This window comes from Anopheles cruzii, chromosome 2 (assembly GCF_943734635.1).
Source record: "Anopheles cruzii chromosome 2, idAnoCruzAS_RS32_06, whole genome shotgun sequence".
Classification (NCBI taxonomy): domain Eukaryota; kingdom Metazoa; phylum Arthropoda; class Insecta; order Diptera; family Culicidae; genus Anopheles; species Anopheles cruzii.
The window spans coordinates 20,391,692-20,513,587 of NC_069144.1; the positions used below are offsets into that span (position 1 = coordinate 20,391,692).

General features: G+C 47.8%; 2 protein-coding genes and 1 long non-coding RNA gene across 3 annotated transcripts; all 3 read left to right on the forward strand.

The window, feature by feature from the left end:
- Positions 1-48,991: 48,991 nt before the first annotated feature.
- On the forward strand, positions 48,992-49,456 carry LOC128268583 (uncharacterized). Its single transcript, XR_008269157.1, has 3 exons — positions 48,992-49,147; positions 49,217-49,271; positions 49,339-49,456. It is a non-coding gene; the product is annotated as an uncharacterized LOC128268583 (long non-coding RNA).
- A 2,198-nt stretch (positions 49,457-51,654) lies between these two features.
- On the forward strand, positions 51,655-78,384 carry LOC128278630 (uncharacterized). The gene is made up of 6 exons (XM_053017361.1): positions 51,655-51,724; positions 65,021-65,239; positions 65,934-67,758; positions 69,284-70,007; positions 70,087-71,447; positions 77,161-78,384. Exons 1-5 carry the CDS (start codon positions 51,655-51,657, stop codon positions 71,329-71,331), a joined length of 4,083 nt encoding a protein of 1,360 aa, XP_052873321.1. The 3' UTR covers positions 71,332-71,447; positions 77,161-78,384.
- Positions 78,385-79,773: 1,389 nt separating this feature from the next.
- LOC128278631 (tetraspanin-2A) lies at positions 79,774-121,135 on the forward strand. Its single transcript, XM_053017363.1, has 4 exons — positions 79,774-79,872; positions 119,167-119,343; positions 120,496-120,681; positions 120,782-121,135. Exons 1-4 carry the CDS (start codon positions 79,774-79,776, stop codon positions 120,854-120,856), a joined length of 537 nt encoding a protein of 178 aa, XP_052873323.1. The 3' UTR covers positions 120,857-121,135.
- Positions 121,136-121,896: the final 761 nt, after the last annotated feature.

The window sequence follows — 121,896 nt, forward strand, 5'->3', positions numbered from 1 at the left end:
CCGGCAGCATAAAAGGGTAATTTGAAGCACTACCCCAGTATGGATGGATGGCAGCCACGACGCTCCAAGATGGTCCATAAATGGCCCATAAAGCCCACACTCGGCGAAGAGTGAAGCAAATACAAACATTGGCACGTGCAACCTGCCACGGCAACCGCTAAGAAGGCAACCACTGCTCAGTTATCTCATTACCCGGCCTTATCCGTGTCCAGTCCAGTCCGTTCAGCGTCCGGTGCCGCTGTCGATGCTGGCCGGTGTGTGCTACATCCGCCGCGTTTAATGGGCTTGCTAATAAAACATAATGTTCTATTAAGTCATTACACCGCAACAGCGTATGCAATGGCGCATCCTGGCGGCTGGAATTGTGTTAATGCTTTCTCCCGATGCTGGTCGTTCTGGGACATTTCCTAGCCATTAGCCGTCACACACACAGTGGGCGACGGTAAACATATTGCGAAGGCTGAGCGACTTGAAGACATTTTCAAGCAGCACTGAAGTACATTTAAACTGTGGCGGTGTTGCTCGTAATTCATACTCTGTTTGTATTCGTTCGATATTTTCGACATTTGACGTTTTTGTTTTATTATAAATGCCTATATATTGTGAATGGTATTATCTTTGATTGGTATTTTTAGTTTTTAATATTTACGAATCGATTTAGTTGCTTTAGTTTCAGTTAGTTGTGTATCTCTCAGTTTCCAAGCGATAAAAAGTTGTGTGTTATTTTCTATTACCCTTCAACTGATGAAGGATAATTGGGATGAATAGAATGGCTTTGCTAATGTATTTTCACTATTACAGCATGAGTTATACCAAAAAGATTACAACCTGATCCATTTTTACCTGTAAAATTTCAACATTGGTTTCGTGAAGCTGACCACCCAAAGACGAAACAATAGACCATTCGATTCCTCAATAATGGCAGCCACCAATCGTGCTGTGTTGCTTCTAATTGAAACAATCAACCGACAATTGTTCGTGTGCAGTTGGCGTGCAGTTCTGCTCATTAAGGTTGTCAAAGTAAGCGGCGTGATAAGCAGTGAACGTAGCATCGCCAACACCCAAAGGAAGGGCTGCGTGGTGCGTTTGTTTGGACATCGTCTAAGGCAGCTTAGACGCGGTCCGGCCCATCGCAATTCCACAAAAGCGCAGCCCGCGTCTCAGGTTCGCCGCGATTAGCGTAAATCGGTGCCGCGCTGTTGGTCAATTGACCCATTGACTCATGGCGTGCCTCATCCTAATGGCCATTAGCACGTGATTTATGCGGGGTTAATTATTGCAACGCTCCCGGGGAAGCCTTTGGGGACGTTCGGTCCGGCGCGGCATTATGTGGTTAATTCGTGGACTGCGCTAATGAAATTGTGTCCTGCGACGAGCACTTCGGTGTAAAGCAAACTATTATCATTCACCGCCCGACTGGTGGCGATGATTGGTAGGGCTTTGGGGTCAGTGGCGCCAGCCGCGAATTGAGATGAGTCCTACAGAGCACGGCGCAAGTAACCCGCATTACACTCCAGCTCACCAGACGATCTTGGTGATCGGTTCGGTTGGATGGGATGGGACTGTAAATTAGGACCGCGTTGGTGGTTGATATCGGCAGGCCATAAATTATGCAACAAGCCTGAAATTGAGAGCCTAAAGTCTCGATGAACTGTGGTCGTAAACGAGAGCTAATGCTGACAGCTACTTCAGTAGATTCTTAGGCACACTAGACACTTGTTAACTTATTTTGATGAATACTTTTGTTATCTGATTGGTCTACTTGCTTTTTTTATATTTCAGTTATTATATGTTGAATTGTTTAATCTTCATCATTCTTACTGTTACACTTTGTTAATTGACATCACTTTATTTTCTGTAGGAAAGGTAATCGAGAGAAAACGTTTTCTACGTTTTTGTTATCGTTGTACGTTTGTTTTGAATACTTTTGATTAATTGCTTACTGTTACTGTTTTTTTTTATATCCTCGTATGAAAAGAGAAACATCATTTATAGTAAACCAGTGTTCATTTTGCCCATTTTCGGAAAAGGAAGCTTCGATAAGGAGGAATTTTCATTGTTTGGGAAAGCCGCATGCATCTTTCGCGCCAAAGATTGAAGTATTTAATAATGGGTTTCCTACTGCACGACGATGCTTCAGTCAACTTCCTTTCACGACGGTGCTCGTTTTGGTAATTATAGAAAATCAATAACCTCTCGGTGGGCAGAAACGAGGCCCGTTGTCGGTGCTCGAACCACGGAGGAAGTAGTTTTGGCGAAAATCAGCTTGCGCTACAGTCCCGACCATCGCGGAACGGCAGTCGATGTGCTTCAAAGCGGAACCAGCGGCACCAGCGCGCGAGAAGTATGCACATCCTTCCGAAAATGGAAGCCCTGGTAATTGAATGAAAGCTTGTAACACGAAAACCGTTCCCGGGCGGGCGGACCACTCATTATGGTGTTTTCTAATAATTGACAAGCACACAGCGAGGTATGCGAAAAGCAAATGTGCGAAGCGAGCAACCGAGCGAATGTAGTTTGAATGTAAAAAGCTAACAACGCGAACGACGGGTGAAGTTGGTTTTTCTTGTTTTGTGCATCCCGGCATGTGCATCAATCAAAGTGCTAAATTTTTTAGCTACAAATGGGCTACGGCATTCCGGCGTGGGTGCTAATTATCGTAATGAAGTGAACTGTAGTGCCGAGTCGAGCTTAGGATACAAAAGTCGACCCACGGAGCGACGCTAATGAAACATAAGAAACTTAACGTAGCCAAAATATCGGTTCGGCTATTCGAACTGAGCTGAGCCAAGTAACGCCGCTCGGTTTTAAACTTTGCTGATGTACTTTTTGCCTGTGTTTCGAATAGAGGATAGTCTTGCTCTATTTTATATTTTTTTTTTATCAGCTTCTTCACCGAGCCTTTTTAATATTAAACTTCGCTCCGTTCGTCACAGCTGGGACGCAGGAGATTTTTCTGGCCGCCGGCGACGTGTTAAATTATTTTAAAATTGCCGTCAAATTTGACATCACGCGCTTTAGCATCGCGAACAATACCGGGAAGGATTGCGAAGAAAGGCAATGGTTATTAATTTCGGACTCTAAGACCCTTTTCTTGCTGCGGTCGAAGTAATAAACCCGCTGCCCGGCCTGGTTGCGCCGGAATCGAGATGCCCCAGTTCCTCCGGGGTTCGGTTTGCTGGAAAGGAAAACTAAGGCCCATAAAAAAAAGCGCAAACGTTAGGCTGGCAAGCTGTCTGGCTGGTGGAAAGCTCGCCAAGGTTTCCGGACCGAAACGCAAATTGGAACCCCTTCCTGACAGGTTAACTGGAAATGTGCGGCTCGCTCAAGATTAACGAGCCAAAGCCAAATTGCACCGAACGCTAAAATTTCATTATGGTTTAAGCTTCCGTATGGTGCCGTAACCCCGGTGCCGATGGCTGCTCGGCGCTTTGGAATTGAGCTTCGTAAATATGTTACAAAATAAATTAGACAGCCGGGTTTTATTGCGCTTTTATGTATTCATTAGCCCGGACTATGTTTTTTCCCCGTTTTATGAGTATTTGTTGCGCCGAAAGATGGTATGCTGTTGGCCTGAGTTGAAGGAGTTCGATTAGCCCTTCGACAGGAGTACTCTCGCGGTTGCAAATTGAGATGTACTACGTGGTTGAATGATTTTTGCGTCTTAGGTATCAACACGATAAAACACTACCTAGTACACTTTTCAATTTTCACTGTATGATTGGGATTTTGGGATTGGGATTTATATTCGTTTTATTATTTTTCAATGACTTCCAATTTATTGTTTAATTTACATTTTACTAAGCTGAAAATGTATTACTTAACTAAGATCGAATAATAAATTATGGGGATAGTTTTTATTTTAATGAGTTGATTTAAAAAAAACATTGAATAAGAAACATTTGTTAAAATCTGACACTTCAGTTGTCGAGTCATTAAAAAAACTATAAACGGTTTTCAACAAAAAACTAATTTGGTTTCCTTCCTTTTCGGGTTTTCGGGGAAACAAATGCAAATTTGGGCCAACTTAAAATTATTCTTAGTGTACCGATTACTCACAAGTGACCTCCCGCATACTGCTCAATTTGTACTCCCAAACAGAGCGGTAAGATTCTCGGACAAATGCCGCCAGCGCTTTTAAGTAAGTGTGTCACATCCGTTTGTGAGGGTCGCACTTAGCGCTTCTGAGTGCCAAAAGAGGAAACGGCGGCACGCAACGCCGGCACGGTGAAAAACACGTTCTCGATCGAAGGTTAGCACTCGATTACAGCTGGTGGTGGCCGGTGAAGGCATGAACTTGATATCGATCGCTCATAAATCTCCCGTTACTCCTAATGGGCCACATCGGTGCGGCCGGAGATTGCACGGCGAATGCAAACCGTTCAAGTTCAATGCACTTGCCGTGTGGACCACGAGATGCGGACGAAGACGGTGGCCAGACTGGCGACGCTGGTGCCCGGTGGCGACATTCCAGGCCAAGTTGGAGAACGGCCAGCAAACAGGTTTTGGTGGCACCGCTAGTAACGAAAGTGGTCCAACCAGCCTTCCAATGGGGTTCTTGTTGCAACTGTTCACAAAATGGGCAACCGAAATGCTTGCCATATAGTAAAATGTCCAAAGTGAAATTCGACGGGTACAAGACTGTGAAAAAGAATAAGTAATAGTTGGAACTGAATTGATATGGCCACAGAAATTGAAATTAAAAAACCAGAAAAACTATGTAAAAATACAGTGAGAGAGCAATGAAGACGAAAATGACACAAGAGACCAATAGTCAAATAGAATAAAAATAGGAAATAGAGTTATTTTCTACGTAAAAATACTATTTGTGAATGCTAAAGACAAAAATAAAATCTCAGTAAGTAGCTACCAATCAAAACAGCTCGAATTGTGAGTTAAAAGAGAGTGTAAAAATATATAAAGGTGATGAAGAACGAAGAAAAACTAACATAAACATATGGACCTTAACACGCATATCAATAGCTCTCGATGGAGTCACAGCGTTACCTTTTTCTTAGGACCAACGACAGCTAGTCTCGACGCTGCATTGAGTAACCGCCGCCAAGTCAAGTTTCGCGCCAGCAGGTTGCCCAACGATTTGGTGCTTCTTTACGAGACTTGAGCAGTTGGTTGAAAATATTTAACGTATTATCTTATGAAGCTAAAGACTTACGTACGATGATTGTTAAAGCCATGAAAAGAAAAATTGTTTCTTCAATTAAGAAATGTACGTGAAGTGAAAAGATAGTTCTACCGCGTTCAAGCCCACTGGGACTGGCGCTGTACAAACTGGTTCTGCGCACCCATCAAGGACCTACGGTCGCGGTCAACGGGCCCGGTCGCCGCAATGCCCGAAGTATTACGTCAAGTTTAAGGTCGTCTCCATGCTCCCTCTCCACTCCGGCACGGTCGATCTCTCCTACGGCACCCGTTAGCGCTCATTCCGACGGCAATGATGGCATATTTTGTGGGGTGTCATCGTTAATGGAAAACTGGCGCTAACTGCGCGGATACTTTGCTGGCTCGCTAAGCGTTGGAAAACCATTCTCGAGGACAAACGATGCCCCGACGTTTGCAGATTATCAACCGGTGCCCCCCAGCTGGCAGGCAAGTGTATCACATTCATTGCGGTTCGACGAGCGATCCGGAGTGCAGTTTGGTTTGGAGAGTTCGATTAACTTCAAGCCTGCGACACGCCGGGCAGCAGCCCAACTCACAGTGAAGCCAGCGGAAACCAGATCAACCGCAATGCAGATTGCAATTTTCACTTGCAGGTGGCTGCAGCAGCTATTCAATCGCCTGAGAGTTTCTATCGCTTTTTTCCTTTCGAACTTTTCGTCCTCGGCAGCACTTGTTAGTGCAACGGCGGAAGGTTGAGAGAAATCGTTGAAAATGTAGAATTCCGAAAAAAGGGAAACAAAATGGTGGTAAACAATAAAAGCATTGTGCAAAAGTGATCGATCCGATGTGTCCGGTTTCCGGGTCCGGCTCCTGGCCTCCCAGTGACTCCTCTGACCGAAACGCGACGACGCGGCGCTGCACTGATTTAAATTGCGGAGCGGTCTCGTTGTGGTTTTTGGGGAAGGGTTTCGCCGCTTTCGCCTCGCGGGAAAACCTTTTCCACCCGAAACGGCAGAGGGCGGCCCACGAAACTGCTGACGTGCGCAGCATGTGGTGCGAATGATGATGATCCGTTTTTAAACAGAACGGCACCGGTCAGCGTTTGCGAAATGCGGTACGAAAAAAGTGTGTCATTTTGATGCACATTTCCTGTTTGTCTGTGCACTTCCGGTTGGGCAATGTCGGACCTCCGATGTGCAGTTGCTGACTATCACATGACGACTTGCTGAATTCGGTGTGTCGACGATAACAGTTATTAAATTTAGTTTGTCGATCTAGTTTATTTGAAAAATAAAGTCTAGCATCAACATATCAATATCAAAAATTAAAATGTTTTGAAACCATAGTAGATGGGTATAAAATGGAGTAGATCAAATTTTAAATCTAGATAAAAGAGATCATTGATTGGTTGATGTATAATATGTGATAGGAATAAAGAAAAGCAAACGACGGAAATGACGAAAACACACAAAACCATTGAGAAATGTTGAATTTATGCATTCATATGCAACACAGCAACTGTATGAAAGGAAGCATAAAAGTACTAACGTTGATTAGTAAATATGGCAATAAAAAGCGCCGCGTTCTTGAAATAGGAACGGTCACGACTTTTTGGAAAACGTAAACGAAACCGACAAGACACGTCCAATCCGACTGCCTGCCGATGAAGTGCGAGCAAAGAGGGTGACCATGCTCTTGTTCGAAGGCCAATGCCAATGGCACTTCATCAGCTTACAAGAAATGTTTTATAGGTTTTTTTCACCGTTGCCATCACCATTCAAGGTATCAGAATTAAGTGCAGTACTTTTCTTGCAGACCGCAGTAGTTCAAGTAGCGGGTGGCCGGTTGAAGTGAACAGCGGATTTTCGAGTCGTGTTCGCGCACTATCTCGCATCGTGAGAATAGCGCTACCTCTTTGCTACGCCGCCGGAGCCTTGGGGCCGCTGAATGTTCGGCTCGCGAGACGTAAATAACAATTAAACGCAAATTGACTGAGCATAAACTGCATCAGAGACGAGCAGAGAAGCGAAACCATCGGTTCGGGCACGTACGGAGCAGCATACGGAGTCGTTAATCGAAGCGAAGTGACCGTCATATTTTGGGTTAAACTTTTTTTGAGGTTGGAATTTGGGAAACAGTATTTACTGTGCGATTTTCAATCATTTTGGTTTGAAAATTTACACCGCGGTGCTACACTGTTTCCGTGCATCGATCCGAAGAGTGTCAAGCAGGTTTACGTCCCTGTTTATTGTCGGATAAAGTGGGTTCTGTTTTGTTTCGGCCAAGCTACGAATTACGAATTATGAGGACGGACACGGGTTTTTAACCTTTGAGATTATTTGGTTTATTTGGTGAACGTTTTACTGCGCCGAACGATGTACCCTGTATATAGGGCAACATGATGCGAATGAGGGGCCTCGTTGGTAATTTATGTGACGAGCAATTGCTTGAGGCTTGTCACTTGAAAACATTCGCTGGATAGGCTGTTGATGTTGAAGAAGGTGTCATTTGCATTTAATCTGGATGGATAAAACAATCTTTTTAAAGTAGGCCACCTCGCGTGATTAAGAACAGGTCAAAATTCATAGCATTGCTTTCAATCACATTCTGAGTAGGTTGTACACTGCAAATGTTTCACCTTTGCACTTCATTTTTACTGTCCTCTACAGGCACTTAAAAACTACAAAAAATAATTTTAAAAACAGTACAAGATGTTGAGGTTCTGTTTCAGAATTCTAAGATGTTTCGTAGTTCGGTACTTGTTCTGTATTTATCGTATTAGGTGTTATCAATCAATCCAACAATTTCAACAACAGCTTCGAAGTTTAGCTATTTTTGCATATTATTGTTAAAGGTAGCTTTCTTTATTTTCACAGACCCTATTGCTGTAATATTGAAATGCTATGCTCGTCTAAAACTGCACAATCATCTGTTAATATTTTTAAATTAGTTTTTTATTCATTTATTTTTATTAATTTATGTTTTATGATAGTTTTCAACGAAACCCCATTAACGAGGCAGCGTTAGTGAAGGCACGATAGATGAAAGTCTCGAAAATGCTCCAATTACACCTGAAGTGAAGGTTAAGCTCGAACGGTGGTGAAAGTGGTTCGAAACAGTTTAATCTTCTATTGAAGTGCCCCCACAATTCCCAGGACTTGTGGAATTCCCTGCAGAAATCAGACCCCAATCGAAATCATCGACCGAATTGCTCCGGCTCTCGTTATCGAAGCCCGATAATGATTACGTCAACAGCGCCGTTCCCCAGCGTCTGGCGGCTGTGAGGCCGGTGACTGTACCTGGGGAAAGGGTGGGTAAATGTTACCACAAATCGGCCAACCACCGAGCGAGTGATGAGATAACGAAATGAGCCGGAAAATCCTCATCATTTGCCAGTAACATCATCATCCTGACCGACCGACCATCGAAGGGATCACCGTGAGGACCCACAGGGCTTTTCGGTCGGCGTTGGGGTCGTTCGGTTTGTTCGGGGATTTTCAGCTCCCAAATGATGTAGAGTACCGACGGCAGGCTTAGGCGCAGCTGCACTGCTTCACTTGCCAGAATCGCCCGCCTGCAGAAGCCACATGAAGGGATGCTGCGGCCCTAGGGGTTTCAAATAAATGCACACATAATTATGTAAACCGGTCGGTGGGTCAGCGCATATTAGCGCCACGTAAGGTTTCCCCGTTTGGGCAGTTGGGCCGGTGCTTTGAAGTAATGGCCGGCTGGCCGCTGACGGTGCTGGTAGAGGCAGGTCTCCGTTGAGGTCAATGTTGAACTTAACTCCGCCACCCGCTCGCCGGCGGGGCGTTAATAGTTCGGCACGGCAAGGTCAAGTGACGTGCTTTGGTGTGTCATTTTCACGCCTCCACAGCCCGTCGGAGGGTGCAAGGTGCAAGGGTGTGTCGGTGCAGGATCTGGCCAGACCGGGTTGCGACCAGAATCGCCGCCGCCGTTACGGCGATCATTGGCGATCATTTTGGTGCCATTTCGGTAATTATCTGGCACCGCGCGTCTCGCGGTAATATCTTCATCGTTCACCGCGGCCATTATCCGGCCCCCGGCATTAAGCCGGGCCCGCGGCCATTAGTGGCCGTTTTTCGGTGACGTTAACCGCGGCTCGCGCGAAAAGAAATTACACCCCGATCAGGGCACGCATAATTGTACGCACGGTGTGTTTAAAGTAAATGATAAATACACTCCCGGCGGGCGAAATGATCGTCGTTTAAGGGCGATTAAGTTATTCGCAGGGCGGCTACCGAGCCGAAGGTAACGTTGGCTGTAAAGCGTGTTTAATGCGAGCCTTCAGAACAAGTCACTAAAAAAGGCGGCCTTAAAACTTGAGATTGATTTTTGATGGACGTCATTAAAATCAGATTGCAATAACAATGGATTCGGGCGGTGAACGCGAGTGAGTCAATTGTGGCCGGTTTTGATGAACGATACATTGTAATTATGAAGTACTTTAATTTTTCACTGTAAACGTACAAAGTTGCTTGCACGATTGCAGCGTCCCATGCTACGTCGATGAATGCACGGAAGATAATAATATATTAGGAAAGCTGCTGGCATGTTCTTGGAAACTTGCTAAGATAAACCACGATAACCGATAACTGCGAGAATTTTAATAGCTCTATAAAGAAAATTGAAAACTGCAAACAGTATTCCACAAAACTGAAACAGAAATTGAGAAAAGTAATGAACGGAAACTTTAAAAAAAAACTAACTTACACGTTTCTAATTAATCTTAATCTTTAAATCTTGAAAACAGAATTCTAAGTTTGGAGACAAACCCGAATAGAAACAAAACACAAACAAGCGCTTTAGATACTAATCTTTGATACAAAATTAGATTGAATGAACTAAGAACTCTGAGTGTAAATAAATGAACAATTACCTGAATCTTATTGGATGTGTTTTCAATAGCCTAAAGTCTTGAAAGAAATCATGATTCCTTATTCTCCCAAGTATGTTTTGCGTTCGGTGCCTTGGAGTTTGAGCATTCGATTCAGAGTCATTGGCTATTGTTTTACGTCTCTCGATCGGATTATTGTTGTTCCTAATCTGTCTAGACGGTGTGGCCGAGACGCGGCCAACGAAACTGACTGGGCCCACATCAGATCCTAGCAATAAGATTATCCTTTCACTGTCACATAAGTTGACACTTAAAATGGAGCCCCCCCCAAATCGAGCCAGTCGAAGAGCCAGCTTCCGTACAAACCTACCCCATACAATCGGTTATGCTTATCGGTTGGCATTGCGAAATTCAATTACCATCAAATTTCGCCCCGCTTTATCTGACAGGTTTCGAACCGAAAACGCTGTCCAGCCCGACAGAAGCAGATATTTCGATATTTTGTTTACGGAACGTAACGAGAGAAAAAGGGAGCGAGCGAAAGATGGGATAAGACCAGGCCGGCCTTAGATTGAAGATTATGAAAAGTAAATCTCGTCCAGGGAGGCAAACTTTATCCGCCGTCGGTCGACGTTCGAAACATTTCACTTTCGTCCGCCTCTAAGTGGCGCCCATCGGTCGGTGATCGGGTGAAAACGATATGCAAAATTATTCCCCCAACACTTGATTATTAATTGAAAGTTCGAGGCGACAGTTGGTGGCATCGGATCTGGCGACGGTCGGCCATTCTCGATTCCCGGACACATGGTGGTTGACATGTTTGCCCTACTGTTTCGGCGATCGTATTTCCTCTTCTTTCTGGCCCGAGCAAAGATAATCGATGGTTTTTAAGAATTTTAAACGGGGCTGTCGGACAAGTTGGACCCTACCGTGATGTCCGCTTTGAGGTATTGAAAAAGTTTTGACCGACGCGCGGTAAGCCGTCGTCAGCTATCGACAGTTTTAATCGAGCTTAAATTGGGATTCTTTTTAATATCGGCGCTGTGGAGCAGGTGTGGAGCAGGATTTATGAAGAAAAATGGTCTTCACTGGGTCTGATTAAGTTAGAATTTGGGGTTCCCAGTGAAAGAAACATGTTTTACTATCGAAGCTCAGCATTGAAACATTGAAACTTCATTTTCCAAAGGCAACAGTATTTTAGATGCCAAAGTTGATACGTTTGATTTAAAAAAAATAAGTTTAAAAATATTTTTAACTATTTTCTCGCTATAGCAGAACTCTCGTTTTTGTTACATTTGATAAATATATTTGTTGGATTCTTCTTCTTACAAAACTCTTAAGCTATTTCATAGCCATCACAGATCAAAAGTTGTTTATCACTTTTATGCTTCGAACATACCTCCAATCAAGCGTTACTCCTGGCTTAGAACAGTTGTTTTGATTTAAAGTTTCCGTTTTGTGCCGTTGTAAATACGTCAACTTTAATCAAGAGCTTTAAAATGATGGCCGCATGGTGCATGTAGCAATGGCATCCAGCAACACAGTTCATAATCCACAACGTACTCGCAGTTAGCACAGAATTAATCCCAGCTTTCTGTAGCTATCCTCCTGGGGTAAGGTTTATTTTTACTCAAACTCGTCCCGCCCGCTTCAAGGACTCGTTTTGCAAGTTAGCCGTTGTTGCTTCGCTGTCACGTGTCGCCTGTTGTTGCGTAAATGGTTCAGCGAACGGTCTGTCGATGAACCCGATAGATGAGCATCGGCGTAACTGATTTGCAACATCCCTGGGAAGGTGCCGCAGGAGGTGTAGGTCGGAAGTAGATTTAACACCCGCACGTGGAGCGGCTCAGAGAGCGGCACGAAACAGGGCACGAAAGGAAGACAGGAACGTGGCTTTTCGCCGCAAGTTCGGCTGTCCGGCTGCCGGTGACAGCTAAATTATTCGCTCGAACGCATCCATAACCGCATTAGTCTCGCTACGGCGGTGAAAAAGCTGCGGGAGCAGCAGAATTCAATTTCGCCCACCAGAGGACCACCACCGCACCGCTGGGCTGGCTGGACGGACGGACATTCTGCCCCGGGGCGGCCTGGGCTGGGTAACGTTGGTTGGTTTGGCCGGTTGGGTGCCGTAAAACAAATAAATTGTCGTGAAAATATGATTGCTGCAGACAAGCGGCCGGCCGGGCCGATCGAGGATACGCTTCGGTATGTCTATTGTGGGCGTTTTTCTGTTAGTATGTGATTGTTTTTGCTACTATAATGGTCCTTAAATCTGCGATGATTGACACCAAATGATATTGACACATGCTTCTGGAAGCCTTTTTAGCCAGTGCCGAACGGTTACACGCTTTAAAGGTGCTTAAAGACTCAAGAAACCTTCCACGAGCTAGGAGGTGTAAATGGAAATTGAGTAATAAATTGATAAACAAATTACTATTAACAAAAAAAATCAGTCATCTAACTGAAAAAGATAGAGAAAAAACTATTAAAGAGAAAAAAAAAATATAAATATAAATGTCAAAATCGAAAAAATATAAACAATAGTGTAAAAACGAGTTTGTCGATTTATAAGACAATTGAACTAAATGAAAGTGTCAGGTATAAAGGTTAAGGCTGAAGAGAGAAAACAATGTGGCTGGCTAAAGAGGAGAAGTCAATTTGTAGATTAAAACCACTTAACAGTGGGTAAAACAGTTCCCGAGACAAAAATACACCTAAACTTCTTTGCAACGATACCTGAAACGAATCAAACCCAAACTACCAACTAAAAACGAATACGAATAGTCGTTAGAAAGAGACTGAGCTTGAGCCGGATAAAGTTTCCTCTTGTAAAAGACACAACTTTTCTTGCAACCTGCAAACCCCAAGAGTTAATCAACATACCTCTTAAACTTTCTGCAGCTTTTCTGATGCAAAACTGCCAAGATTGCTTGCTTTGCAATAGCATTGCGTCTTTGGTCGCCCATTTTCTTCGCCATTTCGAGCAATTTGTGGTAAAAACTATCCACACAACAAGCTTTCTTCACGAGCTTCCGTTCGTCCTCCGTCGGCGTGCCTTGGCAAGCTTCTGGTGACTGAAAGGATTAAAAACTTTCCCCGTCTTCGCCTGGTGGCGCTTGATGTTAATCACTTTGGAAAACATCCTGACAGGTGCCGAGAGATGTAAAAATGTCTGCCCACCCGACGCCGGGAAGAGCGATGGTACCACGGTGGCGGTGGTCATTAGTGAGCAGAATCTCAACCGCAGCTGCTTACGGCCTCGATGAACGATGCATGCTAATTAGTTTTTGATACCGGACGCCGACAAAGGCGAAGAATCCTTGATCCGAATCCGGTGCAGCCGGGAGGATGCACCACAGCTGCTCGGAGGATGCAGCGCAGCTGTTGATGTTGCTGCAAAAGTTCGAGCTAAATAATGGGATGGCCATTGCGCACACGACGCCCTTGGCCGGCCCGGGTTGGAGTATGTTGTGATCATTTTGTACGTTAACAGCAGTCGCGGTCTTTTTCACGAAGGTTCTCAGAGGTACCAAGGGGCACATTTGAGACTCGTTGGCATTCAGGTGTCACGTTCGATTACTGCAACGATTTGTACTGGGCCGCGAATCCGTGACAGATACTGGCGAAGGTTGTTTGTTCCGCTTGCTGGACAAGCTCCAGCAACATCGGAGAAGCATTTTTCGTCCATTTACCAGCCATTCAGGCATACTATTAAATCTAATACGAGTGTCGTTTCTTCTCCATCTCCCCTATACTTGCAGGTACAGAGGGGTACAGTCATAAAACCTTCAGGCTCATCCCACCAGCGAGCGCCGACCGCGAGGAATGCTGAGGTCGGACTTGTTACCGTTCGAGACATGCGGTATGCAAATGACACATTGTTAGGGGCTCAATTACACGCCGAGCGTCACCGTGACCGTATGTTGTCCTGAAGGTGATGTGCGGAGTGCAGAAAAACAACTCCTCCACACGGTACGCGAATTTAGATTGCATCAATTTGCAAGCTGAAGATTCTTAACACACTTCATTAGTCGCGACGGGAAACGCTTCTCGATTGCCTGGGCCAATGTTAAGCGCCTTCTTCAACGGCCCATTAGCGGCCTCGTTTCTCGGCCATTACTCGGGCGACGCTCACTGCACTGGCCTTTGGAATCGAAATTGCGTCACATCAACGGCAATCGATGCAGTTCAATACGTGTGACGAGCTATGACCGTCAAATGTTAGTGGTTTGCTTTGATTACTTCACTTGTGTACAAAGCAGGAATTTGCAGCCTCAATTTACATTCCAATCATCCTTAAAAGAAATACGTTTGCTACTATTTATTCAACTGAAGCTACTGTATTAAATTTCTACTTATTATATGAGCGTACGTATGAAAACTGCTTTAAACTGTCACGTTAAATCTATTTTGTATCGTTTGACATCTTTTAAATCTATTTTGTATCGTTTCTTCTATTGATTGTATTTATTACCTATTTTCGAGGTTTATAACGACTATTTCGTGTGTAGTTGTCAACTTGTTATTATTTGCATGTTTTTCTTCATTAGTTTATTCATGTTTTTTATTTTTACATTTGCCCTCTTAATTTTTTGCATGTGTTTTCAACTGTTTTCATTGGATTCATGGGCTTTCAACAACATTTTAAAAAGTTATTCAAAGTATTTTTGACTTCTGGCTCGTCCGTGTATCATCCGTCTACGTTGTACCGACCAATCGGTCTCAGGGCGAAAGAAGTCTGTTCGAACCCTAACAGTCTGCATCAACCGTTCTAATAATAATAAATAAATATGTTTCATTATATTGTAAGCCACAGTGGCGTCCGTGGAGTTCGTGCATTATCAATAAACGCAAGCCACCGGCCCGGACTGCGAAGCTGTTGCATTTTTCTGTCAAACTTGTCAAACACTGTGGGCTCCCCCTCCTCCTCTGTGGGGTCCTTATCCGCTCATTATTCAAAGCCTGCGAGGCCTGAATGGCCGCGGCGGGTTGAACGGTGAACAAACTTCCGCATTGATTTGTGCGGAGTGTGCACCGTGCGAAACTCGCGGTAACACCTCGTCCGCGAAAGCAAACATGCCTCGACCGAACGCGTCGAGTGTCCTGGCGTCTAGCGCCCTCCGACCACCACCGACTGGTCACGACACGACAAGGTCAGTAATGTTCCGGCGGCGTCTAACCATAAATCAAATCGTTTGTATGCGAACTCTCGGGTATCTCTCGCAGTTCCAGTATTTCGCGGCAAGGGTTCTCGGCGCTCGCCAGTCCCGGGACAAGATACGCTAGCGTGTTGGCGCGTTTACCGGATCACACCCAACCCCAGCCAGTCGGGCGTTAGAACCATAGATGGCGGCCGCCGCCGCCGCCGCCGCCGAGTGGAGAGTTAATCACTGTAATCCATCATCCATCCCGGCGCGGCGTGGCGCGTTAGAGGACCACGCGCGCACTTCCTGCTTTCTCCCCGGGGGCCAAGCAGCACAACAAGTTGCAGGCGGCCCCTCCCAGGCTAGGACATCATTCTTTGACTTTCGCTGCGTTGTGTTCTAAGGGAAGACTTGGCGTGAGTTGCTTGGCAAAGTGGTCGGGACTCGAGGGTGACTCCGAGTCTCGCTGGCGCCGTCCATGTCTGGTCGATGAAGTCCACCACCGAGGACGGGTACGTAAAAGGGGGGACTTTTTATGTCTCGCTTCTTTGTTCCCCCTCGGCACCAGCACACCATCGACCGGGGGAAATGTACCGAAGCCGGTCAGAACTCCGAATGCGCAGCAAATGATTTAATTCTGAAAGTTAATTAACTCCACTGCAGTTAAGCTTCATTTGCATAATCAAGACGTGTCATTTATGGCGGCGGAGGCGACGCGCGCGCTGGGGCGGTATCGCGACAGCGTACCCTCGCAGGACGCTTATTGAACTATGGGCGGACCCAGGGCTATGTGTCAGCAGTAATCGCTGGTTCAAGAACAGGAACATCAGGGCATCCACTTGCAGAGAGGTGGAGCTCGAAAAATTGACCTTCAGTGATCAGATGCCTCGCCTCACCTTTTTTTCTTCAAAATCCCATGCTCCCTGGAGCAGCGCCATCTAGTGGCTACGACTTTGAAGGCTGAAGTGTCCAAGTGTCGCGAGTCACTTGAGACACCGCGACACAGGCACCCCCCATTAATGTGATAATTTGCATTTCCTACCTTCAAACCGTGCCGCCCCCTGGCTGTGCCAACGTTGGGGACCTGGCTGTCTGGAGCGTGACGTCGACCTGTGTTTAGGTTGTTGATCGGTAACACGCCTGGCCTATCAGACCACACCTATCCACGGTATCCTAACGGTATCACTGGGCGTAGGTACCTGTCCGCTTGAGGGTCCCGCAAGTGCGGGCAATAAAGGGCGACCATGGCTGGGGGTGCCCAGGTCCCGTTTGCCGATGGTTGCTGCCGCTGCATAATTGGATTGCTGTTGCTGCGTGCTATTTGGATAATTGAATTATGGTAATTTTTGTCAATCATACGCACCCGGTCTGACAGTAATTATAGCGGGGTGCGCGTGTGGCGAACACAATATGACGCCGACCGCCGGGGGAACGAGAGTAACCGAGTGGTGTGTGCAGGAGCGCGATCGGACACAGTTTAAATAATGATTTGTGGGTTTTGCCTGCTTGGACCAGTGTCTACGGGCATCGATCTCTCATAGGTGTTGGTCGATTAGGGCCAGGTAGCTCAGCGTGATCTCTACAATGTCCGCAGGTTTAGCCACATTTTGCATGTTACGGTTATATAAATGAATTGATCGTTTCTGAATCGACAGCTGGCGGGAGCGTTGTGGGAAGCGTTTGGAACATCACTCCAGTCGTGCACTGTCACGGAATCTGACACTTGCTGTCACAACAGTTTTGACAGTTTTTAGAAGCTTTTATCGTAGCAGCGTGTCAGCGGTTGATGATTTTATTCAGCAGTTTCTGTCGCCGTGAGGAGGTACCTTTCCAAGTGGCAGAAAATCTAATTAGGGGCTTTGAAGTCGAATGGCGATTATCTGGTGGATCGGGCACGACCGATCACACGAAGTCCCAAATGATCCCAATCCCAAGGTATCTCCCAAGAATCTTCGCGTGGAAATTCACGTGACAGTTCACGCGATGCCTGAGAAGTTCCGGACCGTAACAATCTCACGAATCTGTGCCAGGGGATGGCAGACAACTGGCAGGTAGAGCACTGACAAACAGTGCGCACCGCTCCGATCGATCGCGACTGATTGATGATAAAAGCTTCACCAAAGTGGCCCCTTTCGTGACGGGCATTAGGTTCGAGGACGAGGTCTCCTGAGAAATAGATCCTTCCCGGGAGATGAGCGGCCAAGCAGCACGAGAGCACGAGTGGGTCAGTGGCCATCGAATCAGCGGGCGAGACCCACTGGAAACTGACGGATCAATCTTGCCAAGTCACAGAGTTGCGTCAAGCCACGGGAGGCTTCCGGAACATCACAGTGTTCGAGCTCCAAATGCTTGATATGATTTTTTGTTTCGAACCAAACGAACCGGTCTCGAGTGCTGGAATGATTATTGTAGATAGGAGTCTCGGTCGCTTCGCTTCAATCTTGGTCCAGTACACCACGCCACCGTAGCTCGGGACGACTGATTTGATTGATAGATTTATGGCAGCGATGATTGGATTTATGGTTTGCGTGAGTAACCAAGTGTCAGAGAGTCAGTGAGTATAGAAGTCGTCGAAATCCCTTCTGCGACGCGCCCTGGCCGTTGCAACCGGGACACGAATGGATCACTATGTTGCCAACACTGAACCGTTTCGCGAATCAACGGGATTAAAATGGGATTTTATTGTTAGAGAAATGTACGATCAATTTCGCTTTGGACGTTTGCAATTGATTTCGAGTGTTTTATCGATATTTAGAAGTAATGTTTTCAATTATGTACAGAACATAAAAGTTATTCAAAGCCAGCTGATGTATGTTGAAGTAATAATTTTAGTCAACCAAATTCGAAGAGAAGAAAATCTAGCTTTTGTTAAGTTTTCTTTTAAACAATGTTTGTATTGTGGTCCAACTTCATAAAGATAATAAGTAATATTCATAATCCCTTAATATTCATGTTCATAATCAATCCCTTATTTGTATTATATCGTGAACTTAATTGTTGCCAAATGCAGAAGTCCCTAAATATTCACTTTCCCTAAATTGGATTCCTTGATGAGTACACCTTCAAAATAGTCCTTTACATCACCTTCAGCCAGACCCTTGTAGCTTTGCCTTACCATAAGCAGCTCCCGATTTTACATTTTAAGTGCAAAACGATATTCGGCATTCGATTCGGTGTGTCCCGACGTATTGCCGACACGTGATTTGCATGTCTGATCGAGAATGCCTCTCGTTCACAAACCATTAGGCGTTCGATTTCGTCTTCCAACGCAAGTCGAGCGTTGCGTCGGATTAAAACGTCAAATTATCCTTGGCTGGATGGCTGCATTCTGCGTGGGTGAACCAAATCACTGAACCGAAACTCTGGTGCCGGCGACTAGTCACCAGACCGTGCAGCAATTTGTCGCACAGGCCCAGAACCCACCACTGAACGCCATCATTGATACGAGTCTCGTGTTTTAGTTTTTTTTAGTACATGCGCTGAGACGTAGAGCAAATAAAAAGAAAATCTAGTTTAACTTCTATCAAGGATTTCGTTGGAATTAAGCTTCGAATTGTCAATAGTAAAATGTTTTGCCAGGAGTTTGACATGCGTTTTGCCTTAGAGATTACGTTTGCAAAGTGTCGAGGTGGCTCTAATTCCGCGAGATGTTCTCAGCGTAAAGCTTACAATATAATATTTACCAAAATTTAAAAAATTGTTAAAAATACGATATAATTACCGAATTATTTTGTATAATGATGAAAACTTCAAGATCTAACATGTTTAAGTTAGAGTTGTAATTATGGTCTTTACACAGCATCTGACTAAAAATACCGATACGCACGATTGTATAACTGAAGTTAGTTTTCCACGGAATCCAGAAAAATTCAAAGCTGTGCTATTTTAAGTGAGGTTTATCTTAAATGTAAAGAGTAAATGAAATCGCCAAGATAGCTATGCGCTGCGATATTCGTGTCGATCGATCGCCCATCGCATATTAGTAACGACTCGCATAAATCGAGTAACATCATCCAGAACCAGTCGCCGACGGGGGCTATAAACAAAATTTACGAACGCTGTTCCCTGTGTTGGTGCCGTTCGATCGGTTGTTAACCAAATTTCCTACGAATTGCTGGCCCATCGAGCGAGAAAATGAACATTTTTCGGAAATTTGGTCCCCCCAAAAACCTCCAGCCTCAGTTCCAGTTTGGGCCGACGGTCGGTTGGATCGGGGAGGAAAAAGTTTTCCTAGTGACCGTAAATTCTTGCGGCTTAATGCTAGTGGAGTATGTAGAGCTGCCCTCCCTCTGGCGGCTGTTGGTGCGAAAGTGGGCTCAACGCGGTGGGCCTTCAGTGGCTCGAACGTGAGTAATGAAATTATGTAACGTTATTTTGATAAAAAATGATTGGGTTTGGCGAAACCGGCACGAAACGCGAACGCGTTTACTCGGGGTGCTCGGTTTCGATTTGATCAACAGCAAAGAGCAAAAAAAAAGTTTAGATTAAATCAATTTTGATACAACATATCAAATTAACGGCCACGGCACAGCTACTGGAACGGGGAGCTAAAAATTTCGCACTCACAGCCATCCCTGGCGTGTTGCTGTTTTTGCATCATTGGATAAACTGTAACGTACCATTCTAGCATTGGTCAAATAATTTAATTTTCCTTTAGGTAAAGTTTTATGTAACTTGAACACTTGAAAGTCCTTCCATAGGCAAATCAACAATTGAACGATTGAAAGAAAATAATGAAGCAATACACACGACGGAAACCCATAAATACGTATATTGAAGAATTTGAATATAATTAGAACAATGATAGAAAAAGACAACAGCAGAAAATGATAATAACTCAACATTGCAACAAACTGCCGAAAAACATGAATACAAAATAATTACACAAAACATGTTCAAAAATACACACATACCGCAACAGTTGGTAAACCCTGTTGAGATACATTAATTGTTTTAGACATACTGTCAAATACGATCTATATAAAGCTAAATCAAACATAATGAACTCATGTTTATAAAAATGAGGGATTCAATTATTATGAAATTCAAATTGTTTAAAATACTAGTAAGGACATGGAGATTTGAAAATGTTCAAAACAAACAAGAAAAATCAAGTGATTAAAATTGGCAGATTGGCAGAAGCTTTCTTCAACAACTGTTACCGACAAACCGACGTACTGGAAGCGCTTGGTAAAGCATCTTGAAACGTGGCATTTGATGACGCGAGCATACGTAAGAAGCACGATCGGTTGGGTGGGCCACCTTATCTGTGTATGAGTAACAGCTGTCAAGGAGACAGTCGACAGACGCGAGCAATGAGCAAACCGTCTCAACGTCTGTGCAGCGATGTGCCACGTGAGCAATCAAAAATGCATTTCACACAACCAATTAACTATTTGTGAAGATCATAATTAAACCGGATAAAACCGACGCAGCCACGAGCCTCCGCGACCACGTGCATCCGGCGGGCCGCATGGCGCCCGGAGGTACGGCACGTACTGTCTGTCGCCCACGAGCTTGACATAATGAAGTTACTATTTTCCAGCACACCGATTACAACGAACGCACGGAAACGTGCCCGTCTTCTGGGGTGGCGTCTTCGAAGCTCGTCGTGGCCCGCCCGTGAAAGTGACACTAGTTTTGCAGTTTAATTAGTTGGGTACTCTGCTTCCCGGGCGCTGGTTCGCCGAATCTTGGTGCTGGCTGACGCTCCTGGTGCCGCTCCGGTAATTGATATGAGCGGCAGTGAGCCCGGTTCTCTGTGGAAGCGAATGGAGAGTGTGCAGAAATAAATGTGACCCATTTATGCTTGTGTGCACCGTGCGAAGCATAACAATGATGGAACCGCCTGGTTGAATAAGTACCGATCGGTTGCGTGAGCGGTTAACTGCCTAATGACTGCCGGCGTTTTTCAGTAAACTGAACCATTCATTCAAAAGCCACTGTTGAAGTGTTAAGTTAAAGTAGATTAAACTGAGAAAAGTTCAACAAAAGAAGATATAAGCTAACAAAATACAAACTGAAATATTTAATTGTAATTTTTGAAACTGGTAAACTACAAAACTACAAGTAATAAAGTTGTTTATGATTAATTTAAAAATAAACATCGGAAGGTTACAGCAATTATTGAGAAAAAAACAAAATAAAATTTAAAATGTAATACCAAATTTAAAGCTAGCCAATTAAAAGGACAAAATTGTAGAAAATATGAAATAAATCAAAACCAAAACAAACGAACGATAAAAAACACGTTTATCGATAAGACTATTGCAATTGTCAGGAAAAATTACGGTTTTCTTCTGTTTTTTTCTTCAATTCTAATGCGTTTGCCATTTGCATTTGCATAATGCATGTGGATAGCCTAGATTTGCCCGGTCCTGTCAAACGACGAATTTTGCACCGAGTCCTCATTCACTCCGATTCCGCGGCATTGATAGTTTTATGGGGCCCACGCAAAACAAACGGCTCACGCTTGACTGCCGTTGCCTGTGCGGCAAAAGAAAACCCCCAACACAGAAAATGGGGAAAAAACGAAACAACCATTCGGTGTGCCTATCACGTCGTGCACGTTCACACACACACGCGCTGGTGTAATAAAACAATTATCCTTCAACAAATGCGGACCGGATCGTTGGCGGGAAAAAATACTAGGTGGCAACCAGAAGAAAAAAGGGTAGTTGCATACGAGCACTGACACTGTGGTCGATTTAGAAAGGATAGGGGAATGGCGAAATCTCAACATCTTCTCCCGCCAAAAAGAAACAAACTCATCCATAACTGCGAATGGGTATGCGAATAAATTTCCCCACTCCGACGATCGCAAGGAGCGGCAGGGCTCAGGACCTGGCCGAGGGCCCATTTAGCGGTGACACCACTCGGCTTCAAATGTGGCGTAATTGCCGGTAATTGCTCACGTTTTGACGACGACGAGTTCGCTGTGGGTTGCCGTTTCTTGACAGAACCGATTCGAAAGGAGGTTTGCTCACTCAGAATGGCAATGGCACGATTGGCCGTGGGGGCCTACACGGGGGATAGGAATAAAAACGGGCCTCAGCTATTGTTACATCTGCCGTGTGGTGATTGTAGACGATCCTCTTTTGCCAATTGTGGCGATCAATTACGGGCGCGCTCTTGGGCTGTAGAAATGCGATGATGCGATGATGCTCGATCTCGATGGCCTATGATTTGGCCGCTGCAGCTAACCGATGAATAATGGCACTGAAGAGAAGCCATCTGGTCTCTGGACTCTTCACTGTCTCGTTCCCGTAGTTAATCTTCAATATGTGGGACTTCACGCTTCACGGGTCGCGGTGAAAAATTGAAAATCCTCTTGTCTCGCCGGTCTCTGAACCACCCTCTACGGGATGGTGCGCGAAAGCTACCTCGGGATCTCTGGATCCATTGGCCCTCTGATCGATGGTGTCAAATGAGGCTGATGAGTTGCGGTGTGGGTTGTAAGCCTTTTTTTTTGTTTCTCTGGGTGCGCCACCCAGAGGTGCATGCAGTCTTACGGTTACAAATTGTGCCACACAGGTGCGCTGTCGTTATGCTTGCCGTTGAAAGGAAGAAGCCCACCGTATTGGACACCGCCGGTTCCTAGCCGGTCCGGTGCCATCGGGAATGATGAGCCAGCGTCGTCCCGTTTATGTTTTTTGTGGTCTGCAGAGCCCCTCGGTGGCGGTGGTGATAGTTACACGGCGATGGCTAATGATTGTGTCTAATGATGGGCTAATGATGGGCCCGGATAATAACTGTGCCATTGGTGGATGGCTTTCTGGTGGCGGCGGGGGAATCTGCGACTGCGGAGACCGGTTGCACTAATGAGGTTTGCCGCTACATTGGAAACATAAAAGAAGGGTACTGAACATTCCGGCGACATTGACATGGGCACAATGTTGCAGCTTCATTCACCCGGAGGCGGGTTTTGACGGGCTCGAATTCGGTGCACTCGGTGCAGTGTCTGGATTTGTCTCATTGCCTTTATTAAGTTGAAAAAGAAGGTCGGTCCATTCTAAATTCGAGCGCTGGATTTTGGGATTGCTCGAGTGATGAGTAACAAAAAATATGCAAAAAAATGAAAGGAGAATCCCTAAGGGTTGGTAGTCGCATTTAGGCGGGATTGCCTTCTGTGCTCTTGTTCTGTGTTCAATCCACTATTGAATACTTGGTTTCTGGAACTCTTTAAGTTTTTTTTCATAGCTTATTAGGCACAAGATTATGTTTGCTATATAATTTCGATTGAAAAAAATGCTCCCAAAGTCCCAAGGAGGAATTTATGAGACACCAGAACACGGACTTCAGTACAGTTTTATCACGTGTAGTGATACCATAAATGAGCATATTTTTCCAAACCTTCAGCATGATTTATGGGGCCATGTTTTGAGCTTTTTTGGGCACAGACACATTCCCACATCGATATGGTCTCGGGCACGCTCGGGCCTGGGAGTGGTTCAAATTTGTCAAACGGTTAACATGACACTTTCACCGTTCGACCCCGTCTCCGATCCGTCCAGACCGTCGTATAATGTTGTCATTTGTTGTATCCCGACCGCCTCCTGCATCACGTCCGCGCGCCTTCGCCTTATCTAAGCGAAGCCGGTTGTTACTCAACGAGGTCAAACATGCAGCAACCATACTCGCCCGTTGCTACATCATGGTGCATTATGCTGCCCTCGGTCCCGTACCCGGGACCGATGCATCGATACCCTTCCCGGGGGTTCCCATCGGTTCCGACGCCGGCGACAACTTTATTTTGCCACCGAAGACGATGTCTGGAACACGGTCGCACATGAATCGGGGGAAAGTACCGAACGGCATCGTCGCATCCCGGCGCATCACAACCCTCGATGACCTAACCTTTTGCGTCCCGGGATGGTGACCCGGGCTTGCGGGCCCGAGAGTCAACCCACCTGTCAAGTGGCAACTTGTGGTACAGCTTCTTCTTCCACCCACCCAACACCTGGGCACGTGCATGTTTGCCATGTTCCGAAAACGAGCCAAAACGAGAAAAAAAGGTTCGAAAGCGCTTGGGACAAGCTGCATGCGAAGGGGCACTGTGCGAGGTTGACGGTGCTGCAACGATAAACTAATTCGGGTGATAGGCAATTGGTCGAAGTTGAGGCTAATGGACAGCTAAACTGAGATGATGTCGAAATCTAGGACACATTCTACATATTTCCTTGTTATGTTTTTCAACTTGGTCCCTTTATGTTCCATTTTATCTTCCATCGTTTACATATTTAGTTTTATGATTTGTCTTATTAGCATTATTTTCTTTTATTCATTGTCTATTCATTTTATTCATTGTCTTTTATATACAAATATATTGTCTAATTTTGTGTTTTGAAGTTCATTTAGTGGATCTTTTGTTTACTTGATTCGTTATGTTTTTATTCTCAATTCGTTGCTTTGATTTTTCCTGTTCGCAATTCCTTTATGGAGTTCAAATCTAATTTTTATAATTTGTTTTCTGTGTTTTTTTTATTGTATTTTATGTATTGATTGTATCCAGATTTTATGTACCATTTTGTTTTTCGATCAATTTTACTAGAAACGCAAGTGATTCCTATGACAAGTATCACCTTTGGCTACGGAAATCTTTGGGGAATGATTTATTTCCATCGTTACCCTCGACACGACCCACTCATGTTGCCCCCAAAAAAGGAACCATAACTCGTGCGTGCGTTAAATGCGTCCGTTCGAGCGCCCCCGTGAGGGCTATGTGTTTTCTAGAGAAGTGCTCGGGAAGCATTATCCGAGCAGTGACAATTACTAGGTCTATACGTTGAGATGTGAACTGTTCAAAAGATGGCTGTACCTGCCGATTGAGACTTCCCAGTTTTGCTGTTCATTCATCATTACCTTGTTTTGACATCAGGTAAATGATTTCAGGTCGAAACAAAAATTATTTCGGTGTGCAACCCATCAATAAAAGGGTTAAACTATGTCCACTTTTGTGCCTGAAAATGACGTTTTGCGGGGATTATAATTTTTCTGCTCCTCTTGAAGAAAGCTGCTTCGGAATCGCACCAAATGCTTGTCGCGACTTGTGTTTGGAAGATCGCAGTGCTTTAAGTGGTTTAAAAAATTTCAAAATGGCGATTTTGACTTTACAAAAAAGAAGCGTCCAAGGACTTCAAAAAACGGTTTTTCTGATGGGACAGAAAGGTGTGGTGTTTCACAAGCTCCCAAAACCTTATGCAAACGTTAATTCCGATCGCTACTGATAACAAATGATCAATTTGAACCATGCATTGATCGAAAAACGACCAAAATGCAATTCTAGTGGGTTCCAATGGGGGCGCCTGGTGGCCCGTGGAATCAAGCACCAGGCGCCTAAAAAAGCAAAAATGTTTCAGGATACTTTCAAATCACTTGGATGGAAGCTGCTATTCCTCCCCGCGTTATTCACCAGACTTGGCTCTTTCCGAATATCATTCATTTTCATCGATGGGACACGTATTGGCTGAGCAGCCCTTCGTTTTTCTACGAGGAAGTCGAAATGGGATGACTAATTAGTTTACTTAATAAGTCGAAGAATTCTTTCCTCTGGAAATCCATGATTTAGCAGAGAGATAGGAGAAATGTATAGCTAGCAATGGCACATACTTTGAATAAAATAGAAAATCGCATACAAATTTTATAAACATTTTTTGTGTGTTAAAAACAGTTCACTTCTCAACGTATAGACCTAGTACATAGCATCGCACCCGCAAACGATAACGCCACGGCGCCCGTGCCACATTAATCATAGTCCGCGCAATAGACGCACATGTTGCTCACGAGACGGTCCGCCAGCGTCGTTAAGTAAAACGACATCGCACGCTCCGTCGGTTCCGTGTTTTTATTTTCTATTTGTCGCAAATAATCAAAGCAACTAGAGAGAGACGGAGAAAGAGAGCGAAATATTGTGGCTGGGCCACGGCCACGCGAAAAGTGCGAAGAAAAGAAGCGAGCATTACACACGCGGACACAATGCAACGCGTACGTGGGGCTTTCTTCGAAGATGGATGACGCTGCGAAGATGTGGCCTCGGCGAATGTCAATGAATCCGGAATGAGGGACTGTGGGCCGCCAGTGACGTGTCACTGGGCCAACTGTCCGAACCAGATCAGTGTGTGTCGTCGGGAAAAACATATTTGGTCGCCGCGATGATACTGACAAGCTGGATAAGACCTGTGGGTAGAAGAAGGCGCTTCTTTTTCGTATTGGCGAGCAGAGTGGAGCTTTCAATTAGTCACATGAACGATGATTTCACAAAACAGCTTGCGATGATTGGGATAAATATAATAAAATATTATCGATAATTATTGATGATAATGTTGTTCCCCTCGACTTCATTGGTGATGATAATAAATTGTTACGCTCCGTTTTCTATTTACAGATTGAGCATATTTTGTGAGGTCATGTCAACGCTACTACCGAGGTATGTACAATCAATACGTGAGCGACATTGACCGATTTGACTGATTATACATTTTTCTATGACTTTTTTCTAATAACAAAATTCCGTCTCTTTTTTCTTCAATATTTAATTATTTTAATTTTGATTAACAGATCTAATCACAGTGAAAAAAAACTAGTACTACAAATGTTTAAGTTCGAGCTCATCCTATCGCACGATCAGTACATGAACTAAAGTAAACTAAATTTGAATTTCGGCTATGAGTAACAAGTCCAATCTTTATTGAACTATACTTAACTGACAAAATGTATGACCTCTCGTCGATCTCCAACTACTACTCCCGTTTCGCAATTTCTTCTTAAACCGATTGATTCCAAGAATGTCTCTTTGGAGCAAAGTATTCCACCACAATTCTTCAATCATCATGCTCATCGTCATCAGTACGGCCTCTTCTGACTTCTCGGCTTCGGTCTGAGTCATTTACTCAATCTTTGCGGACTCGCGCTTGTGGCACTGGAACTGATTCAGTGACCATTCATTCCGAGCCGCGTCCTTCAAGTTGCGGAAGTTTCGGAAGAATTCCCCACTGGGATTTTGTAGCCCTCTGATGACTGGCGGCCATGCGCTGGTTTTACAGTATTTTTAAGTCTTCTGTGGCCGACCGGATTCGAGCAGTTCGTTACGAGCCTTCCGCAGTGCAGTGGTTGTGAAGAAATAAGCGTCCTTATCTGTGGCATCTGTGGCGCCAGCTAACGCCCCACATTGAGGGGGGGGGGGGGCACTGTGTAATACCGCCCGCCGGATCGAAGTGTCAAAACAACAACCTGTGCGTGTAAGTCTTCGAAAGCTGTGTGCCGGCGCGGTCGGTCGGCCGTGCGGTGTAATTCCTCATAAGACGCGGCTTCCCAAATGGACCGAAAACACGTGAAGGCTGCTCGCTGTGGCGCCCTTTGGCCCAATTTACATAAACCCCGATTGAATAATTCCCGAGAGCGAGCGAAAGTGATGGTGCTAAAGCCTCCAACGGGCTGTGACCAGTTCCGTCGATAAGGAAGTCCGATAAGGGCGCCGCGCACCGGACCGGGCATCTTGGGCAACAGGCCTGTGGAAAGGACCTGTGAGCGTGCGCTCGTCCACCGCCGAATCCTTGCCGTTTGCGGAGGATTTAACGTTTAATTATTCAGCACAATCCTGATGGCGTTTGGTGGTGGCCTGGCGTGGTGGCTCATATTTCTTCCGCGGACGGGACCGAGATCGATCAGCGGCAGTGGCGCGAGATTGTGAGCCCCGCTCGGTGCGGGGGAACCGAAATTTACAATTGTAATTTGGGCTCGTCCTCACCACCTTGACTGACAGGTGGTTTCTCTCTGAGGCGTGGTGGTGTCGCCGGCTCCGGTGCTGCTGGTGGATCGGGAACATCGATAACGTCCAAATTAATGCTGATGGATGCTGTTTCATTAGCCATAATTGATGGTAAACATTTTATATTCCACGTCTCTAACCGTTGGGTGCGTTATGATTGATATGTTGACGGTGAAAGCTGTGCGTGTGTCAGATTCCGAGAATCGTGTGAAGAATAAATCTCAATCTTCTAAGCCGGGCGCGCATTCTCCGTAAATTGAACGTAATGCGTGTGTTGAGGAGGGTCGACGCCCGGCTCCTATCACTGAAAATCCTTTTGATCCGCGCGCTGTTGGCACACATCATGCTCTGTGACTAAAATTGAACTTGAACACCGTACTTATAAGGGCCTGAAAAGGTGTAAAAGTTGTAGAGATCCGGTTGTCGAACCAGTGACGGTTGCCGTGAAGGCAACGAACGATTCCACCGAAGCCATCACTGCCTTGTCCGGGACACACATCAATTGCGGGTTGTTTAACTTTCTCCAACTCAACTAAAGTCACCCAACATTTTGATGGTATCTTATTGCGAGTGGTTAATTTTGTCGCATGATAGTAATTGCTTTCGTAACCATCGAACAACTTTCTGAAGGGCACCTTTATCTGCGCTGCGACTTTCGATGGCTATCATTAGCTGGAATGGCTCCACTACCCATCCGGCTAACCGGACCACGAGTCGACTTACTTGGGCAACCCCAGATAAGCGATTTGCAGCGAACTTCTTCCGGCAGAAGCTTCACGCTTCCGGTCAGATACGACCGGAAATTGTGTTCTCGTAGCTCGGGCCACCACTTCTATCCCCATTCTTCATCCGTTCAGTCCAACGGAGCCAATTGTGCGGTTGCGGTTCGACCCGAAATCCCGATCCCGTTCCCGGTCCCGGTCCCAGGAAGCGGGGGACCCGAGTCACAGGAAGATAAGGAACGCCCAGTCATCCGCCCCACGTAGGCAAATGTTGCTAATCGAATTACTGTGCCACCACCACCCCCACCAGGTGACACGTTTTACCCGATCGGGTGTAATTGTACTTTAATCCCGTGTCACCCTCAATCCGGGTCGCCACCGGGGGTCGAGAAAGCGTAGCAACCCGGCCCGCAAGGAGCAGGCACCGTTTTTTGGGAGGAAACTCCCAGCATAAAGCCCCGCTGGTCGGTGGGAATACGACAGAGGTGCTGGCTGGGAGCGAGCGAGAACAGAAAAGAACTGTTTAATCGGAATTCTTCCAATGCTTCCGGCATTCGGGGCCATTCCGGCGAAAGGAGTCCGCTACCGGACTGGGCCGCGTTGCGTCGGCTTGCACATTTTGCAGCTTGGCCGGGCACAGTTACCGACCCCGCTAGTGGCCAGGATATTTATTACTGGTTTAAACGAAGAAATACGTATGCACGTACACATGCTAAGGTGCTAATGAAGGTTCAGGTTACGGCTTCCCTCGGGCTTGCGAATTATCAACGCCAACACGGCGACCAGGGCGACCGGTGTTCACGGGGCCCCCGGGGTGGAAAGCATCTTTTAATCCTGTCACGGCTTATGGGGCACACTTTATGAGTTTTAATTTAATTTTGGCCCCTACTATGGCCCTGGCTGGTGCTGAAAAGGTGGCAAGTGGCGCCGGTAATCTGCCAACCGGATCACGGGAAGGCCAGGGCGTTGCCCATTAAAGGGTCTTACAGTAAATTTGGACGAGGTTTTGTTTTCAAAGAAAATAACCCCTTCCTTAACACGAGCCGTTGGTTTTTGGGGCTCCCCAATAAACCCTTGACGAATGCCTTGCCTTGCCTGACCTAAAATCGGGAGATCCTAAAATTCGGACTATATTAGTTTTGTTTCGTTCCTTGCATCTTTTCGGGGCGGCTTACTTAGGCTCAAGGGCCGTGCTGACTCGTAACTTGCGTTTAAGAAAGGGTAATTTAATAAAATTAAAAACAATATAAAGGCACGTAATTAGCTCTGCCACTGAGAACGGGGGAAGCAAAGCCGACCAAGTGGCACCAATGGCTTCCGACGGGCTGCCCGGGGATCCGAACAAAAAAAATGGTTCGCAATTGGAGTGGAGCACGGCGTACTTTATGCGAACAATTCATTACGCTTGATTAGGCCGAACCTCGTGCCCTTTTATGAGGTCCTTTTTCTATAAGGATAAAGATGGTAAAAGTATCAGCGAGCATTAGAGGCATTTTAAGTTGCATTACCGACGACGAGAAAGACTTAAACAGATACCGACCAATTGTTTATAGACAAGTACATAAAAAAAAACAAGGAAAATCGATGTCAAAAACAGTCCAAGGCAGGGAATGTGTCAAAAAATACCAAATCTCTCCACAGATTGGGTGGCTAGGGGTTCCTGGAAATGTTTGATTGGACCAATCCACTCCTTCAATCAGTCTGGTCTGGTCATCCAATTGCAATCATCGTCGCGACCCATAAACAAATTTCCATGTTTATGCGTAAACAACTTCATGCACGCCCCATTGTGCCGTACATTTTGATTGCGAAAATAAGATGTTGTATGCAAATTTAAATAAAATTATGGATTGGATTGGAGTGGAATTTGGTTGTGAAGATGTTACAAATTGTTCGATGTGATGCATTCCGAACCATTGGTCGCCGGAGGGCGGCGGCTTCGCGAATTGGTTTGAGAAGCAATTTTTTAATTTGTGACGACGCAAAGGTTGGTAATCGATCATTGTGTCGTCGTTAAATTTGTTAAACTTAGCTGCTCGCCGTGTAGTTTTGGGCCGCTAACTTTGCCACCGAAAATTTTGCCTCGGATCGGTTAAACTAAAAGACCCAGCTCTAGGCCAACACTTTCCGACAGCTTAGTGTTATCATATGGAATACGTATAACGAATTTGTGAATTACGAATTTGCATATGATCCAGCGAACGCAAATTGAAATGGCAACCGTGCGGCGATGTTGAGTATTGTTCGATTATCAAATCTATAATCGAGCCGCAACTCTAATCCGCTTCTTTTGTTAGCCTTTTGTGACGTCAAATTCATTTCGCGAAACCTTGAACAAACACACTCTTGTGAATAGAGCCAGTTGCCACGGCGGCTCGCGACGCCAAAAAAGGGCCATTGTTTTCTAATATGATTTGCATAAAGCAAGCATAAAATGGAACGGGCCCTCGATGGGCACTCTACACCCGGACTGGTCTTGAAAGCGATAGTCCCGTGGATGATGGATATAAATTGGATCGAATTAGAGCAACGGATGCAGCGGTAGCCGGCTCTCCATCATCGTTGCAGGTCGCTTTTTTATGAACTTCTGACAGCGCTCGGTGATCCCCGCTGACAGTGGCACGCTCGCTGGCGCGAGTCAGTGATATTGACAGGAAAATTTATCGAAGCCATATGCCCACCTGGACCGAAGTAGTGTCTCTCTGTAAGTGGTCCGCTAGTCACCGGGGCTCCAGGAATCCTCTAGGAAATGATCCTTTGATGAGTATCGACTGTGCAGCAGCCGTGACAACGGACACTCCGGTGGCGGGTATTCAGGCGACGTTGATGGAACAAAGTGATCCCATTTCCTATCCGCTCGTCTCTCATCACGTTTTGCCTTTCGGGGGGAGGCCGATCGGTGAAAAAGTAAGAACATCAGCGCTACAAAGTGACCCGATTGCAATATTTTACTTTTCAATGGAAAATTGCTATCGAGACGATAAGTCCTTGCCATTATGATGCTTGCGCTGGGGTTACGTAGAGGGCGCCGTAAAGATATGCATCATAATGGAGAGCTCGGGCTGGCATTTTTATCAACTAGAGAGCCACATTTTTACAAACACGAACAGCAAGTACGTTGTTGGGGGAATTCTATTCGAACAGGCCAGTGATTGCTGGGTAAGCCCTAGCAATCTTCACTCCTAAATCTGCAGTCTACGCTGCCGGCTGTCCTTTATCGATGGAGCCTGGGTGGAAAGTAAATTTTTCAAGACCAGAACTCGAGAAACCCGATAAGAACGGCAGCGCGTGTAACCCACCCGCGAGCAGGTCTCATCTCTCAGCATCTTGGAGAAAGAGTCGCCCAATCGCGACCAGGCCTCTAGGCTGGGACTTCCCGTGGGAGGACGCAGACACACACACACGGGAGCCTGCGTGGATAAGAATCTGAAACCGGTTGCGCTCCGTGCACAGGTCGTTGACTATAATGAAAGGGATGAGCATTAGTGCCACCTGACTGAGTCCGCCCCTGAGAGTCCGCCGGAGGACTTAATCGAGCAGCAAAAGCAGATAACAATAACAATCACCGAGAAATGGCTTCGTGGCCCTCTGCTCCGGAAGCCAGGAATGTCGTTGTTGTTGAGCAGTGTTATCGGGGGGGACATTCTTGCAGCGTAGGGTGTATCGCTATGTACCGAAGTCCCCGGGCGACGTTACTTTGGCTCGCCAGACCCTTCACCACCAACAGTCGGCCACACGTCGGTGCACTCCAGCCGATCCGATCTGCCGATGGTTCGGCACGGCGCAAAACCTCTAATAACAGACTTCCCCAGGGTCGGCTTCTCCAAAGGTTTCGCCGGCGGGGGTTGTACAGAACAATGGAACACTCGCCCTGGGATCGGAACACCCTGTAGAGGGTTCATACTTTGACCCAGTTTTCATCGCCGATCGATCCGCGGTGACCCCAAATCGAGCTCAATCATCGAGCGGTGCCCACTCACGCGTTCCACTCGAGGTTGTCGATGGCCGACATTAGCCGGGTTTCCTCTCGGCGGCCACCTAAACCGTGCGTGGCGCGGATGTACCAATTATTATCACGCACGCACGGTGCTGGTGGCGGCGGCGGCGGCGCAAACATCATAAGGCACCCGCTCGAGCAGGCGCCGGCCAAAATGGGTACCGCAACGGGATCAATTTACTTTCGCTCTCCGCGATGGTGGCCACAAAGCCAGCGCCAGTGTCGATCAGAAAACCACAAAATGCTGCCCGGCCAAGGTGAGCATTCCCCGCCGGTGAGTGAGACAACGGTGGTGGACGGTGTTGGCGGTTCGGAATTGGGAGGAAATAGTATGATGCATGCCCGGCCCGCTGGCGCTGGCTCTCCGTTGCCTTGGCATTGGATGCTGCGTTGCCACTCGCGGTTTGGATTTCTGTGCCGAGGTCTCTCGAGCCGGCGTGTTCGGTCACCCGCCAGCCAGCGCCGGGTGCCCTCTAATGAAGTGCTGCGGTACACGTGCTGATGGTCGGGAAATCGGGTTTTCCAAAATGGACACTGCATTTGTTGTTCGCATTTGTCACGAGGTCATGTCGTGTCAGTGAAAGAGTTTGTAGAAAGTTACGTTACGACACAAAAAGCGAAAATGTAAAGAAAAATATACTAGAATCTGAAGGTATAATTTTCTTTTCTAAGGCATAATTTCAGACGACTGAAGATTTTATGACTTCATTCTACGCCTTAAAGTATGCAAACATAAAAGGGCCCATGTTGTTGCTTTGAGGGCCCATGTTGTGTGCTTAAATTATGAGATAGCCACAAAACGCCCGAAGTTATGCAATAAGTAATGCATACAGCTGACCCGGTATTTTCACTTGTTGAAAACTATTAGCAAAATATAATAAAAACTACATTACAATTCGTAGCAAATATAAGTTCTTTTGTAAGTAAATTGGTGACACAAAAAAAATCCAAACAACTCTGGACTGGAAAGGCCCTAGATGTGTTCCGTCAAGATCCACCGAGTGATCGACTGAGCAACGCACAAATAGCGAACTGTATTACGCAACAAGCAATGGAAATCTCACATGTGTGTGTGTGTGTGCAAAAAGCAATAAAAAAGAGAACATATGTCAGTGCACAAAGCAACTCGCTTATTGCAATACTCGACAATGATTGCCAATTCGACGAAGATTCACTTAAGAGAGCGCACGGGTTGCCACGGGTTCGCTTCTTACACCGGGACACCGGGTCTTCCGCATTCCGGGGCCGCGTTATCGATGCGAGCGGCCCGACCCTCTTTACCCTCCACTTAACGTCGCCGGTTCCTAGCGGTTCTGAAACGTCAAACGAGATGATGACGTACGTGATTCGAATCATATCACCGCCACCGGCTTCAGGTTGCTCTGCGGTTCGGGCCGTCGCCGCCAGGTGCTGCGTCGGTAAACACGGCCCCCTGTGGCGGGTGGGACACGGTGTGCAGCGGGCCGGTACAGCATAAGCAGCGCAGTTGTGCAGGGTAAACATATTCGCCCTGACGGATGACAGTGTGTGGTGCCAAATGCAACCATAAGCCAGGCCTCTGTCCGCACCTCACACATTCCACCACAGAACGCTGGAACGCTGTAAGTGCAGTGCGCTCTCGTTCTCTTGCTCTCTCCCCCCCACTCCCACTCGCAACGCATCATAACGAGGCATGCGGTTCGGGGTCCTTTGCCTTGTGGGTAGTAATATCATTTGCATATTGATTGAAATCGAAATTCGAAATTCAATCAATTTCCGCACGATATGAATTTTTAGTCAATTTCATTACACATTATACAATTTGTCTCGTTGAGTTATTTTATTCGCAGGAAATACGGGCACATTCGGGAGTTCCCCCTAATTTTATTTCACTTTCGGTGAATCGGCGCCGGAGCGAGGGATGCACGTGATTTGCCACGTGGTGCGCTTACTGCTTATTGTGACATGTTGTTCGATGGGCGCGTTTATTCAATTTGGAATTCATTGGACCGACATTTCTCATCGCCGTGACGTTTTGTCTGAAACTTATTGTTGTTTAGGGTTCGGGTGAATTGATCAGCAAAAAAACAATGAAAACACAAGGCACCAGGCGGCTCCATCGGCATGAGCTACCAACAGGGGGAACTTTTCGGAAACTTTTTCCCTTCGACACCCTTCGATTTTGTGCCTAAAATGTATGCATATTTATGGGCCGTTTTGGCATTACTCTTTTCTGTGTCCCCAGCACATGGTAATAGGAAAGAAAACGAATGTTTACGGACATGTTGAGAAGGTGATCAGAAACTGCTCATTAGCAATCAGTGCAGACCAGGGAAAGCACCGTATGCAATGGTCGCTAATTGGAGATTCATTAAAATCAAACGAAACCTTGTAATGAACGGTGCAGAAATAAAAGTTCTTTAAAGAGAAAAAAAGCAGGAAAATAGAAATTTCCATTTGGATTTGTTGTAAGGACCCCTTCCTTTTCTTAAATAATCAACATGAGCGCGAACCCCAAGGAGGGCAACAATGTCGATATCGACTAACGAGCCGGGAATCTTAAATAAATGTATGAGATGTTGTATAAGAACCGCTTTAAGAACACATTACAATTATAAAACACAATACAAATGTCTTAGGGACATAGCAGCGGGTCATTGCTTCCGGAGAGATACCACACCGCACAGTAATTTCGAGTTCCTGGTCAGCTTGGCACCTCAAGCAAGAACGAAAAAGCCGAGCTGAGCCAGGAATACAGAGGAAGTTAATACGCGAAGTCTAATTTATCAATTATTTTTGTACTAAAAACGTAATACAGATTACATTGCTTCCCACAAGAAGTGTTGTAAGCTGGGCATCAAACAGGCCCATTGTAAATAACAAAAGACTTAAAAACCATACCAAAAAAAAAAACCCAACTGTCGACAACATCCAATCAGGGGTGCGTTAGGGCGACGGACGTCCCGTATGTCAATCAGAATCGTTTAGGGGAAATTGCTTGGAGCAGATTCAATTTTTTGCATGTAACTCATTTATTCAATATTATCATTTTGACGTCGGCAATAATATCTGCCACATCGGAACTCGATCGTTTCGGTACGGCCCACCACGCACCGCACGGTTCTCGCTCCTCGCGTCTGCCGAGACATGTCGCATGTCGCGATGAATTACTGCTTGTCGGCCGCCCATCCTAAACCAATTGAATTCGTCCTTCGTTTCTTCGAGCGAGGTAGAGAGGGAGAGAGAAAGAACTGGCAAAGAATCGACGAAGAGTCGCAAATAAAAAAGGAAGACACCGGAATTCAACAGCACCGCAGAAAATGTTGCTTTCTTCGCTTGTCACTGCAGGAAACAATGGTCGCCAACGTGACGCACGTGTGCGATTGCGATGTGTGTGTGCTCGTGTGGGTGAAGAGGGAGGAATGCTGCGGCCAGACACAAGAAAATTGTCAACGATCCGCAATGTCTGAGGACACGTTTCTGGAGTGGTGGCACTGTCTCTCTCTCCCTCTCATCTTTCTATTGGCCTTTTTTCCACTCATCATTACACATGGCGACGGGAACGGTGTCTTGTCCTCTGTCCTGGCCTCCCCAAGCTGGGCCGCTCATCGTTCACGGGGAAGGATTTTTCTGACAGAAAGAACATTCTTTTCCCCGCGCGCGGTCCGGTTTCCCGGGGGATTCCTGTGTGATACCCTGGTGCTGGCGCGGGAAAACTGGTGAGCAAGATTGAATTCCGTTTCCCATCGCTTCAGCGTGGTGTGCGGAGAAAAACCCGCCCGTAGCCCGTAACTCAAGAGCAAACGTCTGCGCTAAAATATATGACAGAGACAGGGCACAGTTGCAGAATGAACGGCGGCGAATAAAAGTGCAGGCGAAAGCAGGGGCGACGCGAGAGCAAGCGGTAGAAAACAACTAAATACTTGAAACCGAACCGGCACACCGTGTGAAGGGCACAGCAACAACAAAATAATGTCATTTCCAGTGGAGAGAAATGTGGAAAATGTGCGGTCGTCCACCGGCCCAGACGGAGCACAAACCGGAAGACATCATCATCATCATCGTCGTCGTCGTCGCGGCAAGAAAACCGCGTCGCGTCGTAGACACTTGTAAAAGGGAAAACCCACTCACCAGCCCGCCGTTTTCCACGGACCGGATCGCCGCGTGTAGGTTGTTGAGTATGTCGCCTTCCGTTTCGCGTATGTGGCCGGCTGAGAAAAATATTTCCGACCCGGTTCGGCGTTGTCCGACCAGGAATGTACGCTCTGATGAGTGAGAAGCAAAGTGTAAAGCAAATTTGTGACTAATAATGGTCACCAGTGAGCTATTCGTCTGTGGTGCTCAGCACAGGACGATTCACACACGTTGAAAGTGTTTTTGCTCTTTGTTTTCAAAGTCTTCTTGAATTTAATCGAAAGGTACTTTAAAGCAGAGCGTATTGTGATTAACATGATTAAGTTCAGTTAACAATTATTCCTACCTAAGCCGTGACGGGGCAGGGATGGAAATAAATGCTTAATCATAATGCAAAACATGAAAACATTGTTGGATGTTCGTAAAGTAAACGTAATCGAAGTGATTGAAAAACCCAATCAAATTGAAACTACAAGTAAACAAACACTAACTACAAGAACATCAACAACAATCTTAAAAGATCTACCAAAGAAGCAAAAAGAAGAAAAGGATGAATGCAAAAGAAATGAAATCAATGCAAAAACTAAAATATCTCACTAACACCCCGGTTCGATGTGAACAGTTAAAGAGTTAAATTAGTCCAATCAAATGGGCTTAAAAATATGATTATTTTATAAAACTTTGACACTGTTGATTCAGGGCAGAAATGTTGCCCGCACCGAAATCGGAATGACTTTAAAACGCTCCCTCACCAGCAATGCGTTACCGTCGAGCGTCGCGAGTAGCTTTTCGGTCGGACAACGGACAGCGCGACAACGGCCGAAACGGCTGTTTCCCGCAAAAAGGTGACGATAGAAAATAGTTGGAAAAACAATTGTCAGCTTCCCATCTTGGGTTGGCCAGAGGCGCTCAGAGAGAGAGCGACCCCATTAGTGGCTGCGGGCAAGTGGTCGCTAATGACCGGCAGGACATTTTTTGTCACTCGTCTGCCTGCCAAAGTTTGTTTGCTGCCACTGCATCCTGGGCCTCCAGGATAAGGAACCGAGCGGGACTGACACGAAGCAGATACGGTCGGCGAGACACTGTTGTGGCCGAATGTTTCGCCAACTTTCCGGAAAATTGCTGCGCTTTCGGTAGCGTTGGAGGCGTTTTCTTGAAATATTTATGTGCCGCGTTTGGTGTGTTTACAAAATAGCAATCGGCAAAAGCGTCAGAGGCTGTCGGAGGCACGCCAGTAAAGAAGTGACGTTGGCTGACGGTGTTTCAGCCAGGCCGAGCCACGGGCAAGAATTACGCCTCCGTCGGCATTGTCCTGTCCGTCAGAACCGGTGACGCTTCCGGGCTACATAAGACCCGCTTAATGAGCTTCATTTGCAGCCCCCGAGACACTGTCCTGGTCTGGCTCCGCCGCACCCTTACCGGGGATCTTAGTAGGGTGGTTGGAAGCCAGGAAGCATAAAATTTCCAAAAATATTGCCCAAAGCTTGACAATAAACTGTCCGTTATCGTTGGCCGTTTCCGTTGCTCGGGGCTGACGCTGACCACGGCCCGGTGGCATCTAGGCAAGGCGAGAGGCGCTGGGGAGAACTGCGTGATACAATCCCGCCCCAAAAGAAAAAAAATAACAGGGCGTACAAAATAATCATCACACGCCCTGGCCCGAGCCATCGACCGGAAGCAGTAAACATTTTATCGAAGACGTCGTCCTTTCGCTTTCGGAACCGGAAGCAGCGGCACGGTGCGGTCGGCCAATGTCCGAGCGGTTCATGAGTTTGTCGCTGTTTTCATTCCCCCCTATCCCTCCTCTCTCTCTCTCTCTCTCTCTCTCTCTCAAAGAGATTGTTGGGCGGGCTAATTAAAGGCTAGCATACCGAACGGGCCTAATGTACAGTTACCGTCACGCCGTGGGCGCCCCTCGGTGGAAAAGAAGTAAACCGAAAGCAGAAAGGATACACAGACACCGTAAACCGACACAGAAAAAAGGACACAGCCCCCCGAAAGTCACTGTTGCTTCCGCAAACAGGAGGGAGTTGTTTGCTCCGTTGGGTATCCGTTCGGGTCCTGTCCGGCCGGCCGCCCTTAAAGATGATGAATATTTGCGTTTGTGGGTGTTGGGGCTCGGCTCGGACAGGGCTCGCGGGCTTCTCCGGTTTTCGTTCTTTCGCTCCCAAACGTTCGCGCAGGGACCCCAAGATCCGTCCCGCTGATAATAAGAGACCGTCTTCGTACACCATTCGCCTAATAAAGTGTTCGCTTTTTTTACTGCTATCGTTTCAGGTTGAGCTAATTACTGGAGAGCATACATCGTTTCTGGTACGTTCGGCACGAGGTTTTGTGGGTGTTTTCCGGGTTTTCCGGGTTTTAGGAGTGTTCGTAAAGATTAGGACGATTTGTAAACAGGGCTGGTCGTCTTGCTGTTGAATTTGGGTGAAATTATTTGTGTGGAGCTTCTCTTTGGCTGATTGTGGGATTTTTAATGTCCCTCGAATGTTTCAATTGCACTGTGCCATCCCTTTGATGGCTTTGGTTTTCTGTTTATATGGATTATTACAAGATTGTCGACAAGACTTTGTGAATGTTGCAAGTGTTTAGTTCTTTCATTTAATATTGCTCCATATTTAACTTTTATTTGAGACATGTTCCCGATATCTTCAATTGGTTTATAGTGTTTCATCTTTGTTCCACCATTATCAGCTACTTTTAGTTGTTTAACTCGCTGTTATTGTTTGTGTCTGTTCTTATGTTGGTTCGTTTATGTTTATTATTTGGTAACATTAGTTCTTGTGTACTTTTATCACACTATTCATCTTTGTGGGGGATATTAGTTTGTTGGTTAAAACGATCTTTTGTTTGACGGTTGATTCAACTTCTTTTTCATCTGAAAATAGACATGATTGGATTTTTGTGAATTGACCAACACTATCGCATCACGCTGCGACCGGCGAACCTCGGCCGTTATGTGTACGATTTTATTTCAACCACTGCGTCGAAGGCGCACACGACACACGTAACAAATGCAAATGAAGATTCATGGACCTCCTTCATTGCAAGACGTTTCGCAAGGGTCGACAACCTATCCGTTGTAATCGCTACTACACGCCACCGTGTGGCGCACATCTTCAACGCAACGTGGTGACTAATAAATTCAGCAGTTCACTACTTCACCAAGCACCGCGACCATTCGTTGAGCTTGTCGTCACCCGTTTAAAGTTATGCTCGAAGGTGATGGATCGGTGCCGCGCTACCTGCTAAAGAAACTTAATCGATATCGATGCTCGTATGTTTCTTTGAGCCGGGAGGTCTGTGTGCTGAAACCGTGCTTTCGTTGGTGTGAATTATTTAGCTCAGTGGATTGCGCAAGAAGCAAATGTTGGGTTGAGTTGTTTCAACGATCTCAAAGATGATGGTTATTGAATTACGAAGATTAATAGTCTTTCGTCTGGTTGGTGTAATGGCATTCAGCGGGCAGGCCGCGTACGTTGCTGGTGGCCACTTTCATTCAATGGGTCATGAATAAACCACACTTTGGCCACCGTACTCTAGTGGTCAAGTGTTTAAAAAGGGCCCCTTTTAAGGAATTCAACGTTTTTGTTTGCCATTGAACCACACTCTCGATGCTGCCGTCGAGTGGTAGAACTTGTGTGTGGCCTTTTTTTAGTCCATTTTCTATCAACATTAATCTTGGCACACATTAATCTTAGCCACTTCAACCCTGCATATCCTCTATCGATCACCGGACGAAGGAAGCCAGCTCATTTGGCACCAGCACCGAAGGAAGGCTCTCGTCCGAGATTTCTTGAACCGATCGCCGGTGTGTGGGTTTTATCTTCCGGAACGGCCCGAACATGATTTGCAGTCTTCTACGATACTCAATTCAATCATAACTCATTCGGCGTGGCTCGTTCGCCCCATTCTCGTTCGAAGGACCTCGGTGTAAAATTTATGACTTTTTCGCATTCATCGCCGCCGCCGTGTACACACTACGGGTTCACTGTACCTTCACCTCCGAAGTTCACCTCCGGGTCCGCGGGTGTGTTGTGCGTTTGTTTTTCCGTGCGTCTAAGCGCAAGCAGTCCTTGACAGGAACAGGAACCATCACCGGGCTTAATTAACGGCGGACCACGACCACTGATTTCCAACACTAGAATCGGCATCAGTTTGCTAATGAGTGGCGAGTTGCGAGTGCTGGGGTTGCAAAATGTCAAATTGTAGCACTCGCTCTCGTTAGTGAATTTATTTATGCGCCAGATGCTTGCTGATTATGCAGCGCCTTTCGGTGATGGTGATTGACAGGTCATAGAACAGCTTGGGTGAAGGATTTTTCCTACCGCTGGATTTCGGTCGGTGTCGGTTTGTTGCTGATGATGAGAACAGTCATGCTGGGAATTTGTTGACCGATCGAAACAGTTGATCTGTGGAACCACTTTTCGCTGGACAAGAGTAAATTCTGTTGATTGGCTTGATTGAAGATTGGTTCTGTGGCTTACGATTGGTTTGCTCGCTGACTGATGGGGGATTTCCATTCCGTCAGTTTTAGTCGCCTAAGGACCAGTATTTTGTCGTTTCTTGACTCATTCATTTTATTAATATCATTTATTTTCTGATATACTTCATTATCGATTTGCTCAGCTATCAACATAATTTAAATTATATGTCTGTTGCTTTAAAAAGTGAAAGTATTTCAACAAATCAATTATAATAAAAAAATCCGTAGGATTACCATTTTACCATTAATACCTATGCAGCGTATCCAATCAGTAAGTCGTCAGAAGTGAACGCAACTTGTCTCGAAGATTACAGAATCTAAGACCGTGGGCAAACCTGTATCATGACTCCGAACATGCCATTCCGTTGTGACCGCAACGCTGCTATCTGTCTTTCCCTTTAATTCCCCCACGGCCTGATGATGGCTTTCACTCAGGACTTTTGTCAGCCTTCCTTCAGCGAAACCTATCCTTCAGCTATTTTTGTGCGCAGCGTAAGAACTGGGTGAACTGAAGTCGAAATAAATCGCAATCACTGAAACCATGGGACCCGGCCCACGGGCGCCTACGGTTTCGCGGAAAACGGATCAAACGCCCTCTGGCCGGGGCTTCAGGTCAGGACAATCTGGTGTGAGTTTTGGAGCCTCTCACGCCCGTGGGCGGTTCCCTTTCAAATACATCCCGCAAAATGGCTGGTGCCTAGGTTAGGTACCCGGTTTGCTGTTACTTTGTTTATCCCGGTTGTTGTCACTGATTTCGGTATGCCGAGTCGGTTAAGGCGGGCCTTCTGTTCTATCAGCTGCGACCTGCGAATCCAGTTTGTTCACTTTCGAAATTAAATTTGTAATCAGATAATTGACGATTCGCTGATCACAGTGGATCGCGACCCACCAGTGGCGCCGGTGCCAGCTGTCACCGGGGTTCGGCAGTTGACAATTTATTGAAATGCCATCTGCTTCCAGCACACACACACCACACTGCGCTATTGGAGTTGAATTGGTACATAAATTTCAGATTAGCGCACCCAATGTACGTGCCGTGCTGTGTGCCAATATGATTAAAGTGCCGGCGAGTGGCGTTAACGTTTTTGGTGGCTCCATTTTAGAAATTGTCGCCCATTCGAACAGCAGCAGTAATTTTGTCAGCGTTTGGTTTTCCTATAGGATGTGAACTAAAGTATTTCTCCGTTATAAGAAAGCATTTAATAGCAACGGAACGTATTGCTCGACGGGTTGCCTACTTGTAGGTGCAGTAGTATATGCGCCAAAATGTATGCCCAAAGAATTTGCTCCTTGAAAAGTCCTCCTGCTACTTTAACTAGTTTGTTGCATCCACATTGTGGTTGGTGATTTGATTTGTTCAGTAAATTCTTCAAGCAGATAGAATTACATTATCAGTCAGAATATAATTATTTTCATTTATTTCTGCTTGAAGAATATGAATTTTCATGTCAGCCTGTCAGAAGCCCAAACCCAAAAAGGCACCAAATTTTGCGAAAGAACCACCGGTCCGAAGACGCTTGTCCCTGCAGATTGCTTCCACTGGGGATGACAAAGTTGTCACACGGAAAATTAGGTCCGCTGTGGCGGGTTGGAGGATCGCGTGCACACCACCACTGCGCCGCTGTGGTCGTCCCGGGGAAACGATCGTGATAAGCTTTTACGCCACGAGACATCAGCAGCACCAGCTCGAGGCGCTTGGAAATGCAATCACTGACGCTCTGTCACACCAAACTCGTCTCGCGCCGGCAACCAGAAGAGCACTCGAGATGTGCCGTGCCGGGCTTGCGGTCTGCGATAGCATCGGTCGTTCGGTCGTTGCACGGTTCGGTTTAGAAATGCATTTTTATCCCTCCACAGGAGACCTCCGGCGGGGTCTTCGCTTCATTTTGGCGAAGGCGAAACAAATGGCTGCAGCCAACTGGATGGCCAAGACCGCAGACGTAAACGTCGTGCGTAACATTTGTCTTTCGGCGTCTTGAGCGTGTCTTCTTGCGACGACAGCTCCCACCGACGATGTTCTGTGTTTCTGTCGCTCCATCTCTCTCCCTCCGTCTCTCTCTCTCTCTCTCTTTCGTGCGCTTATTTTTCGCATTTGCATTTCCTTGGTCCGTCGCCGCCGGTGGGTCACCCCAAATTCCATGCTCCTCGGGTCCGGCATGATTTATGATGACATAATGTCCACTTATTGCAACAAACTGCAGATGAGCCAAGCGTTGTCAGGCCGCCGATGGCGTTGCTCGGTGTCTTCGGTGTCTGCTTCTACCGCCGGGGTTTCCAGTTTCTGGCTTCTGGTTTTGCCGGCTTGCGTCTGGTCTGTGGCGACGGTTCGACGAGCGATTAGCGTGATGGACTCTCAGCAACCTGCCACCCGGGACCAGCCGGGAACCACCCAGGGGGCCATGTGCCAACGGTGTAAGTAGTGGCCGATGATGTGGCCTTACGCCCGGGGGTCGAAGACGATCAGGAAATGAGGTTTTGCCTGTTTTGCATATGTATGGAGTGGAGTTGGGCGTATCGCATTAGTCACACCAGCACGCACGCCAGTGCGCAGTTGGTCTTTAGTATGTTACGGCGTTTTTGATTGAAACACTAAATGGGTTTTCTATCAAATTTGCACCACCGATGGGTGTTGGTGGTAGAGTATGGCTAATTGTCTGTTTAATGTCTGTGTGATCAGATAGATAGGAAGATCAGATAGATGTTTGATCTAGAAACTTTGATGGATGATGATAATGATGGATATTATGAGGCATGGTAAACATATAAAATTGTGTTTTTCCTAAAATGAGAATTTCCATTTTATCATTAAGAGTTACCATCCGACATCTAATGGCTTGGCATCTATTGTAAGACCACATAAATTAGTTCAAAGCCCTAATATTAGGGCTGTGCCATTAGATGATCATTAGATTGATGATGCTTTCAACTGTTACCCGCATTGCTAGCTCTAAAGTTGATTACTTTACAAGACGTGAATATTGGTATCAAAATAAAATGTTGAAAGTGCTTCCGACTGCAAAATTCTATTATAATCGACGCAAGCACTACTCAAACTCTACCGAAAACCGACTCCCATCGGTGGCAATAAACGACGAAGGCTCCTGTTAGACTCCCGGCAGGCCACTCCATTTCAACCCGCCGCCTCGCATTACATATACGGCCGGCCACTCTGTGTAGTATGGCAATAGTATGGGGCCAAATGGGTGAAGGCATCCTTCATAAAGTTGGCTGAAGTATTAGCATACGGCCAGCATACGGACAGCGCCGGACAGGGTTTGCAATTCGTTCCGAGCCGCCATCCGTTTGACGTTGGAAAATTACAGGAAAAATACACATTATCAAATGAAAATTCTTAATTTCGTTAAAAGCTTTTCCCGCGTGCGGTCCAGTGCACGTGTGTGTGTGTGTGTGTGGCCCACGGTCCACGCAGAAAAGAGGAAACGTTTATGATCGTTTTTTTTCTCCCCAGTGAAACGCGTTCCCGGGAGATGCAGTTTTGTGCAATGCTTATGCGGCGCCCGTGGCGAGCGCCGGTGAAGTGCCACTGAAACATGCGCGTAATGCGGTTGATGCGGTGCGGTGGTCGCCGGGTGGATAAGCACGTTATGAAATCATAAATGGGAAGGCAAATAGCTGGTGTGCAGAGTCAGCGTCAGCGCCAGCGGTGAGCGATGCGTTGGAATTTTCGGGACGTTCCTAGCAATTTCTAGATGAACGTGGATTTGAGCAAAAAAAATCTCTCTTCACATTCCATATGAAAGTCGGTTCTTATGACCATCGTGCGATTTAAAATGCTGCAACTGAGCATCCGGAGTGAATGGGAGTAGTTTTAGTTTATTTGAGTATTATAATGTACATTAGTCTGAAATCGTAGCATCGGAGCATGAAACAACGGCAGACATTTATAATCACATACTCATAATTACCGAGCTTACCAAGGCAACTATTACGAAAGGACCATTTGGACCATTTCAGGTCCAGATTGATCAAGCAAAACTCATCGCTCAATTCATCGGCTCTCGCGGCCGGCAACCCGTTGCTAATTCGACAATCATTGCTCTAATTTAGTTTCGTAATTAATAAAACCTTCACTCGACGTGCGAGACTCCCGTGAGAGCTGCTGCTCAGGGCACTTCCAGGGCTTCCAGGGCTTCCGTCTGCTGCTTATGGTTCGCGCGAAAGCACATCAACCCCATGGGCGGCGCAACCTTCAACCAGCGTCCTGGAACACAATTCCATTTTCCCCCCAATAAACCTTAATTAACCTCTTTCGCGTGAACTCCACTCCTTGGTTGTTCATCATCATCGATCGCTGGTTGGAGTGCCAGTGCTGCCGCTGCCATGATTTGCTCGATCATGCTGCCTAGGCCAGGACCAGAAAGTTTCGATCCCCTCATGAGCTGAACTCCCGCGTGGCTCAGACTGGCGCAAAGTAATTTCCGAAATTAACTTTTGCACTGCCTCGGAGCTGTGCTTCAAGTTTTTTGCTCAGATTGCGTACGTCGAACGGTGTTCCCCAGCGTTGGTTGCTGGAAAACAAGACCCTAGACGCAAGAATGGCTCTAGCAACGGTCTAGACACACACAAAAAAACACAAAATGTGACATTATGTTGCAGTCTATTTAGAACGCAGACTCAAAATGAGGTTCAAAATGGAAAAGCCGCTAATGTTTACCTTTAATTAATAAACGAGTAACGAGAAGGTAACTCCAAATAAATAGAGTGACAAGAGTTTCTTATAATTTTTGGGCGCCTTTCAGGAACGTGCATCCCCCTTTCTTACTCTTTCATTCTTTGCCACCTGCAAAGGCACCAGCGAAAGCCTTGCATAAGTCGCGGACCACCATCAAACGGCGTGGCGAAAGTTGGACTTGGAGATTGATGCACGAAAACTGTTGGGACCCATCGCGAGGTGGGAAAACCAGCGGCGGACGTGGTGCTGACTGCACTGACCAGAATCAAATTAAAAGTAATCCGGAGGAGGAAAACTTTTTAATTTCTTTTTAATTATATCAATACTCCCCGAAAGCCAAACGAGTTGTGGTGCGGTGAAAATTTCCAGAAACTTTTCCGATTGGTGTTTAAGGGCCGGAGGGGAGCGGTGGGAAGGCTTAGGTTGGGTTGGCCAGCGCCGGGAAAGGGAACGCAAATCGCGAGAGAAATTCTTTCGCTTTTCGAAGAAAACCTGGCAAGGGCGCGTTCGTCTCCGTCCGTGGAAAGCTCCTGGGTGTTCCTTTTCTTTGCTGATGGCGCCGAAGGTTTCTCGGTCCAAACGAAGAATCGGATGGTTTGGCCATCTAGCGGGGCTATCTAGTTGCAATTTTTTTTTCGTTTATAATCTTTCCAATGGAAAAGCAGGCCGTTGGACGAGCTGATTGCTGACATTTAATTTCCGTTCCGAAAACACCCGTCGACTGCCGCGTGATGATGATGGCGAAGTTTTGAAAGTAAGACAATTATTGCAGCTCTGCACCGGTGGCGGGCGTTCGGGGACAGCTGCATACTTTAGGGATCGCGAGTATGCGCACGATACCGTGCTGCAAACAAGAACATAATGCTAGGTTTATTGTATCACCTTTTCTGGTCATTAAACCTGATATTAAATCTCACTTCAGAGTTACAGTAAAGCATATAACAGGGAATGTCACGAACTAACTTTTGTTGTACTAGCTTCTCTTTAAGATGTCTCGCTTTATTTATCTTATACATTTAGGTGATGTTTTTATATCTTCTGTTTTGCTCAGTACATAAATCTGTATCAACTCACTTGTTTCGAGAAATTTTTTTCGAGAAATTGAAAGTATTAAGAAGACATAAGTATTTGTAAATGTTACATCCTGAAATGTAAAACTAGAACCCGCTGTTGAAACAAAACATAACATTATATAAATTCAAACACTGGGAAAGTCCAAAAATTGTAATTTATTACCGAGAAATCCTTTAAGAACCTAGTCAGCACAAAATGTTTGCCCTTCGACCGGTGCGCCTATTCCCGTAGGGAAAACTCACCGTCAAACCGGAATTAATTCCATTTTTGGCCGCAAATCTCGCACGACTCGCAGTACGCGAAAGCAAACCAAATTTACTGGCTCCCAAAAAGGAAAAGAAAAAACGGTATTGGGAGGACCGTTTCCGAAGGTCTTTATAGAGTGCAAGAGAAAAGAGAGTTCGCGCAATTAGGAGTTGGCAAAGTTTCAAATCCCTCGCGCGGATTATGAACATTATCCAAAGCCCAGGAGAGCCCAAATCTTTGGGGTTTTTTCAAGGGGGTGGGGGTCATTTACCATCCCGGGTGGAGCCCTGATTCGAGTGTCGGATTCCTGGACCGTGGCGGGAAGTGAGACTATTTACGCGTTCTTTCACAAAAACTCACGAAAGAGGGGCAAATTGTTTTCTACGCAGCGCACAAAAGTTTTGCCCAGGTTGCTGATCGGGTTCCGGTCCTTCGGGATCGCTAGCAGGCGCCAGATTTGGGAAGGCTGGCGATCAGAGAGCTCGAAGTAAGAATTTCATTGCTTGTTGCCGTAAATGATCAAAATTCGTTTTCCAATAAGAGTTTTCATTGAGGGGTTCGAAGAACGACTAATCCTTGCACTTCATCAATTATACTGTGGAGGTCTGTCCATGAGGAAACGTATTCTCATCTACGACATGTTGGCAATGATCGATAAAAACAGTTCAACATGGAACACATTAAACCTAGAGACAATTTTAAACAAAATTGCAATGCAATGATAATTGAAATGGAAAAAAATGCTATTTTTTTTTTAATTCTAATAATATCTTTGAAAGTGTTTAATCAAAAGTTTGCCCGTAACGTCAACAGTTACCAATTATTTTGTTACTTCGGCGATTTTGTGTTACTCCTGATTTTCCTTGAAGCTCACTTAAAAGTGACGCCTATAATTCTCTTACAAGCGTCATATAACTCGCACATCGTACTGAAAGTCTAATGAACGATTGACGGCGAACAAAGAGATACTTCGTTACCAAGTCGGAAGCCTGCCCTTAACCGGGCCACTATTACTTTGCAAATTATGAACTTTAAATTAATTTCGCGAAATTATCCCGCATTAACCCGCTCGCCGAGACGCAAAATTATGGGCCACACCTGCGCCGGGCCGGGGCCGGGGCGTGACAATGGCTTAATCGATACCCTATTCTGCACCAATTACACCAATCGGGCGGCCCAGCCGATCCCTGGACTGGGCGCCCGAGTTCGACGACGATAGACAGCGCCGGCCGTCCACATTCCCCGAGGGCAATTAGAGGGCTCAAACACAAGCTTTCGTGTTGCCGTTTGATTTTTTGCCGTTTCGCGGCGAATAGAAGCAAAAAGTGACAGCACCACCGTACCGCACTTGACAGTTCAGCGTGTGTGAGCGTGAGCGCCCAGTGAACAATTTTGAGTGACCGAGGTACCCCTCCGCCTGAGGAGGGGACGAGGAAGGCTGAAACGAGTGAGCTCGAACGCCCCTCTGCCTGCGGCGAAGACGAGAGGGGGCGTGCGGGACGCTCGGTGCAGTGAGCAGGCCGGCTCATGAGGGTCCGCTCGTAGGCAGCGGCGGAAAAGAGCGGAGGAAGCCACGAGAGGAGGGAGTTCCACGCGCGAGCTTGTGGGTTTAAATTACCTGGAGAGGGAAGGGCGGAAGGGCCGAGACGCGAAGCGACCGCGAGCATGTGGAAGACGAACGGACGGGGGAAAGGGAAAGGAATAGAGAAAAAGAGACAGCGAGGTCGAGCAAGCCGGCCGAAACTGCTGCTTGCAGTCTAAAACTGTCTGAGTCCAGGAAAGCATGCTGCCGGGACTTAGACCAATTTTGCTCTGCAAATTTACCTTGCTCTAAGTGCCATTTTCTCAATTTGTTACTCCTAAGTGCAATGTTCCAAGTGCAAGTGCATCTCGTACCATCATGTTTGATCCTGATAAAATAATACAGGTAAGTTTATTGGACAGTGTTCAGTGACAGCGAAATAATGTTCAAAAGTTTTCACTTTGCTCGTTTCAGTGTCAACTGTGTCACAACTGTGTCTCGTCAGTTGTCTCGTCAGTTTGTGGAAAAGGTAAGAAAAAATGACAGGATTGCAATGCAAACAATCTAACAACAATTTAATTTCTTCTCTTCCTTAGAGAAATGCATCGAAGACCACGCGTGAAATAATCTACGCACAAACATAAACCCGGCTGGACCCACCGACAATGTGTGTACGCGGAACAATGTGTTCGACGGATGCCACTACCGCCACCAACGCATACCTCACACACAGCCAACGCTGCATAGCGCCAGGAATGCACGAATAGGTAGGGAAGTGAAACCGTGAAATAGACGAGTGAGCGAAAGAGACACAAAAAAAAACCGAAAATAAACCGAAAACCGAAACCAAAAACCGAACCCCTGCATTTTTACTTCGGGAACCGACAGGGGATACGAGAGAAAGAAAGAGGGAGAGGGCACATATGAGAGAGGGAGACGACAAGGGGCACGCTCGAGAAAAAAATCGAAAGATTAATTTCTGCCATCGAAAGATTGGGCCATCTCACAAGGGATTTAGATAGGCGATTTACATTAGTCTTTCGATAATCTTTCGATTTTCTTTCGATCATCTTTCGATAATCTTTCGATGCTCCATAGTGAGAAGAGCGCCGGGCACTCAAAATTGTTCACTGGGCGGGGCGAGAGCTGCCATTAAAAAGCGTCACCGAAAGTGGCGCTCGTTGATCATCTCGAAAAAGCCGCCGCACCCTTCGAGAGGTGTGATTGATACTTGTCGCAACGCAACGCTCCAGCTCTCGTCCAGTCCGTCCGCGACAGCTCGCTAACAGTCTCCGAATTCCGTTCACGTTCACGATCGTGGATCGAATTCTCCCCCACCAGCCGAGGTAGTAGCCCAATAAAAAGCACCTTCAGTGGCGGCCTTCGGTGGCCAGTTGGGAGTTGCCCGGATTTTTTGTACGCACCGATGATGAATTGATACATTTCACGCCAATGAAGACGTTTATGTAATCGGCACGGGCCGTGAAGGCGTAATCGCAAACCTGGCCAGCGATATAGTTCACGTACGCGCCGTCGGTCGGTCGCTGTAATTGGCCAGGTGGCTCTCTAGTGGCCCTCGGCGTTGCCAACTGGCCCAACCCGTGAAATTATCGTGCCGGCCGCTGCAGGATTAGCTGCAGAGTTCGTAGAGGCGCATGCATAGGGGGCCCTTGGGGTTGCATAGTTCTGAACAGAGAGAAAGAACCACCCCGTCCAGGAGAGTCCATAGTTGGGGCAAACCAAAGAGAGCAAAGACTCCACCGAAAGTAGGGGAGAATCGAATCGACCTCACACATCATCATCGCCCTCGTGCGGGTGTGGGTTGAACTAATTGAACTCGAGTTCTGGGGTTGGAAAAAAGCAGAAATCGGAAGCGCAGTGGAATCGCACGACTTCCGGTCTTGGGCTGGCCCTGTGAGACGTAAGTTATGCGCCACAGCAGACCACTCGGTGGCCAACAGTTTATTATCCAATTACTGCTGCTGTAGTGACCGGTGCACCGGGAGACCATCGGACCACCGCGTGCGATCCACTATACTATCTGTACTTCCGCTGGACGTTCGGCCAACACGTGTGCAAGTGTGTCCGTTCCATTCGTTTCGCCTTTTTCTGGTTTCAATTCTGTCCGGTCGCAGCGTCCAACAGCGACCAGTTTGCTGGTGGTGAATTATTGTTGTCCGGGAGGTCCGGACCGGGCTGCTATTAGTTTAGCCATCCGCACCCCACTTCATTTGTTCGGGCCAGCCCGGTCGGACGGGCGGGCCCGGAATCCGAGCGATCCTGAAGCGGTTTTACAATTTAGAAACGACGGGGAGTTCCCCACTGTCGGGTGCTCCCGCAGGAGCCGTTGGAGCACCCGCGTCGAAAAGTCGGTCGAAAATCATAAAACTAAAGTAATTAAAACTATTTACCACGACCCGGAGCTGGCAGACGAGCTTAGCCGAGGTGCGATGTAGCCGGTCGAGATATTGAGCGCCCGCGTTTGGCCATTTTAATGCACTTTTAGCGTTCATTGTTTGGTTCGATTGTTCGGCGATTTATGGGCAAAGTGAAACTACTTCAACAAGTCATAAATAGTGTGGCAGCGTAATCAACGATATCGGTGGGGGTTTCTGGTCCTGGTGCACTACTTCTGAGGCCACTCGATTACTGGTGTTATCAGAAGCTCCAATTTGAAACAACAAAAGTAACAAAACCGTGACAAACGATGGTATAACATTGCTCTTCTTATTCTCTTTCTTTACAGAATCTCTCTCTCCGCATATTTCTACCAGTCCTGGGTGCTGGGAAATAATGTCAACAAGTTTCAACGGTGCCAACTGTCAGCCAGATAATTGAAGCACCTTTCGTAACACCGTTCAAAGGAAGACTCGCACGTAGCTAGATTGGAACTTGGAGAGAACTTTATCAAAATGGCCAGCGAATCGCACAGAGTAGGTGTCTTCGCGAGGTTGGCCCTACTGTGCTTTTGCCTAGCGAAAGGTAAGTCTACCACATATCGATTGGCTAAATTACCATTAGAATGCGTTAAAATAATCTCCGCCGGTGACGTGTAAGCAAGACCTTAACCACTGGGCTACCCAAGCCGGTGGCTTTCGTCACGCAAATTAAGTGGCACACATTAGCGTCCTAATCAGTGATTAGTTTTGATTAGCCCCAATCCTTGCGAAAGTAATTCTTTGCGTGTGTCCTACACAGCTCCGAAGGATTTGAAACAACCACCCGGAAGGCTACGGAAAGCTCCGGAGGGTTTTGGTCAACAGTGCGCTCCTTCGGGATTGGCGACAATTTGTCGTAGCGCGTCGCTCAGTTGGGGTCGGGAGGCCCAGTTTCTGCGACCTTGTTTGGCTGGAGCTGGAGAATCGTAGTTCGCCGCGCTTCTCCGGCGGCCGCGTTGGGTACCACCTGGGCAGTGCACTTTTGGGTGGGTCTAGTTTTGTACAGTTGCCTGCTGAACAATTATCGGCACGCCATTAGGGAGTGGGGCAGAAAAAGTCCACCGCCAACTCGGTGGCGTGACTCGCAACTCAAGATGGTCGTGATCGTCCAGACACCACCACTGCTGGGTGTAGCGACTTGACTTTTTACCTCTCCGATACGCTACGGTCCTACGCTAGACCGAGACCGCAAGGGGCGCTATGGAAGCGGTATAGGTCAGCAGTGGCAGCAGCTGGTCTTGCTGGACACCAAAAGTGGAACATTGCTCCGTCCTAAGAAATGGTTATGTTTATGCAAATGTCATTACACCACACTGTAAGACGCCATGGACTGGACCCCTCGTACTCTCGCTACGTCCCTTGAGAGTGTGTTGTGGTTGGTTAACAAAATTGTGTCCCCGAAAAGAAACATAGTTTGTGGAGCGGCTGCCCGTGCCCGTACTGGGATCGGGTTTTGGGAGTTGCGCGGAGGGAGAGAAAACTTTAATGAAAAGTGCCATCTAACCTCCGGAATAATTTCGCTTCGCTCCACTTTGCGGTTCGCCCGTTCGGCCATATTTCTTTGTCTTGCGAATGGGGCCCTGTCCGGTCCCTGGGGACACGCAGACTTAAGTCCTGGGCAGAGGAAAAGATCCCGGGAACGCCAAGGTTTGGAACTATTCACCAGCAACCAGGCGGTGACGGTGACCGTAGCACGACCCAAGACGACAGCTTGGGCCTGACAAAGTTTATGACCTCGCAAGGACGGCACCCAGGCACCGCTGCAACTGGCATCATCGGCGAAGGGGAATTCCACTATCAGAGGCGAAACAGACAAACGGCTTTCAAACGGCGGGAAGGCCAGCTCCCCGGAAGACACAATCCCGCCAGCATCACCAGACCGCTACACACAATAAACGCAAGGGCCGACAATGGAACTACGACGACAGTGCGCACGAGTTTGGGTATGCGTCAGTTTTTGGGAGTTATGAAGCTCACTGTAGAAGTAAATAATCGAATCGGAAGACGGTCTGCGGTTGGGACCCAGCCCTTCCGGCCCCATATGGAGCGCGTGCAGCAAATTGAAGAATGTCTAGCACGTGTGTTCCCCTAAGATAACAGACAGCGCTCTCTCTCACTCAGTCTGGTTCATTGTAAACTTTTGGGAGCAAATTGCCATTTGTTTGTGAGTTCCAGTGTTTTGTGTGTCTTCCGTTTTGCATGCGTCACTAAGCTTCCGTGTTGTGCTACAGTGTTACGTTCGATTTCAGATGAAAGTTAATGCCCGAATAAATCAAGAGCACTCATCATCTTGGTAACTTCGGTCAAAAGTCGTTATACGCGAGCTGTGTTGTCCCATCGAAAACGTCGAAAGGTTTTCAAAAACTAACAAGAGATCGTGTTGTTACAGTTGCATACTTTAAGGGGTTTTTGTACGATGCAATTCTACTGATATTATTTTTTTTTTCTGTTGACTAAATTCAAATGGAAAGTGAACGGAACAAATCTACATCTGAATTCGTTTATTGTGCTAATAAATAATGCTACTTTTAACTAACAGCGTGCTGTTCAGGCACGTGAGCAATGTTTGGAAATAACAGCTTTTACTCTAAACATATGCAATTTCAACGCTGCCTGTCGTCCATTAGGTTCTCCCATTACATTTGTAACAAGGTGAACTTTCCACACTGCGAGCTGAACGATGAAGATGGTTCGCACTAATCAAAACATACTCTTCGGAGTCCGAGCATAGGACATTCTTCGTAGGCTGTGTTGTAATTATTGACATGTTGATTACACAATTGAAGTTGCAAAAAGAGAAGAAATTCGCATCTCCAAGGAGCGAGAAAATGGATCCCGGTGATAGTTCTGGGTTTCGCATCAACCGAAAATTACCTTCTGAGGTTACCGTTAACAAAGCTCGCTTCTGCGTTGATTACTTCCTTCGGGCCCACGCGACAATGCTAGGGGGAAAATACTGATTTGGAGCAAACAATCCACTTACCCGACTTCCGATAATGGCCGGTTCGGGTAATGGTTCCGGGTCCGGCAGCAGCAGCAGGTGTATGTTTTGTAGCCAATTTCCGGTAATAGCATTAGGACGTTGCGATTGCGAACCAATCCCTACCGAAGGCCGCCGGTCGATCGATCGATCGAAGGGCAGCTCGGCTGCTCGGCCTATTACGTGCCGTTGCCCGTTGAAAGGACGTTTCTTTCGTGACGGGTTTCTTTTTCCTTACGTCCTACCAGCGGTTTCGCTGTGTATTGTGGGCATCCCCTTTAACTACTACTGGCGTACGCCGCCTCGCAATAAAATACCTGTGTATGTTAGAATGATAGAAATTTACATAAATTTCTATTTCCCATCGTACCGCCCACCATATGGTTGTATCCGGTCGGTGGGAGTTTCTTTAACCCCCAACTTCCCCCCCAAAGAGGACTTGCGGCACGATTGTTGATTATACGAATACCTCGAAACAGGGTGCAGGGACAAGTGCGAGGCGGTCGGGGTTATTCCCGGGACGAAACAGTGCACTCAGGCTCAGACCACGACGGGCCGACCGTACCCAGCACACCGCCAATTATCGACTTTTGGCACAACTTTTGTGCTGCACTTTTCAAAAGGTAACAGGGAAGCTGGTGCGATGCGGTACCGTTACAAGTACCTACCGAGGCCACGGACCACGGAAAGTAGCAAAGTGTAGGGAAAAGTTTTGTTTACCGTTTCCCAATCCCTCGCTCTTCCGCTGCCCACCCGGACGGCGTGTGGCGTGTGTGTGTTTACCATTGTTTCGATTGTAAGCTGTCTCGTTGGCCGCCTCTCGAAATAAAAAACACCGAAAACCCATTCTCGTGCAGGGAGATTTGAACATTCTTATCTTGGCCGGCCCACTTGTGTACACCATCGTTGTCGTAACGCCTCAAGCTGGGCGTCGTGGGGTCGTCCCGGTGCCGTGCAAATAGTTTGCGCCCGAAACGCGGCTGTCCGCATTGCAACGTGCTTTTTGGCGTGGCCTTCGTGGCCTTTGTGCCACCGGTTGCCTGCAATTAGGCGCTACGGTATGCTTGCTGGGTATTGATTTCTGGAAAAGCGGTCGCTTTAACGAGCATAAAGCGAGCATAAAAAATGGCAATGCTAGCATCTTAAGGTCGTACCGTTGTGTTATTTTGTTACAGAAATACTAGCAATACAAAGAGAGATAATCTTCATTCGCAAGGTGTCTTTGGGAAAACTTTTACTCACTTAACAAGGATAAAACCATTTCGCGACACAGAATTTTCTTTTTAATATTTTTTACATAATTTTACTCCTATAAATCAATGACTATTATAATAAATACTATATTTTTTATTGTCATAGAAGTATGGATGAATGTAATCTAAGTTTTACGTGATATTCATGTAAAGTTTAATTTATACAATATGCAGCATTCAGAGCATCGGGCGTAAAATTAAACCATCGTAAGGTGCTGTCTTCTCAAGCCACTATTTATCAAGGGGCTTGTAAATAAAATTGTGACAGAGCAACACTATTGGATCCATTTTTCTTGCCATACAAGGGTACCGTGCTAAATACCCTGCAGGCCGGCCACATTACACGAAGACCTAACCCAGAGAACAAGAGAAAGAGAGAGAGATTGTGTGCTAATGGAAGAGATGATTAGCAGGCTCCGAATGTGAGAACTTTCGGTTAATTTGCAGGTAGACAAACTTACCTCTTTGCGATGCCGTTCTTCCGGCGCTATCTGCCGAAAGCCAGCATCTCCACCGACCCTGTGTCCTAGAGCCTGTGGGGAATTCGCCACCGGAGAAGTTATTGCCACTAATAGGCGGCAAGTTGTGCGTAAAATGGACCCAACAGTGTCCTGATCTAGCAAGACCATCACCCACCGACGTTGTCGTTGCCGGAAAACTAAGCAAGAACTAAGCAACGCCACGACTTCATTCGCCTTTGGTAAAAAGTGGCACAGGTAACTCCCGTACTCCATAACAGGAACTCAGGCTGCAACCAGAGCGAGGCAGATCGGGGGCGGGGACGGCTGCAGTCCAATTAAATGCAAATTAAGTTGGAGAAAAGACTAATTAAAGTTAAATTTCAAACCATTTGCTATTTGCCCGGCTTCGAATCCAGCTACCGTCCGAAGTAGCGAAGCGGAGCCATGGTGGTGCCAATACTGGTGATGATGTTGTTTCCGGTGTTCCGGCCAGCAGCTTCTGCTCGTCGACGAGTCATGTTTCTTGTGTGGTAGGCACTACCACCGCCGGAATAAGTCCCAGAGGAATGGCCATGGCAACGGTCCGGCCAGTGCTGCTACCCATGTGAAGCCAGCCAGCAGATTCAGCATCTAGCAGCGGGTTCATTTTTCTTCCCCCGTAGCAGATTGACTGAGGAACTGAGACACCGGGAACTCTGGCACAGGCCTGACCGTGCTTTTGATATCACCGAAAAGATGAGCCGACGAATGCACAGCCGGACCTGGAGCTGGCCAGCCGAATCGGATTGGAACACTCTGTCCCACACACTCTCCCTTTCGCCGGTGGCTGTGGTATTTAAGTTTTTCCATTAGTTCTCAATTTCGGCGCCGTAATTAAAGTTCAATTTTGTTGTCCGTCGTACTGGCAGCAGCACGGTGTCCAGCGAGTGTCGGTTCTGTCGGTTCCAGTTGAGCACAAATTATCCCACAAACAGTGCCCCGAAGTGCTACCGGACACGGTGCCAAATTTATGCATCCTGCACCTGGGCCGAGGTGGCCAGGAGCATAATTTTCAACGACCGCTCGGCGAGATTGTGTGCCAGGCGCTGAGCGCAATGCAAGTGATTTTTGAAACTCTAATTCTAGTGCGAGCAGTGTTTAAAATTACTTTTTGAATTAGTTTCCCTATTGTTGGCGTGCCCAGAAGCGGGTTTTGTCGACAGATTAGCCACCCCGCTGGTTCCACTCGATGGGTGACGTGTTGTCCTGATCCGGGGTGTACCTTGGCTGGCGTAATTAAAGTTAGTTAAAAGTCTCCATGCATATAAACAACAACCATCGGTTTCAATCATTAAGTTGCAATCGTGTTTAATAACTTTTGTTAATAATGTTTTGGACTTAGTTACGTCCATTTCAAAAGTGTCATTTATTGTTAATAAGCGACAACCCTTCATGCTTTTGGTGGTCGTCTCATTGAAATAGTTTGGATTTTTCTGAAAACTTTTTGGACCTCGTTTTGATTTAGGCTATCATGCCAACACGCGAATGCCATTATTTTCACACCTGATTCACGCAATTTAATTTAATGACATTGTTTGCGCCTCAAAGCCATATCTCAATTCATTCTCAATCGCTGAGATTCCCGTGATAAGCGCCATGTTTCAAACACTTAGGTTGTACCTGCAGGACTTGCGGAAATTTCATTAGCTGCCCTTAATTGGGTTAGTAACATGTAGCGATCCAAAGCAATCCGGAGCTGAGTGTGGCTGAGCCGAAAACATAACCCATCATAAAACATGCTCCCGCAGGCAGTTCACCATCAGGCCCTGAAAGCAGTACACCTGAACCCAGCTTAAAACTCCTTCCGACATGCTCTCTATTTCTTCGCGGGACACGCAGTCGCCGCGTTTAATGACACATTCTTCGAGAACCGCGTTCCTTTGCTGGAGTTACGGCCAACGGTGAAAAAAGTGACACGTGTTCGCAACCTACGGAACGTACCGGGTTTTTTGCCACGACTTTCGTGCCGCGACTTTTGTTTCCTCTCCTTCCGCCTTTGAGCGCGGTGAAAATTTCGGTGCAAACGCGGACAAAGTTGCTGATTTGCTGAAGCGTGATTTCCGTGTTCCAGGAATGTGAACACCTTTTTTTTCTTTCTTGGCGCCCAAAGTTCCAGATTTCCCACCACCGGGAACGGGAACCCTACTTTCGGTTCCGTTTTATTGCTCATCGGCCCGGTGTCCTGGAAATATGAAAGTCAAAGATATGAATCCCACCGGGGTGGCTCGAGGCCCACCGAATTACATCGAAATCGGCCGGCTGACGACGGCAGACTCTCGAAGTGCGCGCGCGATAAGATTCATTCGCCAACACGTCTGTCATTTTTCTTATTTCTTTACAACCATTTCGGGAACAGAAATTATTCCACAACCACCAACACAGCGCAACAGCTTCCGTTGCGGGCCCGGTCCCGTATCCCGCGTGGCTGGGGCTTTCGGCACCTTGTTCGTCCCCACCGGGCCGAACCGTGGACGAACCGGCAATCACATTTTGTTCCACAACATAAATGTGAAGTGTTGTGGACGAAAAATGTTTTACGCCAATAAAACAGCAACTTCTGGCACGCCACGGCGGACGAAAGATGACGAAATGAATGGCACGGAAATGTGCGGCATTGTTTTGTGTGGTGTTGTTTTTTTTTTGTGGTCCCCCGGGTCCTGCCGAAACGAAGCGGAAATTTTTGGTAACCAAAAGAAACCAACAATAAAATGCTCACGGAATGCTCGGGTGGGCTTCATTTTTGTGGAGTTGATGTAATAGTACAATTTTCATTCGGCATCTCAGGATCAGTTTGAAGTGTTTTGCTGGAAACCCCCTTAGCCCGTTTGGCAATATGGTTTTATGTTAACAAAACAAACTTAAGTGGAGCATCCGTAGACATTGGATTGAATGTTTCGTTAGTGAATGTAATTTTCTCTTCTTTTAGTTGTTGTTTTATTCTTCGTAAAGATGATACTCCATACTAAAAGGAAAGGCAAAAGAATATTAGTACTTTGGGAGTTGAAAAACATATCAAAAGATCAACTTGCTGAATGCTCAAACTTGTTTGTCTTCTTTACGTTGCTATTTTGATGTACTGTCTAAGTGGCATGGTGGCCAAATCTTTTATTAAAAATTTGAATCCTGCAGTAAACTTAGGAACCATCTAATAAAAATGCGTCCTCAAAGATTTAATACGAAATTTGAAACAATTTAAATGTACGGAGCCATCCATCATCCCGGGCAAAGTGTTTGAGCGAATGGTACTGGTTTTATGTCTCCGGCGCCAAGCATTCGTCCGGCCCGGTCCGGCCATCCGGGAGTCCTGTTTCGGGAGGGCGCCAGATAAAAGTGTCACTCGCCTCGCCGGAGGATAAACTTTTCACGGCATGCCGCTAATAAAAAAACCACTCCAAACCGTGAGATGGCTCCAATGGAGCTGTTTACATACGCTCGGTGTCCCCGAGCGGATCTGGTCCGCTTGAAGCGGCAGCCCCACGGTCCAGACCAAAATGGAATGGTTTTTCTTTCCGTGTGCGATACGGTGCGAATGTTCGGCTCAGTTTTGCGTATAAAAGAAACCTTGTCGCTTCTTTGATCCACAGACTTTGATGAAGTATTCTGGTCCAAACGGGCGCCCGTAAGTGACGCATTATTCCGAAGACTAAACACATTCGATCGTCAGGTTCGGTGTTTTTCAAGTACACAATCAAGTTGGCGCTGATAATCTGCCAGTGTTTACTTGAAGCGTACTTCAAATTCCGGGGCGAGCCGCCACCAGAATCGCCGAAGCTGGCGATGGGTGGGTTGTTCATCAAATTTTTTGCGTCCTTGTTAGAATAAACCGTCCGCCCGTGCGAGGCTGTCACGCATGCCGGGCGCTTTCATATGGTTTATTTCGCTTCTTATCCGGGACCCGATCGTCCCGGCGACGCTGGCTAAACGAATAATGTGACAGACGTCTTATCGCCGGGCTCGGCAGTTTATTACTTTATCTTGGCTCGCGGATTCGCGAAGATTTTCGAGAACGACACCGCGCCGCGGGAATTGGTGCGTTTAAACGAAGATTAAGTAGATTGCCAGACGCTAATGGCATACAAATTGGTGACTGTAATTTGTTTGTCAGCAGATTTTAATATGGATCAGCATAATCAGACCGGGGTGGCGCGCCATGGATAAGCGAAATCCACCCGAATGCGTTTGCCGTCAATACATATTCATTCGGTGGCCAAAACATATTCATTTATTCATAGAATATTCACCAAATATACGATTATTCCTGTTGTATTCGACATTTCGTGCAACGCGCGCAGCACATTAGCGTTAGAAGAGATTAAAATGCCATTACTTACAAACGCAATCAACAAGAAAATCATCAAAACATAATAGTGAGATTGGTTTTTCATTTACCGACTTACCGAGCGAATCGTCCTTCGAGACGCAATGAATTATTGAACCTTTTATTACACTTCGGACTTCTTGTCTGCATCTCATTAGTTCGACAACCAGGCCAGGCCAGGCCAGATTTTGTAGATGTGCGCACTGAGCTTTAACAGCTCCGCTTTAATATCGTTCCGCAAAATTGCTTTGGGAAGCGATCGGACAGCAAACGCCTGAAGGTATGCAATCGCAATACGTTAAACTATCTCAAAACATGATACGTTTTCCCAGTTACTTTTCGATGGTCTTTTGCTTAGCCTTAGGATCATGGTGCAATTGTTCTCGGCCGATTCGACTTCCGGCAGCGTGCTTCGTTAGGAAGCGTTTATGCATTTTCTATCCCTGCCAGTTATTGAATTGCTTCCACCGGCCGACCGATAAATGCTGACGCCCCCGGTCCACCGACCGATGTGCACGTAGGATCAAGGTAAATCTTCACGTGCGACCACTTCAGTTGCCACGGCCGTTGTGAAATACGAACTTCAGTCCGGGAGCCGCTGCCAGATTCCTGGACCCGCTGCCGCTTCCGGGTACCTCACACCGTCTCCAAGGACATTAGCTTCGGAGCTAATCATTATGTATGCAAATCGTTGCCGGTTACTTATCGTTTGATCTAACCGTCCTCGTTCGGGCGGGGACATGGCGCGCCACCGTTTGATATATTGTTACTGCATCCGCCCGGTGTGCGTCCTGCCCGTTGTCCTGGCGAGAGTTGGCGACTGCCAACGCTAGGACGCTCGGTTGCGAAATTGATTCGCAGAAACGCCGGCTCCAACCGACCGCCGGCCAGCTGCCTGCCGGCTTTGGGTGCCTCTTTTCTTACGAACTATGCGGATGCGGTCCCGCCATCTTCCCGGAGGAGCATCCTGCGTTCCCAAGAGGATGCTCCCAAGGGCCCCCAACTGCAGTCCAACCGAGCGAGTGTGGAGATTTAGTTCCCTTTTTTTATTCCTTCAATCCCAGTGAGAATGTTTTGCATCCCTTTCGGACATCCCTTCGGAGGAGTGGGCTTCTTTCTGTCGTGCATGTTTAGAATGGTGAAAGAATTTAATACGCGCCCGCGTGCATGTGTATGTGTGCGGCCCTGGAAACGACGGTTTGTTGGGCAAAAGTTGGTAAAAGCTCGTTAACAATCCCATTTTTCCCGGAAGACTGAGGAGCGAAGGGCCTGGGTTGGTTGGGAGGTAAGCGTTGGTGTGTTGGATAGAAGACACACACTCGAACCAAGCAGCGTATGGCACATTTCGGGCGTAAGAGAAACTTCAAGATACGTTAGTTACTCTCGCAAGGACACCGGGACCCCCGGCCACCCTAGACGGCGGACCGGAAAGGTAAAAGGGAATGAAAAACCACCCCACCAGCCCGGCCACCGGCCCGCGTAACCCACTCGAGAAGAAGTCAAAGTCTGGTTACATTTCATTCGGACGATTACTTTTCCGTTTCCGTTTCGTTTCTTGATGTTTTTTTTGTGTGCGCCCCTTCGAGGGCGCGCTTCACATGTCCTTTTTCGCAGCGGCCAACGACTGCAACCAAATGGACTGCGGCCGAAAGGGATGCGATACGCGACAGGTACAACTTTGTCGTTGTCTCGACACGAAATTTGCGCCAACAAATGGGCGGAATGGGCGGGAGCACCGAGGGGCCCGGCCCTATTCCGGCCGGGGGTTTCACTGGTGTTCCTGTGCCAGTCGAACACTTCAATCAGTTTCGGGCTGCACCGGAATTCCCGCCGGTACCGGTTTCGGTCCACATCCGATCCTCGGGCCGGCCTTCACGGAGGTCACCCTGTGGGCCGCCGTTTTTCTTCGGCCGGAACGACCGTAGAAAAGTTGCGTCCCAAACGTCGGTCGTTAGGATGGTCGCCCCCCCCCCACCCAAAACCCGGTCGAGGGAGTAAAAGCGTATTCCGACACTCGATCTAACAACCAGCGCAGCAACTTTTCGTTGCTTGAACAGTTGGCCAGTTCGCCGCACCCCACCAGCCCCCTTCGATGCGGGGCCATTCCGTTCCGGCCAAACTTACAAACTAACGGGCAACAAAAAAAAAAAAACAACGATTGAAAAGTAGCTGCAATTGAACGAGATATTTGCCTGCCAACTTTCGAAGCAGCGTCGAAGTAGCAGGAGTTGAAGGGCGGCCAGGTTCGTCCGTTTCACCGGCCCATCCACGGACTCGTTTGAAACACTTTTCAGCGTGTATGCAAAATGTTCCACCATTTTGTTTCTGGTTCTGTTTGGTTTCGCTCAAAAATAATTCTAATTCGAAATGGGCTCGTCACGCAAAATGCTAATTTCGGAGCATCCCTTCGAAGCAGGATTCGTGTATACGAACCCCGGGGAACGGATTACACATCGCCCATTGTGAGCCGCCCACTTCGGTAGCCCACTTCAATCCACGGGCGCTCTCGAGTCCTGCGACTACTCGGGGTTTATGGGGTTGCAAAGTTTTATTTTTGTTTCAAACAGTTTCGTCCAGAGTCTAGAGTTTATTTTTGGTTCCTCCAAACATTGCTTTCGATCGAAATGTTTATGAACGTTAGTGTTTCCAGGTAAAAAGGAACACCCAAACACCATTCAGGTACTCGGTGATGGAACTATTACGTGCATATGAGTAGGGTGCCGTCGCAAATTACTACAGGGCGTAATAGTTGCAGAAGGTGTTTCAAATGTTTCTACCAGCAATCATAATTTTGTCCATAACCAACGAGCCTCCGCTGATTATTCTGTTGTTAGGTAAATCCAACATGCACAGGAAATTGTCGAAAATTTACCTAAAATACGAAGCGCGGACCTCAAAGTCCCGTTCCCGAGTTGTGTAATTATTTTTACGCTTGTCCCGCACAGAAATGTTGAGCGCGTTATCATTCTTTCTACTTCAACTTGACACAGGATGAATGTGTGGCACGAATAGTTGAGCTGATATTTGATCAATCAGTACAATCGCCAAAAGAACGTTTGAAATTATTAAAGTGAAAAGAATTAACGTTGGAGCAATGGACAATTTGTTTCCAGTATCTGACTTGGCTATTTTTGAGCCTGATAGTAGACCACAAAAAATGTGCCAACAATGTTCAAACTTTCACCCAAGGGGCCCCGGTCTCAGCCCGGGCACCCGTGGTTACTTCGATGGTAACGCTTTGCACTGTTCGCAGAAAAACGCTCCATCGGCTCCGTCTAGACAGATATTTGATGGGCTTCGTGCCGATGGACGGAATAGATTTGAATATTCGGGCATTCCGCCGGAGAAAGAAATGTCTTGAAGGCAGACAGAAATAAGTTTCATCCGTCAGGACGGGACGAGCATTGAGAAATTATTCATTTCATCGCTTCTGCTGCTGCCGGCTGCCGTTTTCGATTGCAAATAATTCAGAGATATTGCAGTGCTTCTTGGCGCGCGCGCTGCACGCTGGTGGAATCCATTACGGTAATGAGAAGAAGTTGAAGACCGAAATTCCCTTTCCTTTGCGTACTTCACTGAATAATGATTCACTTTGCGGTGAAATCGAACCTATTGAAATGCAAATTGGTTCGATCATTGCGCTGGCAGAGAGTAATGTTAATCGAAAGTATCATCGCTCTTTGAAGCCAGAAGTTCGGTAATGTTTTGCCCAGGGGCTGGTGAATATTGTGCGAAGATCTTTCAATGAGCGGCATAAATGAAGTGGTTCAGAACTTTCCTGTTTTAATGAAGGATTATCAAGTCCGCGTTATTGAGCATGTGATACTTATGCCTGGAACATAGGAAAATAGAACAGTTCGTATTAAGAGTAGAAGCTCAGCCGAATGCCGAAACAGCTTGATAATTTCTAATTCTGACTCAGTTGGATCTGAGTGGCATAGAACATTAACGAAAAGTAAGATACAATTGGATATTCTGACACTGCCGGTAATTTGATGAGCATTTTTACAGAAATGAAATTCTCCACTTTTGACTTGGACAACGATCCGTGGGACGATAACTGTGTTTGTTCCATCCCAACAGCGACACGTAATACTTTGCGCCACGAAGTTCCTCGTCGGTGCGCCGAAGTGCAGCGAGGTGTGTATAATTATCGTTTGCTAGTAACTTTGGGTGGTAAATTGCGTTCCACATCTTCCGCGACGCTCCATTTGATCCAGCAGACATCGGACCGCTGGACGGCCGAACCGATGTGCCGTATCTGCGGGTCTGTGTTCCTGCTCCGGGAAGACTCCCGACAAAAGTGTCGTTTGCGATCATTAGTCCTACTATGCAATCCGAGCGACGAAGAAGACTGGCGGACTTTCTTCCAGGCGAGTTACCGGTCGCGAAATGGAAAGTTTCCGCCCCGCGGTACAGATCGTCTGCCCCGTCTGCCCGAGGTTGATGAATGGTGGCCTCGGGAGTTGTTTGCTTATTGTTAGCGACTCGCGGCATGAAAACTTTCGAGCAGTTGCCATCGAACCGGCTGCCGACGTTTGCCGATCGGCTCCGTTCGTCTCCGTTGGTCCCACTTTCTGGGGAGGTTCGGAGCCCGGGAAACTTGGCCGTCAATATTTGTGAAAATTATTATCCGGAATCGGTCGAACGGGGGCAGGGCGCGTCAATTAAAAACCCGGGAACCGGAAACCTGGGACCACTGTTTGAGTTTCCCATTTGATCGACTCCTGAGCACCCGGGATGATTGACTGTATCCGTTCTGTCCTTTTTTCTTCGGGTTTCATTTCAGCTCACGGCGCAGTCTACTCGCCCGGCGGTGGAGGCGTTTACGGGGACTCGTCGCCTCGCGATGCGGGCGGCGATCCGGTGTTTGCGGTGGTCCCGAGCCAGGACGTCAACCCGGACTACTACATCACGCAGACGGTCTACGGGTTCCTCGACTTCACCACCACCATCGGCAACACGGTGATGATCTTCTCGCCGCAGAGCGCCGCCCCGGCAGTAACAGGTAACCATCAGCCGCCCGGCGTATCAGATGTTCACGCTTCCCAGGCGCTTAATTGTAATCCAGTTTGACACGTCCGGTTCGATGACGCTGCGAGGTGTTAAACGAATTGAAACTAATCTCCAGTTAAGCGACGCAATCGGGCCGAGTCGAGTCACTGGCCGACGGGCTGCCAATCAGCAGCAACTAATTGGTGTGTCAGTTCAGATGCAGCTGCTAAGTTTGGTGCCAATCAGTTGACGTTTGTCAGTTTTGCCGATTGGGCTTTTTATTGAATTAATGAGTAGAGATCTCTTAATTGAAACTGGACAAATTGAAGTATCAAACGCAGTCCTATTATATCATTTGAGTTGCAATTTGATGATTCAATTTAGTTGCATCGTATGCTCGCAGATGGCACTTTGTTCAATTTAATCAAAAGCTTCATCAGGAGCTTGGAAAGCTGTACGAAAAGCTTTTGATGTCTTGTTCAAATAGCCATCTATGGGCAAACTAAACAGCTACATGTATGCTACCCTGTTGTTCTTTCAACCTGCGCTGTAGAAACTAATCCGTTTAGTTTCACATAAGTAGTTAGTTGTATCTTAGCCACCTTCCCAGTGTTGGATTCCGAATATCCATAGGGAGAGAGAGAGGTATCTGCGACACGGATTCGTGATCGGTTCTAATCTCTATTTGTTCCGCACACTGCGCCTAGAACCACCGAAAACGACGGCCCCGCCGCCACCGGTGATTGAAACGACGCCCAGCACCACGTCGACCACCAGCGAGGAGGCGCTGCGGGAGATCAAGCCGAGCAAAACGGTCGTGCTGCCGATGCAGCCGAAGGAGAAGGTCAGCATCGTGCAGGTCCTGCCGGAGACACCGAGGCCGCTGCCCACCAAGCCGACCGGGCCGCTCAAGTTTATCCCGAAGGCGGTCCCGAAGGTGGCTATCAAGCCGATCCTCAAGCCGAAGCCCAAAGTAGTCGAGGTGACGCCACAGAAACCATCGACCACAGCCGGCTTGCAGGAGCCTGCGGAGCCACAGGAGCCACGCTACATCGTGAAACCGGTACCGAAGGCAGTGATCATCAAGCCGGTGGCGCCGATCGTCAAGGTGGTGGCCACGAAGGTGGAACCATCGACAACGACAACGGAGGCAGCACCGCTAGAGGAGGAAGAATTGGAGGAAGAATTGGAGGAAGAGTTGGAGGAACAGGAACCGGTGGCGCAGGAAGAAGTGCAGGCTGAAGAGCAGCACGAGTCGGCAGAACCAGAAGAAGAAGAAGTGGAGGAAGTGGAACAGGAAGAACCGATTGAGGAGCCCAAACCCCAGGAACCGACTGTCAAAGTGACAGACAAGCAAAAGCCACACGTCATCGAAGCTGTCAAACCTGTCACAACGACGACCACCACCACCACGACGACAGAAGAGCCAGCGCAGGAGTCGTTGGATGAGGACGATGAGGAACAGGAGGAAGAGGAGGAGGAACACTCGCCGATCGTGTTTTCAACCGTTTCCGAAACCCAAGCGACCCCAGCGGTGACAGCGGTCCTGCCCTTGGAAACGGCCGAAGGCGAAAAGAAGACTTCTGTGGTGGTGACCCGGCTACCAGAGATCCCTGCGAATACGGAAGACGAAGAGGCAGTGGATGCCGAAGGGGAGGAGGAAGACGAGCAGGAGGAGCCGGTCCCGGTGCTCCAGATTGGGAACAACATCGGCGAACCGGAGTACGACTTCCTGTCGCGCCAGCCTTCCGAGTTCGTCGAGGAGACGTTCCGCGTTGTCAACCTGCGGCCGACGGCAACGGCGCCCGCTGACGGTGGCGCCCGGACTCAGGGCGCGAAGGCGGCCAAGCCGAAGCGAGGTAATAAGCGAGGGGGCGGCGCGCACCCGACCGGCCTGGTGACGAAGCTGGGCGGCACCGTGGTCAAGGAGGGCGTCACCACCGTCCACGAGACCAGCGTGATCGGGACCTACATTTCAGGAAAGTATGCCCAGGTCCTACAGAGCACCTCTCATGTCATTCAAGGTAACAGTGGCAGTCACAGCCCGGCGGTGGCGGCGGCTGGAGCCGTCGTTGCGCCAGCCGCCGCCGAGGGGCGCCGCGTCAAGCTGAACCCCAGCTCGACGCTGCGCATCCTCAAGACGGCGGCGCCGAGTCTGAACAAGACGCCCCGCTACAACCCGGAGGTAGCCGCCTCGATCATAACACCGTCGCCGGCCTCGCAGGCCCTCGACGACACCGGGCTGCCGCTGGAGAACCTGTTCGCCAGCGCGCCCAGCTCGAGCCCCCTGGTGCGACCGTCGCGCCGCCTACCGGGCGGCGGCAATTCGGGCGGTGGTAACTTCAAGAACCGCCTGAAGAACCGCCTCGGCAAGGACGACAACGAGCTGCAAGACGGAGCGGCAGTGGCTGGCGAGGAGCCGTCACCGGCGGCCGCCACCATCACGCCCCAGCCGCCGGCCGGCGGGGCGTACGGCAAGAAGCCGGCCAGCCGCTACCGCAACACCCAGGTCGTTAAGCCCGTCGCCAAGAAGTGAGTATACCGGACGTACCGCTACGTCGGTCCCGCCATTTTTGTGTTGCAGTTGCAAACCGGTGCCATTCCGTCGGCCATTTTGTAGTGACCCGAAGGCAAAGAAAGAAAAAAAACACAAGCTCATGTCACCATTCCTTTCATTGCGCCGTGTAAGTGTGCCTGTGCCCGCTGTCAGCGAGGAGTCAGCAACCTCTTCTAGTGTTCTAGAGCAGCTTCGCCGCATGATGGTGACGGCGACCCGCAGATGGTGACGTAGCCCAAGACCTGTCATTTGATCTGTCACTCGCTGCAGATACTGAATTGCGTTTGCGTTTGACACTTCGACTTTCTCTTGGACAGCGTCGCTTTGTGCGGTTTCCATTCATCCATTTGTACAATTCTGTAAATTAGTGTGTGCGTGTGTGTGTCTGTATGTGTGTGCCTGAGTGCTTCCGTTCCGCGGTCTGTTCCGATTGTAAAATACGCTTTTCTCTGTGCATATGTTAAATGTAATGGGCTGAAAAGTCCCGAATCTAAATAGGAAAAAGTACCACTTTTGCTCAAATTGCGCATTTTTTTTTTTTGCGCATTTTTCATCAAGAGCATTTAGCACCCTTGGTGTCTCTACGACCACACTTGGCGTCGGCAAACCAACGTCTCATTCTTGTTTCTGATGGAGCGAAGTACTTATAACACTTTTTAAGTCATTGCTTCGCTTGAAGAATTTTTTCCCCATTACGACCAGAATATCATGAAATTTAAAATGCTTTCTTTTAAAGGTATGTACTAACTGAAAAAGCGATGCATGGAATAAGGCTCGGGACTTGTCAGCCCATGTGTTACCTTGTGTTCTTTCATTTATCTTTATAACTGTTCTTCACATCACTTCACCACTTCAATCTTTCGAGCTTTCTACCGAGCTTCCGAGTGTGGTGTGTACTATTGTGATTTGATTGTGTATGTGTTTGTGTTCTTTCTTCTTTACCTTTCTCTGATTGTGCATTTATTCTTTCGCTTTGTTACTTTGTTTTACTGATCTTTCTTCGTTTTACCTAAACTTGTTTTCTTATTTGACTTTTTCACTTTCGCTAGCACGTTTGATGTTACGTGTTTCCCTCTTTCCGTGAATGTGTTGAGTTTATTGTTTTTTGTTTTACCTTTTATTTGGTTTGTGTGCATGACCCCCATCTCACCCCATCTACCTATCCTTCGTCACCTGCATGTACCTCGTTCTTTGCACTTCTTCATCGCGATCAAGATTATTCCACTCACATTTTGTTCATCACATCAACCCACATGTCAGTCCAATTTTTGTGTGTTTCGGGTTCATTGTTCACTGGCCAAGTTTTGCATGCAAACAAACAACCAACAACGACACTCCAACACTTCTACACGTCACCCACGTGTGTATGTGTGAGTGTGTGTACATATTGTATGAAAACACGACTCCCGGTGACAGTAAACACATGGTTTTCTTCTTTTCTCCCTCTCTCTCTCTCTTTCTTACCGTTCGTTCGACCACCGCTAACCGTGTTTTTTACAGTACAAGATTTAACCGCTATTCTGCGTCTAGTGTGGAGGTGGCCACTGTGGTGGTGGCGACCGCGCAGAGTGCGGCCGCCGGCGTCCCGGCCTACCAGAACCGCCGCAATAAGTCCTCTCGTAACGGTTTTAAACCAACATCATCCCACAGTGTCGTGTCGGCGACCGCTCAGTACCAGCAGCAGCAGCAGCAGCAGTACCAGCAACAGCAACAGCAGCAGGAGGCGGCGGCCGCTAACCGGCGGTCGTTCAAGCCGAAACCACAGCCATCGGCACTGGAGCAGGACGGGCCCGGTCACTCGACCAGCCTGTACAAGTTCAAGCTGAACCGGTCACCGGGCCGCTGGCAGTACAAGTCACCGGCCAAGCCGACGGTGGCGATCCGCAAGCAGAGCGTAGCGAAGGTGCCGGGCCTCGGCGGGTTGCCGCCGGGCAAGGATCAGGTACTGACGACCGAGAGCCTCACGACGGCCCCGATTTCCGATCCGTCCGTACAGTTTAACGATATCGCGCAGTCGGGCGAGCAGTCGGAGAAGGTGGACCCGGACGGGGACCTGGACCAGTCCGGCTCGGTGCACGGCAACGTGCTGAACGACGCGGAAACCGACAACCAGATCGAGCGCCGCTACCCGATCGAGACGCTGAAGGTGGAGATATCGACGCCGGCCGACTTCCGGGACACGTACTACGAGATTGCGACCATCAAGTCGCCCTACACCTTCCAGGTAAGTAGCCCAGGTGGGGAATGCCACTGCGGCTTAGAGTCCGGGATGTGACATATCGACTCCCCGACTTCCTTGACAGGTGGGAACGGTGAAGAACACCCGCTACATCACGGTCACGTCGACGATCGAGAAGGTGTTGGAGCAGGAGACGGCCACCATCACTCCATCACTGACGGAGCCACTCACGGAGAACATTCTGGCCACGACGACGCACATCGACAAGGAGAGCAACCTGTTGGATTCGAGCATCGCGACGCTTCCGCCGATCCTGCTTGGTACGGACACGGAAACGCCACCGCTCGAGACGCTCACGGAGACCTTCAGCACCACGCAGGTGATGCTAAAGACGCACATCCTGCCGGTGATCCGCGACGGGGCCGACACCTCCAGCTACACCCTGATCCAGACGTACCACGTGACGCGCCTGGTGACGGCCACCAAGACGCTGCCACCGATGGAGCTGTATCACTTTGTGCCTTCGCGAACGCTCAACGAGTTCAACAGCCGGCTGGACGAGGCCGGCTCCGAGCTGCACCTGGAGCTGGAGTTTGGCGACGACAACGAGAACGACGACGGCGACGAGAAACCGAAGCGCGAGCGGTTGCCGTCCGATCTGGACCTCTCCAGTATCGGCTCCGACTTTGACCTGTCCGAAGTAGACAAGGCCAACTTGCCGGAGAACATTCGACCGAAGAAGAAGGTGTCGTCCGGAGGTAACAACCGGGAGAACCGCATTACGACCGAGGCCCCGGTCACGACACCGGCCCTCACACCGGAACAGCTGCAGCAACTGGCGCTCCTGCGGCTCCTGAACCCGGCCGCAGCCGCGCAGATCCCGTCCGTCATCACGTCCTCCAAACCGGTGGTCAAACTGGAGACGGTCTATGAGTCGCACGTCCTGCCGATCGTCAACGGACAGAACACGATCCTGAGCACCATTTCGCGGCCGATCGGAACGATCACCAAGACGAACTACGAGATCGTGACGACGACGCTGCCCTCGCTACCGCTGCCACCGATTCCCCAGCTGAACCCGTTCCTGCAGCCCCAGCAACCGCCGCAACTGCAGCAGCACCAACTGCAACAGCAGCAGGTCCAGCTCCAGTCGACGCCCGTCGTCACGCAGACGATCGTCACCGAGACCAACAGCAAGGTGCTGAAGCTGACGTTTGGCGCCAAGACGGCCTACACCACGCTCTACTCGACGACGGTCGTGCCAACGGTGCTGACCACCTACCTAACGCAGTCGGTCTCCGTCCAGCCGACGGCCGCCTTCCCCGGCTACTTCCCCAATCCCTACGCACCCTTCCCGTACGTCGGATAGACGGCCACGGCGTAGAGGGTTGCGCGATGCTTGCCGAGGATGGGGTGTGGATTAGGATTAGGATAGAACCGAATTGCGGCCGCCCTCCGGCACAACGACGACGGAATGGAATCGAGGTGAGTGACGAGGACCCGCGAGGTACAGATTCGTCTGGTTCATGTCTTGGCTGATCGTACACTTGTGCCCCTGGTGGTATGCAATCTGCATAGCACAGAGCAGCGCTTGAACCGGTTCGGCTTAAACAACAAAAATGGGGATAAACTCGTTGACTTTGATTTGAGGTTTTAAGTAAGGGCGTTTTACGTGCCTTGTGGGTTGTGATTTTTGCATTTGAGGTTGCATTTTGTGACTCAACAAGCTTTTCCATGTTTGCCAAAACCATGTTTGACAAAATTAGGAATTACGAGAATAATCAACGAAGGTTTTAACTACTAATACTTTCTGAAACCGTTGATATGTCGAAAAGCAAGCAAGGATTTTTACAGCCATTTAGCCACGGTCATTCATGAATGGCATTCGTTGATCAGTCATTACAGTAATCTATTGCCATTTGAATGCTTAAAGGACACAATAAACTCTGTTAGTGTGTGTCGAAATTTTGTTGCTAAACCTTAAATCAAATTAAACACCTTAAAATCGGGTCGCCATCACTATCAAGACACACGCCACAAGATACTCACGGAGGCTCACGGGGATAGGGGCCAATGTTGACTTTCGGCAAACTACTCCGGCGCTCCCGGACCCCGTTGCCGGGCACGAGACCGATAATTGAACGTTAAATAAACTGGCCGCGAGTTTCCACGCCGGTTTGTTAATTTTGCTCCCCAAGTTTCCACTGGGCAGTATCGGGCACGGTAGAAAAAAACGGGAACTTTTTCCGCCCAAGGGAAACTTTTTCTTCGCCCACCCGTTTCCAATTATTGTCGCAAGAGTATCTCTTTCGCACAAGCGAGAAAGAGGAAGAGATCCTCGCACGACGAAGAAGGTATTGAGAATTTTATTGTTTCGAAACTGTCGAGGCCGTCCTGGTTTCCGGTTTGCCGGGCGAATCAGAAACCGGGCACAGAGTTCGGCCAGACTCTTCCATTTCTTGTTTTTTTTTTGTTAGAACTTTTCGAGTACCTTTCGAGCAGCGTCGCCCGGGGGTGATCAGCAACAAGTTCCAGTATCGCATCGCTTCGCGGGGTCGAATGCAACAAGGACGCCTTTCCGGTGGCTTCAATTGCACCTCTCGAGGAGGGCGATTCTTTGGGCTGCGCTACCCGAAATGGAGTGCTACGGAGAGATGAAAAGGATCTGCCGATCTTTGAGTTTCGAAATTCGAAACTTCGAGAGTTCGAACTGGCTGCGTACGAGAGCAGGGGAATGGGGACCCCGGCTGGACAATGCGAGACATTTCCCTATCGGTCTGCAAAAGGGAAAAGAAACCCGGAAATGGAAGCAAAAGGGAAGGACATAAAGGACAAAGAGCCTAGGGCTCGGGTTGATTGGAACCGTTCGTCCGGTGGGCCGAAGGATGCGCAATGTACGTCGGCGGCAGATGTCCGGCTCATGGCGAAAGTTGCTAATAACAATGAATCCTCGCCGTCGCCCGGCCATGGAGGATTTGTGCGCCCGCGTGTGTGTGTGTGTGCAGTGGGGCGCAAAAAAGGGCTCACTCTTAATGCTCTTGTTGTTGCCGCTGCCGAAGATGGAAGTTTATTGCGCTTCGCAAACTTTGGCCCGGGCCCCGACAATGGAATGATCATCGTGAAACTTTTGCTCGCTGCTCCGCTCCTGCAATAGGGGTGGGCCTCTCTGTGACCGCTCAGGATCCTGTCCTGTCGGTCACCATCCACCACCATCATCATCACCATCATTAAACCCGCCCAAGTCAATTGGCGTCGAAGTCGAAGTGGCAAAAGAAATAACAAGTCCCCGGACACCGGATTTCGCATCCGGAAATGGTATGCCGACACATGCCGTCTGGCGGCGGTGGCTGTGTAATGGTAAGGATCGCCGAAAGGATAGAGGAGACAAAGTTTGATGATTTTTTTGTTGCTTCTCTGCTTTACGCTGTTGAGATGAAGAGTTTGGCCCAGCGTCGTTGGCTGGTCGAAAGGAAGATCAACTTCCGGTTTGATTGAAAAGAGTGAGAGAGAAAGAGCGACAGACCAGGCAGCGTTCCCGTGGCCCGGTGCGTCCCTGTTTTACGACTTGCGTGTGGGGTTGGGTGGATTCTCTGGAGAGAACTGATTTTTTTGTTCTATTGTTTTCGCCAACCCACCCAATACTCGTTGTACTTATTTTATTACTTTGCTCCGCTCCGCAGAGTTCAAGTCGGTGGGGAGGTGACTGTACTTACGTAGCTTCGGGTTTGCGTCCCATTATCTTCTCTCCCTATCTTTCATTCACCAACTTCCAACCAACCGTCGACTTCGTTTCGATCAGTTCAATCGCGCCTAATCCTGGTTCCTGGACCTTAATCCCGAGACCTTCCAACAGATAATCGATTTTTCCTTCGTTTTCCTCATTTGAATTTCCCTCCCTATCTGAGGATGGCCGAAGGAGAGGGAAGCGACGGGGAGGCTTACACGCATCACCCTCCGGAGCGCGATGGGGATATGACAAAACAGCCACCCGGATGCGACATCCTGCGAAACGGGATAGGAACTCCTTAAACGGATTAGTCTCTCGTTCCTTCTCCGCCCCGCCGGGAGGCACGTAACGTCTTCCCCCAGCGCGGTAGTAAAAAGAAATGCACGACGAAAATCAAAATACATCCTCCGGCGGAGAACGTCGTGACGTCGATTGATTTCGGTTAATGGTCCCGACCGCGTACATCGCTCCCGGTCACTGCCGGTCACTGAAAAGAGCATAAAATGGGTGTTCGTTTAGAGAGAGAGGGGTCGTTTTGTTGAACTGGCAGAAGCCACTGGCCGCCACTTCATTCCCCTCGTGGCGTTACGTACCAAATGGCCCCAAGCCCTGAAACTCCGAAGCGTAACGTTTAAGGGGTTTTGGTCGAAGAGTTTTGTGTACTACAATCTAACAAACCCCATAACTATCGGTATTATAGTTCAAACAAAATACCTGATACGGAGCAAGGCTGTTGAAAGAAAGTTTGGAATAGAATTAAAAGGGTTCACTTCATTGCAATTGACATCAAAACATATTATACATTGACTAGATTCGAAAGGTTCGATTTTTCGATAGAAAGTTTTAATTGAGGCAGTAGAAGAGTTGTAGAATAGTTATTTCAACATCTATAATGGAATGTTTTGAAGAATCTGGAAAGAGCTTCAATTTACCAACCAAAAAGTGGTTGATGTGTCCATGTCCATTAAACCCTAGAAGGGCTAGACTTGACAAATGGCAGATATGGCCGAATCATTGAACCCCCTCTGGACAGCTTCAACAACTCTGTAGTCTAAGACTTTCTTTATCGGTGGCTCTGTTAAGGTCGCGTGTTACTCTGTTAGGGTTGTGAAGAATAATTGTCAGTATAAAATATACCAAAACTGTAAACGGCCCATCTCCTATCATCGTACAATATTTATAGCACTACGAGTGAGTGGCGGTTATTCACAGCTTCCCCAAAACTCCGCAATTTAGTTTACGCCCGGGTTTTGTGGGTCTCTTCCAAAAGATCAAGTCTCCAACCACCACAAACCACACCCCCTGGCCCAGTCCGGCTGACCGCGCCGTTAATTGAAATTCGCACTCGCACCAAGAGCTGATGAAGAATTCCGATTTCGCCGGAAAAGAGTTCCGGAGTCACCGGAGTGCAAGAAATGCTTCGAAACCACATCAAACGGGCCGAACGGTCGGTCGGTTCGACCCGAAACCTCGCACTTGTCTAATGCCCCCACCGCCTCCCTTTGCTGGTAGCGCATTGTTTTCTCGCTGACAACACCAAACAAAGAGTGCCCGCCCGATGCTTGCCGAGCTGTCAACGAGCTGTCAACAGGGTAGTATAGCAGCGCCTCCTCTCGGAGGCGGCGGCGGCGAGTCAAGTGACACTAATTAGTGTGACTTTATGTATATTCTCAACCGCGTCGCCTCGACGGTGGCGTACACCGCATTATGTCCCTAACCTGACAACGTCTGCCATGGGCAACCGGGACGCCCCTTAGAAGCTGAGTTTTTGGGCTCCAAAGGGGCGCAATGTTTTTCGATTATTTTATTCACACTCCCGTCCCGGCGCTCTTCACCCACGGGGCTTAGGGTCGAGGGTCTCAAGTGCTGGACATAGTGCACTTGCCCAGCGACACGGAGACCACAACAGAATGTGGTGGGAATTGTTGCGTGAATTGGTCTGCTCGAGTGCCGGGAAGTCGGTTCGGGGTGGGCCTCCTATTTTTTCACAGCGCAACGTTTAGCTTTCCACTAGATGCGCCCCCTTTCATGGGACCCTGCCCCTAGGAGGTCACGCTCCCAGCACCTGCACCTGCAGTGGTTCCCCCGGGGGTTTCGCACTCTTACCTTGTACCCTTGTGGTTAAATGTCACTTCGCCGTTCGGAAGGCAGCAATTTGCTTCCACCTCAACAACACTTACGGGTAGGTCGCCGGGCCGGGCGCTGAAGAAAGGGAACGCGATTTTCTGCGAACGAAGTGGAGTTTGCAAATTTTCATCCCCCTGGCCAACCCTTTGGAAGCCGTGAAGCAACGAAAAGCGGAGCACTTTTGAAGTCCAGAGTCCCCGGGCCCCGCGGGTTAGCGGATGATGGTCCTTTGATTTACGGTAGATCCATCCACACAGCCGCGGGTTTCTGGGGCGGTTCCCCCAAGATTTATGTGTGCTTTGTGTGAAAACCCTTGGAGCGGACGGAAAACTTTATCCCTCCCTCTGGTTTTATGCAAAATTCTTTTTCTTCGGCTCGAAAAGTTAGCCGAGCGGGTTCGCATTGATTGTGATCTGCGACAATAGAAGCTCCGCGGCTCCGTGGCACGGGCTGGGCTGAGGCCCCGGCCCCTGGTTGGACATGGTTTTCGAAAACGCTTTGAAGTACAGAAGGGGGCTCGAAAAACGGATGGTGCAGCAATTGCCGAGTTCCTTCTTGAAATAAATTTTATGCACGCTCGGAACGCACGGGGCGCCATAATGGTCCGGTAGGTCGGCCGAAGGACATAGCAACTCAGGGGTGCATGCACACAGTAAATTGCAGGTGCAATATATTTTCTGTCTACCCTCTCTGGGTCCGGTACGGGACCGTCTTAAACGGGACACGGAAGTGCCCGTTCAGGACCTTTGACGAAGGTTTGAAATCTTTATGGTAGACGGGAATGCCGTGGTGTGCCATGCCCCTTGGCTGGTTATATACTACATGGGCTCGATAATTGACGAGCTGTGCGGTGGATAGATCACGTTTTTGCGACAAAAATTCGAGTCCTTCGATGTGGGGTCTATTATTGGGTAACATAAGTAAGTCACCAGTCTGATGGTCCAATGAAAACATGAAAAGAATTTGTTAGCGTTCTGAGCGGCTCCATCGATCAGTACGGTGGTCGTGTTCCAGAACTTGTATGCCAGAAGGGTCCTTGGAAGGTGTTCAAGTACACTAATTTTTGGCTCTTCTAGTGCGCGACTGGACATTTGCGTCATTGGCTGGTTGGCGTTCATTTGTTTAACCAAGTTAATGATTTTGAACCGGACTGAAGTTCCCTTTTAGTACTGTTTTGCACTGTGATGTTGTTTGTGAATTGACTCAGAAGAAATAGAAAAAATTAGAACAATTGACTTAACAAATCTTGGTAAGAATAAAAATCATTTCTAATTAACAATGATGGGATTAATATTTATGGTTCTCTCTAATTAATATTTATGCTTCTTTTTTGCTTTATTGCAGACATTCACAGAGGGGAGCATTGGAACCAGATGTCTGTTAACTGTTTATCTACAACAATCTACCCAACAACCAACGACCATCGGTCAGCCCACGATCAATGCTGCCCCAGCACGACACGGCGTAAACGAACCTCATCTTCCTGGCACTCCACAGACAGACACCGGACGACCGGTGCCTTACCACACGCAGGACGAAACAATAGTCACGGGCATCAAACACGGGGGGCACCGTAAAAAGGGACTCACCCAAGCCAAACCCCGCGGTCGAAAATCCGTTTGAAAGGTTTGTTTGGCGCAGCAATGTTTTATGTTATTTGCATGTTTCGGTGGACCCACGGCACGCTCTTCGTCCGCCTCATTTTTTTTCTTGTTGTTCTTCTGCCTGGTCTTCCTCCGCCAAGCGGATCAAAGTTGACCCGTCCGAAGGAGCGAAGCAGCGGAAAGAAAACCCCTCAGTAAAATATTCCATTCCGTTTAGTGGGCGAAACATTTTCACCCCCGTGCTTTTTTTTCGATTCCTTCTTTCTGTCCCTCGGCTGCCGCGAGCCGTGCCGGCGGAAGGTGGATAAAATTTGCCTTAAGAATAGCATTAAATTTAACTCAAAATAGAGCACTATAAAGCGTAAAAAGGGCTGCTGCGCTCTTCGCCTCTCGTTCACTCCCGCGTCCCTGACTTCCTTCGCTGCAAGGGTTTTCGGGGTCGCCAGCGGGAAAAGGATGCGCATAATTTTGCGCCACAGCAAAGCGTGGCCCGTCGAACCGTGCGGAAGGTTTTTGAAGAAAACCATACCACCCCCGTAACGAGGCGCGGAACAGAAACACACACACACAGAAAAAAAGGTTCGGTGCATAGAGCTCAAGTTAAGTGCAATCGTCGAGAATTTAGAGCGCCAGAAAAGGGACCATAAAAGAATAAGCGTATTATCCATCCTTCCGACGTCGCATCGAATGTAATGGACGAACCCGTAAACGGATAATTTTGTAAATATTTTATACGATTATTGAACCCAGCGCAGCAGCAGCTTCGGCCGTTGGCCTATTGTTGTTGTTGCTGTTGTCGGGCTTGTCGAGGAGCGCGCGCAACGCGAAGCGAAAAGGATTCATCTCTTCCGCACAACGGCAAAGTCCATTTTCCGTTTTTCTTTTGTAAATATACTACTCTCGCGCCACTTCATCCACCTTCGGGAACGTTAAAAAATTTATTTTATTTCCTTCATTTTTCGTTTTACTATGTGTTTACCGCTTTCTGTTTTTTTTTTTGTTTTCAAACTTCCATTCCACAAATCAATCAGTATACAAGAGATACGATATTATATTTAGTTTAATCGAAGCGACGAAGACATCAATACTCAGTATACAGTGTAGCATGGTTAAGCGCAAGTAAGCAGAGACAGAGCAACACTACGTTCTTGTTTTCTGTGAACTATTTTTTATTCATATCGTTTATTAAACTCTACCACCTCCTCTATACGGCCGCGTATCACTAGACTAGGGCCGCGTAGACTTTCCTTTGTACATAAGACGATGCTACTGTTCCGTTCCGCTACTTTTTGTTATTTTACACTTTTCAACAATCGTGTTTTACAATGATAGCTAAACCGTACGAACTACTCGAACCGATTTTTAATAAAAATTTTAAATATACCTAACGCTGTTGTCTGTTAGTTACTATTTATATCACCAACGCTGTAATGCTGTGTGTAATGCTTGAATGTTGGGAGACAAATGTGACGACAACAGCAGATTAGCTGCTATACATTTGGGTTTGTACTTCAATTAAATAGAAATGAATTGAAAAAATGCGAGAATAGTAAGTAGACGGAAATTTATAAAAGCATCTAAATACAAAAAAAAATTGGATAAATTATTACAAAATCTAAATCGCTTGTTTCCTCACACACTTCTTTTATGCTTACGCTATTTCATCCAACTTATTGGTGAATTATCTCTAAATTTCTAAGCGTTCTAAACGTTTTGTTTTGTTGAAATAATGACTTTATTCCAATAACCACGGTTTTGTAATTATAAAAAAGAAACAAAACTGAATGACGCATCCAGAGTTGCCCCTAAACCACAATCCCACCACTTCGTCAAATTTAGTACAGGGATGATGGGTGATTCCACTCGCTCAGCAGCTTGTGCTAAACCCTGAGTGGCAACACCAAGCACCTGAAGTAGTGTACGCAGCGCACCTTGAAGCGTGCACTCACGGTTGCGTGCGTGCACAAACACCGTAAATGTTACGAAAATCGAGTGACCCCGTATCAGCGCCCGGCTCAACTCATTCGGCCCGACCCGGCCCGGCCCGGCCCGGGTCTTATCTTATCAGGTGTGCAGCCCAGGGAGCGATATCTATCGGGCTGTTGCTGCTTAGGTTCCTTCGAAGACACCCCAAAGCTGCGAGCTCCAACGACAGGTGCCCCATACGCAGTCCAGAATCGGTGTCACCCAGTGGGGAACGTGTTTCACTTTTCGTCGCCGGCATATTTTTTGTGTTAAGGTTGTGTTTGGTAGGCAAAAGCGACGTTCATTTGTGACGTGCGTGAATCGGAGCACACAGGTCTGTGGTGGCGTGAAAATTGTCGGGAAACACGAACACTGAACCAATCGAACGATGGCCCGCGGCGAAGGCAAAGGCGAAAGTGTTGCCAGACTGTCGAATCAAATCGCGTGCATCAAGTACACGCTGTTCTGCTTCAACATCGTGGCGTGGGTAAGTAGCTGGCCGAACGATCATCACCATCATCATCATCATCGATCATCGTAGTTTAGTGAACCGTTTCGAGGGGGTATTTCAAAAAGTTCGTCCGTGATGCGGAGTGACGTGAGATCATCGGAATTCGTGGAACGGAAGCGCAACTCTGCTTCTGGGAGTTTGCGGAGTGATTCACGTCCTGCAGCATAACGCGACGACAATAGTGGTCATAGTGTCTGTGTCGGTATCTGTGCGTGCTTGTGTGCGAACGGTTGTGTTGGTGTTGGCGAACGGTGAACGCTTATCACAATCGTGCAAAGACTGCTGCTGATAAGTCGGGTTCCATCGCGAAGGGCGATTGGGAAACTTGCCTGAAACGGAAACAGCGGACCGGAGCGAGTGAGGTGTCGATCGATCGTTCCCGAAGTGTTACGCGATGTGGGCAAAGGGACAGATTTAGCTGTGTTTGTTTAAGGCAATCGGATGGCGATTTTATGGTGCAATATCTGTTAGTTGAACGTTACCGCGCAAAAGGTAGTTCAGCTCTTAATGCGCGATGGGACCAAAATCAACGTGAAGAATTGTGTTCAGAAGCCGATGTACTAAATTCAATGAATTATTCATATTTTTATACTTATTGTTCGGTCATCGATCATTCCTGCCAATATAAATTCTTCAAAAGTGGGTTTTTCTTTCTATTTTACTTATCGATTTAAATGTTTATTGAGGATTACGGGAAATCTCACCTCTAATGGCTATACATTCTATTGGTTTGGCGGTTTAACTCAAGGGAGGAATTTCATAGCTCAATAAAGTTATGATGAATTGGTACACTCTTCTTGATTACTTTTACTATTATTTTAAACTCACCATAAAGTTTGAATTGAATTGAATTTTTCGCATCCCCATAAAGTTGACGAGTGTCATCGAAAAAGGTTCTGTTATTCCAAAAGGATGAAACCCTAAAAAAAAGGAAACTGATCGATGGATGGGCACGCTCCGATGCTGATGCCGGTCGAACCGCTGCGGACTGGCGTCCTTTCGGGGCCCCAGTTTTTGGAGTATCAAGAATCAAACCCGACCACAAATATCCGCACACTTCTCAAACACCGATGGAGATTAAATAAAAACCCCCGGACTGTGCCGGGCCCAACTCACAACTCATAAAAATGCCGAATTTACGGCGGAAACCATAAAATCGGCGTCCCGTCGGCTGAATGGAAAATAAATATTTCCTCGACCACGTGGACCGGGCAAAACATGTCCCGGGGAAAAGCCCCCGCTCGCTGGCCGGAAACAGAAAACAGGATGATAATTCATCCCGTTCGCCTATACGGCGTCAACTCGCCAACATCTTGCTGGGACTGCGAAGTGAACAACGCGCGGACGGCGGATAAATCGGTCGGCTTACAACGGGGCGTGTGGTGATCCCGAGAAAAAAGGCCGCAAAAAACGAGAATCGGTTCGGTTTGTCGGAATCCCAAAAATGCCGTCTAATGATGAAGTGTGCTGTAGCGGAGGAGAATCCTTACTTTACTATGTGTTGTGGTGGTGAAGAAAGAGCAATCTGCCTGCATGCATGTCCGAACGGGTCATGCCGAACCCTGTTGGACTCTGGTTTTGCTCTGCAGTTGCTTAGGGTTCGGAGTCTCAATTTAAAATGTTTTGTTTATTGTTTCCATGGATCCAACATTCTACGGCACAGCTCAAGGCAAACATTGGGAACATTTGAAGAGTGCATACGAGCCGTAGCTGAATGAATTCAACAACAATCGACCCATGGTATTAATAGCATTATAGTCTACTCAACTTGAAGTTTATTGATTAGGAGTAGACCTTTCTGGGAACAACAGCACAACCAACGATTTAGAAAGGTACGATTTGAGGCTCGATTGAAGATTTGTGGTTGACTAAGAAGTTGGAGTGAAATGGACAAATGAATGAATGGACTGAAATGGACACGTAATGGCAGAACTGCTTCACATCACTGCCCAATTCCCAATAATACCATTAACACTCATTTAGTCGGACTTCCTTTAAAATTGGCATTTGCTCCTTCATTTGTATTCCACCTTTGTTGGTGATCGACACAATTCAATAGAAATGAAAATCTGATTTGCTCACAATGTTTTTGAGCATTCCCAGCATTTGTTATGGTATGAGCTCCTTTCAACGTAGCTGACGCGTACGCATATCCAGCGGCAAGAATCAAAAACGAAAGAAAGTCCTCGTTAAAAGTCCTGCAATTGATGTTGCTTCATACACCCGAGGTCAGTGCTTTTTGGCAACCTTCCGGAACCTCGATGCTATGGTAATGAGCGTTCCTACGAATTTGGGGGAAACTCGTGGCGCATGTAATCAGTTGCGAGAAATTAGAGACTATGCGGCACCGCAAAGCCGTAGGAAGAAGGTTCGAAATCCGTGAGCTGCACAGAAAATAAATAGGAAAATACAGAACTTAACCATAAACAAAGGCTCTGCAAGTGCGCTATATGAATAACGAGCTGATTGAGAGTCGTTTTATTTATAAAAAATACAAATTTTCTTCATTCTTGGAAATTGTATTTAATATTTGAAACAGAGTTTCGGAGATGATCCCTCGTTTTAGTTTGCTCCTTTTAGTATCAAAGAACCGCACTAACAGCGAGCAAGTAATGACTGCAAGATATCAAGCGATACCGGTATCGATATCGGTAGAAAAATTCTTCCTCGTCACTGTCACCTCGAAGGCATTGATAAAATCGTTAGACGTCTGTCGAAGCGCAGGCAATGGTGAACTCATCTCACCATCATTTATATTATTTCGATAATTTTCGATTAAATATTACTTAATATTGCTAGAATATTATTTGAATATTACCTGTCTGTACGTCACCTTTTTATGTCAATTACCAACATTACCTTCGATTAGATTCGATGTGCACAATAACCGAAGCAGATCGAGTATTAAAGAAACATCGTAGTGAATTTTGATGCGACGAGATGTCTAGATTAGCGCACCGATGGCCAATATGTTTGCCATAAACAGCGTGAAAAGTTTCGACCGCTACACATCGATGATCGATTTGGTTCGCGCCCGAGTTATGCTGCGAACATTATCGAGGGCTTCAAGCCCACTTTCGTCCGTGTGTTTCGCTGTCGCAATGCCCGCCACGGCAGGGTGCTATGTTCCACCCGTTTCCTTCAGAACAAAAAAAAACACACACACACAGACGAGACAACACGCCCTAAGTTTCGGGCGCACAAGGAAAGCACATTATTTCCACGCGTTCCCAGCGTGGCTTCTGTTTTTATCTGTCTATTTTACGACTTGTACAACTCTCGGCACCGGTCCCGGGGTCGGGGGCGCTCCGACGGCGGGTATTGGCCGGCCCAAATAAAGTGCAAAGTGTACAACCGATTTTCCGCTACGGCCAGCCGACCGGCCCAGCCAGCCCGCCCGGGAAAATCGTCGCCAGCCGGACTCGCGGCCGTCCTCGCGAAGTTTTCGCCGCGAAGCCGAATGTGAGGCGCTGGGAAGCAACAGACTGATGGCCAAAAAAAAAGGATCCACGATCCCGGTGCCGGGCTCCGTAGCATAACCGAAACCGTGTTTCATGAACCGCTTCGCGCTCGCTCGGTGTTCTTCGCAGAGCGGCCTCGGTTTTTTTTTACGATCGGTCTGGAGCATCCGAACCGGGCCGGCAGTTGTGTAGTTTCGCTCTGCCAGCTTGGCCCGGTTCTGTTTCCCGTTTCTTTTTTTTTTTATTACATTTATAGTTTCATGTTTCATCGTTTCTTATATTTTTATACACTTTGGCTCCACTTTTCCAGTCTTTCGTCCCTTGTTCCAGTTCATTTTGAGCCGGGCCTGCCGGTGGTGGTTGGTTGACTTGCAGTTAGGTTGAGTTTTTCCTTCTGCATGCTACTCTCCCCGCAGGATCGGTTTCGGAATCGTGAAACTTTCTGATTTTTTCACACCCCCTTTCGGGGCTCACCGCATCCCTGCCACCGCAGGGTTTGACCCACTTACCTGGCCCTGGGTCTGGAGGTGAAGATTATGGCCGAAATGGAGGGTCCTCGCGAGAAGTGGTTCGCCCCGTGGACCGGGCCGAGCCCGAGAACGATTTATATGGTGTGAAAATTTATCATCCCTACGTGATCTTTGCTCATCGCCGAAGCTTTTGCTTTACGGTTCTTTTTGAGGAAAAGTTAATTTTGGTTTTCTTTTTTTACGGGTTGTTGTTTTGAGAAGAGTGCACCACCACATGCACCGCGGTGAATTCGGCGCGGCTTCAGTTAGGGCGGATAGCTGTGGCCTGTGGCCGAAGAAGAAGTTTAAATTCAATAAACTTCCTCAGCCGTCAGGCGTCTCTTGGCCAACTTGGCTAACGGCCGAAACGGTAGTGGAAACATTCTGTGGCAACCGATCAAATTTAACGTGACGTCGGGAGATTCCGCAAAAGGGTGAAACATGCGCGCAGTTTCGAAATGGAGCAGTATACGATTAATGCGCGTTATTAATAGGTGTCGGCAAACAGAATAAGAATGTAGCAGACACGTCACTTACTGTTATTAGATTGTGAATGAACGTTTGAATTTATCGTTTGAAGGCTTAATGTACTTAATGTAATGGAATAAGGTCTCACGGTTTGCGGTCAAATTATCAATGGTTTTTGTTATTTTACATACATTGTAGTCGGTTTCTTTTGACTACTAGTTGTTCCCGGCGTGCATCACCACGCCTCATTTCATTCTCATTTCTCGATGATCCGGCGTTTCAAAGGATCAGACGTTCTGGTGACATATCCGATCGGCTTTGCTTCTCATTTCCCGTTGGAAACATGCCCAAATTCGCAACAGCTGAATTTGACTCAAATTGCTTGAGAAGAATTGAGCACCTTTCGGTTGTTTTGATTGTCATTTTCTTGTGTCATTGAAAGGCACACAAGTTTGGGTGGGTTTTGTAGTTAACATGCACACATACGAGTATATCAATCAATCCGCTGTGACACAAGTATGAGCATTGGTTTGAAACGAATTTGTCAAACGTATCGTCCGCCTTCCGAATTCGGCACGCCCGGGTAGTGGAAAGTATTTAATAAATGTCTTGATACTCGACGCATGCCGGCCCAGGGTCGTGCTACAAACACTGACTTCCGGGAACACGCCGGACCCGGAGGAACAACACCACACAGCGCCCAACGGTGCCACACAATTGGTTTCCAAGTTCGTTACTCGTTCAGGATTTCGGGGTGGCCAAATGGGCTGCCGGATTGCGTTGGACAGCCATGGCCCCCGTCTAACCAGGCCAGGCCCGGCTACCTTGGAATGCGTGAATATTAAATTCCGCATTCCACAGACCGGGCGGGCGGCCGTGGGTGTACGAGTTATGAGCCGTTCGTGTGTGTTCCTGGGGTCTGGCATCTCAAGAAGCGTATAAACGAATCGCTCTGAGGTTGCAAGTATTTCATAACAGGAACATTCCTGTTGGACCACTCCATCACCGGCCGGGGGTGACAGGGTGCTGAGCGGGGTGTCTCAACCCTGGCGTGCGTTTCAGCTGCCTGCCTTCCAGATAGTTAGTAACCGGAAACAGAAATCTAAAAGCGGATCCTCACACGATTTGGTGGCTGATTTTGGGTGCCTTGATTGGTGAGCTCTCGGTGGCGGCAAAAAGGTGGCTTAATTCTACACAGGCACACCACCACCGAAGGAGTTGTAAGATGATGAAAGTTTAAGTTAAAAATAATTTCTCCCAAGCACCGGCACCGGGAATTCCCGGATGGCACTGGCAGGCAGAAAAAAAAAACGAAAATGGTGCGAAAAAACTGGTTACCAGTTCCGGGCCCCGGAAAGTCCTGAAAGCCGTCTCCGTTGCCAGCCAACGGGTGGGGTCTGTCCCACGCCGCCGCCGCCAAGCGCAGAAGCGTCGCCGTCGAAGGGCCGCGACGCGAAAGGATACTAATGAGATTATTCCATTAGGAAGTCACTGAAATTGCGACGTTGACGTTGAATGGAATTTAATGAGTGAACGAGCGTGGAGAATTCCACAATCTTCTGGGATTTCTGGGCCGCAGCACTCTCGTCCGCCATGGGGCGCGATGTAACACGTGATGCGCCAATGTTTTGGCCTAGAACTCCGAGTAGAGCCAAATGCCGAGACGGCCAACTACGGCTTGGGCCACAGAAAAAGTGGCGGAAAAAAGCGTTTCAAAGAATTTTAATTTCCCATCACCGTCAGCACGCCGCCAGACACGTGGGGTTTGGGGGGCTTTTTTCCCCCCGCTTGCCGGCCGATGACGGGTCGTACCCGCCATATTGGCCTCGGTGGATGACGCTTCTGGCGCGCGGTGACAGGTGGCGCTCCACCCTGACGTCTGCGGTGCCACACACTCGGGACGCCTATTTGTGATTTATAATTCATACGCAAATGAGGCTGTGCGTGAAGTAGTACCGTGTGTGAGGCCGTAGTAATGAACCCCGAGGCCCGTTGTTGACGAGCCTGACGAGCTGGTGACGGCGCAGGATGCAGGATGTTGGGCGGCCGTTTGATATGCGCAAGGCATTGCCGGGCGTTACGGACGGCTCGCAATGAATAATCTCGAGTGTGTCGCCACCTCTGAAGTACCACGCACACGAACGTTTGCGCTTCACTAGTCCATTAGGATTGAATTACGATTTCCCAAAATGAGAAACTCATGTCGGCAGCCTGTGTGTGGGGCTCTGGGCAAATTAGTGAAGCGGTGCCATCTTCTTCCTCGGCTTTGCGAAAGAAGTACGAGCGACAAAAGCGAGGTTGAGCTAAAGAAAAACGTGTGAACCACTCCAACCACACGGAGGCTGATGAATGGGACGAAGGAACAGGAAAATGGATCTCCATCCTGCGTCGCGTGTAAGCTGACGGCAAGTTGAACTCAGGTTTTTTGTCTCGCTCCCTTGAGGTAATTAGCGCCCAAACCATACGTTTGACAAGGGCTTTCCATTCGATCGACACACCCGGACATGGACGGAGCTGCGCCACGACGCCACGTGGTGTCACTTTCAGAAGAGAGAGCATAACCCGACCACAAACACCGCGGGGCTGGGAACAGGCCATTAGTGTTGCTGGTGCTGTCGCGCTCTATCGCAAGGGAGTAATACAAATGTATTGCCACCGCTAAGCAGCTTACATCAGTACCGTCAGCCTTTGCACGTTGTGGGATGGGTATTCTTAAGTTTTTCGTGAAGAACGCGTTTGCGATAAGACACACGATAAGTACGGACGAAGGAGCTGCTATATTGTTATTTATCTTTCTAAAGTTTTGTGGTTCCGAATTCGTACTGAACAGACAAACGGCTTGAATGTTGAAAGCTTTATAAACATCGCATACTTTCAGGCGCCTCCAATAGCTCTTACGATTACATTTTGAATTGCTGTTTGCCTACCTTTAGGCGCATGTGTTGTTCCTTTTTTAATTCAAACTGCTCCGTTTGCTGAATGTTGAATATTCATGCTTGCCTCTGTTTCACCTTACCAATACACCTTCAATTTAATCGTAAACTTAAATCAAACAAAACTTCTTAGTCTAGGTTTTGTCGTTGATAGGCTGATTTGTTTGGAACAATATTGGGAACAGTCAAGTACAGTTGTTAGTTTATGTCAACCTTTTATGCTGCAAAATAGCACATCCGATGTTGTAAATGTTGAACAAACAACGGCAACCTCCCGCAAGATGCTCAATTCGCGATAACGAAGCCGGTGATTAAAATGATAAAACGGAAGACAAACTAATGATCGCCCTTTCCGGCTGAAGAGTGCCAGTGTTTCATACGTTCACCAAGGCTGCTATCGAAAGATGCCACCGGTTACGGTACGACATACCACTTATCCTTCGTAAACATCTCGTGAAGTACGCTTCGTTCACGGCGAGCCCTTTGATGCCCTGTTCACCTGATGTCGCGTTCCTTTCGTTTGCGGGTGAAAAATTATTATGAGTTGAGAGCCGGCGCACATGATGGACAAAGTGCCTAACCACAACACACAGCGATCCACTTTTGGGTTCCATCGTCACCTTGAGCGTAATGATAATAAAGACGGTGCGCGGCAAGTGGCCCCTCCTGTAAGACGCACTCAGGGGCGACTCAATCGAGCAGGACCGGGCACGAGATTGTAAACCATAAAACCGGATCCAAAGTTTTCATCGATATCACGAGCGTTGTCCGTACTTAGTGGTGTTATCGTATCGGCCCTGTCATCGCTCGGTCGGTGCGCAAACGAAACACTTTGAGCCAAGCCAAGCAGAAAGAGTCCTTCGTCGTTCGAGCTCCTTTTTTTGCTTTTGGCGTCTAAGGGAGAAGTCCCCGTCCTATCTCTTTGCAGCTATTTGCTGCGGGTCGAGCGCGTCCCGAAGACGTCCTTTGACGCACGCACCCACCTCGGTGCGAACGAAAGGTTGCACGAAAGGTTGATAGAAATAAATGGAGCATGGGAAATATTTTGTGGCCCATTTTTAACGACCATCGACTATTAATGGGGCGCTGCAAAACGCGAGAAGACGGGAGAGGGCGATCGAAAAAGGGCATTCTCGCGAGTGGCGGCTGTTGCACGCCCACAGATAAAGGGACCCCGGACCCGACTCGAGTGCCGCGCGGATCGGCCCTTCATCCGCAACAAGTCACTGATCGACACAATCCTTTTTTGGGTGCGATGTACTTTGGGTGTGCTTCCGATCCCGAGGTACCATTGGGGTAGCTTTCTTAGCGGCATCCCACTTCGGAGAGAGCCTCTTTTCGGCGTGGACAAAATTTACGACCAACGAAGAGCACCTAAATCATAAGCACGGGCTGCCTGGGCGCCGATCGAACCGGTTTTTCCTTTTAAGGAGAGCCACTCTCCTGCCAGGACCGGCAACGAGGAACCTAAGGCAGGGGATGCGAATGTTTTACGGCAAACACACCGCCGAGCAACGATATACAGCATTTTATGCTTTATGCTGCTGGATCCCCGAGTCCTTTTTCTTCCTGCGATACGGGTGCCCACGATCTGGGAGCGGGAGCGGAGGGGGCCTGGGCACCGAAATTCAATTAGTGTAAAAGCCGTCAAAAGGATTGGAAAGTTTACTGGAAAAACTTCTTGATGGTGATGGCGCTGGTCATCAGCCCGGACGATGATGGTTAAGAGCTTCGAGCATCGTTTTCCTCGGGAACGGAACCCGTTGCAAGGCGTCTAAAACAATTTGTATAAATGTAGCAACGGACGAACTCGGGCACCGGGTAATGAAAATAATGATTATGAGAGAGTCGAGCTCGGCCACATAAAAATTTGTCGAAAAAGATTATTTGTACCATAAACTCAATTAATATACCCAAAAGCGATTGTGCTTTATGCAACAACCAAACAAAAGTGGACGAGATAAAATAAAATTTGAGCTACCATTTAACTTGAATGAAACCATCAAGTCGAGCAGTTTCGAGCAGTGCATTGCAATTCCGGCGCAGAATATTGCGGCCATTCGAAGCGTAGCTTTTTTTTGCGTATATTTATTACTGCTCAGAATGAGCCTGAATAACCCGAATGGCAACACCACCGCCTGACAATACCGCCAACAGCAACGCACCTGACTATGTAAAACACCGCTGCTCGAATAATTGTTCGAAGTATACGATTGTTTGACAAAGGTAAAGAAATACGCGAGCTGATGGCGGAACCCTACACCATCGGTAATCAATAAAATGCCACAAAAAGTGCTCGAATTCCTGAGAAGGACGAAAAACCCACTCGTCTGAATAGCGAATGCAGTAAAGTAATGAAATCGCTAATTAAAGTTTAAAGAGAGTGTAACTCCTACTACTTATCACCTCTCCGAAGTGTTCGCTCATCAATTGAAACCCACCATTTATCAGCGCCGCGAGTGACTTATCAAAAGCCTTTCCACGTTGCTTGATTAATCATCAGCGTGAAGTGAAACAAAATGGCACCCCTCGAATGGCGGCGCCCATTTGTAAGTGATTTGCCAAGCGGAGACCGCGGGCGGCCGGTGAGCCAGCGTCTTATCGTCCCGTCCCGCCCTCAGTTCCCCAGTCTATTGCACTTCAACTGAACGTCTCGGTGGCGGGTGCGGGGCAAAAAACTGGTTGAACCGAAAAGGAGCGGCGAGAAACAAAAGAACAACTACGCCAAAGTGACAGCTGCAGTCCTTTCTCTTTGAACTTTTTCTCGCCCGGGGGGGGCGTTTGCATTGTTGGTTGAAGATTTAGCAAACAAAATTAGCGCGAAAGTTTCGTTCCGTTTCGGGGGTGGGGCGGACGTTCGGGACCGAATGGACTTTCGCTGCTTTGTTCCGTCGGAAACCCGCCGTGCGGAGAAGCTGAGGAAAGTTTTTCTCTTGCAACTTTTCTCACCCTGTCGCGTCTCGTCCATTCGAATTTCGTTGAAGCAATGAGGGAGAACAATGGAAAATGTCAACCCGCACCCCGTCGGCGTAAGCACGGTCGGACGTCGGACCAAACCGTCGGCCAACAAGGTACAAGGTGCTGGTTTTTCTGTAGTTCTGCATTTTTTTTTTGGTTTGTGCTCCTGGCTCTTCACAATAAACGAGTCCGTAGGACATCGGATTTGCAAAGTGTAACCACAGAATTATACTCAACGTTCCAAGTTAAGGCGTAAAGACCGGCTCCAACTGCGCTAAGCAATAATTTGATTCGGTTGCTGTTGCTTTTGCAGTTGTTGTAGGTGTTTGGCTGTTTACACATCTACAGCTTACCTGTGGCTTAACTGGGTTACCACCGCTCAAACTATCACTCCAATATTTGTAATGCTAATTGTTTCCTGAACACTTGGTTTTGGTGTTCTTTTTATTCGACTTTCATTGCACTTTTCTGCACTTGTTGTTGTGCATGTTGTTGCTTTCGTAGCTTTTGCTACCAAAGTGCGTACGCCTAAAGGTATGCAAGAGAAAATAACTCCAATCTACTTTTGTTCTCTTATAAGTTTCTACGCGGTCTAATTAACAAAATTGGAAAGAAGAATACATGCTTGAACATACTTGTGGCGGTGCCGTTGATTGTGTCCCGCAGTGTGTTGCATCGCAGCCAACAAGAAACCGTCAAGATAATTTTGATGCAACACTTCAGCGAACAGTTCCTGTGCCGTTGTGCACATGTAACTAATAACGAGCAGCAGTCCGTCGTTGACTGGCCGAGTTGCTATGGGCTGCATTTGAATAGCTTCGCCCGTGACCGGGAAAGCAGCTCACGGCTCACTCGGCAAACTAGTTCCGAAACTTGAAGCCGCGCCAAGTTGCCGGTGGCTTTGTTTTGCCCGCAGGTCGCAGGGTCCCGTTTGGAGGAAAAACAATTTCCTTTAACTGCGCAAACATGTATGCTGATGCAGACTGCTTTCAATATGTGCACCGGAAGGACGGCCGGATGAAGGAGTGACGGCAACCGGCACAACCAGCCCTCTCTGTCATCGCGAACCGCTGTCACGCTGGCAAGCCGGCCGAGCCGAGACAAGTGGCGGAGGAAAACCAATAAAATAAAATTAATCGCAATACACAATCTTTTATTGCCCGCTCGCTCCGGTTGGAGATCTCATTTTGATATTTATGGGTTTTCGACGACCAAAACAATATGGCGTCAACGATTTCGAGGAGCTTTTTCGAGGGGGCGGCTTAAGGACTTTCTTGCGGACTACAAAAGTGTTCCCGAAAGCGCTTCCCAGAGTCTGCAGTAATCTTCTGCGGCAAACAACGGAAACAACCATCAAACAAAAGTAATAAGTCGAATGTCAAACGACGCATCGCGCCGGGGATACCTGTCGTGGGGATAAATTGCCCACATTTTCCACATTTCCCTATCTGCGCCGAGGTGGCTCTGTTTTAATACAAATTACGATGTGTGCGTGTGAGTGTGCGGTGTTCACTTAGGACGGTAAGTAAATGGGCCGCAATCAATCAGCGTCCTCTGAGAGTGTCAAGTTTCGATCCCCGACCCGAAGGAGTTTCCGGGGGCAAACCGGTCGCTAGAAGTCACCCCGGCAGTCGAAACACTCCGACAGTCAGACAGCCAGACGAGCCAGCAAAACCCAAACGTCACTCCGAAATGGCCGCTGGCTTAGTTGGTCCGCAAACGCGAATCGAATCCACGCGCCCGGCGGAGCTTCAAAGAGAATCTCGATCGGCTCGAACCGCGCCTGGCGAAGACAAATGGTCGTACGCAGCCCGAATGCCGAGTAATGCGGCTGGACGACGTGCAGGATTGCCGCAGAGCCGCTAATGGAGTCAACCCGGAGGTGGCGGCCCAGTGAGTGCATCAGAAAGCGCTCAGCGATAGATCTGTAGCGCCCTGAAGCGCTCGGCATCCTGGAGCGCTGGGGCGCAGGTTGGTTGGTCCAATTTCTGGTCGGCCATTGTCGCGGCTCAAGTGGCCCAACGCCATCGATAGCATTGACAGGTGTAGGCTTGGACCAAGTCAGGTGCAACGCAAAGGGCCAGTGGCTTGGCAACCGTTTCACGTTGATGTCCATCAAGGAACCGTGGCCGTTGTCGCCGCAAGCCTATGGCGGATCTACTGAATTGAACACTGTGCGATGCGAGCGAGCTAGTGCGCCGGTAGAGCATCCTTCTCGGAACCACACACTCCAAGATATCAGTCTTCCGTACATTGCACCGCTCTGGCTACGCTCTCGATTGTGGAATGGCCACCATTACATCGGTATCCACCCGACAGCTCGGTAGCAACCGGGTGTGATGTAAATGATGTAACCACGGGCCGGCAATAACTTGTGGCACTCGCCAGCACTAGCGCCACACACCTTCTCCGTTCCGGATTAACGCCGATGCGCTCGGAACCGGCAACCGACAACTGGAATGCATTAATCTTCTTTCATTTCCTTAACGATCGGCTCGCATTACTCGCACGCAGCGGACGCTCTGGAGAGACGATGGTTGGCCCTTTTTCGGCCCCGGACATGGCCTCGGAAATGGGGCTGGTTGGTTTCGTTCGTGAGCACAAGGTGCACCGGCCATGCAAACGTTGTCATTGTCGGATTCGATACTTGGCAGTGTTATGGGCCGCGGGTTCGCGGTTGTTTATTTGCTCGTGGTGTGCTCGTGGTTATATCGAAGAGAGTCCTTTCCAGGGATGACATCGTTTTAAACGTTGAGATTTTAGTACAACAATAACCGCAAGATGCTTGTGTGTCACGCACACCCTAGACTCGAATTTAGCTGAGGTTGCTAAGGTATTAATTTGGCAGACTTCTCGGTTAACATTGTCAACGTCCTGGATGCGCATTGTGGTATTCATTCAGTTTGGCGGTTCAATATCAGAGGGCGCTGCTACTAGCCTTTTTTGTTTATGTTGGTACACTCGTCATTTGAACGTATGTGAAGTTTCATTTCAATCTGTTACTTCATTCTTTGTTTAAGATCCGTTTAGTATCGACGTGTCATAATATTTTTGCAATGGAAAAAGTGGAGTATCGTGCAGTGATTTAATTTATATTTGTGGAAGACATTAAAGCAATGGAAATGTATGAACGAATGTTGAAAGTGTATAAGGACTTTTCGTCTTTAGTACTGAAAAAAGATGAGTTGCTGAAGTTAAACGTGGTCGTACAAGCCGAGAAGACACTCCATGTCCAAAAACAGACACAACTCCTGAAAACGCATTTAAATTCAAGTTTCTCGGCAACATTTTGAGCTGTTTCGAAAGGATAAAGTGTATTTTGTGCGTCGATTCATCGACTATGTACGTGATTTTTGTCTATGACCATGATCCTGAATGAAAACAAGAGGCTAAGGAGTGGTGTGAACCTAGTTCCTCGGCTCCGAAACGAGTTCGTGTCCAGAAATCGTCCAAGAAGGTGTTAGCATCACCTTTTTTGGAATGCGAAAGCAGTTTTGTTTGTGGATTACTTGCAAACTGCTAAAACAATACAACTGAATATTGTTGTAACTATTTAGACCAGCTGAAGTATCTACCTTATTCCCCAGATTTGGCCCCTAGCGACTTCCATCTGTTTCCAGACCCAATAAATTGATACGTGTAAGCATTTTTCATCAAATGATGAGGACATAACGGCTGTGGAAGCGTATTTTGCAGTCTTTTCAGATTCCCGGGCCCCTTTCAGAATAGTCATCGACCGATTATCTTCGACTTCGATAGAAGATTCTCTCTACTTTCTATCGTTATCATGCCTTTCAGTTTTATTCCTTTCACCATTACTCTTTACTTGTCATAGCGGAATCCTTGTTTTATGTCTTTTCTTTTTGTCTGTTCAAAGCTACAGAACGTGGCAGTGATCCATTACCTTGGATGTAGGAAGATAATGACATCAGTTTAAGCTCACATTGGGTTACGACATGGTGCAGGAAACATTTGGAGCATTCTGGAGCCCGACCGACTCGCAATTGTGTTGGACTTAGCTGGAACCATCAGTTCTGCTTTGCGATGACACATGAATGGGATGGGATGTCTTCTCCGGGGGACCAGTGCACTCCCACCATTCTCTAGGAATCCGGCCGGCCACTGGGGTTTTACAAAGCATCCTCCATTATTGGTGGTGGCAATGTCGGGGCAACCGTACCTTGTCACCGTTACCGTGTCGACCGACCGGCCGCCGGATGTGCTTTGATTTTCCTGCACCGAAGCCGTCCATTGTTCTGTAGCTTCTCTATATCTTGCCAGTGGCTGGGCCCGGTCCGGTTCCGGGCGCGAGTACACTATCCGGTGGCGGTGTGTTACTAATTACCTCTGGTCAGCCGTCCGGGGAATGAAAACATCATTTCATCGCCTTGCCCCGTGATGGCTGCGCGCGCGCGTCATTTGTTTCCTCCGCCAGAGGGCGTTAATTAATGTCACCGGCTCTACAGACAGTGGGAGAGAGAGCCTTTGTCATGGCAACGGAAGCCGGCGAGACTGGCCGGAAAAATCATTTCTCTTTCGATCATTTCGCCCGCGGCCCACCGTGAGCCCTCCTGCCAAGGTCCCATAAAGTCAGCAAAGAGTGACAGGATTCCCCGGAGTTGCAGGAGTGTCGTTGCCATAAAAACCAAACTCTCGGGACACTAAAGCCTTAACGGGCGCTATCGCGGTGGCGGCGGACCGGTTAACTTTTATGTTACTTCCTCCTCTCTCTCTCGTGGGTGGCAACAACTATGACACTGGCCGAGGGCGGCGATGAAGTCTCGCGTTACAATGTGACTACTTTCGTTCGCCATCATTGGTCAGATAATTTGCCGTCTGAGTGTCCGGCGCGCGGTGCTGGAAGAAATGATAATCTTTTTCTTTCGAAACGACTCAAGAAAGGGTGCTCACCCCGGTAGCCAATCCAATCTCGGTCCGATTTAAGCTCGCAGAGCGCAGCGAAGCCGGACGACAAACGGAGCAAACGGAGTGTGCCATCCAGCGGACCGGCGCTAAGTGGTTCCCGGGACGGAACCGGGATCTCGGGGCTCGGTCGGTGGGGGGACACCAATTATAAAGTCTCGTTAAATTTTACTAGCTCTCAGCTCCACTTATTTCGGATTCGGAGCACCGGTTTTTATGATCGTTAGCCTGGACACTGGGCCGGCCAGTGTCTTGCGGGTTGCGAGCGGATGGGAAAATGATTTCCATTTTTGGGCGACAAACTTTCACTCCCCGCGCTTTACCCCCGTTCCGACGGCGACCCCGATCCAAGGCCCTAGCCTAACGCCGGGGACGAAAGTGCTCGCTTTTTGGACGTTGTTTTTTTGGTTCAAACTCTGTTTAATTGAAACAAAATTGTTCCCGGACTTAATCGACGCTCGCTGTCGGGGGGTACTACTTCACTAGCCCCCGGCAAGATATGACTATTTTAATTGGCTTACGCTTTATTTTGCGTTATCAGAAGAGGATTTGTGGAACGTTGTATGAGTTGCATTGTTGTATGCTTGTATGTGCATTGTGATTGCTTCTTGTCAATTGATATGCCGTCCACCGAAACATTTATTTTGTTAATTTTGAATGTTTGAACGAATGATGCAACACACTTGTCAGTTAAGCGGCGAGAATATCGATCTGCCCGCTTAACTGTCGCAACGACCGCGCTACTGGCCACGGGAGAGCGATCTCGCTTCGAACGCCGCTACTAATACCACCAGGCCGACCGGGTGAATGTCCTTGCCCGATCGGCCTGCGCGCGAGAAATTGTCTCGGGACAAGCGCCTAAGTGCCAGCAACGAGCGGGCTTTTGGATTCGCACGCGATAGCGGGAAGACACGAAACTTTTAACCTCTGTAAATAACTCCGTGAATAAAGACTCAAAGTTATAACGTGTTATGCAAGACGTGTTCTTAATATTGAATTATCTCCCGAGCGAAAGAATCCAATACACTCGTTAAATGAAACTAAACAAGTTGAACAACCCAAAAACAATTTATTTATAAAAACTAGCTGTTCCCGGCCGCGCTTCATCTTATTCTCATGTCTCGATGATTCGGCGTTTTAGAGGATCGGTCTTCCTGGTGACTATACGATCGGCTTCCTTTCTCGCCTCCCATTACTACTCCGTTTCGTACGATCGGGCTTCCACAACACGCAACATGGCACTCAACATTTGGTTTCAAAAACTTGTATGAAATATTATATGCAATGTTGTATACAATATTGTATGCAACATTGTATGCAAGATTTGCTTTTCAAAACTTGTACACAATGTTGCGTGCACAATGTTACGACCTATTTCACGGACAACCCAAACGTTAATCAAACGTTAATTTTCTTGTCGAACGGAACAGTTTGGAACCAATTCGAAAGTGCATTCCATCGCTTGAAATGTCAGTTGAAAGAGCCAAACAATTTAGTTTGGGGCCGAAAACCAATCGCCCGATCGGCACGTCAACAGGACGTCATTTTCGAAGCCCCATTTCCCGATGACTCCGAAGGCCATCCACCAAACCCATAAATTCTGCTTGGCCAACGGACAATGGTAAGCCGTAGTCAGTGTTCGGCAGTAATACCTACTGTCGAGCCACTGGCGAGATGGCCAAGTCCCCGGCACAAAACACAAAGCGGAACCAGCAATTCATGCATTCGTAAATAAAAACCTCCCAAAACGGTGTCGCCCATATGTGCGACCAGCGTACGACAAATTCCACAATCACAATCAGCATGGGTCGGGTTTGTGCGGCCACTTTACGGCCACTACCAGACACGACCAGTCGCCCTCGCATGCCTTCGGGAATCTCGGCCGTTGGGAATAAAAAACGAAACAACAGACTTAAATGCTACATTCCCAACCAGCCTGGTCCTGAGTCGGACCAGGATTTTTTCGGCGTCGGCCGACGTTGGCCTACAAAGCTGGTTAGAAGGCCGAAAATATCGAGTTATGGTTGATTTATTTGCCTATTAGATCACTCGCTTCCGTTGCCCGTTGGCTCGCACCGGACCGGGCCGAAAACTGTAACCGGAAGTCAGCCGCGTAAAAACATGCGAAGCAATTTCGAACCAAACCAGCATTACGGAGCAGCGGCTTCCGGTTGAACGAGCAGGCTTACCCCAAAAAAATTGGGCACGACTATCATCTCTCTCTCTCTCTCTCTCTCTCTCTCCGGATGATCGTCACGCCAGAACCCGGGACTCGGCATCCTGGAAATCCGGTTCGGTGTGGGATTTTTTCGAAGGCCCCGTTTCTATGACGTACTTCTTTCGGTTGCTCGCCGTTTTCCGGCCCGGGCCGTCGTCCGTTGCGACGGAGGTCGTTACGACTATTAGCACAATTCAATTTCCGGTCGCTGTTTACATGAAATATGCGTATCGGAGCCACCTTGCGTGCACCGAGTGAGAATGACACACATAAAGTGGGCCGCGTTTTCTTTCGGAGCTTCGGGGCTACTGACCAAACGGACGCACAAGGATGGCACCGGCTCCGATTTCTCCCTCGCGAAAGGAGAACCCTCCGTAAAACCCAACGAACCCAAACTAATGGCCCGGTAGTTAGGGGGTAATTTACGGTCGGGCCACACCGGGCCATATGTGCGCGTCCTGGTGGATCGGGGTGTCCCATTTTTTTTTGGTGTGTGTGTGCGAGAAAATGGCCGCAGAGCGTGGGACTCATTTGGTTGGGCCGCTGGGCGTTTTTGTCGCCCATGTTGCCCACTCAGCACGTTCGGCGTGTGGTAGATGTACCGGAAACGGTGAGCCTTACCTTTCCCCGGCGGCTTCCTCTCATGATGACACCTTCACGAAGCTCGACGATCGCAATTAAGTTTTGTGTTTTATGACTTAATTCATTTCTCGTCGTTTTTTTTTTGTATGCTAGCCGCACGAGGACGGCGAAGGACAATTCGCGACAGTTTTTATGGTCTCGTTTATGCCGGGGGAAAAAAGGGGAGAAACAACAAAGTCAGCAAAAAGAAGCCAGCAAGCGGGGCGAAGAGCATGTTGTGGGCGTGAATTAGGCGCCGTGGCCTGACATGATAACCACTAATTTAGAGGTGACCCCAAGAGGGTTGCCACCCGCTGATGGGGAAGTCCCATTAGAAGCCGGAAAACCCCGGAAAGCGAGCCTTCCGGAGGTGCGGAGTGTACCGAAAGGCTCGCACGTGTGCTGGGCTGGGCTGCTGTCCGCTGGGTTTAATATTTTTAACGTTTTAATCATCTGCCACTGCGAGAGCCAGGGTGTGTACATGAAATTAGTGGCCAGGGTCTCATTTACCCCGGATGCTCCGGATCATAACTTGTTGAGTGGCGCGCATCCGAGCATAAGTCATGGAGCTCGTGGGTTCCTTCGTAGATTTTTTTTGAGGTGTTCTTGGCACTGTCCGAAGGTTGTGACACTTTATATACTCATCGGAGAGGAGTCCCTTTTACCGGAAGGATCTACAGGGAAACGATCGCCCTGCGGAAGGCGGCCGTTTAATTGTTCGCTGCAAATCCCTGCGGAGGTTGACAGAAGCGGGCAGCCGGACGTTATCCCTGCTTCCCCGGGGGTTTACTTTGTGATGGATGATTTCTAAGTAATGATTTTGTTGGATAGCATTAAGTTTGCAACGTTGCGACTCGAAAGAAAGTTAAAGAAACTGTAGTCTAGTTAATAATTATAAAAAGTATCCTAAATTAATTAAATAAAACACAATAATCTTATTTGTAAGTCTTTTTTGATTTAGTATCTATTATTCTTTTTTGTTCAACACAATATTTAGTTTTTTATTTACTTATTTATGCCCAATGCCCAATTACCCTTTAAGTACCATTGGTTTGTATAGAGCTAGAGTGCTAAGCTGACAAACCTGTCAAAATTGCTAAAAGGCGAAACAGGGACAAAAACCCGGTAAACGGAGATTAAGTGGAATCGAGATCAAGGATATAGTGCTCTGACGAATAGACACCTTGTAATTCATATAATAAGTAATCAATTAGTAGAGTAGTGTAAACATGAATAAAATGAGTTTGTTTGTCAGTTTGAACTTTTTACGGTAGAATCTACGGTTTTCTATGCATGGATGTACCAAGGCATATCCGAGTAGTTATGATCTAGCTAGTCAGATAATGTAAGAAAATAAAGTAACCGGAAGGAAATATACTATGGATCATCAATTTCGTCTCACAACCTAAAGATATCAATTAAAGAAGTAACTTTGATGCATAACTAACAGACTACCCACATGGGTTCAATCGATGGGTCTGGGAGCTCTTTAAAACGGTTGTTAGAACCATATTAGAACTTACAGTGTTTCAGGTTTCTTGAATACTTTTCGTATTGTCTACTATCCCAACCTCTCAGCATGGGTGACCTCTAGAGCTCTAGAAGTAGCCGATAAAAGCTATCGTTACTTCCCAGCTAACTCCAGGGAAAAGAAAAAGAGAGAAAAATCCAAAATGGATGCTCCCGAACTTTACCAACTCATCTCAATACACGCAGACGCATTAATCGAACCCTGATCGCTTTGCTGGAGAAAGTTGGGCAAAGTTAGGCAGCTAATATATTGGAGTTTGCACTTTTCATCCCTAATGGGCGCATCGATTCGGGTTCAGGGTAGAAGCCGAGCATCGAGCACGTCATAAATATGTGCATCCGGTCGCCTTACGCTCCCTTTACGACGTATCCGCCCGCTCACGACGACTGTCAATGAAAGTGAGGCGGCGCGCAATTAACGTAATGCAAACGGGCCGGGAGCCCGGGACTCCTTAGTAGACATCACCATAACTCATCCAGAAGTTGGTGGCTTTCTGTTCCTACGACGAAAGAAGAAGGAACCCTGGCCGGCCTGGTTAAGAGAGTCGATTGGTGGCTGAAAATTCATCAGTAAAATTGATTCTCCGTCCGGCAACGGGGAACTCCGGCGGGTTGGGAGCGGCGGTTAGGTTGAATCCCTTTTTGCCTGAACCCGTTTTTGCGCCCACGTGCGTGAGCGTGAGCGGAGCAACTATTGGCAATATATGTGGGATATTGGCACTGTGGGCCATTCGGCGTCTCGTCCCTTGGCGTCGGGTTTTATATCACGAAAGTTTGATGCCGGCCGGACTCTGTAACGACGGATCGCTATCTCAGAGCCGGGCACAGGCCCCAACGCCGTGTGTGCTGTGCGGAGTGAATGATTTATAGGCGTTATTGCAAAAGTATATCCCATCAAGTATTCATCACGGTTCGGGCCCCAAAAAACAGCAGTTCCCGCAGCAGTCTCCGACCAGTATCCGGGCGTCCGATCCCGGACCGGAGGTCAACCATTTCTCAATCAGTTTTCAATATTATTCGATGAACTCTGAGCTCTGAGGCCGTAGGTTTTTTGGTTCGCTCCCGTCCGTCCCGAAATGTGAATCTCATGGTGGGTGAAATTTTTCAATATTTGCCACGTCCACTTCGCGCGGGGCCGTGCAAAGTTTTGTGCAAACAGCGTTACACAGTTACACAGCGTGCCCGGATGTGTTTCGTTGGCCGGATTTCGACCAACACTGGAAACGGTGGGCCACAATTTTTTTGAACCGATTTCAGCGCGCGTTGCTGGGCGTTGTTTAAACAAATCATGCCACACGGCGGAACGGGGGGATATTGTGCACATGTTTTTTTTTTGGGTTGTTGTTGGCGGTCGGTTGCCCCAAAGACCGCGGAAGCCATTTTATTTATCCATCATTTTATTTGCCTCTTCCGTTCGTCACTTGTTCCAATGACCGGTTACATTATGCTGGCTGGCTGGCTGGCGGTTGGCGTTTTCTTCCTTTCGCGTGTTCAGCGCAGCCATTGGACTGTCCCGTTTTGGTCTCCCAAAACTGTGACCAAAACGGAACTGTCAACCATGCGCGACGCGCAAAATGCAACGCGTGGAAATGTTATTTATGAGCTTCGCCGGATTCGCCGGACCACAGAATCCTCGCGCCGGAAAGCCACGGCGAAAATCGGATCGCTTCCCAACCGACCGAAAAACAAAACGAAGAAAACAAAAAGAGCTCCAAGGACAACGGGCTCCAACGGGAACATCAGAAATGCCGCCAATCTGGGGACGCGACGCGACTTTGACGGATGTCGCACACTCGGTGGCGTCCGGTGGCGGTCGGAGGCCACGGACCATAAAAACGCCCGGAATGTTGATGCTGATGTTGCTGATCGGAAAAGTAATAAAATTTTAATCGAATTTCATTGTCCGTCTGTCCGTGCGCCACCGCACAATGGGCCACGGTCGCTGTGGTGCGTTCCATCGTGCAGCCACCGACCGCTAAGTGACACTAAAATGGTTCACCGGTGTTCGCTACAGCCGCCGCTTGGAGCGACTTCCGCCGCAACATCCGCCGCCACTCATTACACACCCGGCCAGGGGCGTCGGGATATGATTTAATTTTTCATACTACGCAGGTTGGCAGCGGCTGCAGGAGGGCTGTGAAAGTTTACACGCGCCTCATCGCCATTGTGTGTGTGTGTCCGTCAATTATCCGATTGCTGGCACGGAACGGAACCTCACTCGCCATGTCCATGCCACTCCGCGGACAAATATACCGTTTAATTCTTAGAAAACACAACAAGAGAACATGTCTCGTTCGGAGATTTTGGCGCCTGTGCTTCTGTTGCATACCTTCAGGCGCTGTGATACAAAGTTTGGTGAGAATATTTACAGTACTCTTCACGGAAAAAGTCTATGGGCTAGAAGCAGTTGTAATGGTTGAATAACATTTTCAAACCTTTACCTCAATCGCTTTGTGCTGCCAGATCTGGCTTCCAGTCGCCAAGACATTTCCAACTCTGTAGCTGGAGGGACTTCAACTCTTTGCGTATTTATACCGCATTAGAGAGCGGAGTCCACTTCCTGTCTCTTGTTTTAATCTAGCATTAGCATCGATCTCGCACTGGCCGGATTTCCAAGATTCGGGATTGTTTTTTGGCAGTTGCTCAAAGTGATAAATTATCATGGAATTAGGTAAACTTCTGTGATTACCGATTACACAAGATTGTGTTTCTACATTTTCCACCTCGTCTTGTTTGTTACTGGTTCTTCATTAACTTCCAATTACAAGTGTAACCTTCGGGATTTGCAGGGACAATTTGGGGGACATTGAACCATTTTCTGTTTCTGTCTGGCTTATTTTTGTTTCGTTCTCCTTACTGTATTATAAATTAATTAAGTTATTGTGCTGGAGTAGCGAGTATTTGCACATGGTATGTTCTCCTGTCGTTCTTGCAAAAGTCTCTCCTTGAAAATATCGTGTTAAGCTCATTAAGCATTATTAAAGAGTTTTGTCGTAATTTCCGCTCGAAACCATCTAACCACAGAGAGGCGCGAATACCTCCAACAGTAATCAACGGGTGAACCCCTCAACCCGCAACCTTTGCCGATTGCCGACGCCACAGGACATGTCCTCATGGCTCATAAATGGAAATAAATGACGGTGGGGCCTCGTCAACCCATCATAATCGTACCACGGGCCGGTGCCCGGCCGGGACTACAGTCATCTTTAAAACATGCTAATGATTGTATAAATTTGACAAAATCTTCATATCAAGCAAATAGACTGGGTCGTAATAATTTTACCAGCCAATTCGTCGTCATCCTTTCTAAAGGGACACACGAAAAAGCGCCGGTCCGGGCCAACCAAACCAAAGGATTCAACCGACCGGTGGTCCGGAGTCCTGCGGCAAAAAAGAGGGTCGGGGGGCGATTCAATGTGGCCGAGGGTATCCTTTTGTGCGTCGCAAGGAAGCCAATGTTAATAATTCACCAAATCAAAAACTCCCGGGCACCCGGGAAGGAAGGCAATTTTGATGGACCGTAAGGATGATGGCTCGGGTCCGTTCGTCTGACAGATTGGCCTGCGGGGGTTGTAGGAGTGTAAGGGTTTTTGGGTCCATTCCTTCAATTTCTCCATTACTATTCAGCTCGAGGACGGGCGGACCCAGAAGAGGTTGAGAATAAATCTCATTTCGGGATTTTAGAGACAATCGCATGAATAATAGAAGGACAACGCCAAACGCCTGGCCCTTTGCCGAAGGTACGCCCGGTTCGCTTCGATTCGAATGGCCCGAAGGTCATTGGCGGCGCGTAGCCTGTGGACCGGAGAGCGTACCACTAGCACTACGTTCCGGAGAAGCCGGTTAGTGGAGAACCCGTTCGAACCCGTCATTTGCGTCGTTGGGCTTAAGGCGTGGGCCGCTTTGGTCGGGGCAGCTCTAACACTATAGCATTGGCCCGCGGCGCTCGTGTCCCGCTCGTTGCCAAGATTGGCCTGGTGGGACGGGAAAGGAACGAGGGACGCCGGGACGCCAACCCACCAGATCGTGATGTCTTGATACCCCTGATGAGCGGCAATCCGTTGGATGCCGTGATTCCTAGCCCTCGGTTCTCTCTCTTTATCGGGGTTCAATTTTGCTTTGATGCTGCGGTGTTCAATAAATCCCGAAACGAACGCTTTTACGTTAGGGCTTCCATTTGTAATATCTTTTCAGTGCGTAAGCCCCAACGAAATCAAACAAAATTGTTTTGGTATTTAATTTAATGAATCTTTGAATATTCATAGCGTGAATGAGTAGCTTTCGATTGAGGATTCTGATGCACATTTGGAATGTTTGCCATTCGTTTCCATCCTCAGTGTGCTTGGTGGACGACTTTTTCTAGTGGTCCTCAACATTATTCCAGTTTCTTCGCCAATCTGATCGGGGTATGTCCAAGCGTGCTTGGGTTCAGGATGTCTGTATATAAGCTCGTGCTTTACTCTCAGGTGCCTAGACGCTTTGGCTGCCTGGTTTCAGCTTGGTCTACGTTCATTCATGTCATTTAGGTCAGTTTCGTCGTTGCTTTAAGACCCAGCGATTGTTTAGTTAGAAAATAAATTAAATAAAGTCAGCAAATTAAAAACGTTATTGTAAAAAAAATAAGGAATTCTTTGAGCCACGGGAACTTTTATCCCACACAGTAGCAACGCAATGGCAGAGCGGCCCGACCCGGTGAAAAGGGGAGCCGGGTCCGATTTCCATTTTTGGGTTTTGAAGTGAAAATATTCTCCTAATGGTGATTACATCTCCCCCATGCTCGGACGGATGGATTGTTGATGCTCGAACCAGAGCCCACCCCGTGGTGCGTCCGAACGAGAATCCTGAGACCCGCAAGAATCTGTTAGTTTTTGCAGGGTTTTTATGTGGGAGAACTGGGTTGAGACGGTCAGTGAACGTTAGCCCACAGTGCTCACAGCGATCGAGTACCGCTCGTTGCAAAGTGAAATATACTCTACTACCGCTCGGGATCCACCATTCAGGACCACCCGTGACTGAATGACCCCGACAGGGAGGCCGATTGCCGATTTGTCTGTGCGTTTCGGGAGATTGTTTCTCCAAGTGGCGCGTTGATGAGCTTGTGTTGGATGAGTTTTACTTTGCGATTCCGATCCCGACAAGATGCTGCCCATTTGTCAGCAACGTCATGTCCACTTTTGATGGCAAGACCGATGGGGAAAGGATACCACGGCCCAACCAACCAGGGCCTAAAATAGAGCGCTTCCGGGATCGACTAGAAGACTGGAAGGCCCCAGTCTTTTGCAGGTGTAGGAATGTGTGAATAGAATTTGTTAGTGTGCCCTTTGTGCGTGTGGACAACTTTGAGTTCTTGCCTTTAGCTGCTGACATCATGCTGAGCGCCCTTGGGTGAGTTAAACAAAAGCCCGGGTATTTGGTCCTCAATAATCGGCTCCCAAAAAAGAGTGCGTCATGGTGCGACGGGAAATTTATACATTTTACCGGGAGCACTGTGGCCATTCTGGCAACCTTAGACCATGAACAAAAAACGACGGGGTGAAATGCGGCTCGGGAAATCGATTCCGTTCCACGCGGGCCGCGTTCCAGCGGTATCAGGCAGGACCATGACCCGGTTTCTTCGCACGTTTCGGTGAAGATAGCCCAAGGACGCATAATGTTAGCCGGGACACCTTGCAGGATGTCCCGGCAGCGCACCGCAGGGAACAACTGTATCGAATTGTCGATCTGCCGTCCTTTGCCCGGTAGTGTCCGGTTTTGTTTTGCTGGGCGAAGGAATTACATTAAGCAACGACTGGGGTCCCCGGGGGATACGCACGGCTTACCGGTAGGGAGCGAGGTAAGGCAACGCTGCAAGGAACCTCTCGTGCCACGGACGCTCCCAGAGGATCCTCGGCCTGGGCTGGACAGAAACAGAAAAAGGATAAACACGTTACACGCATAGAATAATACCGCGTGAGCGCGCTCGGGAAAACCAGGAAAACAAATGCTTGGATTGCCCACCGGACACATACCCGAATCCGGAGTCCGAGATGGTCGGCGCGATGCTCGCTGCATAGAAATGAGCCGCACCTCCCCGAGCGGTGGCAGTAGCAAAGTAGCGCTCTAGCCACTCCTAGGAAAAAGGTCCTTCCTTTTTCTGTCAGCGCCATTTTAGATATGAGCAACGTGCATATGAAAAATCCTACACATAAGTGTATGTGGCTCAAAATTAACCCGACTCACGGCATGCATCGAGAGCTGTGACTGATTGGCCCACAGAATGCTGCCGGCGTTCCTGAGAAGCTCCACCTGGGACATGCACCACGAGCTCGTCCTTAGCGCGTGGTGCCGAGCCAACTTCTTGGCGGCTGCGCTTTTCGAAGGATGGTGCGGGATCACCAACATTGCAGTGGCCGTGCCGTGGCGTTGCTGCTGGGAGCGCTGAGTGACAAAATGATAATTTGAAAGTTGATTAAAAATTCGACACAACTTTCCATTTCGATGCATATGAAATGAGAAGCACGACCATGGTTTGGGTGGAAAAAGTGGAGAGCACGCACGCACCCACCTGAACCCCACAGACCGGCAGAGCCATTGACGGTTGGCGGATGATAGGACAGTCATACGACGGGCACGGCCTTGATGCGAAACTTTAGCGATAAGAATCTGGAACCGGTAGTGTGTGTAGGTTTGAGTTTTGCATACCAAAGGGGCACGGGACTCATTTGAATTTCATCAGCGGTCGCGCGTGTGGTTCTGTATTTAGTTTTTCGTCCGGATCACGTATCTAATCCTTTTGGAGTGTGCCGGGGTTCGGTAGCGGCTACCTCGGCTCATAACCACCTAATGTCGGTAGGCTGCAGCTGCCGTCGGTCCAAAAGTCTATTTGATTGGAGATTGCTTTCAATCAAGAAAAACATGCCAATATGCCAGTATTGCCAAATGTGAACTCGAAGTAGGGTTTTGCTGTGCTAGCAGGTCAGTTCAAAAGCTGTCAAATGTATGATACACGCACAGAAGCTCCATTCGCCAAAGGAGTTTCCAACGACGAATGCGAATGATGTTGACCACTGTGGGCGGTTACTTCCCAAAAAAGGGTAGATTGTTGGGTAGAAAATAGGATCACATACAGGGCCGTATGCTTACTATTTTAGAAAAAAAGGGAAAATATAATTGATGGTTTTATCGGTGTCTTTAAAATTAATTCAACTTTAGAGTTAATGTGTATTGCATACCTTCAGGCGTATTTCATTTAGTTGATTCACCAACATAGAATTAAAGAATGGAGATAGAAATTGGCTGAAAAACCAACGATTGAATTTATGCAAATGCGTTGACAAAAAATGACACACATCACAAATTAATATATTAATAATTAATTTATATCATTAAACAACTAAACCAACAAACAACAACTAAACTCTCGCATTTTGTGTCGTTTAAACGCGAAACAGCGAAGCAATAGATGTCGCCCAAAATGTTTTGTTCCAATGCAACGGCGAGGTGTTGTAACCAGCACCAAGAGTCATCGAGACCACGGCACAGCGGGAATTGTTAGCTCGATCGGAAACGAACCGAGCCGCGAGATAAAGAAACACATTTTCCACACGTACGGGCGGGGATGGAAACTGATGGCAACTATCATTTGTTTACCGAGCACAAAAATGCGCACTTCATGCTGATTTACATAATATTGCAGTCCGTAGTCGCCCACTCGGGGGACTGTCCGCCGACCACGCGCGCCAGTTTTTCCCTCGTTTCTCGTCCCCGCTTGCAACGCAAGAGGGAATAAAAGACGGAAAAAGCGACCACACCGGCAAATGGCTTATTTCAGGATGCATTCGACTGCTTCCGGTTCGGCTGACAGCGGGCGGAGATAAATCGCATTGTTGTTTAACGCTTGCCTGCTTGCGGTCGCCCGATCGGAGCAATCGCAGACGCGGTCGTCGCACTGGTCACGGCGATGGAGCCGCCCGGTGGTCGACGAAATGGAGTCGCCTGGTAGTTCACCAAATGGGCATCGGTTTTCTTTTCTTTTTCGCTTTTTTGTCCCAAGCCGTGCCGTTCCTCCTCCGGAGTGAACCGATAAGCTCGGCGCACAAGAGCTGCCCCCCCCGGGTAAGCCGATTAATGTATAAAATCGATGTATAAAATTAATGCTCTTAAATTAGCGACTGTTGCTAACGTCTGACTGGAAGGAAGTTTTAACACACCCAAAGCTGGTCAATTTTCTTTGCAAAACCAATTTCAATTTAGCAAATCCGGTCTTTTAGAAAGCAAAATAACCATAAAACCGCTTCGGTAAAAGTCATTCGTCACAAAAACCCGATGTAGTTTTCAATAAGCCACAGCATTATAAAGAGAATTAGCCATTGAAAACGAAAACCTATAGTGAATGTATTTTGGAAGTAAAAATTGTCTGTTGATAACAAAATAATTCGATTGGAATATTTCGATTTTCGAGCTTAGCGGCATTTTGTTTGACCTACTTTCCCGACGAATCAACGCTCGAATGTGCCACTGTCCACGTCCAAGTGAGTCAAAGAAAAAGCTTGTAACCGAAACCAAAACGACACCGCCAACTTGTCCGGAATGTCTCGAAACAATGCGGCACCGCGACTTACGTTTCGCTTCGATCGCTTTCAGATCGCTGTCGCTGACAGGTCTAATGAACGCCATCGAATCGCCAGACCCACGTCGGTGCTGAATAATGAATTTCAGTATGCCCGTTGCCGGTGACATTCGTACCGCCAACCAGCCCACCGAACTGACAGCCGATCGTCCGTTGCCGGTCCGGTGTCATTCTTTGTCGCCGAGGGGGCAACGATATGTCTTGCGGTGACGGCACCGGACTTTGGTATGAAAACTTTGAACCACCGAACCGAGGGCCAAAGTTTTCTGGGAGACACTGCAAGTGTCAGCGGCCGGTGTGATTGCAACATATGCCGACAGGCGGCTCTTCCGCTCCCAACCATTGAAGTGTGCTGGTAGCTTACCCAACATGACACTTTGGTGTCAATTAAGGCATGAATAATGTAATACGCTGCGGCCTGCAGCCAGAGATCATCATGAATTCAGGAAATACTTTTCTTAGAAGGGGGCTCACCGAACGGGAAAGAAAAACAAAGCACTACCAAAGGCCACCGGCGCCGTCGGGAACACTTTCTTCGCTCCGCAGCGGCCAGCAAACGTTTGCAGCTGACAGGTTTCGGCGGCCCGGGACTTTTGCAGAAAAACCAATTTCAATAATCATCCAACCGAACTAACCGTAGCGACGCACACTTTACGAATCCGACGCGCGCCGGTGACTTGTTTTGTTATGATAATGGCGCACCCTGAAGCACCCGGGGCCCCGACGGACGCCAAACAGGGCCAGGACCTGCCGACTGCCAGACTGCCGGCTGCCAGCACCGATTACAATCTTGTCCGACGCGCGGAAAGAAAACGGCAAACGCATAACTTTAATTGCTTTCACCATGCAGCAGCAGACCGACCGGACCGGAACTGCAGAAGTTGCCGGGCCGGAACTATTACGGACCGTTTTGTTTGCGAATTTGGCTCGTGCATCGTTTCTTTATTGGTCTGCTGCTTTTCCGCACTTTCTGAAGCGTCCATCGTTAGGCACGGACCGAACAGTGCGCGCGTCCGCACTGTCGCAGCGGTCGCTGAAGGCGCATTTAGGGATTTTTCCGACCCCTTAGTCGAGTGTTTTCTTGCAATTTTCCACCTCTTTTCCGCCAGTGTAATGATGCGCAAAATGGCCTCGGAAGATAATGCACCCGGTTCATCGATGTATGAAGTCGCGCTTTTACCATTATACGGCCCGACCGTGATTGCAAATTTGGCAGCCACCGTTTTGGGGTCGCGTTCGGGTCGGCCAAAATTTGATTGTGCAAGATTTTTGATAGCCATAAGCAGCGCTCTGGATGCGTGTGTCCCATACAAATCCAAGACCGGATGTCCTTGTACCTTACATTTTTAATATATACTAAAATATCCAGAGTAACATTACTGACAATCGGTTGCTCTTGAAAGCCATCGATGTTGAGCACAAAATATAAATATTAAATTAAGGAATACATACGTTCATATTCGCCTAATAGTATGCAATCGTTAAGTCACTATTATTAGGCGTCAATCCATTTGCAACATTATTGTTTCTCTACCATTATAAATTATGTGAATGAATTCGGTGTGCACTTATGCTGAAGCAAAGCGTCAACAAAAGCAAACCTTACTCGAAACCGGGGCCGGAATATTGATTTCTGGTGAATTGATTCACTACTCCAAAGTCTTCGCGCTCCCTGGAGTGCAATTTCGTTGCGAGGCTTGCATTCTGCTTTTGTGGTTACCGTACCATACCCGCCAATCTGTTGCCAAGCTGAATCGAATACATTATGTGCCAGTCAAGCATTAAACATTCGCCGCACAGAAAAGTAAAACCTACACTTTCGGGCACATCCCGCCCCGGGATCCGCTGTTTGACAACCAGCGTGAAACAAAGCGAGTCTCCGGCTCCATAGTTACTTCCCATCCCATCCCAATGTGGCCCCTTCAGTGCAGCAGGAGAAAGTTTACCATCGTTACCGCTACACCAGGGCGCATTACCTCCGCCAAGCGGGACAACCTTTTTGGGGGCTGCTTGCATTTACTGTACGGAAAAAGGCCCGGGTTCCTGTTCTTCACACACAAAGCAGGCCCGGAAATCGAAAGAGACGGCCGCAGCACCGGCGAACCGTCGAGCGGCTTAAATGAAACCGAGAAAGCAATCGGTCCGTAAAGAATGGGCCCCGAACGCCCTACCTCACGCTGCGTGCACAGGTTTTGAAACCATCGTTTTCCAGAAACCCAGCAACCCTGCAAGGCTCGGAGGGTCCCGAAAACATTTCTCAAGCCAAAAATACCAAACTCCCTGGGGAGTGCCGGTGGAATCATAAAAAAAGCATCGCCAGAGTGAGGCCAGATAAAAGCAACGCCAATGTTTACCAATACCTCGGCAGACGAGACGTAACTTGCATCTTGTTGGGCCGTTCGTTGCATTGCCTACCGGGGTTCCGAACAGGGTTTGCCACAGGAATCACGATCTCGTCCTCTCGGTGAGCGGATTGTTTGCTGCTCTTCGCCCTTTGCGATGATCGAACTTCTTTCGAACTGGAAGTGGGCCACCTGCCGGCCGGTCCCGCTGCCCTGCGGAGTGTGCTTTTGCATAGATGCATCCGTACGAAGTAATTTAAACTTTCGTCGCCATCGCTGGAAATCCATCGCTTGTGGTGTGCTCGGGGTTTTCGTGGAAACTACCCGGATGAAGCCTGTACTACCTTTGACCTAGCCTCTCTTTACTAGGCTGTTGCTCTTAGTTTTTAAGCGACTTTCCAGTGTATGTTGGCCCGTTTTTCGAAACATGAGAATCTTTTCAACATTATCAAGTTGATCATGAATCTTGTTGTTGTATAGAAACGCAAATTAGGGGAAAAATCCAAGAAAAATATTGCAACATCAAACTAACAACAATGAGGTACAAGTGGACTACGAATCGGAAAGAGAACGTTCAATGCTTACCAACAAAACGGAGCTGAGCACAGTGTGTTCGAACGGAACGATTCTTAACCGCCAATGTGTGCTTAAACACAACTTTAATCAACCCCACATAACGCTTCGGTCAGCTGCCGGCCAACCACAGCCAACGGTATTTCTTGAGGCTCCGATAATTAATATCAACCGGCCAGGGCCAACCAGGATGCTAACCACCAATCTGGGCAACGATGCACGGCTGTTTGTTTGGTGGGTTGCTATGTTTATCACCACCGTGTGTGTGTGTGTGTGGGTCGGCTATCGGTTGTCAATGTTTAAAACCGATGTTTGTACTACATTCGGATGACTTTCATTGGTGGCCAGCTTGTTGACCGGAATAATGCGATGCTTAGAAATCGTAACATTCGCAGCACTGCCACAGGCGCTCCCATTTCAGGTGCGTTTGGAATTAGTAACGGATCAGAAGTTAAGTGGTTCGATTTTCAGAATTTTCCGGATGAAAATTGTACGCCATTCGCGTAACTTTGAACGCCAACTTTGACCAGAGCCGTGCTGAATGTGTTCCTTCTCAGCTCCCTACTCCATTAAGCCGTCGCTATGTAAACGACACAAACAATCGGATTGGCAAATCGCTTCACTTATTTCTTCCGACTGCATGACTGCTTCGCGAGTGCTTCGCTCAGCCTCAAGAGCTATGCTCAGCCGCTTCGGTCAACCCGTCTGGATCTGGCTGGACGGCCGGCGGTTGTGAGATTTGGAGTTTCACCCGAGTAATACCAGAAACGTTGTGAATCTCGTTTATTTATCGGTTTCTCGACGCGCTTCACCAGGCTCTTCGCCGTTATTCTGTGCGATAAAAGCGTGACATGGAGAAGATCGCGATCATCGGGATCTCTACTATTCTACACCGTGGACCGAGTACGTGAGTAGGAAGCGATGGCTCGGATGGTCCGCGACACAGAATGTGTTTCATACATAAATTTTCATTATTTATTCTCAACATTGCTGCATAGGCGCCGGAGGCGAACGGGCTCACGGGAAATGGAAAATCTGTGCAAAACGAACGCTCCGTTCAGTGGCGGGGTGGTGAAAAATTGTCCCATTGATGACGTCGGCAATTCGTACTGCGAATAAGAATGAGATCGATGCCACCCGCGATGGGTGGTGTGTTTTTTTCTTAACGTTTGATGGAATGTGTGTACTCTTATCTCGTGACGCTTCAAATACGTTTGAATTGCGATTTTTTTATCAACACTACAGAGCAAAAGATGGGCTTGGAAGGCTTGGCAAAAATCGAAACCGAAGGGAGCTCTGCATTACTCCAACCTCGTGCTAAGCGTGTTTGTGCTTAGGACGCAGTTTTGCCTCTTTTGAATTCGTACGGTGCCTAAAATGCGGCAACGGCAGCTTCGAAATTATGCTTCTTGTCTTCCTCTCAACGAAAGAACTCATACATATCAGCATTACTCTCTTAAGTTTGACCCACTAACGGTGTGCTTTAGTAGTTAAGCTCCCAATACCTATTTTCATCTTTCTGAGGTCACTCTGATTTTGGCCAGCCAGTATCGGATCTTTGACGACCAATAAAGCCGAGTTAAATTCACCAGAATGTGGAATCAAATATTGGTTCAAGTGCCGGGTGCCTTTATTGAGAGCAATGGCACCATTACGGCATCAAAATAAAGTACGATTGGAGTGGACACATCGTACACTGTGCCTAAATTGCTGCCACCCACACACACACACACACACACACACACACGGTGCATGGTAATCGAATTGTCTAGCCTTAACCTTAACGTGCATTCAGGAACGCCTGGAATCGGTTAGCTATTAGTTAGCCAGCACGTGCGTCCTTAAAAACGATCCCAAAGCCAAGGCGCAATCGGGACGGCACGTAACGGACGGAAAACCTGGGCTGCTTCCGGTGCGGAAACTGGATCATTTGGGCGCACACACACGGGCGAGCGCCGTGATGATTAATCAATTAAGTTTTCATAATGGATTTATGAATAATGAGCAGTTGTCAGATGTCTGGACTAGCTGTGCGCCTAGACCAACCACAGCCGGTGCCGGACCGCCCCGGACCAGGCTTATTGTAGGTAGCAAATTGCTTCGAAAACGAACCAAACCGAAAAAAAAACATGGGAAAAAGACCAATGCCCTGTCCGTCGCACTCGCTCGCAACGGAGAGAGCGAGAGAGAAAAGTCGGGAAATCGAGATGATAACAAATGAGAAGCAGAATCGATAAAAAAAAGTGCACCAAACCAGACCGCCAAACCGGTAATCGGGAAGTGAGGCAGAAAAGGGGGGACAGAGGGTGAGAGAGAGAGAGCGCGGGAGGCCACAGACTTGGCCGGCGATGAGCCCGCGTGCCAGCGAGATGATGAAAAATGACAAAAATTTCCAATCACATCACGGAAATTGGTTTTCATAACGTCCGGTTCGTGACAACGGGCGAACCGCTCCGGAATGCGGCCCAACCTGCTGCGGAAGATGCTGCGAGGAATGCTGCGCTTGGCTCTGTGGTCCTCCACAGGACACCAGGATGGGCCGCAGTCGGATTGACCAACGTGGCGTCCGGCAGAGCCCGGATGGTGGCGGTCCGGCCCTCCCCTCTGATGTCTGTGATATTGTTGGCTTCGGCGCGCGAAGTGCCGAAGGAAGGCAGTCCCCATTCCTGGAGTGCTTCCTGTTCCCTGTTATGTAAGGACCTGTTTTAGTTAGGCAGGCGCAGCGGTAAAGGATGCACCCCACAGGAACCCTATGAAAAGAAGGAGAAAAAAATCGCGATAAAAAGTGAAACAAAGCGGTTTTGAAAAAAGGACACACAGGAAGAGAGAGTTTCAAGCCTCGGGCAGAGTCGAACAGACCAGTCAGCCGTGCGCTCAGCTCCTTCCCGAGCGATGGTGGTGGACTCAGTTTTTTTGGGACTTTTTGCCTCCCATGCTGATCGGGGGACAGATGGGGAAACTATTTTTTTTTTCTTACGTCTGATTCTTCCACACCGGTAGAATACACCGGTTTGTCGCATTGCCGGCAGCTATTGAGGTTCCTTCAGCAGCAGCGCTGAAGCAGGCGTTTGGTGTTTGGTGGCCATTTTCGATCCAGTGGTTCCAAGGACCCAAAAAGGCACGAACGATGTGGACGTGGACGCCCGGCAAGATTGTTGTAATTTTTACTCACCGCCCAGCCGGACGTTGGGCTACTTGAGAAACAATTGACAACTAGTGGAGTGGCCTCGGTTGAAGATAGCTTGCAGTAACTCTAGATAACCGGAAATGAAAAGATTGTCCGATCGTGATTCAGAAGCCGGGCACTGTAGAGCTGAACATTTCGAACAAACGACAGTTGAAAGCAGCTTTCAGAACGCGAGCTATCTGATGCTATCCGGAACGAGGGCCCAAATATTCTGGAACCGAAGGACTTTACAATATTTCCTTTCAGGAATTCATTTCTGGTTTTGTAACTGTTCTCACTGCATCTAAGATTGGACCTAGTGCGTTGGATCGATTCTTACATGAGGAGCAGATCAAGTTATGATATTACTTAAGCAATTTTCTTCAGAAAGTTATTGAGTCATTTCACGTGAACGTATGTACTTGTCCTTGAAATCCTTTCGTAGTTCTCTAGTTAATGTATCAGAGGTAGTAACATTAGCGGTTAATTTGGCCGAAGACAACCTTAACCAACGTAGATGTCAGCAACTCTTAGCTCAAGGATCTCCCGTCACTATCTGCATACAGTGACAAGAAAACGTTTTTTGAAAACTTGTCGCCATTCAAACTCCGAAGGGTGCATTGTGTTCTGTACGATACAGCCCATTGACATCGATATGCACTTTCTTCTTCGCCATGAACGATCTGAGAGGTGGACGAAATCGCTTGCCATGCAAACCGCCTGCCACTCGTTGCTTATTCATAGCCCATGGAATGTCTGGCCTCTTCGTCTTGGCCGCTCCTCGGCCGAGTTAAGAAAGTCAATCTTCGCAGCACGGGTAGGCCAATAAATCCACCCGCCAGCGTCGGTCGGACTGCATTCTGAGCGCACCGGTAGGCAGGGTTTTCCAATATTTATGATCCTCTTTCAACCGACCGACAAGAACCCTACCGAGCTCACCAGACTCATCGAGACATCGAGAAGGTTGTGCGCATAATAATGAACCAGGCGGCGGTGGGAAGAAAAACGTTCGACATGTAGAAGGCGCCTCCTTCTGACTGAATAGGCACCCTGCACCACTTGGCTGGCAAGCAAAGCCTCTCTTCCCGTCCACGAGGCTGCGTGTCGTTTGATGTTGTAACATAATTTGTAAGAATAGTATTCCTTTCCGTCGTCAGCATGGGAAACGGCGTGTGCGGCCCGGTACGGTGGACCCACTCACGACACCATTTTGTCACGTCCGTCAGGTGTCCTTTCCCGCCTATCAGGTAGGTTCGGGAGGGAAAGGTACTCACCCCACTCGGAATGGTATCTTTAGTCGATCAGGCAAGTTCCATAAGTCAACGAACGGGTTGAACTGCACGTTAAATGGTGGAACTTCACACGGCCCTTACGACCATTAGCTATACATCAGGCGGAGACCCGCCCCGGCCGAGTCAGGTTCGTGCGATAGGCAATTTAAAGAAAGAAGAACCTAAATGAGCTTGAATACGTTTTAGCTACCTAAAGCGGTTGGTGAAATTGTTTCCGGAATAAAATAATAACTTCATATTGACAGACTCGGTCGGTACTTATTCCATAGAAAAACAATGTCACAAATTGCAAACATCTAGGCGTATGTTATGAATTTTGGAATGACACGAAAAGCGCCAGAAACTATGTAACTTGAACTATAAGCTACTATGGCAGGTAGTCAATGTGTTCTCTTGCTACTTTTTCCCAAAGTAGTTGATATCGATGTTGTAGTATTACTTTAAAAAATGAATTAAACCAATTCAGCTTCTACTTTTTATATCTACGTATCTATCAGGATTCTGCGGCATCCTGAGAAAATCCTACTGAGCGTTGATAATTTTATGCAGCTTGATAGTTCGATAGTAGAAAAAGTGAATATACTTGTAACGTCGAGTGCAGTCACTATAATGCTCTGTTTACAGCACCAGAACGCTTCAAACGTAAAAAGTCTTTTCACTTATTTTTGCTCAAACATACTCAAAACGACTGTTAATGCGATCCTATTGAAACGGGGTTTGTTGAAACAAAAACCTGCTCTGTACCTTCGTTAGCGTTAGCTGGCGTAATAAAAAAGTGCTATGCCTTCATTAAACCTATTGACTTTTCAATACCACCTCTTCACTTGGTTCGAAGTGGACGGTTCAGCAATGGTCAGCGGCGTTGAGTTGCAGTTGGGCGCTGCACCCGGCTGACCTGGAACCGGTGGAGCGTCGGTCCGGCGGGTCGTTCCATTAGCAAATATTGAATGGCTTTAGTTGATTGAATTTTTCATCGAGAGAGTTCAATTTGACGTTTTTTGCTGCTTCCCTCCCGGTGGACTGTATGATTACTGCTCGCCCCGAAGAAAGGTGCACCGGGGTCCATTACCGGGAGTCCGGTGTCCTTTGGCCGGTTACGGGACGCACCCTCTAAGGCTGGACCCTTTCAGCGCTGAAGCTCCGAGTTCAATTATGGACCATTTTCGTCCACGGTTCTGGAGCTACTACAATCTACTCGAAACCAACCGGCAGCCGGCAGTTTTGTGCTCGTAAATGGCCCCAGTCAATAAGCCAATCACCGAGCACGACCACCTTCGCTCCGCTTTGCATTCATTCACCCACCCAGCGACTAAATTATTATATTCACGCAAACCCTGCCAGCATAAACAGCCAACCGCCAGCCTTGCTGCCCTTTCGGTGCAGCCATCCCGGGTAACGAAGGATGAATTTTTCATAACGCAAATGAAGCTTTAGACCTTACCGAACGAGCACGCCCGTGTTTTTCTTTTTTCGCAGAGCCCGTTCTCAATCATTTCTTGGGGCCCATTTTGTTGGGCCCATTGATCCGTTGTAGTGAAATTGGTATCGGCCCGCGGGCCGTTGGGTTGCGTAACCACGGGAAGCAGCCCTCGAACCCGGGGGGAACTGATGTATTCAGAAGTTTAATTGAATTCACCTGCACCAGCTTGAAGGACGCGCTCTAGGGCGAAGGACGCGTTATGAAGAGTAGTTTGAAAGCATGTGCCAGAAGGTGCGAGCTACGTCAAGAAATGGCCCACGATCAGGTTGCGGTGAGCGAGGTTATAATAATCAGGTGGGCACAATACGTCAGCCGGCTAGGCACACGCAACCAGCGCTCCCGATTTATGAGAATTATTTATCGTTTATTTTTGTCGTGAATTAAACGTCACTACATTATGGCACTACGACCCCGTTCGCGCGAAAAGGTGCTCCATATTTATGTGTTCAAACTCCGCTTATGGCGCCAATGATTGGCGGGAACAGGTTGGCGTTATGGGCGATAGCGCTGGCTAGAGAAAGACGAAAGGTAAAATTATCCCCAAAAGTAGCCCTTTGTGCATGGCATCGCTCAACATCTCGTTCGTTTGAAGTGAATATTGAAAACAATCTCACAATCCCATACATATTCAGCAGATTGGACCCATTCTAGTGGTGTGCGCCTAAAGGTATGCGTGTGAAATGGAACCGAAGCGCTTACGCTGCACGTTCTCCTGTTATAAATATAAGGTCACGTTTACCGTGTTTAGCGATCCGTATGAAGTATTTTAAATCGTTCACATCGTTTCACCACAAGAACTTGGAGCTCTCCGTGCATTATTACTCGAATATACGCAACAGTAAATTGCTAGGCACCCTTCATAATCCTTTTGTTTTATACCTACTCCCCACAAAACGAAATAAAAACAGGATTCAGCAAGGTGAAGACCAAAAACACCGCACCACCGGCGGGGTTGTTTGGCTTATTGACACACGGGGGACACATTTTAATCGCTCAACTCACGCCGTCGAACGCGGTGGTGGTGGTGGTAGAGACCGCTCACACAGCTTAATTTATCAGCGGCAGGATAATCGGCTCGTTACATGGCTTAATCATGTTTGTAATTGTGCAATTTTCCAAGTTTCCGTTGCCCCATCGTCGGTCGGTGGAAAACGAATTTTGTCCCGCCGATGGCGCCGGATAACTCGTCGGGCCGAATCGAGCCGGGTGGGTAATTGTTAAAGCGTAGCCGTAATTAATTTTTCGTTCGATGGCGTTCTTTGTCGAACAGGTGAAACACAGTTCGGTTCAGCTTCTTCGGCGGGCTCGTCGGGGCGCGCCCAGTCAATCGGCGGCAATCAGAGGCTTAATCGATGCCACCCACCCCCCACGAGCGGCCCATTGCTCGCGGGATTGTAAAATGTGCGTAAAATATTGATACAATGCAAACGACAACAAAAAACCACCACACAATCGGCCGGGTGCTGTTGTGCTGTTTGTTTCTCCGCTGATTATAGCCTCGAGTGTGCGGACAGTTTGTTTGCGCAGCTGTTTCCCGGTTTTCCCGTTTAATCGAGGTGCAGTATTTAATTACGCACTATCTGTGCCTGCAATGGCTGTATTGAAAGCTATCTTTTAGGCTATCATCTCGGCGGTGCTTCTAGTATAGCTCTCATTTCGCTCGGATTGCTCGGATTGCTCGGATTTGATGACGCTTAAACTTCCGGGTCAATGAATCGGTTAAAACGAAAACAATGGATAAAATAGTATAATAAAATGTTTGAACAGTCCATAAAACTATGTTTAATTGGGACAGTATTTGATCATCAAAACGGCTCCATCTTCTTACATTTGCTGGTTAACGATATCAGCATAAGATTTGCTAACACTTCAATTAAAGAAAAAAAAATATTCATACAAGAGATTTTTTCAATCTATTCTAAATTTGTAACCCTTTGTTAAATTTGTTACGCTCTGGCTGCCATGTTGTCGACATTGTTCGTTAAATAATGAAATTGTTACTCCAAGTGTTACTAAATTAAATCTGGGAATCGATTTTTTGCACCATTTCTCAACACGACCAGTGGGTTCAACCATTGGCAACCGTTAAGCTTTAATGATAATCTACTGTCTTTCGATTTATGCGCCCTCACACAGAGACAAACCAGAGAGTGAATGTGATCAAAAACCATTTTAATCCCTCTTCCAGTTCATTGGGACGCAAGTGCTCCTGTTCGTGCTGACCGTGATCGGGTCGGCCATTCTGCTCGACTTCTCCACAATGAACTCCAGCATCCAGCCGCTGATTCGCCACACGATGCTCCGCTTCATCGTCACCTCCGAGCACCCGCACTCGTCGGCCGCCCTGAAGCTGATCCAGGAGAGTGTAAGTACCCGCCACGGCCAGCTGCAAGTTGCATTCGAGCTAAGCCTCGAACGAGGCAGCCTGGGCCCGGCTAGACCAGGGCCCCGGACCCGGGACTAAAGAGTTTCACAGCACAGTTCATTAATCCATTATTGAAATCAAACACCGAGCACCCGGCTTAGCTAGGCTCGGGACGGGTCTGTGTCGGCGGAGTGACACTTCGTCACAGGCCTTCGTTGTCCGCATCGTATCGTCTGCCGGTCTGCGGAACAATGGAATTAATTGTGAAATGTGAGCTTCTAATGGATATTTGTTTAGCCTCGCTCCACCAGGCTCGCCCCACACGGCGGGCGATCCTTGTTCTTTCGGCCCGGCTCAAGTTGCCAGGGGCTCGGGGTGGCGAGCATGAGGTCCTCCCCATTTGGTGCTCCGATAGAGGATCATGGCCCTTTATCGATTGTAGGCAAATATTAAACAATCATCTTATCGTTTACGAATTGGCGTTATTGTTCTCAGCTGAGAACGTGCCTTTCGCCAACAACCGGTAACCTTCAAAGGAAATTTTTATGTTTCAATTTAACGATGCAAAGTTTGCTACAAAATCAGAGTCGTGATCAAAGCTGACTGTTTTCTTTTTTGCATTTTTTCGAATTCATTTGAAAATGTTGTTGAATTATTTTTCCGTTTACAATGAAACATTGTTTTAAATAATGCCTGGACAGAACGGCGGAAAGGTATTTAAAATACTTTCCAATGCCATCGATCTCCTTAAGCATCCCGCTACGAACTGAAAAGGATTGTCCCTAAATAGATCGACTTCTGTCGAGAAGCGTATCGTGACCGACCGTAACCGTAATCAGCTTTCTGCTTTTTGAACGAATGCTCCCATTTGCCCTCCGGCAACCTCTTTTAAGCCCACCCAACTAAAGTGGGTCTCCTTTGGAGCCAGGATAATTAAGGAAGCCTCATCGTCGTCGAGGAGAGTGGGTTCCTTCTGGGTGCTCCGATTGGTAAATTGTACCCGATATTGGCGCTCTTCTAATGAGTGAGTGCTTTTTCACGAGCGACAACGTGACCGTAACTTCCACCCAACGTGACCACTTCCGGGACTCGACTGACCAGCCCACGCCTTGCCTAACGGCTCCGAATGCTTCGAATTGTGGTGCGTTTCAGATTGGCTGCTGTGGAGCGGACGGACCGAACGATTACATGGTCATGCGCCAGCCATTGCCGCTCGAGTGCCGCGACACCGTCACCGGAAATGCGTTCTTCCACGGCTGCGTCAACGAGCTGACCTGGTTCCTGGAGGACAAGTCGGTGTGGGCCGCCATCATGGCGATGATACTGGCGGCAGTTCACGTGAGTTGCACTCCGCACTGCTCGGTGTGGTCCATTACCTCGGTGTGTCCATCTGACTGAGCGTCCTCACGTCCGTTTTTCCTCCCCATCTCACACGCAGACTTGCAACGGCGTGCTGGGCATCGTCCTCGTGCAAGCTCTGAAGCGCGAAGAGGAAGCGATGAACCGGCGCTAGAGGCCGAACCCGGCACTTCCAAGCCGATCCCAGAGAGGAAGAAGGAAGACCAGACCACAGACAGACAGCAGCAACAACAACAACAACAAAAACACATCCATAGACGAGCATGACGAGCTATGACAAGCGGCGTGCGGTGTTATCAGCTACAGTATTTAGGGGCTACGAGTGTGGTGGTGCCATTGTTTTTTTTTCGTGTATTTCTTTGCATTAAGGTCAGTACTTAGCAGCGACAGTGTCAGCATTTTCACCCATCTTAAGAGTCGATTTATGATAATAAAAATCACTAGGCTTACATACCGCTGGTTTCGTGTTCAGTTTGTCTGAATTGGGAGCAGAACGGGAAGGTAAGCAGTGCAGGACCTGGACACGTTCCTCGACGAACCAAACAGTTTCGGAACCTCATTCCATAAATCAATGAACAAATAAAATAAATTAAATACATGAACAAATTATAGTTGCATACTTTTACACTCATGAAAAGATAAATACCTACCAACAGACGCCACCTTAGGACATGAATTAGTACAAACTGAGTTTTTTTGGTCCTAACTTTGGTGTTGTTAAAAATGAATAACGTTGACACCTATTCCATATGTTTTCCTGTTGTTTTGGTAATATCTTTATGGAACTTCCAAAACAGTGGTTCATTCCAATAACTCCTGAAGTGCCTCAACTTGAACAGGATCAAGGCCACGTTTTACAAATCTTTGCGGTGTCACGGTTCGGGAATGATATAAACAATCCGCCACGCAGTCTACGATGGTGAATAAAACCAAATTAAAGCTTATGCTTCCATCAGCACGTAACAGAGCGAAAGACACCTCCAACGTTAACCCATTCTCGGAAGTCGTTTCCGAAGCGAAACAGCTTTTCCTTCAGCGCCCTCCAAGTGTTCAAAACAAAAAGAATTATTAGACGCCGGGTCGGTGCCGGGTGGCTGGTGTGCGACCTTTTAACTGTGCCCCAACCCAGATGGCCCACAGGGGAGGGAGCTACACCGAATGGCGTGTAAATCCTTCCTCGAAAAGTCAAACCAC

What these genes read in the sequence shown, in the direction of transcription:
- LOC128278630 (XM_053017361.1), top strand. Translation starts at nt 51,655, where the DNA reads ATGGCCAGCGAATCGCACAGAGTAGGTGTCTTCGCGAGGTTGGCCCTA. An exon ending in GTTAAGCCCGTCGCCAAGAA is followed by an intron (nt 67,759 to 69,283) that starts GTGAGTATACCG and finishes TGTTTTTTACAG; the next exon opens with TACAAGATTTAACCGCTATT. An exon ending in AGTCGCCCTACACCTTCCAG is followed by an intron (nt 70,008 to 70,086) that starts GTAAGTAGCCCA and finishes CTTCCTTGACAG; the next exon opens with GTGGGAACGGTGAAGAACAC.
- LOC128278631 (XM_053017363.1), top strand. Translation starts at nt 79,774, where the DNA reads ATGGCCCGCGGCGAAGGCAAAGGCGAAAGTGTTGCCAGACTGTCGAAT. An exon ending in GCTTCAACATCGTGGCGTGG is followed by an intron (nt 79,873 to 119,166) that starts GTAAGTAGCTGG and finishes TCCCTCTTCCAG; the next exon opens with TTCATTGGGACGCAAGTGCT. An exon ending in TGAAGCTGATCCAGGAGAGT is followed by an intron (nt 119,344 to 120,495) that starts GTAAGTACCCGC and finishes GGTGCGTTTCAG; the next exon opens with ATTGGCTGCTGTGGAGCGGA.